Source organism: Ostrinia furnacalis, unplaced genomic scaffold, assembly GCF_004193835.3.
Source record: "Ostrinia furnacalis isolate ACB-3 unplaced genomic scaffold, ASM419383v2 OfSCF1098, whole genome shotgun sequence".
NCBI classification, from domain to species: Eukaryota; Metazoa; Arthropoda; class Insecta; order Lepidoptera; family Crambidae; genus Ostrinia; species Ostrinia furnacalis.
The window spans coordinates 1-140,762 of record NW_021131337.1 but is presented as its reverse complement, the minus strand read 5'-3'; the positions used below and the strand labels follow the sequence as shown (position 1 = coordinate 140,762).

General features: G+C 37.9%; 15 protein-coding genes and 1 long non-coding RNA gene across 24 annotated transcripts in view; 9 read left to right on the top strand and 7 right to left on the bottom strand.

The window, feature by feature from the left end:
* LOC114351124 (uncharacterized) overlaps positions 1 to 12,137 on the bottom strand; it is a 21,340-nt gene extending 9,203 nt beyond the window's left edge. Inside the window, exons 1-2 of the long non-coding RNA XR_003655760.1 lie at positions 12,050 to 12,137; positions 1,004 to 1,104 (exon numbers count right to left, since the gene is read on the bottom strand). This is a non-coding gene — a long non-coding RNA (uncharacterized LOC114351124). The remainder of the gene's footprint in view (positions 1 to 1,003; positions 1,105 to 12,049) is intronic.
* Positions 12,138 to 25,819: 13,682 nt separating this feature from the next.
* Positions 25,820 to 27,306, bottom strand: RpL31 (ribosomal protein L31). The gene is made up of 3 exons (XM_028302208.1): positions 27,196 to 27,306; positions 26,826 to 27,055; positions 25,820 to 25,988 (listed from the first exon to the last, which is right to left on the bottom strand). The coding sequence occupies exons 2-3, from the start codon at positions 27,047 to 27,049 to the stop codon at positions 25,838 to 25,840; spliced, it is 375 nt and encodes a 124-aa protein (XP_028158009.1). The 5' UTR covers positions 27,050 to 27,055; positions 27,196 to 27,306; the 3' UTR covers positions 25,820 to 25,837.
* A 1,923-nt stretch (positions 27,307 to 29,229) lies between these two features.
* LOC114351136 (exosome complex component RRP43) lies at positions 29,230 to 30,646 on the top strand. The gene is made up of 5 exons (XM_028302207.1): positions 29,230 to 29,372; positions 29,442 to 29,616; positions 29,688 to 29,982; positions 30,072 to 30,201; positions 30,390 to 30,646. The coding sequence occupies exons 1-5, from the start codon at positions 29,356 to 29,358 to the stop codon at positions 30,625 to 30,627; spliced, it is 855 nt and encodes a 284-aa protein (XP_028158008.1). The 5' UTR covers positions 29,230 to 29,355; the 3' UTR covers positions 30,628 to 30,646.
* Positions 30,647 to 31,046: 400 nt separating this feature from the next.
* Ufsp2 (UFM1 specific peptidase 2) lies at positions 31,047 to 32,516 on the top strand. Its single transcript, XM_028302245.1, has 5 exons — positions 31,047 to 31,108; positions 31,333 to 31,554; positions 31,653 to 31,880; positions 32,123 to 32,296; positions 32,427 to 32,516. The coding sequence occupies exons 1-5, from the start codon at positions 31,070 to 31,072 to the stop codon at positions 32,514 to 32,516; spliced, it is 753 nt and encodes a 250-aa protein (XP_028158046.1). The 5' UTR covers positions 31,047 to 31,069.
* Positions 32,517 to 33,375: 859 nt separating this feature from the next.
* LOC114351135 (uncharacterized) lies at positions 33,376 to 36,666 on the bottom strand. 2 transcript variants are annotated; one of them, XM_028302204.1, is made up of 4 exons: positions 36,610 to 36,666; positions 35,907 to 36,159; positions 35,601 to 35,708; positions 33,376 to 34,220 (listed from the first exon to the last, which is right to left on the bottom strand). In XM_028302204.1, the coding sequence occupies exons 1-4, from the start codon at positions 36,612 to 36,614 to the stop codon at positions 33,690 to 33,692; spliced, it is 897 nt and encodes a 298-aa protein (XP_028158005.1). In that variant the 5' UTR covers positions 36,615 to 36,666; the 3' UTR covers positions 33,376 to 33,689. The 2 variants fall into 2 exon arrangements, with proteins under 2 accessions (XP_028158005.1, XP_028158007.1); XM_028302206.1 differs by having other exon boundaries at positions 33,800 to 34,053.
* Positions 36,667 to 46,988: 10,322 nt separating this feature from the next.
* Positions 46,989 to 56,498, bottom strand: Art7 (arginine methyltransferase 7). Of its 2 annotated transcripts, XM_028302199.1 has the most exons (9): positions 56,340 to 56,498; positions 56,025 to 56,272; positions 55,673 to 55,918; positions 55,228 to 55,406; positions 54,618 to 54,843; positions 48,985 to 49,760; positions 48,117 to 48,265; positions 47,475 to 47,631; positions 46,989 to 47,148 (listed from the first exon to the last, which is right to left on the bottom strand). In XM_028302199.1, exons 1-9 carry the CDS (start codon positions 56,390 to 56,392, stop codon positions 47,041 to 47,043), a joined length of 2,142 nt encoding a protein of 713 aa, XP_028158000.1. In that variant the 5' UTR covers positions 56,393 to 56,498; the 3' UTR covers positions 46,989 to 47,040. The 2 variants fall into 2 exon arrangements, with proteins under 2 accessions (XP_028158000.1, XP_028158001.1); XM_028302200.1 differs by having other exon boundaries at positions 56,025 to 56,497.
* A 358-nt stretch (positions 56,499 to 56,856) lies between these two features.
* Cyt-c1 (Cytochrome c1) lies at positions 56,857 to 63,659 on the top strand. 2 transcript variants are annotated; one of them, XM_028302201.1, is made up of 8 exons: positions 56,857 to 57,019; positions 57,329 to 57,379; positions 58,115 to 58,263; positions 59,364 to 59,490; positions 60,221 to 60,338; positions 62,060 to 62,175; positions 62,319 to 62,384; positions 63,089 to 63,659. In XM_028302201.1, exons 1-8 carry the CDS (start codon positions 56,951 to 56,953, stop codon positions 63,317 to 63,319), a joined length of 927 nt encoding a protein of 308 aa, XP_028158002.1. In that variant the 5' UTR covers positions 56,857 to 56,950; the 3' UTR covers positions 63,320 to 63,659. The 2 variants fall into 2 exon arrangements, with proteins under 2 accessions (XP_028158002.1, XP_028158003.1); XM_028302202.1 differs by lacking the exon at positions 62,319 to 62,384 and having other exon boundaries at positions 56,862 to 57,019; positions 62,060 to 62,241; positions 63,089 to 63,656.
* A 792-nt stretch (positions 63,660 to 64,451) lies between these two features.
* On the top strand, positions 64,452 to 66,381 carry BHD (folliculin). The gene is made up of 6 exons (XM_028302222.1): positions 64,452 to 64,814; positions 64,940 to 65,125; positions 65,215 to 65,350; positions 65,428 to 65,690; positions 65,763 to 66,067; positions 66,142 to 66,381. The coding sequence occupies exons 1-6, from the start codon at positions 64,548 to 64,550 to the stop codon at positions 66,275 to 66,277; spliced, it is 1,293 nt and encodes a 430-aa protein (XP_028158023.1). The 5' UTR covers positions 64,452 to 64,547; the 3' UTR covers positions 66,278 to 66,381.
* Positions 66,382 to 66,581: 200 nt separating this feature from the next.
* LOC114351160 (ribosomal protein L18) lies at positions 66,582 to 92,271 on the bottom strand. Its single transcript, XM_028302244.1, has 16 exons — positions 91,998 to 92,271; positions 91,026 to 91,442; positions 90,085 to 90,191; positions 89,027 to 89,270; positions 88,645 to 88,830; positions 87,607 to 87,806; positions 86,878 to 87,017; positions 84,587 to 84,787; positions 80,651 to 80,762; positions 77,048 to 77,189; positions 69,067 to 69,141; positions 68,871 to 68,980; positions 67,981 to 68,007; positions 67,765 to 67,851; positions 67,392 to 67,653; positions 66,582 to 66,807 (listed from the first exon to the last, which is right to left on the bottom strand). Exons 1-16 carry the CDS (start codon positions 92,116 to 92,118, stop codon positions 66,608 to 66,610), a joined length of 2,631 nt encoding a protein of 876 aa, XP_028158045.1. The 5' UTR covers positions 92,119 to 92,271; the 3' UTR covers positions 66,582 to 66,607.
* Positions 68,340 to 72,075, top strand: LOC114351126 (kelch-like protein 10). Its single transcript, XM_028302193.1, has 7 exons — positions 68,340 to 69,284; positions 69,353 to 69,534; positions 69,710 to 69,921; positions 70,228 to 70,376; positions 70,596 to 70,782; positions 71,034 to 71,156; positions 71,316 to 72,075. Exons 1-7 carry the CDS (start codon positions 68,442 to 68,444, stop codon positions 71,504 to 71,506), a joined length of 1,887 nt encoding a protein of 628 aa, XP_028157994.1. The 5' UTR covers positions 68,340 to 68,441; the 3' UTR covers positions 71,507 to 72,075.
* Positions 72,528 to 79,454, top strand: LOC114351125 (15-hydroxyprostaglandin dehydrogenase [NAD(+)]). Its single transcript, XM_028302192.1, has 7 exons — positions 72,528 to 72,876; positions 73,536 to 73,659; positions 75,722 to 75,828; positions 76,414 to 76,587; positions 77,050 to 77,204; positions 78,075 to 78,577; positions 78,736 to 79,454. Exons 1-6 carry the CDS (start codon positions 72,784 to 72,786, stop codon positions 78,178 to 78,180), a joined length of 759 nt encoding a protein of 252 aa, XP_028157993.1. The 5' UTR covers positions 72,528 to 72,783; the 3' UTR covers positions 78,181 to 78,577; positions 78,736 to 79,454.
* Positions 92,272 to 96,260: 3,989 nt separating the features above from the next.
* Positions 96,261 to 105,424, top strand: barr (non-SMC condensin I complex subunit H). 2 transcript variants are annotated; one of them, XM_028302281.1, is made up of 12 exons: positions 96,261 to 96,550; positions 99,133 to 99,294; positions 99,609 to 99,809; positions 100,123 to 100,285; positions 100,497 to 100,605; positions 100,719 to 100,892; positions 101,031 to 101,152; positions 101,518 to 101,727; positions 102,669 to 102,906; positions 103,787 to 103,961; positions 104,615 to 104,725; positions 104,833 to 105,424. In XM_028302281.1, exons 1-12 carry the CDS (start codon positions 96,422 to 96,424, stop codon positions 105,133 to 105,135), a joined length of 2,097 nt encoding a protein of 698 aa, XP_028158082.1. In that variant the 5' UTR covers positions 96,261 to 96,421; the 3' UTR covers positions 105,136 to 105,424. The 2 variants fall into 2 exon arrangements, with proteins under 2 accessions (XP_028158082.1, XP_028158081.1); XM_028302280.1 differs by having other exon boundaries at positions 103,787 to 104,117.
* A 700-nt stretch (positions 105,425 to 106,124) lies between these two features.
* tud (tudor domain containing protein) lies at positions 106,125 to 125,413 on the bottom strand. Of its 5 annotated transcripts, XM_028302231.1 has the most exons (15): positions 123,317 to 125,413; positions 123,042 to 123,242; positions 120,789 to 120,970; positions 119,397 to 119,477; positions 118,214 to 118,366; positions 117,659 to 117,796; positions 116,978 to 117,118; positions 116,269 to 116,427; positions 115,470 to 115,637; positions 112,472 to 113,424; positions 112,248 to 112,396; positions 111,623 to 111,784; positions 110,720 to 110,886; positions 110,072 to 110,307; positions 106,125 to 109,715 (listed from the first exon to the last, which is right to left on the bottom strand). In XM_028302231.1, the coding sequence occupies exons 1-15, from the start codon at positions 125,219 to 125,221 to the stop codon at positions 106,666 to 106,668; spliced, it is 7,845 nt and encodes a 2,614-aa protein (XP_028158032.1). In that variant the 5' UTR covers positions 125,222 to 125,413; the 3' UTR covers positions 106,125 to 106,665. The 5 variants fall into 5 exon arrangements, with proteins under 5 accessions (XP_028158032.1, XP_028158033.1, XP_028158034.1 ...); XM_028302232.1 differs by lacking the exon at positions 115,470 to 115,637; XM_028302233.1 differs by lacking the exons at positions 115,470 to 115,637; positions 116,269 to 116,427 and having other exon boundaries at positions 123,317 to 125,412.
* Positions 125,414 to 125,871: 458 nt separating this feature from the next.
* Positions 125,872 to 126,885, top strand: JTBR (jumping translocation breakpoint protein JTBR). Its single transcript, XM_028302275.1, has 4 exons — positions 125,872 to 126,042; positions 126,119 to 126,273; positions 126,441 to 126,534; positions 126,670 to 126,885. The coding sequence occupies exons 1-4, from the start codon at positions 125,987 to 125,989 to the stop codon at positions 126,833 to 126,835; spliced, it is 471 nt and encodes a 156-aa protein (XP_028158076.1). The 5' UTR covers positions 125,872 to 125,986; the 3' UTR covers positions 126,836 to 126,885.
* A 19-nt stretch (positions 126,886 to 126,904) lies between these two features.
* Mt2 (tRNA (cytosine(38)-C(5))-methyltransferase) lies at positions 126,905 to 128,380 on the bottom strand. The gene is made up of 3 exons (XM_028302274.1): positions 128,183 to 128,380; positions 127,467 to 127,945; positions 126,905 to 127,388 (listed from the first exon to the last, which is right to left on the bottom strand). The coding sequence occupies exons 1-3, from the start codon at positions 128,241 to 128,243 to the stop codon at positions 126,930 to 126,932; spliced, it is 999 nt and encodes a 332-aa protein (XP_028158075.1). The 5' UTR covers positions 128,244 to 128,380; the 3' UTR covers positions 126,905 to 126,929.
* Positions 128,381 to 128,571: 191 nt separating this feature from the next.
* Positions 128,572 to 137,842, top strand: LOC114351171 (sphingosine kinase 2). Its single transcript, XM_028302261.1, has 2 exons — positions 128,572 to 129,463; positions 137,695 to 137,842. The coding sequence occupies exons 1-2, from the start codon at positions 128,589 to 128,591 to the stop codon at positions 137,825 to 137,827; spliced, it is 1,008 nt and encodes a 335-aa protein (XP_028158062.1). The 5' UTR covers positions 128,572 to 128,588; the 3' UTR covers positions 137,828 to 137,842.
* Positions 137,843 to 140,762: the final 2,920 nt, after the last annotated feature.

The window sequence follows — 140,762 nt, the reverse complement described above, 5'->3', positions numbered from 1 at the left end:
CTGGCCCGAGTAGTGAACAAGTGCGCGACCGCAGCGGCGCGTAGACAGTACGACATCGGAAGCGCTAACTAGGACAGTGCGTTCAGGGTTCGCGATTAGCGCTTTCGTCTGACGCTAGATTGGCAAACAATAATTTGGCAGTATTTTAATGATATCTCTTTTTTTTTTAAGAAACGTTAGTTCTTCATAAGCATCTCATATTATTTAAAAAAAAGTTAGTTTTCAGTTAAGATATTTTAAAATTAATTTGAAATCATTGTGATTATATAAATCCTTGTAAAAAAAGAATATGATAAAACTAAAAATAATTGTAAAGAACAAAAAATTATGATATTTTTTCTCGTATATATTTTTTTCAAATGTCATTATCTAGTATGAATTATTACTAGCTATTTGATCTATAACTCAATCTATATCATAAATTAATGACTGCAATTATTAATTTCATTGCACAAAAATACCTAGCGAAATGTTTGATAACGTTTAAACCATCACAGCCCTATCAAAACACGTTGGCTTCCAAGAAAAAACCACATCAACACTATAGTATCTGGCATGAGCACTAATTGACGCCGAAGTAAAAAGTAGTCGGCGCTAAAGTGGAGATTGATGAATGTGTATATGAAGAGGTAGAGACGGGTAAAAAGTCGCAGCCGCTAAAGCACACACGCGGGGGGTATTTAACGCGTTATCACCCATAACGAATGTGTGACCTGATTCCCCCGCGGAATACAAAAGGTTTAATGAAGTCATCACTCATGAAGATTAGCATTCGGAATGCTATGAAACCAAAGGCGATTGGCCAAATAATTCACATGGTTTAATCTTAAGTTGGAATCTGTATCATATATTTAGACACCCACTTTGTTAAGTACCCACGTATAATTTACTACATCACAAACATCAACTTCAATGCATGTTTTTACTGAAACATTGCAAACATACATACATGACATACATCGGAACCGATGATACGAATTTTAATAAAAATGGAAATACTTACTGCATGCTGATAAAGCTCCCGCCAAGTGCGAGTCGGATTCACGCTGCCAGTGATTCCGCACACTCATTTTCTCTGCTTGCAGTCATTCGTCCACTCTCCATCTGTAAGTAAATCGTTCGTTCGTTCGTTTCAGCCAAATGACGTCCACTGCTGGACAAAGGCCTCCTACAAGGTTTTCCACAATGCACGGTCCTGCGCTGCCCGCATCCAGGCTCTTCCCGCGACCTTTACCAGATCGTCGGTCCACCTAGTAGGAGGCCTGCCCACGCTACGTCTTCCAGCCCGTGGTCGCCACTCGAGAACTTTTCTGCCCCAACGGCCATCGTCTCTACGAGCTATGTGCCCCGCCCACTGCCACTTGGTTTTAGCAATTCTGCGAGCTATGTCGGTCACTTTGGTAAGTAAATAATGTCAATAAAATCTATAAAATCTTGTCTTCCCAAATTTTTATTCATAGGTTTCAATTTACAAACGAATTCCTTGTACGTGGCACAGATGGCTTTACATTTTAATTTAGAGGTTGGAATTTTCGAAAACGCATCAACCCATCGTGAAAAAAGTTCATAAATAGATCCAATGATCTTATATTGTTTTGAGTTATATACGGAACTCTAGAAAATAATCTTACTGAATATTCAGAACTAAAAACTTTGCATTCCATACGATATTATTTTATTTTCAAGCGAGCATCTCCTCCGCTAACCTCTAGAAATATTAAAGCTCACAAAATTCCAAGTGTACATTTTATTGAGTAGCTTTATAAATTTTTACGACGATTTTTATAGCGTTTCGCACAATGAAACATTGCCCTGGGAGCGCTGAGAACGCTGTAACAGGTTTATGTGCCTCCCATAGCTTGTTTGCTAAGTTCCACTTGTATTGATAAATGCAGCGGAGGAAGGCGCACTATGTCCTATGTCGCGCGTGCTCAAAGGGAACTAACTCTTAAAGGAAATAAGAGACAAAGAAAATCAACGTACAGCTGGAAATACGAAGCCTACATTTTTATATTGTTTTTCTTATACGTTTAGTGAATGAACAGGCACATTGTTGTACTGATGTATAAGTAAATCTTAATACACACCACCAAATTGCCTATACGCCGCGCACTTTCCTGACTTCGACCGAAACAAGCAAGCAACCTTGATTGCAACTTTAACCGCCTTGTAAATATTGGTTCAGCAATGAGGCATTTAATGGGTTTTTAATTTATTGGCGTTACCTAAATAAACTAAGTAAGTAGTTTTATTTTGAGTGTTACTAATTGCCCTGAAACGAATTTAAGTCAATAAATCGATTGACGGACGAGTGACCTACATATTAAAAACACATGTACGTAAAAAGGGTCACACCCTTGATCCCTTAGTGCGGATATTTAAAATAAGGTTGTCCAATAACGCAAAGAACGTTTTGCAGGTACTTACTAACGGTTTCTTTGGTGGCCAAAAGGTCGGAAGCCACGATTAGCCTGCGTTTGAAGTCTTTATAGCCAGTCATTTCCAGAGTAATGTGCCGCTTAAATTCAAATTTCAAAGAAGGGCCCCATCGAATGTCTTTGCCCTCTGTATTCCTTTTAAACACTGAAACCTTTCCAGTTGCCCGCTTTCGTAGAATTTTTATTGATGTTGAATTACTTATAATTAACTATTTTAGCTATTATTTCGCGGTACAAAAGGGTTTTTAAATAAGTTGGAGCTAAAGCTGCCTTAAGAAGCAAATACGATTTTTATTATTCGTAAAATAAAATAAAAAATATTTTTAAAAGGCGCTCTAGCACCGTTTTTAGCATAATTCGTACGTAGACCACGTACTTACACTACAAGAATACGATACGATGAACAGAGACACAAAACAATATTTTAGTTTATTCTTTTACATGAAAAATCCTCTCCGAACGAGGGTTTTAATTAACGTTAAAATAACGCATCAAATATTAGTGGAGCTTTTAGTTATAATTCATGGTTAATTTTATTCATAGAGGGGAAGGTCGTGTATGGATGAATTTTAATAGACGATGATGAGACGACGTCCGCGGCCGAATAATTACAGCGGTCATTCGAGCAAGGCTACAAACGCACACATTAGCATATCACTGAGTACGCCCCAACTTTACACATTTTCACTCTATGAACAGGCATTCTGATTTTCTAAACGCTTAGAATTAAATAGATTTCATTACAGGTTTTAATTAGTACAGTCAACAGCATAATCAGACTCTATATTTTTTTATTGATGTGCGGTCGCCTGTACATGCGCTGAATAAACTTGATCTGAATGTTTTTATACAATTTAATGCTTCTCTTTTGATAGAAAGACTATTTTTTGGAATAAAATGTAATGAATTCGCGGTCAGTCTGGTAAACGAGCTCTACAGATATATTCATTTGGCTTTATTCAGGCTCACAAAATATCGGATACGAGTCGATATCACAATTTCAATAATCACATACCGAACCGCACATCATTTCCAAATACTGTACCAATTTTGCAATAAATAATACCGTGAAAATTGACTACCGAACAGTGTTAAACTAATTATTTAGATAGAAATACTGCAGCAAAACATCACTATGTTCTGGGTATTAATTAGCTAATGATCGGCTTAAAATAGAGAATTATCTGTTTAATTAAATTTACGACCTCAAATTATGATTACGAGAATTTCATAACACAGTAGCAAAATTCTTACTATTGCTTTAAGTTTTATTTATAAACTTATGAGTAATTTGAAAAGATAACCGACAAAGGACGACTTAGGTATACTCAGAAGCAATTATAAAATAGTATCTTACACATATCTACTTGTAGAACCTACAACCTACAACACTATGACGTGTGAGCACTAAGCACTAAAGCTGAATTAAAGTACAACAAATTGAATAATTAAATAAACTGAATAACGTTTGAGCACCAAAATATCGTGTTGTACATAGCTTAAGATGGGCGAAAGACTTTCGAACACCAGCTGAATGGCGTTTACGTCAATTTATTGAACACTAATGAGCACGCGAAGTTATCTTTCAAACATACTAGGACAAAAGTAGTTGTTAAAAAGTATTTATAAAAGCATCTCAAATACGGTGTCTGGTATGTGCTCCAGTCATGTGATACGAGCATAATGCACGTCATATTTAACGATACCTATCACCCGATCGCGCACCTGGGTCACGCACGCCTTTCACAATATTTTAATATCCCGGTGACAGTGGCGCTGCCCAGCCCGCCCCGGTCTGTATTTGATATTTTTATAGCCTCTCCATTATTATCACGAGATATAACGGCTACATAGCTATGAATAGCACTTTATTTCACGGGGCAAAGTACCCAACCTTGAGCGTGTGAGTTTGTTATGTTCTCTACGAGAACAATAAATGGGAATAAATTGGTAACATTAGGAATGACGAACTTTTCCACCACAAAACAGCTAACGCCTATTGTTTCAGAATTGGGCGTAGCCAGCACAATAGTACGCCAGCCGTTAGCAAAATACTGGAGTACTAAAACATAATGAGAATGATGTAAGAAACCCAACGGAAAATTACGTGAACTATGAAATTATTCATACTGGAAAGGTTTAATTGCTACGTTCATGTTTGTAGCACAAAATAAGTCAAAAGATATTAGTAACTAAGTTGGTAACTAAGTAAAAACATCGTTTCAGTACAATGATGTTCGACCTACTTGCCACCGTAGATACTACTTAAATATAAACTCTATAAGCAGTGGCGTAGCTTGGGGGGGGCAGGGGGGGCCATGGCCCCGGGCGGCATATGAAAGGGGGCGGCGGATAAGAAAAAAAACATTGCATGAACAAGAAAAAAAAGGTCGACTATGTCTACGTTGAGACTAACAAATCTAGCTATACTGGCAATTGAAAATGAGATACAATTTGATATCGACGATTGTGTAAAAGATTTTGCTCTGAAAAAAGCACGAAGAGTACATTTTTAATCTATTTTTTAAAGTAATAGTAACAAAAATATTTAAGGAGCTTGCTTACCTACCCCTCTTAAACTTGCGCCACAGATAATCTTTCGTGATTTCTCTTGTTAAAAACCGAAATAAAAAAATTGTTTGTAAATAGTTAAAGCCATATCTAAGCTACTTTTAAAACCGTGTATTTATTATATTCTGCAAGTTCGAAATTCAAAATTAGCTAAAATGGTAACTTTTAGCAGTAAATAAATCTGTAACTTGCTGCAAATATCTAATGAATTCAAACAAATTATTAAAAAAAATAGCTTCGATACATTATTATACATTTTTCAAACCACTTTTTTAATTTCGGTCTTTAACAAAAGTAATCAAGAAAAAATATGGTGGCGCTGGTTAGCTAGGGTACAACCCTTAATAATATTAAGCACATATTATGTTATTCCTTCTAAGTTCAATGAGCAATATACAGTGTGAGTCACGTTAAAGTATACATATGAAAATAGATGAAACTAGACCTATTTTTATCGACAACAAAGAGGTCAAAATTTTTTTTGAGATTTTTTTTTAANGTCCATGGTTAGCCTATTAATTTAACACAGGTACGACTGTACTCAGTGTTGCACTATCAAATGCGATTGACGCGCCTCTATGCCAGGGTTTTTATGTTCCTGGTCAGGCTATAATACTTGTTATTATTGTTTATTGTTATACACCTAAAGTCCGATTTTTAATTCGACGGAATTCTGACAGTTGTCATTTTTTGACAATTCAGATGTAATAAGCCTTTTTTGCTTTGAATTATTAATAAATAATATGAAATGAAATTTCATCAAGTACAACTTACAAGAATGAACTATTGTTTGTTTTGTGAATTCAATGTACACTAATTATTATGTACATTTTAGAGATTATATAGAAAAAAACGTGTTATTAACACAGTAAAACAACACATTATCATAAACGAAAATATGTATTGATCATCAATCATCATTATCGTTATCATAATCAACTTGGATTATAAAATTGGCATCTTGTTAAATTGGTTATTTTATGAAGCTAAGATTTTATTAACAAAAGAATTTTCATAAAAAAGGTTTGTAACCCATGGATTATTGGCCAGGGAGTCCAGTAATAGAAAAATAATTTCCCATTATTTTTTGTAACTTCAAAAATATGATAATAAAAATTCAAACAACCATTTTGGAATGATCAGTACATTTTTAAGCCTTAGTTTTTCAAGTGAAACCTTAAATTCAAGAAAGGATTATTTTTTAATTTGTGAAAATGCTCTCCATTCATAATGGGAATGTTTCAATGTTGACAACACTTCTGAAATGTCAAAATTCCGTCGAATTAAAAATCAGAGTATAGTGTTACATAATAAAGCTGAGCTATTTAAGAAAATCAAACTTCCTGTGGGTTTCAAGCAATTGCTTCTCTTTAATGTATTTTCCTTCTGAAGCAGTGCGCGGTAGTTTATTTTGACTTTCAACAAATAAGGTGAATAGTGTACCTGAAGTCCATTCAATATAATATTTAATCTTTAAAATATTTATAATTAAAATAAAGGGCGGCGGATTTCCGGACGGCCCCGGGCGGCGAAAAGCCACGCTACGCCACTGTCTATAAGTAATAAAACATAATGCTCTCACAATTCCCGCTTCCTTCGCTTTTGTACTGCTAATTGTGCGTTTACAGCAGCGATTGCGACATTAAATACTAAACTATTGTGCAGTCGTATTGTTTCATATTCAAACCCGAGCCGCCACATCTAGGGGCGGCCATTACCGCTGGGAGTTATTAAAGTATGTGAAATTCTCATTTTCGTATGTGGCGTTAATTTCCAACATCAAACGAGCGCACAACTTACGTCATTTGCGAGCTAAACTTCCATGGCGCGAAAATTCCGCTAAAATATTTGTCACCACTCATCATGATTATAAATTCTGAACAGCATACACCCGATAACAGATTACATTGCTTTAATAAATCATGGACGTATCCATATCGAATTAATTGAGAAAATATATCGTTGTATCACGCGCGGCGATGGCGATGCTGCGCATAAAAATGGGGAACATCATTTTGTAAAGTGAAATATTATTTTATATTGCAACTAGCTTTCCGCCCGCGGCTTCGCCCGCGTGGATTTTTGTCTGTCACAGAAAAACTTTGTCGCGCGCGTCCCTGTTTCAAAAACCGGGATAAAAACTATCCTATGTTCTTTCCCGGGACTCAAACTATCTCTATGCCAAATTTCATCAAAATCGGTTGCGAGGTTTAAGCGGGAAAGCGTAACAGACAGACAGACAGACAGACAGACAGACAGACAGACAGACAGAGTTACTTTCGCATTTATAATATTAGTTGGGATTAAATATATTTTATATCGAAAATAACTGTGCCTGCAACTCTGTCCACATAAGAGTTGCTTTAGTTGAATGTCAGGTCTACAAAAACGTTCTTAAATAAGAAATCAGTAGTAGAATCTAGTTTCAAACAAATAAATGAGTAATGAAATAAAATGTACCTGCTCCAAATAAGTTGGGTAAGTAATTGTGTTATCACACTAACAAGATGAAATAATAATTCGCTTGGTACTAAGTTGTTTTCGAGTTCACGGATAAGATACAAGTCTATTTTAAGACTCTATCCAGTTGAGTCTACTTATCTACCTTAACACTACTTACTTTCTTTAATAAAAAATAAATTTTGTGCTACGTTTTTTCTGTATCTATTGTTAGTTAAGTTAATACACAGTTTAATTAGGATTGCGTAGCGAATCTATTATCTGAAACGATATGATACAAACATACATATATTATTAATAGTACCTACCATCTCTCTCTTAAATAAAACCGCCAGACAACCGCAGACCTGCGTCGGGATAATTACAATGTCATTGTGCTTGATTGATTTTAGGCCCTTTAATGTATTGGTTTTAGGGTTCCACCGCCAACGATTCCAAATAACCATCTAATTCTTGCGGTAATACGGCCTGATTGGGCTTTAAGCCTCGCATCTGAATTTTAACGAAGCTCAAACCGACGAACTTAAGAATACATTCCGAGTTTTGAGTGATTGAATTGAAATTATTTGGACAGAATTAAAGACTTTATTCTTTTCTTGAGTATTGTGAGCGTAACAAAAGTGAGCGTTAAATGTTACAAGATTTTTTAACATACCTAGTCATCAAAGACAAAATAACTTTGACTCCGAGCTGCATAAATTAAGGATATAAGAAAACTTCAAGAATATGAAATATTAAGTAAGTAAGTATACTTACCTACTGAAACAGATCAATCAATGATTGAGTCGATTTTTACCCGAGTGCGCAAGAAAAAGAGTTATTGTTTTTATCATACTACAAGTAAGTACCTATTACAATTTTTATTATTGGCGCGGAATCTTCCTTAGTGATTTTATTTCTGGATTTTGAGTATATTGCTAAAGTCTATTCGAGCAGAATCAAGGTCAAGGTCTCAGAATGAAATTTTGCTTTAAGTATAGACAAGAAGATAAGGTTTACCTACGTTAATTAAGTAGGTATACTTATTCCTAATTAATTTTAGAGATCGGTATAAGAACCTTCTGGTGTCCAATTAATGAACTAAAATATTTTGTTATTTGAACATAGTATAATAATAATTACATATTTTTAATATCTAATAATATAAGAAACACAATCCATGAACAAATTACAACATAAATTTAGGCATATTGTTTTCCCAGCCAGCAGCTACTTTATTAATCTGGTTATACAACCAAATCAATTCACCCGTTCCCACCGAACTAGGCCTATTAATTTCGGGATAAGCCACAATATAAGGGATACGTTGCCTAATGCCTAAATAATTATAGCCCTAAACACCTAACATTTCCTTTTAAATAATACATTATCGTGTTGACATTTTCCAAGCATACAGCTCGGTAACGTTGAAACGGTCCCAAGTTGTTAAGCCGAAAGGGTCCGTACATTATGATTGTTATAGGCAAAAGGGCCACTTTATTGTCTTAATGTTGTGCCTTTTACTTGATCATCGTTTAAGGCCCAATGTGTGGGTCTTCTGAGGATTTTGAGCCGCATTCCAGTTTAAACAATCGATTAGGCAATTTTTTTGTTGATACCTGTACAAAGGATACAGACACATTTTTACTAAACTGTGACAACAAACAACGTCTGTAAGTATAGCTATTCTTGACCTGGGTCATTCTTTTTAGATAGGGTCATTGGGCCATGTCAGATTATTTACCTAACCGTTTTACTAAACTCTTGATGTACCCTGTTTTAAGCTAGGTCGCTTAACCATTTAACTACTCACATAATAAGCGTGTCAAAAATAAAATTAGATCGATTCTCGCTCGAGTCTTCGCCTTGTACTGAAGGTAGTAACCCTGATATTAAAATTTATAAGCCGCCATAGATGTCTCAATCGGACCAACGGCCAACTGTTATTGAACTTTCCCTGAAAATCACGGAATCATAACGATAGGTAATGCCATTTGATTCCGATAAAACAAGAGGAACTAAAAACTTTCGGTGGACAAATAGCGGCTAATTGCTGGTTTTAAACACATTTGTTTCCTCCTTAATTGGCGTTATCATTGTTCAACACGGAACAAATTTGTACGAACAACACAGTACAATACAGAAAATATCACGCGCCCGTACAGAACGGTTTACTATTTCAGACATTTTGTTGTTGTTATCGATTATGTTCCAATCACTCAGCGCTGTCTATTGGCCAACAACAAATGTAACAACACACTAACAACATCAACTATATTACTGGGATGTGTGTACCGCGACCACACTCTCACCTCACGCCTGCTCCGCCTCGCCTTTGAACCTAAACAATTAAAGTAATCCGTTGTTTGTGCTGAAGCGGTTTTCTTTTTAACAACGTGTTTAAACAAGCAGCTTGGATCAGGATTTTAAGCTACAATTACTTATCGAGTAATCCACTTCATTTTCACAATGCACTACATCCACCTTTATCGGAAACTTTAATATCAGATCTTTTCTGCCAGCACGTGTATCGACTTAGTACCTACTCGTATTTTAATCTTCTTTTATATTTGGATTTTCCAAGTATACTTGAAAGATTATCAATATTTTGATATTATCCCTTCGATTTTAGTTGTTATAACCCGTAATATATTTTCCTGAAACAAAATAGGCGTTATTCTGAAGGATTAGGTAAGTACTACACAAACAAACGCGGCTTAATACGAATGGCCGACAACAAAACCAGTCAAAATTGTCCGACAATATACGCAACTCAGCAGCATTTCCCGAAGTCAATTGACACAGTGCTCGCATTATCTTAATTATCTGCACATTACACTTTTATCTCGTACATTAATCATTGGGCAATCGTTTTGAATGGTCGCATCAAAAGCAAATTACGATGTCCCAGCGTGCGGCTGGACGGAGCAGCGATTTTTCCAACATGAGCTGGACATGCAGGGATATTATCAGATGACACCACCCGGGGGACCGTAAATATTCGCACGGCGCGATTAGCCCGCGCCCGCGGCGCAGCGTATGCCACTTACAACATTGCTGTCGCCACACGTCTGGGTTTGGACGGGACAATTAGAACCAATAATAAAAGAAGATACAAACAATAGATTCAAGGCTCATATTGATCATTGAAATTCAAGCGATCAAAGTAATTAAAGTGAAAAATAAAGAAAAGTTTTGCTATCTGTTTCGTAATAAAGTTAAAGACCTTCTAACAAATACGTGACACTATTAATTTAAATAGAACCTTTATTGTATTTCAATCAACATTTGACACATATACAGAACGTTTTAAAATGAAAAAGGTAGATCCTGTAGGACTCTACTTTTAGTTTAGCACCTACCAACGCGGCAACGTTTAAGACAAATATTATTATGACATCCGTTGAGAAAAACTCAGTTAAATGAAATAGAAATAGAAATAGAAATAGAAATAGAAATAGAAATAGAAATAATTTATTTGCTTAAAAAGTGGTAACAAAGGATGAAAACATGAACAATATTATAATCGCACTTTTAGTCCTTTCAGACATGCAAATTTAAATACAATTCAGAAACAAATTTCATAGAATTGAGAGTGGAAACTACAAAGTTATTGAGTAAGATAAAATATATATAAAATCTGTTAAACTATCTTTAAAAATAAAAGTAGAAATGTATACTCTACCTAGAACCGAATAACGAAAGGCGTTTGAATAAAATATAATGAATGAACAAAATTAATTGACGGTCGTGCCTCGAGACAATTGATTCTATTTCGTCTGCACACCTACGCGAATTTATTCAATTAAGGTAGGTAGAACTTTGGAAGTGATCCTCAAAGTTAAAGAAACTTTGAATGTTAAGTGAGGTGAATGTGTTTAATAATATACTCGTTGAAGAGGCATGACTTGATCAGAAATAACTAGGTTTCCAGTTCGATTCATAATGATGTAATGTTGATCTAGTTGACTTCTCTCATGGACTAAGGATCTGAACTTGAGACACTGACTCGAGCAAAGAATGATACCTATTCAAATTCAAAAGCGGTCAAGTTCTATCCTATAAAATAGCGGTCAACGTCCTCTGAGCGGCTTGGCAACAACTAACAGTAATAGCGAGCTTTTTATACTAAATATTGAAACTTTACTGTGAAGGTAAATTATGTTCTTACATACAAATTACGGTACCTACAAGCATAGATGTACGTACATGTAAGTAGGTATATTGTAGTCTTTAAAAATACTTCCTCTCGTGTTGGCAGTTAATATCTGGCAACCCTGATACGAATACGTGCCACGTTATACAAATACAAGACAACACCCGCACTCGATCCAATAATACACTAATATCATCCGCAACTAGCAACGCGCAGCGGCAGCGTCTCCAATCCGAATCCAATTTCTGCCAGTCTTGCTCCTAAAGGACGTTATCGAGACTACAATGATTTTTATATGTTTTGTAAGGCAACAAGTTGATGAAATATTTGCTCAATCGCGTGTGTAACATAGTTTCATTTATTTCACTTCACCCGAGTCACTCGGCTGAAATAACGACAGCGCAACGGACATGAATCAGCGATAAATTACAATGGCAATACGTACACGCTTCATTGTTGTTGTAAAATCGATACAGATATTCCATCTTATTTAAGAACTTCAGCCGTGAAGTCGAGTCTCTAGGTAATTGGGCTTATTGGAGGATAAGAATTGTAGAATGGATTTTTACTATTTAAAAAATGTTACTCACTTTTAAAACAACTTTGTTAACATCAAAAATAGTCTAATAATCTAAATTGTAAGTTTCTACACGTCTATGATATAGGTAGAACAAACGTACTGCACGTAGGTACCAACACCTTATAAGTAGTTCAGAATATCAATTAGCAAGTAGGTACTAACTACTCAAGCTGGGTTGGCTGTGCAACAGTTATTTGACGCTACAACACTGAATCAGTTTCGATATGGGTTCCCCTGAAACTGACCGCAACAGAACCGAATACTAATGTCTTGGACATAGTTCTCCAAATTATCAATTATAAGTTCGACCGGTGCACACCGGTTGCTAATTACCCGATTGTCAAAATGGAACGGGAGATAGGAAACTAAGTGTCAGCCGCCAGCGCATCGCTGCCCGAAATTAGCATTGACGGAGTCTTCTCTATTCAACAACAGGATCGAATCATTAATCTTGGCCAGTGTGATTGCGGTCCAAATTCCTCGTCGTTATTCATTCATCCGACAGACGCCAGCTATTGGCACTTATCTTGTTTTATGCAAACGACATTTATTTCAGTTTGGGTTGCTGGTTTTTGTTTGAAATATTTTCCTAAATGCCCTGCCAGCTTTGCCCTTTGCATGTCTGAAAAATTCAACTCTACACAAAGTAGTGGGAATTGAAAATTAGGTGCACGAAAAGAATTTTTCAAGATTAAAAGTTGCAAGTTCCGTTTGCCAAGTAACTTTGCAACACTAAAACGTTTTACAAAGATTTTATGCAAAATTTAAACGGCGAGTATCAGCCTCCTGACGATACATAATTCATAAACATCTCACGCCAGCGCCACTGCGCAGCAGAAGGCTACGAGCGTCGAGGGCTCTTCATATCTTGAGCATCCTTCCACTAAGCTTGCTACATGCAGTCCGCTTGTTCACATACTAACCATCAGTTACCAACTTCAAGCACGTCATTGTTTAAACAACTTTCCATCGGTCGCTTCGTGCAGCGTCTTATGCCGTTACGTGCAACAACTCGATAAATACAAAATGCATTTTGGATTCCGGAGAGATTTAACAATAAATTCTTTCGGTTTTGAAAGTCATATAAAATGCAGCATCGATATTCAAATTGGAATGCGATGTCTGCGGTTAAATGTGAGTTTCTGAACCGAACTGGGGCATAAACAGTGCGTACTAGAAAAGTGCATGAGCGCGAAGCGACTGAAACGCGGAGAGCACTCGAGCGCTGTAGGGTCGTTAGAGGCCGCAGTGCGCTCGCCCTGCCTCCTGCCAGGATTATTTAGTTAAGCATCTTTTCACTAAATCTTAATGAAACTTCTTGCCGTGTCTCTGGACTTGGCAATTTTATCAGTTGTTCTCATATCTAATTTTTCATTTTTATTTACGAGCGGTTGAACGTCGCATCTGGAGCGATGTTTCCATTCGAGTGATTATGTAACAAAAGTGGCTACGTATTAACATGAGTTGGGCCTAAAAGCATCATTGTGTATGTAACGTTCGCTGATGAGCTTTGCCGAGTTTATGTGAAAACAAATTAAGTTAATAGCCGGAAGCGCCCTGAGCCGCGTCGTTGTTTTATTCATCTATTTATTTAGTGCCCTAATTGAAATTATACATTCAGGTTTCAGGTTAAAATTTTACATTGTTTAAAACCATTACAGGGAATTTTTGGAGGCACTGCTTGTACTTGTTAAAATTGTATTTAAAACTTCTATTTACTATTATTACGAGTATTTTTTTTTCAATTCTACTTTATTTAAAGTAAATATTATATATTTTTTTATTTCTCATATTCTAGTTAAATGTTTCAATGTTTTGTTAAATCTTCCCAATGTTTTCAGCAGGTGAAGCGCTTTATTTATTTGCAGCATGTCGTAACCGATGCACGCTGTTAGGGCTGGCACCTCTCAGGCGTGGGGTGGCGTTCCATCGTTCGTACACATCGAGAACAATATTCGGTCATGTATCGGCGGTAATTGGCTGGGAGTGGGCGGATCGATCGCTCGATGTGACACAAATACCTCGTTCCGCGACGCAATCACCCTCAGTAATCCACTATCGACCTAATTGTTTCTTCTAATGACGATTGTACGGTATCAATTATTACAATCCATTACTGTATACCGTTCATTTATTGTTCCGGGCGATTAAGTGAACTGTAACAGCGAAAGTCGTCGAGCAGCTCGTAGCCTCATACTTAATATTTTAACCCAGAATATTAATTAGAAAGTTTGCGAATCACGTACAACTCCTAGGAGTTATCCGGTACTTAACACTCGGGAAGGGGCAGGCGTTCATTAACAGATAGTATCTTAGCAGCTTTCTCTGGAGGGGACCCTGAAACTAAACGCATACCCAGAGTGTTGCAGACATGCTCTCCAAATGGCTTACTTTATTCCCGCGCATAGCCCGGGGCAATCTCCGAGGATTGCGCTTGACCTGCGATGCAAAACGCCCAACAAAAGCCAGCACAAGCGCAGCGTAGGCGGCACTCTCACAAAACAACACTGTGGAACCCTCTGATCTAAAGAAACCAGAAGTTTCGTACCCATGCACTGTATAAGTGAGATGAAATGTATACAGTTTCAAGGAAACGTCGGCTAAAAGTGTTACAAATATCTAGGCCATTGCACGTTCATTCCTCTTTTTAAGGTATTGTGTTGGATAGCAACGCAGATGTGAATACAATTCCTTTACATTCGAACGCTTACACAATGCGACTGGTTCAGTGGACAAAAATATTTTTAAGTCGCAGCCTGAATTTTTCCAAACGGTTGAATAAAAAAATTGTTGCATTTTTATTTTATTCGATATTGGATCTAAATGAATTTTTCCAAACGGTTGAATAAAAAAATTGTTGCATTTTTATTTTATTCGATATTGGATCTAAATGATTTTTAATGACGGCTGTTTACTTAACATCTCATTAAAATAGTAGCACATTGAAGCAAATTATCAAAATGTAACCCATACCATACGAGTATTAGGTAGGGCATTAGGTATTCGTGCCTTGAAATAACGCAATAGTAGGCTGATGTGTACACAACTTTTACGAGTATTGCCATACCGATGCAATCCAATCGGATTGCCAATCCAATGCCATTCGCCTACTTATGCCGATAAAATGTACGTAAATGCTGGTATCCGTACAATTTGATCAATACCTTCAGATTGGATTGTTCTGTAGTGTCGAGGAGCGAGCGCCGGCCGTAAACATCGCCTGCGCTCCATTGAAATGTTGTCTCTGAGGGCCATGTTTTATTGAAAAACTTTCGCGCAGCTCCGGCGCCTGCTCGCATGCCCCCGCGCGAACTATTGCCCTATCCTAAGTATCTATAATAACCAAGATTAAGGACGCTCTAATCGTCTCAAATATACTCAAATCTGTGCCGAACGGGAGACGAGAAATTAATTCCTCGTCGTTATCTACACAACTCAGCGTGTCACAGACGTGCTTCGCCGTAAACAGTGGAGTAGGCACAAGGTGGTCGGAGTAAATCGCTCCATTAGGCAGTTAAAAGCTCGTCGCTATCGTCGGGACATAACTCAGCCGCCCGTCTCCGCGCGGCCCTATAAATTACGCCTTTGTGCGAACGGGGCGTGCCCGCTTAAAATATGTACGACATTGTCTTCCAAGCGCACCTCCCCTTCTCATATCTTCCACTGAAATCCACTGAAGGTCACCGTACGGCAAATTGTCCATTTGTACGTTCGCCGACCGGCTGAATGCAATGTGATCCGAACTTTTATTTAGGTCGCACTCGCGTGCGGCTCACTACGGGATCTATCCACAGTACGGGCAAAAGATGGGATGGAGCTACGTGCTAGCCAACCGATCATTCACACTTGTGGACGGTTCATTTGGAACGTTTAGAAAAAGGTGAGCCGTAGGCCTCTCATATGCTCCCTTTCAACTTATGAAATATCCTTTTTGGTACACCTTTCCCGCTTACGTCAACAACTTTCGTGAACCACTTTGCCAATTTTTCCTGTAACTTTCATCTTGTTTTATATGTTTTTTGGCATGTACCAGCAAAGCCTTTCGTTCTTTATAACGAAGTCCACTATTTGCGAAGTAAAATTTTAATGTAGGAAACTACTTTCCTTTTTTTATGTGCATATTTAAAAATATATTAAAAGTAGCTTCCGCAAATCTAGGTACACGATTAGGGCTGGCAATACCGAGAATCTAGATTATGTCGTCCACATATTGAAAGCTAGCACGTTGCCGCGCCGCGGACCGAGGGGAGCTAACCTGTTTGCGAAACAAAGAATATGAAATAGTCCATATTTTAGGGGCAGCTACGCCTCCTCTCTCGCGCACCTGACACATTTATTACAACTATCGCGCAACAGCGATAATACCTGCATTTGATTGCCCAAAATGTATTTTTCAGGAATTTCCAAATCCCTCATGGCCTCGAACAAACCTCTAATATGTTCACTAAAGTTTTTATCCAAAAACAATCTGATCTATGATACAATCTATGGCCTTTTAAAATAACGATATTATTGATTACTAATAAAGTAAATGCGCCTAGACGACGTACGTAACCTTTTGGTCGTAAATCAATAAAAAGCAATATCACTGATGACTGTATAGAAAAGTATAACAATGAAATGAAACCGGACAAATATGAGTAACAGTATGTTACGATAGTAATTTAATGGATATTAACAAAGAGCTTTTCTGAACTTTTTTACTAGTTACTTTTAATAAGTTAATATGTTTGTAATATCTAAAAGCATCATGTATCCATTTATTCTTACGTTAGTCGGCATCACACAATGCATTTAATAAAATAAGTCAGTAATACATTAGTGATGTACAAGCTGCTACTTTTTTTAATGATGCAAGTCTACCACAGCAAAGAACAATGTACACGTTAGGTTAGACGATAAAGACTGAGAACTGCTTTATTTATAATTTGCATCTAATTAATGCCTTAATAATTAATTCCACGTTAACTAGCACTAATTAATTATTGTCATACAAACTGCATTTGAATAAAAAATATTGACTTTGGTTCTTTCATTCACGTGTTTAACTGAAAAAATAACTAACATAAACCGCTAACCGTTAACGAATTGTCGTCTGAAGAGCCACATATTATTATAGCTGAAAGGTATAAATAAGTGGAGATTTCGCTTGTTACCATGTCATTAGGCCTTAACAAGGCTTTGGAAGTCGTCGAGCCAGTGATCGAAGCTCGGTCAAGCGCGAGAGATAATGCCGGAGCCCGCAAGACACGGCGTACCATTTGTCCTCGCCGTGAACACATTGTTACTAGGTTGGTACGTTTTTAGACAGTGCGAGCGTAAGTTGATGTATTGATTGTGCTTTTGAAGGAGGATTGATCACTAAGGTGCTCTTGATTTAGGGTTCACGATTCACAGAAGAGTTTTAGTAGAGAAAACTACAGTTTTAGTAAGATTATATTAAGCGCTACTATGTAGATTGAGGAGAATCAGAGAAAGAAAAATAAGAGGTAGTTATGCATTTACGCTTTCACTAGACATCCTACTCGTATATGGCACAAGTAATAAACCCATTTTTATTTCTCCGAAGGACCTTTTATCACAACGCAATTCATGCTTCACAGCTAAAGCCAACTCGCACTAAACTACGTTCGAACGGGATAAATCTGGTGCGAAATTGGTGTGCTCCGAACACATATTATGTTAGGACCAAATAAATAGAGTTTAAGACTAGTTTATCACACGTTCTCTGCTGACTGAAATACAATTTGAAACAGTCAAAGTGCAAACCGTTGAAACGGTGGTCGGGTCGTGCCAAAGTCGACACTCGTAACTAACTCGCGCGCGTGGTCGGGGTCACTAATCGCGGATGCTTAATGCGGTGCCCGTATAAATCTGACCTGATTTCCTAATACACTTCGACAACATCTCAATTTTATTGGAGTCCAACTCTCGGCCCTAAAGACGGCCTCCGATAAAAGTGACGTTCCACAAAGATAAAAAGTTTTATGATTAATGGTGTTTTTAAGATTTCAGTCACTCAGCGAAATAAGAACAGAAATATAAAGGGCTAAATGAACAGTCGTTGACTAAAATACTATTTAAAAATATCGTGCGAACAAGTAAGGTAAATGTATTTCTAAACGTATTTCTGAAAATAAAAACGTTTTAAAGGCAAAACAAACCAAGAATTTGTGTGAGCGGCAAATAAATAATTCAAAAGTTGTTTCTTTTTCATCCTGTTGTGTGACGAAACGAATAACCTTGTCAGCATGCTACGAATAGCGTAGCAGTGTTAGATATGATTATGCGCAGAAAACGTAGACCTCGGTGTAGCACGGGAGTCGGGAACTAAACACTTCCGCGTAGCACAGCGCGTAGTCCTGCTACTGCTACGTCGTAGCACGGTAATACTCGTAGTCAATGTTTTGTAACAGAAGCTCACAAAATATGAATAAGAACACGGTGTGAAGCGAGAGGTAGCGCACTTTTGAGATGTAGTGTAAGATCGAATCGTTTTAAAGTAGGTACTGTGTGCTTCTTGTAAGGTAGTTAATGAGCTTTCACACCCCATATTTAATACGTAAGCTTAGATCTGATGTACCGACTGATTAAAATAATTATCATGTGACAACCATGTCAGACACAATTAACTGCCTAATATGAACCCCAAGTATTTAAAAGTTCCAAACTCAGCCATACTTCCTTTCACGTGTAAACGGTTCCCGCTCGTTTCGTTAGGCCGGGCGCAAATGAAACAATTTGATACTCGTACGCAATTAATACGAATTTGGGTTGTATTACGCAAGTTTTAGCCTCGGCGGCGTTATCTGACGCAATTATTATTGTTGCCGCCAGCCGGCGCAGTTTATCTGTCGTTCCCGCGCAGTACACACCGCCATCACACCTATAGCACAGTAGGAATTTATACAGTACACTTATTAAATATTATATCAGGGACCTTTTATTTAATGGAGTTTGTAACAATGGGGTAACAAAAACCTAGAGTCTCTAACTAAACTATTACCAGATTCTTTTAGGGACCTGTCTCCTCTCCGATTTTCATTTTTATCGCAAAATCGAGGTGTTATAGGTAAGTACGGCATATCGAATCGAATTTCATAATGAATTACAGTGAGTATATAAGGATCCTGCATAGGCCTAAATATTGTCATAGTACCTACGTTTGAAGAATGTATGTAGTTATTCTGAATTCTCTTCAACTGTGCCTACAGCAATTACAAGGCCTGCCTACTCTTGTTTCGTAAAACATTTTCTTCTAAACAGGCATCTACACGTGGAAAATATTTGATCAGGTGGTTACTCTTTTATGAAACTAAGCACTTTGTAAAATAAATCCCACCAAAAACATTCTGTAAAAAACTAGCCAAGTCTCGATGGAGCTGCTTGTTTATCTCTAAAAAGTAATGAAATCTAAACAAAGTCGTGCCAAGTCTATGGTTCCTTACTGCGATTTCTTTATTATTATAGTTAATGTTGTGTGACTTGGCCGTTGAAGGGTGACAAAACCAGGTGCTCCATGACACCATTGCACCAATCTGTCGCCAGAACCGCTACCCATTGACGATGGAAAATTGCCACTTGGAAAACTTTGATTCAACAATAACCAGTCAATTGTAGGTTCAGTAAAATTATCTTAATAAAGATTGTTCNAGCGAACCTTACAGTATAATAAACGAAATCAACGAAATGCAAATTACACAACATTCAACTTAATCGACGACTTTCTCTAGAAAGGAAAAAAATCTGGACACCGCTTGCTAGTGCTAGCGCCATCTAGCGGTGAGCGATACAGGCGAACACCACGGTGCCGGAGTAGTATTGATTATGAATGTGGTTACTCCAGATCTTCGATTTTCCTAGTTTTTATAGTTTTCCCTTTATGTGGCCATTAAACCCTAACTCTGTACCAAATTTCAGCCCTCTGAGTTAATGGGAAGTACTAGTTCTATTTTGATGATCATCAGTGAGTGAGTGAGTGAGTGAGTGTCGTAAATGCGAAACTTTGCTTTCGCTTAACTTCGGAACTAAATGACCTACAGACTTGAAATTTTGGATTTAAAGTATGTGATTATAGCTTACTAGATGACGAAAATTTCTGCGTTCTGGTCTTATCCAGAGGTTCTCAAATAGGGGCCTGAAAATGCGGCGAAATGGTTCCAGTAAAGGATGGTACGGCAGTGTTTGCTTCGCGCTCGACTTGGCGGGGGCACTGCCGTGCCCCCAGATATATTACGCTTAGGTACATTAACATCGCAATATAGGTACACGAATGTACGATCAATATTAAATGGGCAAAACTCCATCGAAAGTTCCAATTCAAACATTACGTAAACGAAATATTACTAGCTCTAGCTCTAACCCAAACTAGCACCTCAATTCGGATGTTTCCAAACGTCTCAACCGATCATTTCATTTCGTTTGATAACGATGAGCTGAACGTGAATTTCAATTTCCTTTCGAAAGTCATTTGACTAGTCTGAGAGCCCCTCAGAATCTGCTCGCTCAGCGTACCTAGGTTTGCACTTAGTGCCTGACAGCGCTCAGCTCCGATAATCGTTTTCTTATCGCCAAACTGTCTCTGCACCTGTTCCATCAAAAGTATCCATCATAAATTAATTTGAAAGTAAATCGAAAATTTTAACTTTGCCGTCCTTCAATGTTAACTTTGAAACTATAGACTTAGAAAGGTGTTTAAATGAATAATGTATTGTTTTGAAATAAAAATAGGCCTGTACATAATCATATTGTCATTAATTTCTTAGTAAATATTAACACACAGAGCATGATAAACAGAGCTATTATTATCGCAAACTTTCAAAAGTGAGTCTGGATTGATCAACTCATTTTTGAAAGCCACATCGCAATTAAAACAAACAAAAGACTACAAAACAGAATTGTGAAGCTAACCGCTATTATGTTAGTTAAAATGAATGTAAGTTAAACACAGCAACGTGAAGCACCAATAATAAAGCCAAGCACGTTGAAAATGAAATGTTAACATGCCCATTGTCCGCCCCATCCACACGACTGTTTAGCACGCTACATACCTTCACTATCTGCGATACACAAACTAGAATACCTAGGTGGACAACACTGTCTTTATATATTTGTTGATTCGAAATGTTTCCAGATATTCTTAAGTATACGTTTTTTTTTATAGTAGATTATAAAAATAATAATGCCACATTTACCTTTTGTATTTCTACCGTCTACCACTGCACCGACGACCTGGGGTGAGATGAGGGTTACAGGAGATTGGAGAAATTCTGGTACTTTGCCCAGCAGTGGACGTGTCATGGCTAAGATGAAGAAGAATAAAACATTTAAACTCTTATGTACGTACAGTGGTAGGTAGTTGGTACTCAAATTTAAATCTAAGTAGGTAAATTGTTGTTGTCAGCAGATTATGGCTAATCATAGTGCGAGTTCATGCAGAGATGCAGAGCTATTGGTAGTAAAATAGAAACCTGTCAGTAGGTACAGTTTACCTGTTCATGGACAAGCTGTTTTCACGGGAATCTATACGCTAGAGTTCAAACCCTCTGATTAATATCAACCAATGCTATTGAAATGAAAACCTAGGAAAAACACTTTTAAAATGTAACCTATTTTATTTCATAAACTATGCAAACTGAAATCTCACTCTGGTATAACGAAAACAAGTTGTAGATGAATGCAGTGAAAAGTGAATAGAGTGCGGAGCAGTGATCAGAGTTCACTGTTTAAGTTTTCAACATCTCTTACAAGGAATGTATGTGGAAATAGAGCTGCAGTAGTTCTGAGTGCACTCTAAGAACACAAAATTCAATTTAAAAAACAGCTTTTACTCTCACACTGTAGTAGTTAAGTATCGCAGCTCCGTGTGCATTATCCAATGAGAGCATCGACTTTTAATACACGCTACATTCAAGTCAAGACATTATAACACATAAGGTAACCCGAGTTCAGAGATACCGTAGTCAGTCGGGAACGCATTATAAACTTTTATTCAGTAAAAGGGCATTTACTTAGCGCGCGCGTGCAGAATGAAAGATGTAAAGCCTCAACACATAACTCAGTTGGCCGTCTTCGCTTCACCCCTATAAATTACGCCTTACATCGCACGCCAGCACCCATTCGCTAACCAACACAATCCTCTTATTTTTTACTCCGCCCGCACAAACGCCGCCCGAACTGGACTAAAAACTTTATTTACGAGTCAACCGGAGAAAACAACTGTCACAAATCCACATCGATTCACGTTAGTCTCGCGCTCGTTACTTATCCGTTTCAAAATACAATGTAATTCCTAGAACCTACCACACCTAACTACCAACCTACTTTTGGACGTAATAACTTATAGGTAGAGTTTCAGTTACCTGTTACCTACACTAGAAAGAAATCAATTTCAGAAACATGCCTAGGACAACACTCAAAAAAACTGAAACACGTAATTTAAACTCCTACATAAGTTACCTATTTAAGAAATACTACTTAGAAAAATCTTTTCTAAGTTCTAGTAACATGAGTAAACGTATGTGTTTTAGAAGCACGAAGGTAGCATGTCCTGTAATTACTTTATATGTAATTAAATTAACGCAAGTCTATCATTGAAGTATTACGGTATTAAGTACTTACCGCGAAACGCTAATGTAGTACCGACCGCAACTTGAGCAAATTCTAGGATTACGTGGTAATTAATCTGGACATTAACAACGAATGTGGTTTAGGAACTAATTCCATTAAGTGACCGTCTCAGGACATCGATTTGTCAGTGCCTTATACGAAGCCTCATTCAGTTCTTTTGCAAGGCGCCTGCAGCGTAAGAACATTAAGAGGCATTAGGTAACAAACTGACTTAGTCTACGCCCCTAAACATTTCACCAGATTTAGGGTGTGATAGGTAGGTATACCGATGTTGTCTACATTCATGGACTGGCCCATCTTCTTGACTGATTTAAACGATGTAAATCACCTCACCAATAGCTGTCAACTAAATGCTAGTTAGCCTTATAGCCTTACTAGCTGTGCCAGCGACTTCCCACGCGTGAAAATAGTTTGAATATTTTTTCCCGTTTTTTTTATTCCTGCTTCGCGCCTATTGGTCGCAGCGTGATGTTATAAGCCTAAAGCCTTTCTCGGTAAATGAGCTATCCAACAAAAATATTTTTCAAAAGCAACCAGTAGGTAGTTCCTGAGAAAAACAAACTCCAACTTTATAATTTCGTATAGAAGTATAGATAGATAAATATTATCCAATCCTCACGTCTCGTTATTTGTAGTCAAATAGCAAGTACACAGAGATGGCGGCACAAGATGTCTTCAGTAATGGGTTTAGCCGTGCTAATGGAACTGAACCGCAGGCTTAGCGTTGCGGCTGACGGGCGCACCTACACCTCTCTGCCACATCCTGCAACAGGGTGACATCCGTTAAGTTAGCGACGCGCTGCGAGACAGCCGTGTAAAGACTCAAATAGGTTTACACGGTGACATAATCTGCTATGTTATGTACTAAGACCACTATGCAATTAATACGAGTTAACATCTATCCGTTCATAACTATGCGCAATAATGTAATATAGGTAGGTAACTTATGAAAAGGTGTTTAATTCGTTTTCACAAATAACAAGGTAGAGTCAGTAGGCCAATGCTTCATATATACCTAGTACCTAAGTTGTTTTCTCTTTAGTATTCTTCACTATTTCGAATGTTTACTCATGTTTGTCCTACTTTGTCGCTTGATAGCCTGTAACTTTAGTTAGGCCATGCACGTTTAAATGGCATCATGGCCAACAATGGAAATATTAAATCTATGCCATAATGGTTGTAATTTTAATAAGCAAACATGCACGTTAGTTATAATAATTTGTCGACAAATTCACAACTGAAACGGTTGACACTTGACGGGCGTCGGCATAATGCGACGTCGCCTGCAGCCATTGTGGCTTCATACGCCTATGCTACCAGCCTATCGCCAAAATAGGACAAAATTATTTTTATCTAATATTTTTATTTCGAAACCAAACATTTACAATAACCAATCTATTGTGGCTGTAATCCTACTAATAATATAAATGCGAAAGTTTGTGTGGATGACTGGATGTTTGTTACTCTTTCACGCAAAAACTACAGAACGGATTTTGATGAAACTTTACAGTATTATTGTTTATAACCCAGAATAACATATAGGCTAAAATTTATGACGATCTGTGACAAACTAAACTTCACGCGGGTGAAGCCGCGGGCAAAAGCTAGTATCTACATACAGCGTAAGCAACCCTGTTATTTAATCGCTATAGTAGGTATTTCTTAGAACTACCAAATAGACAAGCTTTCATAAATAGTATGTAGGTGCGTGAGTACTTAAATTAAATTAGATAAAGAGGTGGGTCACTCGGCGTTTGATTGTATAGCAGTAGTAATGTACGCCAATAGTGGGTTATACGGGAGCTCATTTCCTCTACGAAGTAATGCCCGTCGTCTTCACGCTATCCTGACTTCATCAGATTGGAACTGCTGATTACTCAATCCCTTGGATTTAGATGAGCCACTTACTACACGTCCAGCCATATAAATGGGATACGGTTAGGACATTAGCTTTATCAACAGGGATACTGTGTCGGCACGAAACTCGTAGAAAAGATGTACCAAAATATCATCTAGGTAGATGAGCGTAATTACCTACTAAGTACCTATCAGATTACTTTTTTTCCGATATTACGTTTACTAGTTATTTATAAATTAGTGCTATTTCGAATAGGTACAAAATCGGCGCCAAATTATTTTTTCTGTTTAGCCCGAAAGTTAGCCGAGAATGCTTTAGTTTTACATAATGTACATACTAGACTAATATTATGATAAGGCATTAAAAGAATTAATAAAAAAATTGTTGATTGTGATCATAATATATTATTTACTTACGATTTTTTGGGTTCGATAACAAATTACAACGTCGTATAACGTATTTTTCTAACTTTATTAAAAACTAAATCTTTTTCTTTTATTAGTTTAAAAATGTCGGTCCGGTACGGTCGATTACTCCTTGGCGGCGGCAGTCAATATACAATTTAGACATAGGTAGCCATTAAAAAGAACAAGTACCTTACTTCAGACTGATCTAGTCTCAATGATGACCGGAAAAGTATACGGCTCTCCGCCCACCACTATGCACTAGCTACTTATCTCCCGGTTTTAAATTGGGCTGCCAAAAACTTACAAATGAAAGGACTTTAAAAAACCAACAAAAATGTAGAGCCTTGACTTGAGTCAGTTACATTTCATCCTAATTAGAAAATAATAGGTATCTGTACCCTGAGCACGAATAACTCTCGTAATCGTATTTTGTCCTTAGCAACTGTAACGAAAACTATATTTATTCGTGCTCCGGGTACAAGTGTTAAAAATAATAAGTAGGTAGGTACTTTAGGTATGGTAGTATGTAGATCTTTTTATATCCCTAGTCCATCACTGGATGTCTCTAAAAGTTGGGTTTGTATTGAAACCCTTTTACATTTATAAATTTAATTTAAAAGGCCAACATAGTTCTTTTGAGTTTTGTATAACTCATACTCGTGAATTCTACTAAGCAAGTCTACATAATTATCATACTCTGATTAAAATAAGAATTTATCAGTGGTAAATAAAAGTCAGAAATTATGCTAAACTTATTGTTTATTCTTGGCTAGCGTCAACATTCTCTGTCTGCAAACCCTTGATGGAGGCCACTGGGACGTACGTCACCAATGTGAACAGTTTGTGTGCTGAGTCTTCGTCATCATTGCGTCTGCGTGAAAGGCGGACTCTGACACGGAATGGGACGTTTCTGAAAAACAAATACAAAATATGCTTTAGCAAACACTCAAATGTACATTTGAAAGACACCACAGAACTAACGGGATATATTCTAAAATAATGCATGCATAATTAATAAACTACCAATACTACCTAGTCCTAACTATAGAAAAATTATTATGCATATAATATAGTATAAAAAAATTATTACAAGTATCACGAAAAAACGAAATAAACAAACCAAATAGTGAAACAAATGTTTTAAACAGACACTCATTATAGTTTTGACCTATTGGCATTTAGCATCAATCAATTGGAATTTTCCTACCATGATAATCAGAAAAGATGAATTTATAAATAAAAAGTTATTAGATGATAGAATCAGTAAAATATCATGGTTGAGAACTGACAGGAGTTACTAATATAGCAATTTAGTCAATCAAAATCATAGAAACTCAACTTCTATGACTTAAAAAGTTATTTACAATATTTTTACACAGTAACTGTAATACATACAATCATTTTGTATTCATACAGAGATTAGGCGATAAGCAACTAAAATGTCTTTGGAAAACTAGTTGGTAGAATAATAACAACTGACTAACCAAATATAAACAGTAATCAATATAACTCAATGCAGAGTATATTAATTATGAATATCCTTGCACTAGCTTTTAGAAATTACAAAACTTGAATGCCAGTTCAAAGTAGTTTCTTGGGACAGAGGTCTAGGCATTTTTAGAACAACAACATAACCTCAAAACACCAATGATATTTTAGGTTATTCAGTAACTGTTTCATTTGTTTGTCTAATAACAATAATGTAATTGATCTCAGACTTTTATAGTAAAACTTAATGAGCATTTACCTTACACCCTTGGACCAGAGGTACTTGTTTAGCCGAGTGTCTACTCGGACATCAGGGGTTCCCATTTGTTTTTCAGCGAACTTGCGGATCTCTTTAATTGCTCGTGGAGCGCGTTTCTTAAAACCAACTCCATGGAGCCTTTTATGAAGATTCACTGTGTATTCTCGCGTTACAACTTCGTTGATCGCGGATTTACCTTTCCTCTCTCCCTTCGGTTTAGCCATTGTGATCTGAAATTACCAGCGCGAGAGTTAAAATAAGCTAAGCTTCGGGTGTACTTGATAAATTCACATTTATATTTCAAATAAAATTCACAGTTATGTCGAATATTACACGGATTAATTCAGATATTTTCAGAAAAATAACACACCTTGGGTTTCGTCTACGAAAACCGACACAAAAAGAAATGTCAAATTCTTTACGTCACTGTCAGATGTCAGAATCGAGAAGCATTCATTCATAAAACTACATTCACATCTGTAGGGTGTGGAAAATTTCATATACGACCTCTTTCGTTCAATTTTTTTTGTAATACATTTTATTTAGAACAATGCAAGGACGACGTGAACGGAGACAAAACGTGCTTCTTCAACCATAGAATTTCTTTAAATACAGGGTGTTTGGCGCATCGTGTGCCAAAATGATTTGGCGGATAGAATGGGTCATTTCCTATATTTTCACCCCCCATAACACGTTCCATGTCAGGCGGCTACTTTTATATTAAGTTTTTTAGTAATTTCACCAAAATACCCAAATCGCATCATTTAATTTCGATTTAAAAAAAAACTACTAAGCGTAGCCTCAAAGTAAATATTTTGTTTTGACGTGCATTGATATAGGGTTGCATCAAATCTAAATTTACTGGCAAATATCATCTAGTTTTTTTTTAATTCAGCTTTGAACTTTTCCGAAAAGTTAAAAATGGACTGAACATTTAAGTTTACATGGCTATAAATTTTTTTTTAAAAGAGATAGCGATCTTCGGATTTTATCAAAACTTCTCTAGTCTATCCCCATTCAAACGGTATACTAATCTTGTTTAAATAATAACAACAACTTCACAAATTCCCTAAATTAGTGCATTGACTCTATTCGGACTGATTTGCGAAATTTGTGTTTATAGCCCCTTTTTGTGTGAATAACACGTTAAATACCTACAGGTAAAAATATTTATCTTATGCAATGTAAAAACTTTTTCCCTATCGTTTTTCAACGTGGATTTCTTGAAATTAAAGACGAAAATAATTATTTTGATCGTTTATTAATTATTACAAATTTTGTTCAAAATGTCCGCCTCGGCAACGTATACACTCACGACATCTTCGACTGTTGTCGTATGCAGCCTCATTTCTCTTTTTATTACTATAAAGGCGTTTTCTATTCGTTGTTGTAGTTCTTCTAATGTTTGAACTTCCGTTACGTACACCAGTTCATTACCTCGTCCCCAGACGTAAAAATCTAACGGAGTTAGGTCTGGGGAACGTGCAGGCCACTGTATAGGGCCAGTCTAAATTAGAAGAAGATGTCGTTACTTAGTGTATACGTTGCCGAGGCGGACATTTTGAACAAAATTTGTAATAATTAATAAACGATCAAAATAATTATTTTCGTCTTTAATTTCAAGAAATCTACATTGAAAAACGATAGAGAAAAGGTTTTTTACATTGCATAAGATAAATATTTTTTACCTGTAGGTATTTAACGTGTTATTCACACAAAAAGGGGCTATAAACACAAATTTCGCAAATCAGTCCGAATAGAGTCAATGCACTAATTTAGGGAATTTGTGAAGTTGTTGTTATTATTTAAACAAGATTAGTATACCGTTTGAATGGGGATAGACTAGAGAAGTTTTGATAAAATCCGAAGATCGCTATCTCTTTTAAAAAAAAAATTATAGCCATGTAAACTTAAATGTTCAGTCCATTTTTAACTTTTCGGAAAAGTTCAAAGCTGAATTTAAAAAAAACTAGATGATATTTGCCAGTAAATTTAGATTTGATGCAACCCTATATCAATGCACGTCAAAACAAAATATTTACTTTGAAGCTACGCGTAGTAGTCTTTTTTTAAATCGAAATTAAATGATGCGATTTGGGTATTTTGGTGAAATTACTAAAAAACTTAATATAAAAGTAGCCGCCTGACATGGAACGTGTTATGGGGGCTGAAAATATAGGAAATGACCCATTCTATCCGCCAAATCATTTTGGCACACGATGCGCCAAACACCCTGTATATTTACATGTCTTGTCTTCGCTCCGCTTAGCTTTCTTTAGTAGCACATTCAGTTTAGTAGCACATTCATTCAGAGAGCGCTTGCTTTATTATGGTGTTATATTATCTTTGGTTCATTAAAAAAAAAGTCAATGCAGCACGTAATGTCAATGTCAAAATCGTAAAAGTGAGGTTAGGTTTCTGTGTACAAAAACTCCAGTTTGTAACAAAAATTTAAATAAACAACAAATACTCGAATTTTACAGTTCAAATAAATGCTATTCTAATTGGTTATCAATTTCAGTTGATTATCATGGCTGAAATTTACAAGTAAGTCTTAAATCTTTATAGGTAATAGATAAATTGATTGTTGGTACTGATTCCTATTAATATTTGCAGATTAATACATCCGGTGAAGTATTTCACCGACTATATTTCAAGAGAAATTCGGCCAGATGGAAGAAAGTTTCATGAACAGCGAAACATCAAAGTAAACGTGAATTCTCTGAAATGTGCCGAAGCATCAGCAGTGGTTAAATGTGGGAACACGACTGTAGTGTGCGGTATTCAATTGGTATGTTTAAGTTAAAGTATTCGTAGTTATATACTTCTAAATAAATATTATAATATTATGCTTTATTTTAGGAACTGGCTGCACCAAAGGCAGAAGAGCCTGAATTAGGTTTCCTAGTAACAAATGTAGAGCTTCCACCGCTGTGCTCGTCTAAATACAGACCAGGCCCTCCTTCTGATCATGCACAGGTGCAAAGTTATATGCTCTCAGATATATTTGTCAATTCAAAATGTGTAGATTTAAAAGATTTATGTATTGTTCCTGATAAATTGGCCTGGGTAGTGTATTGTGATATAGTTTGCTTGGACAATGATGGAAGTTTAGTGGATACTTGCATTATAGCACTTATGGCCAGCTTAAGAACATGTAAGTACAATAATTTATTATTATAAATTTTTTGGAACATGTTACCTTTAGTTTTTCAAACTTTACTAAACCATTATTTTGAATTTCAGTAAGCTTACCAGCTGTCACTTACGATGCTGAGACAGAAGACATTAAAGTTGACTCAACTGTTAGAACACCACTTAAGGTTCACGGAATGCCTGTTGCCACAAGTTTTGCTGTTTACAAACTCCAAGAGAAGTATGAAGTACATCTTTATTAAAATAAATTAAACCATTTAAGCTTGGTATATTTGCCCTCTCAGTGTCACAAATTCTTTTGATTTGTGTCCATTATAGCAACATCCATTAATTTCTCTTTATTATTATGAGAGTATCTTCTAAAGTAAGAGAGGAGCTATAAAATCTAATTAAATATATTTTTTTCAGGAATATATTACTAACAGATCCCTCATCATATGAAGAAGAAATGTGTGGAGGAGCTGGTGCAAACTTGACTGTATGTGTGAATAAAGGGCTGTTATGTGGGAATCATACATTTGGTGGCAGTCACCTTTTAATGGAAAATCAGGAAGAAATATTAAAGATTGCTAAAGAAAAGGCTAATCTAGTAGAAAATGTTATAAATTCATGTATAAGCAATGAAGAAAGTCTGTCTAATAAATAAAGGAGAAACTACTTCAGTACACAGTGGTGTTTTTATTAGAACTTTTATCCCACTGTTAATCAGCTAAAATCTAAAATAATACCTACTCTCTGGAAAGACAACCAAGTGATTGAGCTTAACCAGCCTACCTGAGGCTCTTAAAAACATCGATTCATACAATACTACCCTAGTATACTAAGCGAACATAGTATTTGCAATTTGTTATGATTTTAATTACATTTTTTATAACTTTTATGAAAGTTTCACAAATCCTTAGGGCTTACTGCTTAACGATAGCGTCTCCACAAAAAAAATAGTTGAATAAAAAAAAACACTTGATCAAAGTAAAAAGTTGATAACTATTTTTTAGTCATAGTAACTAATGACCTAATTATTAAATATGGCAACTAAACAATTTATTTTAATCTGTGCTTAAATTTTATTATGGCAACACTCATATAAAATGTCACCACGTCTCAAAATATCGAGCTATGTTGTTGAGGTAAACTTTGTAATTTAAATACTCCTCTCTCCATTAAAATGTACAATTTTATTGAATTTCAACATACAATTTGCACTGAAGTTATTAAAAAGTCAACTTTCCATCTCCAAGTGTTAGAATGTCACTAACCTTAAATGTCATGTTTTGTGCTCTAAATTCACGTTTATTTTAGTAAAATCCTAGATTATTGTAATAATTTGTGGGCCTTCCCATCTCATTTTCAGAGGCTATCTAAGATTAACGCTGATGAAACCATAGGATGTCTCTACGGGCTTATGTACGATGGCACTTTACTCGTCGTAGGATTGAGCATAGAATCGTTTGAATCTGAGAAAAACACATACAATCAACTGTTACTGAACCTTCCAGCTGAGATAGAACTATGTGGTGTTATAAAATTTGGAGAACCCTTGACGATGGAGTCGAAATTAAGAGAAATCCTCCAGGTAAGTGAATGAGCTTTGAGTTTACAGTAAAAAAAGTCTCAACAACCAACTAAATTATTAAAAGAATCATATATTAACTGGATTGCGTTTGATTGCAGGATGTGGATATAACTGATAACCCATTGGTGATCATAATAAATGAGAAGAAAGAAATGAAAGCACACTTTTTGGTCCATGATAAGTTTGAGGAAACCAAATATGAAGTTCTGGAAGCCAGTGACTTGTGGAAGCAATTCCTTCATGTGCGCCTGAATACTATTCTGCCTCTGAGTTGTGAAGCAACTATAACAGGGGTGAAAAATATTCTGCAAAGTAAAAGGAAAAAGGTAAGCAAATGGTAACTAAAGTCTGGTAAAATGCTAAACTGTCAAAAGTATAATATAACAAGACTGGATTTACAAGTTGAGAAAGCATCCTAGTTAAAATCAATTTAACATAATGTGTTTTAAGCACTCCTTTTCTCTGGAGACAAATGGGACAAACCTAGCTTTTACCAGTTTTCGGTAATAACTGACATTCATCTTACGGTTCAGCACTGACCTAATTTTTTATTTGTAATATTTCTCAGATAGCATCAGGCCAAGTGTCATTCCATATTGATAGTACATCAGTTTATTTATTTGGAGAAGCTGCTGATGTTGGCTTGACTGGCACTAGTGTGGAAGCTACAATTGGTGAATTAGTTGATTCAATGAATCCTGAACAACCGTCTAAAAAGAAGAAACAACACTCTAATATTGTGGTAAGCAAATTACATAAACTTTCTTTTTAAATTATAAAGTTTTATTTATAACTGATATTATCAGGTCCAGGAGATTTTTTTTTCCATCTTTTTGGGTTAGAATTGCTNATAAACTGTCCGTTATGAACAGTTTTTTCAAAAAAAGAAATTCAAGGAAATGGACCTGGATCTCACCTTGTGGAAGATACACGAACGAAATAGACTATATAATGACAAATAAAAAAGATAGGATCAAGGATGTTACTGTAATAAATAACCTGAACTTCAATACAGACCATAGAATGGTTCGTGCAATATTGGAAGGAAACCCAGTAAAGAAAACAAGAAAAACCTATAGTAAGAGACCTGAATCATACATCACCAATAAAAATCTGGAAACCTTCACGATAAATTTCAAAAACGCACTGGAAAACGAGATGGATAAATCCAACAGTAAGAATATAGAAGAAATCTACAATAAATTCACAACTACCTTAAAAAACGAGATCGACAGAACCAAATCAATGCCAAAAGAAAAAAGGATATCTACACACACCCAAGATTTACTACAACAACGGAAAGAACTACTGAAGGATAAAAAATCTAATACAAAACAAATCACGGAAATAAGCAAGAAAATCAATGAAAATATAAAGAAGGATAACAAAGTAAGAAGAAACGATGTCATCAAATATCATATTGAAAAAACAGGAGGAATAAAGAAGGCTTATAAGAAGCTGTCAGACAAAACAGAATGGATGCCAAATCTAAAGAACAAACAGGGAATATGCACAGGGAACAGGAAGGCAATTCTCGACATTGCAACAGAGTTCTACAAAACACTTTACACAGGCATGGACGGCAACAACGAATACCAACCAAAAAACTTAAATTGTAACAACTTTAACGATGAATCGATACCACCTATCCTCTTATCAGAAACANTTTGAAAAAGTGAAAAATACGTGTAGAGTATTTTTTGATAAGTTAACTGACGGACTAATTAAAACTCTTGCTTTTTGACCCAGGCAACATCCCCATTTTATTCTTCAGTTAAAAGTTATCCGACGATTGAAAAATCAGCCGTAATTTAAAAATTATAATCTTGCACTCATCAATTAATTTATTAAAAAAAGATTCGGCGCTATTATATTAAGAATAAGTTTTACATAGTGATTTGATTGCTATTCGGTCTGGTGATATCAAAGATGTTAACGATTATAAAAGAATCCTGTATTCGAATTTGACGTTAGGTAGGTACCTACTCATTTAAATTTCCCTTGATTTGATGGATTCTCTAAAGGATTTTAATTAACAAATATTTTGTTCTATGGTAGAGTTAATTAAGTAGGTATTTACCTGATTCAAAGACAGATGATGACTTCGCAGACCGTATCATAATATTACTACTTGTTTAAAGTGATTTTGATATCAATAAGTAATCAAAAATTACATACCCAATTATTATTTTGTGGTGTTCTATGCACTCCGCCAGTTGAAGGCGCACTTCTTCATTTTCTTGTGCGTCAAATACTTCATAAGTGCACGTGTTATTTGTAATCAATGCATCTCCCCGTAAATTGAGAGTAATTTTATTCTTAGGTGACTGAAAATTCTCGAGATTGTGTCTCAGAATGTACACGTGCCCAATTATTTGAAATATCATCAAAAACAATAACAAATCAAACCCACAAAACAATGTTGAGCAGTTGTATGATAAGTAGATATTATAAACGGTAGTACTTGCAAAGTGGTCGAGCGGGTTGAATCCAGGAAAACTAAAATATACAGAATATTCCATGGAATAATTTTCAGTCTTTGATATCAAGGTATGTCTTATGTTGTTGTACGTTGGAGTGATATTGAAGAACAATATTGCTAAATACATTATTATTGTGCTAAACTTTGTGCAATAAGATGAGATCTTGTCAACAGTTTTGTTCACCTGGAAATAATTATTTAATTACAGTTCGTGCCCATCCTTCGTTCAAAATATAGTGGTTTTTCAGACTAACAAAGGTAGACTAGTGTGACTTGATTGTGTTGATGTGAATGACCCTAAATAAAATCTATTGAAAATGTAGAGATCTTCAATACATCTTCCAGACAATGTCAAGATGCCAAACATTGTGTTCTTGAAAATTGTTAATAAAATATTAAGTAATATTAGGTACTTAGGCCTGATTCGACCAAACTTTTATACGAGAATAACTCCTGGTATAACTGGCACATTGAGGCCCAGAACAGACGGTGAAACGCAACTGTAAAGAAACTGCAACTCCTAGTTACCTACTTTTGAGTTGCATCTAAGTTGAAAGTTTCAAACTGGTCGCGTCATGTGTGGTCTCTCATCGGACGCTATGGCAGAAACTTAGATGCAACTCAAAAGTAACTAGAAGTTGCAGTTTCGTTGCAGTTGCGTTGCACCGTCTGTTCTGGGCCTCAAGACTTTCAGTATGGGAAATATGTCAAAACTGAAGATTTATTCTGAGATTAAAATTTACTCTTATTTGTTCGTATCCACCCTTAGGCTGGGTTGCACCATCTTACTTTAACTTTGACAAACTTCAAAAATCTGTCAAATTCCATACAAAAAGCACCGGTTATTGTCATAGTTACCGTTAAAGATAGGTGGTGCCAACTGCCCTTAGTCTGACATACGGTGATCTCCATTTTAACAACTTGTAAAAAGGCAAAAAGGAGGTAAAGCTATGTTACTCGTATGTGGTCGTGTTTTTGGGGACGATTGTTGTTATAAATTAATAATGTTTGGGTCTTATTTTATTTTGTACTTGCATCGAATAAATACTTTTTCTTTTTTTCTTTCTTATGGTGCGGACGTGAGGCGAGGAAGGGGCCAAGTGCGTGTCGTGACACGCGCAGTATAGGGTTCCGTAGTTGTCCGTCGTTCAGAAGCAAGCAATTACCTTCATCTAAAGTCACTTTTATTATCACTTCTAAAGAATTTTTATGAGGTATGAAATTTTAAGGGGAGTGGGGGCACTCTACTCGAACAAAAATTGCCACTTTAAACATATTTTGCAAACGATGGGGTAGAAGATGAAAAAAAAAATCATCCCCACTTTAGGTGTGTAGGCTATAGTAAAAATTTTTTTCTATCACTTTGTCGGTTTGTGATTAATATAAATTACAGCTCTTTAGTGCCAATAGTTTCCAAGTTAAACTTCGGACGGACAGACAGACGGACATGACGAAACTATAAGGGTTCCTTGTCAGGACTACGGAACCCTAAAATGTACATAATGTTTCCTGATTTTTTTTATAATCATGAACATAACTACTTATGTATTCCACAAGGACTAACCTCTTCAAAATAGTCGCCTTTATAAGCGTGGTGCATCAAATGAAATTCCTGTATGAATTTACATAGCAATGAATTGTATGTCTGCAAGTTTGGTAGAATACTTCTAAGCTGAAATGAAAACAAACGTAAAAAAAGTTGTAAGTTCATCCTGAAATTATTTTGGAGCTTAAAGTCGATAAATATTAAGTCTTATTTTGTACAAAATGTAGCAAAATGGAGGGAAATCACTATCGATATATTTTTTTTATGCAGAACAAGGCAGATATTTGATCGTAATTTAAAAGTATTCGATTCAAATATACTTACAGCTGTAACCATTGCCAAAAACGTAGTTATAATCATATGTCCCATGTCGAGAAAACTCAACCGATGAAAATTATCAGTTATGTAATACAACCCCCCCATCACTATGATGGTGGTATGGAATGGTAAAGTTGCCCTATGGATTCGTATGGGCAAAGGCAAGTACCCTTCGAAGACATCAGATGGCCATGATCCTGATGGTCTCAAAAAAAATCTTATGGTTTTTATGTAGCCGAGTTGTAATGGCGATTCCTGTCTGTAAAAATTTATTCAGTAAACTTATGGGTCGTTTTTTAGATTATTACAAACAACTTAATTACATTATACTATGTAATGTGATAAGTAAAAATACACATTTTAAGTAAGCTCCTAACCGTCCACTTTTTTATTTTTAGGAGATATATTTGTCACCCTATTAAACTTGAGCTGTAGGTATCTATTAATAGGATTAGCAGGATTTATTGTGAGGAAACGTACAAACACAAGTATCTATACCTATGCAGGGGATGTAAATAATTTCATGATTTAATATTTCCTAGGCTGTGTACAAGTACATACTTAAGTAGGTACTATGTCAAGCCAAATAAGGTGTTTTATATCAGTAACTTAGGAAATACTTATGCATAGAACATGAAGAATCCGACAGAAAACTTGCAAAATCAGGTAAGGTTACAATTAGATTAAATTAAGGACTTCGATTACTCACTGCATTTTGTTTGATGAAATAATTAAATTTTTATTATACGACTGATGTGGTTATAGCTTTCCCTAGTAATGGACTGTTCCGCGAGTAAAATGTAGGTACCTACCTACTAATTGTTATAAATACATAATGTCTCTGATTGACCATTAAATATGCATGTTGAAGGACAACTGATGATAATAGCTTAGAATATTATAGAGAAGAACTTTCCAATAGAAATGCACGAGGATAAAAATATTCAATTAATTATTTGAATATTGAAAAGCTTGGAAATTAATTTCGTCTTTTAACCAGCAAAAATTATAAGCTAGGAGCCATCTTGATTGTATCGCCTTTCAAACTAAAAACCGCAGAAGATTTTCCATCTATCTCGTAAAGAAATAGACAAACTGCATCAAAATCAGACCATTCATTTAGGAGTCCCGATTGCTAACTGTAGCCTATGTGTCCTACGCTATCTAATCTACACTACATTATAGGCATATCTAATATCCAAATACGGAACCCTAAAAGCATTTATTAACGATTTTTTGGTAAAAAACGAATGTATTTGCTTTGCACACGTGAAAAAATACAGAAGGTTTACCTAATAAGCCAAGCAATGCTATTTACTATTTACTCATTTATTACAGTTAAAAATATTGTGACGTTTTGATAATTGTTATTTCTGCGTGTTTCTGCGAGTCATATCACGGAATATACATGGTGGTGATTCGGATAGCCCTAGTGATGCTTTGCTTGGGACACCCTGTATGTACACAGAGTAGCAACTTAGGTAAGGGTCATATTCATCTGTGGTAGTTGAAGGCTTTGTCCGGATTCCCATAGTTCTTCCCACCAAGGCGATGGGTATGCCAGATGTTATCCTTCTGATGAGGGGAGCCTCACATAACCTACCATGTCCATTGTCCCTGCAGGGTAGATGCAATTTAATGCATTTTTTCCCCGAAAAAAAAAGCGTCAGATAAATATCGGGAGACACATGTAGGGTAGTTGGGCAGTGTCCTTTGACCTCGTTTGGTGTTCTGTATTAATATAAATCAAGGTATGGTATAATTTGCTTAAAAATAATACAAAAACAAACTGTTTGTAAACTTTGGTCCAGCATCCTTTGGGATGCTCTAAAAATACTTAAGGTTCAATTTTTAACCTTATAATAATGAGCTTTCAATTTTTATCCAAACGCGTACCTAACTTTTTATTAATAAGGGCGAATAGGTATATTTTTGCTTTCTTATACTAGTTGTATTAAGCCGCCTACGCAACAAGCGATGTGATACTTATTTAATACAAATCACTCTAGTTAGTATCTATCAATTATCGTATTAAAGCTTTTATTTAAATTACTTGGTATTGCGAGGTAAATAGTTTTCCATTAGGTAAAATAGCGTTGAAAGAGTCTTCAATGTTGGCCCACTACTGGACTAGAAAAAAACTACTTTTTTTATCTGGATTAAGAGCAGTTGTTGCTGGTTCTATTCCACATTCCAAATACACCCACTGAAAGTTGGTATACAGGGTGTCCTAAAATGGGTCAATCAAACTGATAGGGGAGGTAGCTCTACTAATGTACTATCCCTAAAAATATGAAAAAAAAAATAAAGCGCATAGAGACACAATTTTTTTTTTAAAAGTGAAAATAATAAATCAGCTTTGCATAAGTATCTGGCTATAATTGCTGCGTTTGGAGTTTATTTGTACTTTTTTCTTACTTGTACATGATTGCTTCGTTTATCTGTAAACAAACTTTTAAAAATAATAATATTAATTGTACATGATCGCTTCATTTATCTGTAAGCAAACTTTTGAAAATAATGACTAGATTTCGAGTTCGAGTTCGAGAGCACATTATTTAAAAAAAAATCCGAACTTAATTATTTTTTTCATATTTTTTAGGGGTAGTACGTTAGTAGAGCTACCTCCCCTATCAGTTTGATTCACCCATTCTGGGACACCCTGTATAAGTGTCAAACGGAAACTGTTGTGATTGCCCAATCTCGGAGTCCTATTTTGTGCTCGGAGGCTGAGCCTCACTTGCTATGCAATGATGCACTCGAAGGCTCCAAAAGTAACAACAGTATTAATAAGCAAACCTTCCTAACTTCATTTTCTCATCCCTAAGATCCAAATGGTCATTCGTAAAAGTCGATTATTACGGGTTACCTTTAACCCGGGACTGACAGAGTCGGGACGAAACAATCCAACACTCTATCCAGAGCTACTTCTATTGCAGTTTTTATAAGGTTTGTTATTATTGTAGTAGTATGACGAATGTGAAAGACCTACATTGAATAAGTAAGGTAAGTGCCCCCTACTTCGGTATATTAAGGCTCTTACGAATTTAACATTTTATTTAAAAATAACCAAGCATGATATCAGTATGAAAGCTTTTGATACGACATCGTATCAAAAGACATGTCGAAGATACGACAATGACTCATAATAAAAAGTAAATAATTAATTAACTATCCTCTTATCGGAAACANTTACATAAACTTTCTTTTTAAATTATAAAGTTTTATTTATAACTGATATTATCAGGTCCAGGAGATTTTTTTTTCCATCTTTTTGGGTTAGAATTGCTGAAAAAGCAATTCTAACCCAAAAAGATGGAAAATCTCCTGGACCTGATAATATCACAAACGAGATTCTGAAAGCTACTATCACCGAAACAGCTCCAGTCCTGACAAAGTTATTTAATGAAATAATAGTTAGCGAGACCATACCTACAAACTGGACAAAGTCAACGATTATACTTCTATATAAAAAAGGGAATAGGGGGGATGTAGGGAATTACAGACCCATAAGCTTAATGTCCAATATATACAAAGTCTTCTCAAAAATAATATTAGCCAGAATATCGAACACTCTTGATGAAAACCAACCTAAAGAGCAGGCAGGATTCCGAAGAGATTTCTCAACAGTAGATCACATACATGTAGTAAAACAAGTCTTACAGAAACTTCAAGAATATAATAAATCATACTATATCGGATTCATTGACTACAGCAAGGCATTCGATTCTATAGAACACAAAGCAATATGGTCAGCACTGGAGACACAAGGTGTTCACAAAAAATACATAAAATTAATACAAGAAGTATACTCAAAAAGTACAGCAGAAATACAGCTCGAAAACACTGGACCAGAGTTCCCTATAACTCGAGGTGTCAGACAAGGAGATCCGATCTCGCCTAAACTCTTTTCTGCTGTACTTGAAATGATCATCAGAGAACTTGACTGGGAGAAAAGCGGAATTAACATAAACGGAGAATTACTATCACACCTACGTTTCGCAGACGATATTGTGGTGTTCTCAGATTGCCCACAACAATTGGAAAAGATGCTACAAGAATTATGTGATGTAAGTGCCAAAGTGGGTCTTCTTATGAACACCTCAAAGACAAGAGTGATGACTAACTCAACTAAAGTGAAAATACACGTAAACAAAGTAGAAATTGAGTATGAAGATGAATACATCTATTTGGGACATCTAATTTCCAACAAAGAATGCATGGGCAAAGAAATAGATAGACGAATAACAAACACATGGAAGAGATACTGGTCACTAGCAGAGGTAATGAAAAACGGGAACCTAAAGATGTTCCACAAAAGGAAAATATTTGATGCCTGTATACTACCCTGCCTCACATATGCTTGCCAAACCTGGTCACTAACTAAGCAACAACTTAAAAAGTTAAAAGTATGCCAAAATAGTATGGAGAGAAGTGTATTGGGAGTGAAACTTAAACACAAGATAAACCTAAACACAATAAAATCAAAAACCAAATTCAGAAGTGTTGTTGCAACAATTAGAAAGTTGAAATGGAAGTGGACGGGACACCTAATGAGGGAAAAGAAAGAGAAATGGACAAGAGCCGTAACGGAATGGTATCCCCGTGAAGGAAAAAGAAGCAGAGGCAGACAAGCGAAAAGATGGGAGGACGATATCCGCGAATTAGCAGGGCCATTATGGCCACAAATGGCTAGAAACAGAGAAGCATGGAGATCATTGGAGGAGGCCTATGTCCAAGGACAAACTGGAGATGAGTGCAACTAGATTGTAAAATGAAATGTTAATGTTGTAAAAATACTTTGTAATCTAGTAATAAAGGCTTATATTATATTATTATTATTATTATTATCGAAACATTGCATGAAAGGGAGAATTTCACAACTTCGTTTATACTAGGTAGGTATACTTAATCAATATTAAAGCCTCTTTACACTCACTATAAGGAAGCTCGTCAAATTATCTACATTGTTTAATGTTAATTCAAAATACGTTACATGAAAGCTCTCATTGAAAATTACCATAGGTACAATAAAAACATACGGGTCGAATTGAGAACCTCCTCCTTTTTTTGAAGTCGGTTGATAAAGACTGACAGTCTGACACTGTCCATGACACTTTCATATTTAAAAACATGCTGTATCCCTTCGGAATAAGGTCTAGGTAGCTGCCTAATATGTGATGTGTTATTGGTTCATGGTACAACTAACCTTTGTGATACAGCCGCGGGCGAGCTAACCTTATCGTATCTTTAAGATTATAAATTGAATATCTAGCCAACAGCCCGCGGTGGTGTTTAGTAATGCCATGGTAACATCACTACATTATATTATACTAAATATCATGTTATGATGTGGCAGCGTGATGGAAAACATGTATAATGGCCACACTTTATGGTCCCTAATGTTACGTATGCGTTCTAATTTACATTTAGTGGCGAATAACAAAATATCAATTTGATCGGAATATTGGATAAGGTGACAGCTCTTGTAATATATAATACTTACATAGTAAATGTAGCTGTAAAACATTAATAAATAATGTTATAGTAAAGCCTTATAATCATTTATAGTATGTCACTATTATAACTAAAATAACCCTAGTTTAATTTGATGCAGGAAAAGAAGTAGGCTTGCCTACTTGGAAACGCGTAGATATTTTATTTATTTAATCTTCTTTTATTTACCTACCTACCTATATGTACACTTTTATGTTCACTTATTTATTGAATCTGAAGCTCTATGACTAAAATATTAAATAAAATATATTTCGATAAAGAACTTATGTTCCTAAATTGTAATCTCGGATAATGCCACACCATGGGCACCACCTCTATACGAGCGATGTGATTGAATCTGCCGCTCACGTGTTCAACTGTTTAGAAACTAAAACAAGATTCGAACGAAACAAAAGGTCAATCAATTCAAGTAATAGCGGTATTTAAGCGATAATGTGCCGATAAAATCAATGGTTTTACAACGACACTAACGTAGAGCGACGTGACACGCTTGACATTATTTTGATAGAGCCTCAAGCGTCGTCTTTTGTCTTTTGATGGCTTAAGATGTGCAAATAACAATATCCCAAAGATTTAAGTACGTAATTATACAGATAAGTTTGCATTATCTCTACGTTAGTAACTTTATGTGCGGCGTTAACTAAAATTATTGCTTGTGTGGAGAAACTTCTTGCGGTGTAGTAGGACTTCGTATGTTTGGCAATATTCTTCAGATTCAAAATTCTTTCGGTGCACCTCTTTAAAACTTTAAGCAAGTTTTCAATTCAATTCAAAATTGCAAATCTTTTAAGGTTCTAGTTTTTCAATATATTTAATAGCTACATGCCGCTCCCACAAAAAGTTTGAAGAGCGTAACACCACAATAAAATGCGGGGCTCGTCCAGTTAAATGGTGGGCTTTAATGGAAGGCCATCACATTTGAAGCAATTCCAATGCGCTGGCGCTGGTCATTACCGATATTAACTATTAGCTGGGTTTTATCGCGACAAATAGCATTTTCGATTGCGCTTCGTCCGTTTCAACCAAAAGACGGCCGCTGCTGGACAAAGGCCTCTCTAAATAATTTCCATAACGACTGGTCCTGAATCCTGTGCTACTCGCATCCAGATGCTTTCCGCGGCCTTCACCAGATCGTCATTCCACCAATTGGAAGGTCTGCCTCTTCTAGTCCATGGTCGCTAGTCGACACTCGGGAACTTTTATGCATCAACAGCCTACGAGCTATGTGCGCCCCACTGCCACGTGAATTTGCAAGCAGTTCTGCAAGCTATGTCGGTTACTTTGGTTCAAACACTCATTTCCGATTCGATTGCGTTTAGGTTGGGTATGGGCAGCGCGTCAGGGGGCGCAGTGTAGCCGCGGCCGCGCATCGGCATTCCGTCGACTCCCGCGTCGCCTGCATTATTCACCACGCCGGCGCTGTCGCATTATACGTACGATCCTTAACGCCTTCCACGGCCGCATTAGGAATACCGGAAAAACTAACAATGTCGTACCTATTACATGACAAATTGCAACATTAACGGGAGTCAGCTGAATAAGGCGTATGCACCTCATAATTATGGAAACGTTCGCTCGCGGAAAGCAGCTTTTTGCGTTAGGAAGTGCGCCAAAGTTGCGCTATGGCATAACGTCTTGCAGTGCTCTTGCGCATGCCATTCGCTGAGTTATAGCCCGGGAGCCACGACATTGCGCCCGCCGCTAATGCCTCCCCGTACCATCAATAAACTGCATTTCAACAAGTTCTACATAAGCAATAATGATTACTCAGCTTAATTCCGCTGCGAGAAAAAGTTGCTTATTTATGACATTTGTATCCTTCGGCTGTCTGTTATTAATAACATTGGCGGTTGAATTTATTATTCAGCAGCAATCTACAAGTCTCATACATAGTTGTGTTTTGCAATTACAGTTGAATGCATTGCTCGTAATAACCGAGTAGGTAACTGTATTAAATGTCATTCCAGCTGCTTTGCATAACGCTTATGTTGTTAGGTAAATACAAAAAGATCAATTTATTACCGTCAACATCAATGTTATTTAAACTGTGTTATTGATTCACTTCTGTCGGTCATTAAAGCCCTTTGCCTGATAATGTTCATGAATAGATAATACCGCAATATGAAAACGTAAAATACATCAACGCAAACCATTTTGCAATTCTAAATCGTGTACGAAATCTTTTCATATAAATTCTTATATGAAAACGGAACGGAATTTTGCTGTAAAATTTTAAGCATGAATATGCTTAAAATTTTACAGCAAAATAGGGACCAGTGTACGGCACCTAAGTGCAAACTTGCACAGTTAAACTGGCCGGAACCAAGATAGATATTCCAGCAGAAGGGAATGTAATCGGCTCCCGATCTACACCGCTTGAATAGATGAATACGGCCTCGCATTACCGTGCAAAAACATGACTTTATCTCAAAGTCGCCTACCCATGGGAGTCTAGTCTACCATCAGACTAACAATGCCCCTAATAGACCATTACATGGGGATTTATGTCACGCTGGCCCAGGATTGAGGTGCACCCAGCCCATTTCCATATACGAGCAACACATCAGTATACATGTCTCCAAAACAGGCTAATAGTCGTAGATGTAGAGAAATAACTACAAAAATAACTAAGGGGACGAGTCGGCGTTTGAATCAAAGGATTTAATGAGTAATTGAGCAGAACATCATTTTATTTCATGCTGGCTTCACTGTACAAGAAAACTAAACGCGGAAGGAGAGATTAAGCACCGCGATAACCGTTTGCTTTTATGTTCCAGAGATGTTCGCAGACGGTCTTGCGTTTGCAGATAGTTATTTTAAAGCCGATTAATTTCCAATTAAGCAATAAAAACATTTGAATAACGTTTCAAATTAAGTAACGCAAACATAGATTGTAAATACCTAAGTATTGTAACATCATAAAAATTAAAATTAAAAAATAAAATAAAATTATATTTTAAATTTTTTTGCAAACAAAGGTTGAGCACACAATATTGATTCATCGCTGTTCAGATGCCTCGTGACCTCATGATGAATTGATGAGGTAAACATAAACGACCCAAAGAAATTTTATTGCCTTAACCCCAGGTGTGTACAATAACACCAACCTCACGAAGTGACCTCCGACCCCTCACAATCGGTCACACCTCCGAACTATCAATCATAAACCTGATCTGGTACTTTAGATATCTATCGTAGATCAAGATAAGCGTCGATATTATCTAGCTGCTCGAATCGGTGTGCTGATTTTCTAATAAGACATAAATAATTAATTGGCCGTGTGAGCCGCGTAAGCTGGGTGGTAATGAGTGCTAAGGGGGTTGCCAGCTTTAAGATATTTTCTACCGAATACTTACCAATTTACAAAAAATATGGTATGGTTAAAGGCCATTCTATATTGAGTCTCCTATAATAATGTACATAAAATCATCGATTTAGAATGAAGAAAATTGCGCTATTTACATCGATCTAGGTATGTACGTTTCTGAAGGATGTAGGTAGAGACACGATTATAAAATTGAATCTAAATGTAAAGCAAAGAGCAATTTCATGTTGTTATGAGCTTTAACATTGGTGATCAGTTAAATGCATGCTAGGTACATGTCAATAGTATGCATAATTTAAATGTTGATCATTGTTACTTCGCGAACTTTTTTATCATACCTATCTACGAGTAGGATTCGGCTCAGATCTACTTATTGTGATGTACGATTGACTGACACAATGATTTTGGTTGATTCGTTTTGGATTTTAGGAATTGTCTCGTTGTTAGGTATAAGTTTGCTTACAAGAAGGCATCCCTGAGGTTGCGTGAAGTCAAGCAAAAACAGTCGCTGTACGACTGTGGAATTACAAAGGGGACATTAAGGTTTTTCGCTGCTGCGGTAGGTGACAGCGGGGCGTCGCACACAAAAGTTTTAAGTGCGAAATTCTATAGTGTAATTACTTACAATAAACCCGCATTGCTGCCATTAATATTTATAAACATACTGCAATGTTACGTGACATAGCGACAAGCTCTACAATCTCGAAGTACTGCGCAAACGTTCTAAACTATTTTGATGGCTACAGTATAATACTAGACTAGATAAGTAGACAGCAAATTACTTTTCGGGCGTTTATAAATTTTAAATTTTAAAACCCTCAAAGAAACAGCAACCAATCCTATTTAACACTCTATAAACTTTAAAATGCTGTAATAAATTCTGCATAGGAACTAACTTATTGAAACTTCGCTTCGTTACTTATTTACCTACAGCCTCGTCTAAATCATCGAGGCACTTATTGAAGGACAATTACAAATAGCACTATTAATGGTGAGGAAAGGAAAATAGAGTATCGTAAGGTGATAAATATTAATTTAATTGCCCACAAAGACTTCCTGAAACAGAAATCTCGGGGACTTTTGCAACGACCTGTACACTACATAAATAAAGCGGCCTTCCACGAAAACCCTTCGGAAGTCGAAATTTATGTCCGTGAGTGTGTGCGCAATTTATGTAACGTTTCACTCAAAAGCTGCGCGCGCGCTTCTGTTATCTGGTGATCTTTATCGAGTCAACGCCACTATGATTCATGTTTGATGCGGCTGCACATCGCGCGTTTGAGTGACAAGTCTGCCAGTGCCATCACATTTTTATTTTAGTAGCTTTTTTTGCCCGCGGCTTCACCCGCGTGAAATTTAGATTGGCACAGATCGTCATAAATTATAGCCCATGTGTGATTCTGGGTTATAAACAATAATACTGTAAAGTTTTGTCAAAATCCATTCAGTATTTTTTGCGTGAAAGAGTAACAAACATCCAGACATCCACACAAACTTTTGCATTTATAATAAGTATTAGTAGGACTAGGATGAGCGAGGTATGTTAGCTCACTGGAATCACACTACGGACGGACAGAGACTGCTTCTCCCAATGTTAAGCCAGAAGATTGTCAAGGGAAAATGATATTATAACTTGTACTTTATGTAGATTTTTATTGACAATATGGTCCCAATTCCCATATTAACAAGGTGGAAATATGGTCCCATTACGACTCGTTAAGTGTCGCAGTTGCCTACAAGGCAGAGGCACCATTGAATTACAAACACCGTAAGACTCATAAGCCAGATGTTTTTAGTTACTTTATTCAAATTGTTATTAAGCAGCTTCTGTTAAGTTGTACGTCCAATCTAGACGAGTTTGTGAACTGCCCGGAAAGAGGGCATTGTAGTTCTGTGTAATTTCATTTTGGAATCCTACATCGCAAATTATATCTTTGAAAATTCTCCTATGAAATCTCTCCTAGCAACAACTGCTGAGCCACGGCTTATTGCATCTGATCTATTGTTTTTTATTGATGTGGTGAAGGCACTACATGCATTTATTTTTATTTATATTCGGTAGCCTAGCTATCTATCTACCTAATGTATGGTATTTGTTTATTTTATGTTTATCACCACAAACTCCTTTCTCATGATGCAATGCAGAATATCAGTGTTCCAAAATAAATCATTTCATTTAGTCAACACTACACTACAAGGTCTTTCTTTATACGACAAAATGATTAAAACGATGACATTCAGATGTAATAAAGTTTTATTATAAATGCGTTTATATGTTATAAATAATTAGACTGATGATTATTCCTCAGGCACCAAGTCTAGGCTGACGTTGAACTGGCCTCTTTCCAGGTCGCACGCTACTTGATACGTCCATTTGTTGCTGCCACTCACCATTTGGGTTTTTTTCTGGAAAGAGACAATGGTTTTTTACCAGTCGGTACAACAATTAGAAATCTTTGCGTCAAAGCACCATTATGACTGCTATGGTTGTCAGTTCTTATTTCGCGAGGTACAAATCGGTGCAAAAGTGCAGTCAGGATATTAAGATTACATTTTATTCTTTATTTAAGAATATTACAAGCGGATAAGCTCCTTGATGTGACTCTAAGTCTATGAGAAATACCCTATAGGTTTTTAATCCAGCTAAGAATGTCCTTTTAGGCATAAGTTCACTTTCAGCTTTTGTTGCCCTGCTCCTTACACCCTGTATATTAATACCAAACAATACTTACCAGTATTTTGACAGCTTGTCTCGTGTGCGGATCCCACTGCACCCTCTCCCCAACCGTGGGCCACTCGAGAGGTCCAGCGCTGGTCTGCTTCCCGCCGATCTTCCAAACTGCCCATAAAGCAAACCCGTTCATAGGGCTAGCTTCTGTGTCAGTGTCACTGTATAAGTATAATTTTAAAATTTAGTTAGCGGACCAGTAGTGTCGATGTCAAATAGTAACCTTTTTCCAATTGTAACAAAAACTTGTTGCAATTCAATAATAAATAATATCAAAAAATATATTTTTTGCACAATAAAAAATACGAAACTTAATTAAAGGAAAATCTGCTTTGGTTTTCCGTCACAAATTGGACTGTTTACGCTAATTCCCTGACGTAGACTCTAATCATCAGATTCGAATTCGTACCTTGGTACTAATAGTAAGAACTAGACTCAAATTAGCGCAGTGTTACGGAAACAACTTACGAGCAGATTTTTTGACAAAAGTGAACCGAGCACGCAAGAGGATTTAATTAATGCTGCTTACAACGCCACTCTTGTAGCTGAATTTTGGGCTGACACTGTGTAGGTTTGTTGTCGACACGATAAGAAGAAGTGAACTTTATTACAAGAGGCTAAGGTTCTACATATAACATCTACTTACACCAAAGCATGCGTGTCATCTCCCGCATAAGTAGCCTTTAACTGGCTGAAGTCGATCTCCAAGAGCTTCCTTGGAACTCCTCGGCACTTGCAAGGGTACTCCCATAGCGGCTGGGCCTCTATTTCCGCGTCGCTGATGATGCGGGAACTCTGAAACACAATGGAATAATAAGTATTTGATACCACCAATACATTGATGTAAATCAAATCATTTATTTGTAAAACATAGGTAAATGTAGAATTCAGGTGGTACATAATAATGGGTAGAGCTCTATGTTTGGCCTATGAGTGGCATACAAATTATTAGTCCCATATAAAGATACAAACAAAAAATAATAGTTCTGTACTATCTGCGCTTTTCCTATAGATTTTGGAGGTACCGGACCGTGAGTTTAGGAGGCCCTGGGCTATTACTACTTGGGGGGCCACCTACTACTCTTTCGCACTATCGACAATTTTTGACTTTGACTTAGCTGGGGGCCCCTTCAATCCACGGGGCCCTGGGCTGAAGCCCAAAAAGCCATATGGTAGATCCGGCCCTGGATTTTGGACAAAAAATCTGATGATGTCACTATGTAGACAACTCAATCAACTATTTATCAATTTCAAAGCAAGTCAAAATTTTAATTCACTTTTTTATGGCAAGTATGAAACATTCTTTTTGAACATTTGTGCCTTGTAATCATTGGTTTATGCTGTGAAATATTGCCTATTGCAATAAGTAAACGACATCATGGCAATAATAACAAATATTAGATAGAAACGAAACGCACGCGTTAAAGACATTAAGGTAGCTAGATCGTTGTTTTAGAGGGAATTGAGAGCTAACTATATCGAGTAAAGCTATAAAAAAATTCTACCTCAATTACCTCAACAAGGCTGTCAAACACAGACATGTCGATCCCCTCACATTTTCCCAAGGGTATCCTTATTTTGTGCAGATCCTGGAACTCTACAGGCATAGCCCAAAACTCGCAGCCCTCGGGAATCAGGGACACGTTCTCCCTTAACTTATCTTTGAACTTGTACAGAATGTACGCCATTTTTAAATTCTCCCACGGCAGAATAGCGCTGCTAAAGTTGGGATCGCTGATCACATTTGTCACTTCTTTCAACACCTCATCATTCGGCTCAGGTATGATCTTGACATTCGTTAAGCTGTTCTCTTTGATATAATCCTCTAAGATGCCAATATGCATATTCGTGTTCTCGATAATATAGACAGTTTTAGCGCCCATACTAGCCGCGGCTAACCCCAAAACACTGCTGCCATTAAAGTCTAAAAACACGGCATCTCTCCCCATTTCTTCCCTAATTTGATTCAAGAACTTTTTACTTCGTTTGCCATCGTTCAAATATGACACGTGGGTTCTCGATAAGGCCATGTGAACTCCGCACTCACATACAGGCCTTTTGTAGTGACTGGGTTTTGTGTTTTGGTCTTCTAGATAGAACCATAGGGAGTATTCGTCTTGACAGGAGATGAGAGTGATTTCAGAGTTTTTGTTGAGTGTGATCTCTTGGGGAAGGTAGTATACGGCTTGCATCCAGTGGTCACGCCAAGGGATGGAGTCTTGCGGGCGCTCTGAAGACATGTCTGCGTCTGGGTGGGCCCACCAAGGAGCACAACTGAGGCCGATCTTACCTGGAAATGCATTGATAATTTTGTTTAATGAAACTGTATCACAATTCACAATCATAGTCATATTCACAATTCAAGTCATATTACACAAATTACTTCATTTTGAACTTTTGATAGTGACAAAAAATTACTACAGGTAATTTTTTTTTCAGGCCTAGAATGCGCGCCACGATAAACTTTTATCAAGGCATTTTATCGATTTTGCAAGATAGGGTCATATTATTTTATATCGCCAAAAATGTTCGATAAGAAGTTATCATGGCAAGGTTTTTACAAATCTACTAACAAAACAGCCATATGTACAGTAGGGTGTCCCGTCGTTGTATGGGAAAAAATTTTTTTTGAGCTACGGTTACGCAAGCGGTGTCAAAAGTTGCGTGATGACATATAGATTACGATAAGCATTAAATTTAATTAGATATCTGTCATCTTGAGGCCTCTACATGTCCTTGAAATTTTTTAAAATTGCTATTTTAGGGGTTCCTAACATAAACTATAAATAATACAAAAATAGCGTTTTTATGAAATTTAAGGGTACACAATGAGTCACAGCAAGGTTTAAAATAGTTTAAAAACCAATAAATCCATAAATACTTTAAAAACAGATTTGGCTTTTTGACCAGAATTAGGCATTTACGCGCGCGATTTTAATGTATTCCTAATTAATCCATGGGTCAGCCAAGATATCGATTTAATTTGAGAATACTCAATTCCCTTCTCACAGCAGGTTAATAATTTTACTACGCTATTATAAAACAATGATTGGCATCTCTAAATGGAAGCTAACAAAAATGGCAGTCAATTTTAGAAAATCAACCATAAGATGAAAACCATTTGTCCGATTTCATTACTTTTTTATTTAAATCAAAGCTCTACGTATGCGCTTGATATTTTGTAGTATAAATTGTATCGATAAAATCAACCTTTAGTTAATAATTAAAGGAAAATTGATTTTTTTTACATTGTTGTGATACTACTTTTTTAATCATTTTTTTACAAAATGTCTTGTACTCTACTAAAAGTTTTACACGAGCCAAAGAACTGTATTAAATTGCCTTTAATTTGATATATAACATGTATGCGTTTCATAACTAAAAATATTTTTTTACTTCCGTTGAAGTTCACCATTGATAAAAAACTGCGTACAGAACAAAAAATTCAGCTAGAAAGTTTATGTAACGTACATAAATGTTATTTATATTTAATAGTATGCTAAAACTATTTAACATGTCAATTAGTATTCTGTTTAAATATAATATTTTAAAGATTTTTGCCAAGGTAGTTTTTACCTGAAAAAAATCAAAAAGTATATTACTACCATATGTTTGCTAAATTTAACAAAAATTTATGCTAAAAGTATGTAATATTATAACAAAAAAGTGCGGTGCGATACCTTACAGCAATAAAACCTCAACAGAAATAGTACCAACAGCCTCGCCGAAGAAGTAGAAAATTTGAGAAAATAAAGTCAAAATATGAATTCTGCTAGTTCGAACCAAACCTATTCTTCAATAGAAACAGTCTGTCATTGCCTGCAAATCATATCTTAGGGTTCCACTGCCACTGTTATTACAAAATAAAATGAAATAATTGTAAAAAAAATATCTCACCTGAACGACTCTGTGTTACCTACTGTGGCTGCCCCTCTTCCTTGTATCCTCCTGCATGACTACGTTGCCTAGCCGTATGCCTGGTCTAAGGTTCGACGCCAAAAATCAACAACAACAAGTTCATATTAAAACGCTGAAGAGATTTTGTTTGTTTGTTTGAACGCGCTAATCTTAAGAATTACTAGTTTGATTGAAATCATTATTTTTGTGTTGAATAGCTCATACATTGAGGAAGGCTATAGGACATATACAATCACTCTACGACTAATAGAGGCGAAGCAGTAAAGAAAAATGTTGCAAGCACGGGAAATAGTATATAAACTATTTTCACTCGTACGAAGTTGATTTTGTGGCGTCGAACCTTGGACCAGGCATATGGCTAAGCAATGCAATCGTACAGGAGCGACATTAGGTAACACAGAGTCGTTCAGGAGAGTGCCAGGAAGAGGTGCAGCAACCGCAGTTAAAGAACGGCTGGGACGAAGAAGGATAAGCGAATCAAACTCGTGAGCCTTGTTAGGGTTACACTGGTTAAGGCGACCCTTTACAAGGCTTGGAAGCAGTGGGTAACAAGCCATTGGACGTGGAGAGGGTCATTAATTATACGTATATTTTCTACTTTGCCGAACTTTAGCGCGAGAACGGTTTTTTCAAAACATATGAATTTGGTCTTATTCAATGCAGGATTAAGTGCTCTTTAACCGTCATGAAGACCACTTTTCGATAGGGTAGGTCCTTTACGCGGTGTAACCGGAAAACCGAAAAAACGCCCCTTTCGGGGGCCCCCACCACTTAAGCACAACTCCGTCGAAGTCGAAAACTTAGGAGAGTTGGGCAACCAATGAAGCCATTAAAGCAAAAAAATCTTTTGTAGGAATTATTTCCGATTTAATCAATTTTTGTGTTTAATTCTACTGGCCTAAATAAGGTCAATTAACTATTATCTATCCCATATGATACAATTAAACCAAGATAAATAAAACAAATCGAATTAAAACCAAAATCACGCTGGTAGTACTTATGCTAATTTATCTTAAAATTGGTAATTTATGTGAACATCAAACTCGTGTCATATAAATTCTGGTGAACGAAACATAATTAGGTATACCGAATTTAGGTCATGAGAAACTTAAATAAATGCATTATTTGTTTCATAACTTACATTTAAATTATCATAAATAATAACCTTGATTCGGTAATGTCAAGAAATAGGGGACACCTGAAAAATAATATGTACGCTATTTCGTGAGTCAATTAATAGCAATTTTAAAGGAATTCTACGTTTTCATATAATTTTTTTCTAAGCCAAATCAATTGTCAAGGAACACATGAAACCACTATTACAAGTTTTATTCAAATGGACTTTCCTTCGCCATTACATATTTTCCTTCTAAGTTTGGTAAAAGTTTCCATTCTCGATGTTTTCCAAGGTTTCCCTTTCACGCGTTGTACTAACTTAAGGTGACAGATGAGGTTGAGTTTATTTATAACATCTTTCACCATCCCACTCGTACCTCGCATTTATTATTTGAGTGAGAAAATATTTCCAAATGTAAGTAATTAATATTTTATTTATCAATCCTATTTTCGCCTGATAAAAATGTGTAATCTGGAGATGATGTTCTAAGAAAAAGTTAGTAAGGTAGCAGGTAAAGCTAAAAATACGTTCATCAGTAGAAGATACTTATTTGCTGCTCTATTTTCGCTCAAATAGAGGAAAATTTCCATTTTGTGTGATGTTTTCGTCGGAATTAGGAAAATCTCTAAAATGGTGATTACTTACATTGTGAATTTGTTACAGAAGGATAGTACACCTTAGGCTACATTGTAGGTACTTAGTATCTAAATCTAATTTAACGTAAATGCGCCTATTACCGCCAGTTTAAGCTGACTTCGGATAAACGTTAGAAAATTAGATATAAGACGTGGTGATAGAAAAGACACTTTAATTTATTTATAACAATGATGAAGTAATCTTTGAATTCAAGTAGTAACAATGAGTATTCAATCACACAATAATTAATAAATAGCAATTTAATCTGAATAAGCAGTTGTTTCTATTACCGACCTATAGACGAGGTGTGTTTCTATTAACGTTTTTTCTGTTTCTATTACCGACCGCTAAGAATATTGCTCTTCAATTGGGTATATTCCAAGAGGCACGGGTTCGATTCCCGCTCATAGGCTCGGGAACCACTTGATTTTTTCAAGTTAAATTTGTTTTGCTTTTAGTTTTAGTTAAATTTGTTTTTTTTTTCAAGTTATTTTTTTTTATTGTTAAAAGAGAAAAGGCACGCTTCTCGAAAATAAATAAATAATCAAGCAGAAATAGTAGAATAATAAATTCCTCAATTATACTTGATTACGCGATACCAGGTCTTCTAGTGAGTAGTGGGGGTCATTATTTAAACTATGTATATTTGAGTTTTAAATAAAAAATAATTTGCATTTAATATTTTATTTTTAATTTGACTTTCGTTTTTGACTGATGTTTTTGATTTTAATTGTGTGTAATTGTGTATTTTAATTTAAACTATGGACAATTGGACAATGTCTATATAATTATTTTAATTTTTTTTTATTAATCCAAAAGATCTTAAAAAGTTACATAGTAGTTGTGATAACGCATGNTTATGCTAAAAGTATGTAATATTATAACAAAAAAGTGCGGTGCGATACCTTACAGCAATAAAACCTCAACAGAAATAGTACCAACAGCCTCGCCGAAGAAGTAGAAAATTTGAGAAAATAAAGTCAAAATATGAATTCTGCTAGTTCGAACCAAACCTATTCTTCAATAGAAACAGTCTGTCATTGCCTGCAAATCATATCTTAGGGTTCCACTGCCACTGTTATTACAAAATAAAATGAAATAATTGTAAAAAAAATATAACAGATGACAAACAGTGAAGGGCTGATTAAGTGATTTTTTTAGACATAAAAATGCCGGTAGAGCCCTTGAGACATTATTATATATTTTTTTAATTATTTTTACGGTAATCTACATCTTATGACGCAACTTTTGAGGGGTCTTGTGTAGCGAAAATATAAAAAAAGATATTTCGGGACACCCTAATGTACAGTCATATTCTCTCTAAGCAAGCTCTCTAAAATGTCTACTTTCAACTGCTACAAGCCTAATTCTAAATTGCCACATGGACATGGCATAAAGCCTAACTTTTGAATACCCAAAATTATGCAATTAATTTCAAATTAGCAAAAAATCATCTAAACAAATGTGCAAACTCACCCTCTGTATCCATATTGAGTTCCCACGACATGAACACCATCTGTGCCTTCCCGGTACTGGTAACAGTGAACTCCTGTTTGACCGTCCGCTTCATATCGATGGCAGTTCGGCCCGACCAGTCGTAGTAGAACACTGGGATTGGGTCGGATAGCTCCCGGAAGGCTGTGCGAGGTAATTGGGACAGCTGGATGTCGTGGACGGCGGCGGAGCCCGGGCAGTCCTTCATCTAAGGTAAAGTAGGTGTGCAATAGAAGGGCCATTTTGTGACCATGACAATGTACTATTTTTAAAGCCTTTCTCTTTTTCTACTTTTCTAATAATTTATGACTAATAGACATAACACTTATAACATTTTTTTTTTATTTACAGACAGAATAGGACACAAAAATATAAAAAAATAATAATAGATCTATTGCCTAAGGTGGGTATTCCCACTTAAAGATTATGAAGCATCATGCAAAAATGATCTTATAACTAAGGAACCTGTCAGCAAAGATTTCTTTAAAGCATTATAATAAGCATTGCCATAATAATTACTGAGATACAAAATAAGCTGTGTACTTTCTACAGCACACCAAAAATCAGTAGCTAAATCTGTTTATTGACATACTTTCTGTGGAGTCCTCAACACAATTTGCAGATCTTCATCGGCCAAATCGTTCAGTTTATTCCACTTCTGCATGGTCGGACACTCCACAACTTGTGCGTAAATAACCGCTGAGTCGGGCACCACGATACAGTCCTCTTCCAAGAGGAACTTATGTGCATGTGAAAATGTTGACAGTGCTCCTTTAAATTATAAGAAACAATAAAGTTATAGGCCATGAAGAATTAAAAACAATGAATATAATTAAATAAAAAACAATATTCAATGAAATTATCACTTCACGGGATTTATTGCAACAATATCTATTTTAACGGTAAATAAAATATTTACCCTCCCGACGTGTCGGCTCGGTTGCACGAGTCATGGTCGCGGGCAGAAGTGATAATTTTATAGTAAAAAAATGCAACATAATAGTTTAAAATATTAAATATTCAATGAAATCAAGTACCTTCTCCAATCAATTCAGTGTCAAAAACTTCAGTGACTAAAATATTAGCTTTCTCTTTCATGTCACCATTTTCACCGACCGTAATATCAGTGGATCGCTTCGGTATGACGGTTATTTTGTCTGCCACGCCATTACGAGCCAAGATCTTGAGGCAGCATTCTGCCATAGGCTCAAAGGCTTCGCATGCCACAATGGAGTCAGCGCCGCATTTTGCCGCCATTATGGATAAGAGGCCCGTTCCTGTACCTGGAATTCATAAAAAAGATCTTGTTAATTCATATTTAAATGTTCATTACATTGTTTTTATCTCTGGTACCAAATAAATGTTTTTTCTTTACAAATTTGTACATACCTATGTCCAGAACATTGGCCTTTTTCCCATCATTGTGCATTTTCTCTATAGCCAATTGCAATGCCCTATAATATTTTTTGTTTCTCTCTGTATCATGCAACATGTCAGCAAAAGCTGAACGTGCAATCTCCTGGTGATAGTCGTAGTCTTCATGCTGCACATCCCACTCAGTGCTGCCGGTAAGGGGATTCCTCTTCTGCGTAAACACTTGCATTTTGACCTGATGTCGGCTCAATGAACTTTTCAGTCTAGAAAAGATTTAACACTCAGCCGCCGGTCTCAATGTTTTAACATTGAATAGCGTTATGATACTACCTGATGAAAGTATTAACTACAAATCTACATCGATAATTTAATATAAAAGTCATTAATTAGGACATTATGTTTACTTCAGCAGCAATTTCATGAAAATTTTAATATTTTAAAAAATCCAGGACTTCAGAAACAAGAAGAAATAACCTCAAAGTTTTGACACTTTTGACATTTCTTGACACAAGAGATTTGACAGTGAGTCATACCGTTCAGAAATTAAAGTTAGATCACAAGTGATTGAAGTCCAAAGTAAAAACATACAATTTGGTCTAATAATCGAAACTAATCAATAAGCAGCTAATTAATTAATTCTCAATAGCAAAAATGAGTAGAAAAATATTAATTTTCTATTGAATATTTGACTTTTTTACCTGCCAGATATTTTCTTGATTGATTGAAGTATGACTTTTGATTTGAGTTTTACATGACAAGACGTTGCATTTATGTTGTCATTTTACCATCAAATAATATTTAACGAAAAGCGTAAATTGTATCGAAATTTCTTAATTTTACAAAGTGTTTTTTTAATGTGTAAATTCAGACATTAATTTTTTCAATGGCAGCTATTTCGTAGATGTCATTCGTTTCGTCTTTCATTACGACGTTTTACTATCATGGCGGCCGCCGTCGGTAGGATTTGTGGGGCACGTCTTTTGAAAAATTATGGGATAGTTGCTCCCCAGGTACTGAAAATGGTTTAACTCTACAATATGAATATGTACACTTGATAATAACAGTCACCAGTGTCGCCTGTAAGTTATCAGAGACCAAGTTGGGAGCCTTGCAAGTTTGACCAGATAGCGGGTGTATTTATCGCTTTTCATGCGTTTCTGGTAACTCGAGGCGAGGTTTGATGAGAAGTGATATAGTGCGGAACTAGTCATAACCAAATAATATGCAAGTGGTGTCAAAAAAAATTCATGGGCAAGTGATAACCTATTCTGCATTATGTAACAAGTACATTGGAAATTAACGAAGATCGTCCATTGCAGGTATGTCAGCTGTCCACCAGTGCTCAAGGATGGACTAGGAATAGAAAATTGGTAAGTCGATGTTGTTACTTACGTCACAAAGTGCATTTTCAGGACCTAGGAGTCATTGCCCCTAACACATTTTATTCCATACATTGAAATGATATCATCAGCATTGCAGTATAAAGTGCATACAAGTGCATTCAATAGTTTTATGTAAAATGTGCTCATCACATGTAATAACCATTATTAGAAAACAAGTTTTTTTAAATAAACCTGCATGCAGTGCATAATTTTCCTGTTGTGTAATGTTGCAATTTTTAAAGATCCTTTTGTTAATAAAATACTATATTCCTTCAACTTCTGTCAACCCAAATAGGTGCTAGTTTACTGTGTATGGAACTTACATAGTTTTACTGTAATTCTTAAATTACTATAAATCCAAATTAATTAATTAATAGTTAATTTCTTGGTCACACATAAATTACTATTAGCCAGAAAATGCTAGAGTTTTGAAATAAACACAATTTCTCATTTTTTCTATGAAAATCATGTTTTGATTGGGAGACACTGTCAGTAACATGCTCTTTAGCCTTGAATATTTCTTCACAGTACCTGTTTGTCTCAAAAGTGTAATAAAGTGTTCAACAATTAAATATGTAATTAGCATGATTGCACAATAATTTTCAACAATTTTTTAAATTGGAGTAACCCACTAGCTCGGATAGTAAGTGCAAACCAAAGCACTTCAACAAAAAAAAAACATTAATTTTTGAAATGTTATATTCTTTTGTTTTTTCCTTCTAGTTACTCTCCACCTTGGGTGTAGTGGGAGGAGGAGTGGGCGCTCTCCTGTTCGCCCTGGAACAGTCAGTGCAGGCTTCGGGCAACGAAGCTCACCCACCCCATCAGCCTTGGAGCCACGATGGCATATTCAAGTCTTTTGACCACGCCAGGTAAGATACAATTCCCTGAGCATTATTAACTGTAGTCGTATTCCTGATAAAACCCACAACTGTAGTGGTGCCGATAATTTTTATGTAAAGCAAAGTATTGTAATGAGAATCCATCTGTTTATTAATCGTACATTTATCAAAATAAAACAGATTTTTAGAACATTGAGTACTAAATAACAAACTTAACTAACATATAATGAGAAAGATGTTACACCGGCTGCTATACTACTTTTGCTAAAGATGATAATAATATAAAAAACTAGGTGACCCGGCGAACTTTGTTCCGCCTTAATGGCAATAAATAAGCAGACTAATTTTTAAATTTCGAACGGGATAAAAAGTATCCTATGTCCTTCTCCTGGCTCTAAACTACCTCCCTGACAATTTTCAGCTAAATCGGTTCAGCAGTTCTTGAGTTATTAGTGAAGTAACTAACACGACTTTCTTTTATATATATAGATAAAGTAAAAAAAAATCTTTATTACCAAAAATTTTACAATATACAGCTTACTAGTAGTCCCCAAACTAGGTAATCCTTGGGGACTTGAGTTTGAGATTTGACTGATTTGTAATATTATGACAGGTAATGTTATAGTAAAGGTAAAAGAAAAAATATATAATAACAATAATGGCGCATAAGTGTGTAATATGTTATCATTGAGTCTACATTACACCCCCTGCTATCTTTCAAAAACTATTTTTCAGAAGGGGTGTGGCCTTTATATTCACTAGACAAAGAGAGCAGAGTAGTCCAATGCTTTCTCCTTTTGCTTATGGCCAGATCTGGTATATTTTGCAAAAGAGAAATGAAAACTCATTTATTTCTGCAGATAGGCTTTAAAAAAGCACTTTTACACGTCCCATTATTAACCCTACCACTGCTTCAGGACAATAAATGGGCCAATACAATAGTGACTGAGTTTCTTACACTGCTTCTTCTCAGCACCTATTGTCAGCCTCTTTTTCAAAGGTTTATGGAATTAATCATAGCAGTTGTTTTTTAATGTTTTTGTGGGAAATGAAAATTCGCAACTAATCACTATATTCATCTATGGGTGACATTAAGACCTCTACTACAAAAAGCAAATTTGTTCCGCCAGCATACGCCGGGGGTATGAAGTGTACAAACAGGTGTGCAAGGCGTGTCACTCGCTGCAGTATATTGCCTTCCGAAACCTGGTCAACGTCAGCCACACTGAGGAAGAGGCCAAAGCGGAGGCGGCAGAGGTACATTTATTATTTATTGTATTTGTTTGTTAGATATTCGACAATTAGTCTGAAAACAAACCTGAAAATAAGAAAAAGAAAGGCCTGTCTCCGCTGGGTGCAGTGCTCTAAACGTCGAACAGAATCCACCTCATCTGCTTATAGTTTTTAATGACTGATCGCATGATACAACCACAAAAAAAAGAAAATTTTAAAATTAATACTTCAGAGAAGTAGTTGAAGAAAACAATTAGGCTGAGATGCACCATCATACTAACCATAACTATAAGAATAACCGGTGGTTTTTGTATGGACTTTGACAGATTTTAGACTTTTGTTAAAGTAAGATGGACCCAGTCTTTACTTCTGTTCCTGACGCCTACTGTGATAAAGACATTGAAATTATAATGTTGTAACGAATTTTATGCCCAAACAACTGCAAACTGTACACAGAAAAAGCAATAAATAAATTCTATTCTATTCTAACCATTAGTCTGTAATTCAATAATCGGTAAATTGCAACTGAATGTGAAAGTTTAAAATCGTAGATGAGTAAAATTTTGTTGTATTATTTGGCAGCAGTAAAACTTTTATACTTTCTTTTCACTGCATGTCTGCATCCTACAATGATTGTGAGTTAATTCTGTTACTTATGGCTGCCGCGACACAAGCACAGCTTAGTGCAGCAGCCGCTAGAAAAACTGACTGTAATCCCTTTGTTGGCAAATAAATACTTTTTTTATTCGTACAGGTTATGATCAAAGACGGACCTGATGAGGAAGGCAACTACTTCGAGAGGCCCGGCAAGCTGTCGGACTACTTCCCGTCGCCTTACCCCAACGAAAACGCTGCCAGAGCAGCTAACAATGGTATGTAAACATTTTAATACAAATAGTATAGGTAAAGATTAAATATTGTGAAATATAAACTATGTAATTGATTAGCTACGCTGGTCTAATTAGTTATGTTAATAAGTGTCATTAGGTGATAGAAAACTTTTTTTAATGATTAATAAGGAAATATGTACCATCCTAGACTGTATCTCACTTATCACATATCACAACACGATTGCGGTCAAATACCTGCCTTGTTATGCGTAAAAAAAATAGGATTATTTATTTATCATTGTGTATAAATTCTCAAAATAAGCTCGTACGTATTGGCTCTGTGCACGATTACAGCGCCAACTAGCGTCCACAACTTTGTGGGCTCTGTCACATTGACATTTAGGTCGTCTATTTGTGAAAAAATATCGAAATGAAAAAATAACAAATATTTTCGACTAATAAATTGTTGTGATACCACGATTTGGGTGGAAAAAAGGTTTTGAAATCATTTTGGTCATTCAAATCAAATGAGGTAAGTCCAAAAAGTGTGTTTAATTTTGATTGTGTCAGGGTTTGTTTACTTCAGTTATAGTTGTAGTTTTACAGTAAAACGAAAAGAAAAAGCTACTTTAACGGTTTCATTATATAACAGTAAATATATTTAAATGTTCCTGTATCGCTAGTAATAAATTAAATATCGTTTTCAGATCGAAATGAGTATTGTTTTGAAGACCGGGTTTGTGAGTGTTACAATATCAAATTCCAACCACAAACCGTATTTAAAGGAAAGTTGTTGGTATTGGCTGGACAAGTCCGAGATGTAGAAGAATTAAGAACAAAACAAGGGCAGAGTTCAATAATTCACGCTCTCATCATAAGACAAACATCTGTGCACAACAACTACTGTGACTCATTTTTGTACTACCACGTTGTATAGTCTAGTTATTTCCAAATTGTAAACGGCTATTAAACCAGCCCTATCGAAATACAGTCCACTCTTTCATTTAAGTTCCCAGTAGGACCCTTTTCATGCGATTAATGAACGATATTAAAATGTATTAAGTAGAATCGCTTTGCCATTGACAGATACATCTGATGACAGAGCTTACATTATTTCTACTTTTGACCACCATGAGCGCTGCGATAGATTATGTTACCCCCACCTAGTACTTCGCACCCAGCGAATACGCTTGTTTGATATAATAAAGATAAAAACATAAGTATAGATTTTTTATCCTGATTTTTGAAAGGGTGACATGCGGTTTTATGTCTTTTTGTACAGAATACAGTACATAAAAAAACTACACGGAAACGAGAACTAAACAAATCTTGGAAATCATCATGGGATGCCTATGATCTTATTGCTGAAATTATGAAGATGAAACAGATCTTATGAAGTTTACTTTTATTTTATTTTATCTGCAATTAACTTTATCATCTGATTTTTTTTATTTTATTTTAATTACACAGGTTTTATACCATAGTACGTAATTAAATAGTTAAGTAACAATAAACATAATAACAACATATTAAAGACTAAAGAGAACACTGCTCACAAAAGGATTGACAAGTTGACAATATTTTGTGCCAAGGGTCCGAAAATATGTCACTTTGAGTGTAGTCATCCAGGAGTGCATTCGGCAGAGTGGGGACTCGGCGTGCGCTACCGTGCGGCTTGGCGGCCGGGCGTTGATGATGTTTTGTTTCTGTACAATATTGTCACACATGTTCTGTAAATAAAAACATGTTTATCTTAATTCCAGGTGCCTACCCGCCGGACCTGTCGCTGATCTGCTCGGGCCGCAAGGGCGGCGAGGACTACATCTTCGCGCTGCTGACGGGCTACATGGAGGCGCCTGCCGGCATCGCGCTGCGCGAGGGACAGAACTACAACCCCTACTTCCCCGGGGGAGCCATCTCGATGGCGCAAGTGTTGTTCGACGAGGTGAGTGCAGACTAGACGCTCGCCTGCCCGCCGCCTGTCGCTGGTCTGCTCGGGACTACATCTTCGCGCTGCGCGAGGGACAGAACTACAACCCCTACTTCCCCGGGGGAGCCATCTCGATGGCGCAAGTGTTGTTCGACGAGGTGAGTGCAGACTAGACGCTCGCCTGCCCGCCGCCTGTCGCTGGTCTGCTCGGGACTACATCTTCGCGCTGCGCGAGGGACAGAACAAAAGTCCGGTCGCCGAGCCGATAGAATTTCGTCCAATAACCCCAAGCTACCCATCCTTATCGCTCGCGCGAATTATATTCAGTGAGTGTGTGAGCGCGACAGCAATAGAAAACTGTGAGCTGAGATTGATAAAATAATGCAAAGGCAAGGCAAATACACTCATGAGAAAAATATCAAAACCATTCTCTTTTACTGTATAGAGTAGACTAATATTGTGTAATCTTGTACATACATACATTGTTTGCTATGAATAATTGATGTTAAAGTTGTTTCAACCAGAAGTCAATTTAATGTATTGACCTACAGACTACAGAGCTGTCTCTGCAACTTACTGTTATTTTATTTTCTACATAAACTTCAACATAAATGAATGCTTTGTACATACCTATTCCACTGTAAGACCGCAGCTGAATTTTGCGCCCCCTGCCGCATACCAAACGTTAAAATGGCTGACGGGGTTTTTGTATTATTGGGTTGTATTCGCCATTCTGGTCCCCAAAAGTAACAGTCTCTAAAGGTACTTGCTGTGAAAACAAGTCGCCTGGCTGACGAAATTCTTTTCTTAAGACAAAATTATTACCGATTTTGAAATGAATTGAATATTATGTTGTCCTCAGGCGGCGGAATACACCGACGGCACGACGCCGACGGCCTCCCAGCTCGCCAAAGACGTAGCCACGTTCCTGCGGTGGTGCTCGGAGCCCGAGCTGGACGACCGGCGGCTCATGACCATCAAGGCCATCGGCATGTTCTCCATGCTCGCCGCCGTCGTCTACTACTTCAAACGGCACAAGTGGTCCTCCATCAAGTCCAGAAAACTAGCCTACAAACCCGTCTCTAAGAAATAAAACGCCGCAGAAATATGTAGTATAAAACAAACGTTTTAGACACTTTTTTTTTCGATAGGCACAGTAATATGTTATTTGTTTATAATTAAATTAATTTATTTTATACACCACGCGTTTATTTCTGACCTCCGGTCGCTGAACGATGTTATCATGTGGTCTGCGTTGTGTCTTTTGATGCAACTAACTTAATGTAATGGTAATAGAGCAATTACGTCGCGTATTTGATTAGCACAGTCAAATTATAAACTAGGTGAACTTATCTGTGCTTGTGATGTTCCATGGAAGTTATTAACTGTGAATCAGTGTACAGTTGAATAAATGAGTTAATAAAATCGACTTTGATTCGTCTTTTAATGTTTCTCCTCTAAAGAATTTCCTCCTTTATCCTGGTTACTTTAATCCTAATTTTCCAAAATAATTACAAATACTAGCGACCCGTCCTGACTTCGTACGGGTAGATATATGTATTATTTAAAAAAAAATACGAAACCTAAATAAACAAACATGAAAATCGATCCAGCCGTTCTCGGCTTTTAATAAGTGTTCGAACGAACCCGACTTCTGTCTTGTATTGCTAACGAATGAAAAGAGGTCCTAGGTTAGACATGGTTCCACCGCTGATTAAGTGGACCTAAACCAAATTTATGCGAATGTGTAACAGCAGAAACTACTTTTATCGCTAGATATTTGCTTTAAATCAATACATTCTTCGTCTGTAGCCTATGGAGGAATACCAACCACAGATGAGAGAGTACCTACCAACTTTGATAAATACTAGAAGAGACCAACATCTGTCATCTCAAAAATAGTCCAAGCTGGGGATAATATCAACCGTTTAAGGGTCGTCTTAAGACTACTCTTCTTTTTGCAGTCGGATAAAATCAGAGTAGGAACCGGAACCGGATATCAACTAGGAACTAGGTACTTAATGCGATTGGTGCACACAAAATTGAGTGATGAGCTGTAAAACGCATTTTAATTAAGTTTTTTGTACGGTTAAATTTGATTATGTATTTCTATAAAACAATAAAATTTTATTGCAATAAATAAATTTAATGGGATGCGTTTTGTTGAACTGAAAAATGTTTGACAGTTCAATCAACAACAAGTCCCAGCTGACTTTGACATTTTTGTTTGTCATTTTACTCTTGTCTGTCAGTATTTATTTCGCAAAACTAACAAAAATAAAGTGAATAAACGTGATATTTCGTGATATATCTTCCTCAAAATGAACGCTATTATTGGCCTGTGTCATTTCTGTGAAGCACATGGTCCCAGGCCATTGTTTTGTACGTTTACAACTGACGACGAAAATCATACGAAGGAATCTTCAAAATCTACTGTAGAATGCACGGGATGTTCTTCTCTCGGTTCGGAGACCATACTCGTGTCACGAGACGACGACGGCACGATATTCTGCAGTAGAGAATCTGTAGTAAATGCGGACGTAACTACCTTTCTACGACAGGCAGCTATCAGAAGTATCACCTGTGAAGTAAGTCGTATTAGCTACGCTTTAATTTGTGGGATCATGCGCACCTACATAACTTATTCTTTGTACCAAACGCTCTCCTAGTTGATACGAGCGTTAGTCTAATCTTCACTTGAAACTGCTTGCAGGTGAGTTGGAGCAAAGAAGGTGGAGTGGTATACTTCAGTGACACACAGGGACATGTCCTAAGCCTGACATTCCAGCTGAAAGATACTCGCGCTCGCGGTCTGAAGCGCTGGTTCTCAATAGTCGTGCTCATGAAGGACAAGATGCTGCTACTAAATCTCATGCCAGTTCTGTCTGAACACATGCAGGTTAAAATCCAACCCTTCACCACTCTTTCTTCATTCATAACCTCTGTCTTCCTGAAACATTTTGGAATTAAGCTGTTGTTTGTTTCTAGAAAATATCAAAAGAGCTACAAGATTCAGCTGAAACTGTATACAACAATGAACAAAAGATATGCTCCCAGAGGGCTTTGAGGTTGAAAACTGGAAGGAATGATTTTGGCCAGTCTAGGTCACTGAAACAACTAACAGGTAAAAATATACTTAAATTAAAATGAAGCATTGTGATTGTGTGAGCTGGAATTATTCTAAAATTTACTATTTTTCAGGTGATGAAGAAGTATTCAAGAGACTTCACTCACACTTCACATGGATGCTAAAGGCTGGGGCTCTGACATACTCAGAGACTTTGTACACAAGCCATGACCTACTTAATAAACTCAACCCTCAAATGGTCAAGAACTCAATATTTGATGCACAAGTCTGTGAAATCCCAAGCGAAGAAAACTGTATTGATTTGAGAGCATTAGAAAATATGCTATCTAAATCTGTATTCAGAATACTACTGTACTGTACATTGATGGGAATCAATGTAAGTGTTAATTTCTTATCTTTATTTACTAAATCCTTGAAAAATCCTGAAGTACCTTCATATTTGTTTCAGATTGAAATAAAACCTAACATTGAAGAAGCCAGTGTTATCACTAATGGATTGAAAAGATGTGTACCTATAGATGTTGAAAACCCTAATGTAAGAAATGTGAACCAAAAAATACCTGCAAAGGATAAAAGCAGTGTCTGTATTTTAGAAAAAACTGATAATAGTAACTATTGCTGTAATTGGTCTGGAAGTTTACCTAGTAAATGTCCTAAAATAATGATAAGAATAGAAAATGCAATGGATAATTCAAGCTTCAATGATGCAGTGCTCCATCAACATATAAAATCCTTATTATTAGAATGGCTTGGGTAAGTTTAGTGGCAAATGCAATGTTTTACATGTACCTGCATATAATATTCATTTACTTTTCTGATGTTTTCAGAACAGCAAAAGCAGTCAAGTCTGCAATAGAATCATCAGGGCCAAAATCAGAAGCAGTTGCCAACCTGAAAAAGGTGTTTGGTCTATCACCTCAAGATGACTTATTGATAAGCTATTGGATCAGTGCTTATTGCTGATGAATCTCAAAACTTACAAGTGCTGTCTAAAAGCCTATTTGCAGAAAATAAAGTTGTGTAGTTTAGCCATGTAAGAATAAATCTGTGATATTACAAGTGTTAACTTCTTGTATTACTTGCCTAGCACACTCACTATTTTATTTTAGTAAGCAAAATGTTAAAATATCATTAGTATGACAGTGACAATCTTGGACAAATTAATTTCCTAATGTATCAGATTAGACGAGGAATGCTACTATTCTGACTCATATTAGTTTACCTAACAGTACTCTTCCGCTCATTTCGTCAAAAATAAAACCAAAAGTAATTTTGTAGTCCTTATATTAAAGATTACACGTTGGAGCGGCGGCTGGGTCTTGCGCGCTCGTGTCCCTTGGAGCGCACGTAGGGCTTCGTGTGAGAACGCGGCGCCCCAGGCGCGGGCCCGAAGTGGCGCACGGCCTCGCGAGCGTTGCGTTGACCCTGCACTAGGACTGTCTTGCGGCCGGTGGGGGCACGGAGAGCCAGCTGGTCGAAGGTTAAGATTTCTCCTGCAAAGACGAGTCAAAGTTAAAACTATGAGGTCCACCAATTTGACATTTTGGAGAAATAAAAAGCTTCTAGTGTACTTTTCAGTTTCTTTGATTGATGAATTCAGTATTGCTGAGGGAAATTGATGTAGTTTTCATAAAAATAGGAAAAATTTTGCACTGCAGTGTGCCGCTACCTAATAATATTCCTACAACCCTGGACTAATATTAATAATGTTTAGGATGGAACTTTTAGATAGGTAGCATTACTAAAATGATTAACAAATGAACTGTCTCAGATAGTCTAAAATTAGGACTGACTTGTACCATAGGAACTTGTTATAAACATACATACATAATGATATGCATATAAAATACCTAGAATCTTAAGAGATACAAACAAACATGTTCATGTAATATGTAGGGATCAAACTAGCACATCTTTTTTAACAGTTTGGTAAATAAACCAAGTCTCAACCAATCAATCATGAGATTGTTCAACAAGAACTTCTACATGAATACTGTTATTCCAGAACTCATAGCACTAGGATTTTGTAGTTTGATAACTATCAAAAAAGTAAACAACAATTGTTATTGTTACTAACCTCCAGCAGCCAAGATACGGGCGCGCGCCTTCTCTGTGACATGGAGGGCGGCCACGGTCATCTTGGGAACGGTGTATAACCTCACATCATTGGTCACTGTGCCGACGACGACGGCGATCAGACCCTCGCGCGTTGGCTTCTTCATGTGACGGGCCAGGCGCGACAGCGAGATCGGTGGCCGGTTGATGCGGCTCATAAACAGACGGCGCAGGACGATCTGGTTGAACTTAGAGTTCGTACGCCTGGCCAAGTATCTGTACAACTATCAACAACAAATTCGAGGTTAGAATGCTTGACACACATGACAAATACATCACAAAAACACGTAACTATGAACATTAGTATGTTTTATATGACGTGCAGGGCTACTTACTTTTACGAGCAACCTCAGGTACACATCCTGAGATTTTACTTCGGTGCGCCGAACTTTCCTGTCGTGTTTATGGTTGATGTCGATACCCTGAAATCAACAAAGCAACACATTCTGAATCCACCATTCTCACTGCAAAACACTTTGGACTTTCACAACACATCATTTTCACTCAGATTTTCGTGGATTTTTTCCAATTTTTGGATTTACGAAACTCACCATCTTGACAACCGGATGAAAAAGAGACTATAGACAATAACAATATTTGACAGCTGAACGAAATGTTGCTAGTTCATAAATGACCATAAACAAAATGAACTAGCTCGTACGAAAAAATTATGAATCGATTTAAGAATCGATTACATACTATTTCGAATGTTATTTATAAACCAATCCATGAATTTCAAAAATGAATATTGAATATTTACCATATTGAATGAGCAACTTTTTTTATCGTGAAATATTTTTAATTGGCATTTGATAGGTAAACTAAGGGATTATTTATTAGAGAATAAATTTTATAATATTACATTTGATTGAATGTTACCGGCAACTTATATTCCAAAAGTTGATGACTTTTGAATAGTTTACTTCAAAATATCAAAACAAATGAAACCGTCTGTCGTAAAATCTGTCATCGCGACAGATAACAAGTTTCGACCGCCGTTTTTTCGAAAGGCATGGAATTTAATACGAAACATCGAAAATTAACCAAAACTAAAAATTCTGTTCGTACTCCTTCAACCGCGAAACCACGTTTAACCAAAAAGAAGACTGTAACTCGTAAAAGAAAATGCGTGTGTCTCCCTGAAAATTACTCGGTAGTAGAGTTCCCAGCTATTTGGAATGAGCTGCGACAAAACGGCCAACTGTGCGATGGAACGATTGTTTGTAGGGACATGAAAACTATACGCGTACACCGGGCGATACTATCTGCCGTAAGTCCGTATTTCAAAGCGATATTTATAAATTCTTTAAAAAAAGGAGAGAAAGAGGAAACTGAGATATTCGTTGATGTCCCTAGTTATTACATGAGTCTTATCCTTGATTATGCATATACGGGCACGTGTATCGTAACCGCAGAGAATGTAGAATATCTTTTGCCTTACGCGGATCAATTTGATGTTGTCGGAGTCATACAGCTGTGTTGCCAATTTCTGCTGCAAGAGCTGAGACCGCATAACTGTCTTGGAATATTTAAATTTGCAAGGTATTACTTCTGCGGGGAATTAGAAAAGAAAGGTAAATTATATATAAGACAGAATTTTAGCAGAATACTTAAGGAATGTAATGAGTTTAAATCACTTGCGTACGATGAGCTCGAAGACATCCTGAGGGATGACGAACTCAATGTTCGGAACGAGGAAATAGTATTCCAAGCTGTTAAAACGTGGGTAGAATATGATATAGAAAACAGAAGAAAATATATTCCATCGCTATTGTGCTGCGTGCGGTTCGGTCACATTAGTTATAAATATTTCAAATCAAAAATACTCCAGTGGCAGCCAGTCGTTGATGATGCAGTAAGTAACGGTTCCATTTTAAAAACATTTCAAAATGACGTCATTCTAGAATGCAAATCATTTTACAGAAGAATCAAGAGGCGTTGTATCCAGCTGTGGTATTTCATACGCTGTTAGATTCTCGCCCCGGTACGGAAGCTGACCTAAACGACCCTCTGGCGAGACCACGAATACCCTACGAGATACTTTTTGCTGTTGGAGGATGGAGTGCAGGAAGCCCCACGAGTTTTGTTGAAACATACGATACGAGGTAATGTAGTTCTAAGAAAGTTAAACATCGAGTAGGGCCTTAAGGATCCGTAACTTTCGCTTTATCACCTTAAAGAAGACCAAGAAATGCTCCCATAGTTTTTAGTCTATTTAAGTAGCTACTTACCTACTTTTGCTACGTAACTTAAATACTTATATTTGGCATACAACTTTAGGGCCGACCGTTGGTTCCTCTCCATCCACATGGACCTGACGCCTCGGGCGTACCACGGGCTGTGTACCCTCAACAACCTGATCTACATGATCGGAGGCTTCGACGGCAGCGACCACTTCAACACCGTCCGATGCTATGACCCGGTGGCCAACACATGGCACGAGAGGGCTTGTATGTACCAGGCGAGGTGTTACGTCAGCGTGGTCGTTCATGGTGAGAATTTAAGAAATACTCTCCTCGTAAATGAAGCACAAACTTCCAGTGAAATATGTACGTTGTTTAACTATCTTAGGAATTTTTAGGAACTCTTTCTACGTTCTTCTGATTAATTTCGTTGCCGACCCAATGACTTAGCTTTCCCCCGGGACTTGACCTTCACTGGTTTGGTTTTTATTCGTGATCAAGCTGTAGATCCTGGCTACACAGGAGTTGCAGCGGTGGGAACAAGAGGTGGGGTTTGTCCCGTATCTTAGGAATTTCGGTAGGTAATGAAAACTTGGGTTTTTATTCAAATACCAGATGGTCTGATTTACGCACTGGGCGGCTACAACGGACGCACTCGCATGTCCTCCGTGGAACGCTACTACCCCGACAAGAACCAATGGGAGATGACCACGCCGATGAACAAGCAACGGTCGGACGCTAGCGCTGCTTCCTTGAGTGGCAAGGTATGGCTAATGGACTGAACCATATCATCTGATGAAGCGATCATCACTGCCCATTAATTATTAGCAAGAGATGCCGATGCGTCTTCTATTATTTCAAGAATATCATTACGTTTTTGCTTAGTATAGTCTCCAGACGGGTCATTTCTCAAACGAATTACTTACTTATACGAGGTAGAAAGGATCGTTGTTTTTAGTAATTTGACTTTATACTACCTTCAGATTTACATAGTGGGTGGTTTCAACGGCCAAGAGGTTCTAAGCTCGGCTGAAGTGTTCGACGCAGACACGAAGCAGTGGAGCTTTATCAGGTCCATGCTGAGTCCTCGCTCTGGAGTCAGCCTCATCGCCTACAGAGACTGCCTGTACGCCCTCGGAGGATTTAATGGATACAGTCGCCTGAATACTGGTAGGTGTAGATATCCTTATTCCTTACTACCAACTGTAGTTAGGTTAGACTTCAGGAGTTGCAGTGGTGGTAACGAGAGATGGCAATAGTCCCGTACTGTAGTTATTTCATAGATATCAGATTACAATGCTTATGGATGATGGTCTGGCACGAATTTTAAAAGTACCACTTGTAGCTTACTACTATAGCTTTGGCCATGTTTATTTGGCTTAGCTCTCTGACGTCAAGTGAATTTGCTTGCTTTCGCACAGGAGAAAGATTCAATCCTCACCGTGGTGGCGACTGGCAAGAGGTGACGGAAATGTTCAGCGCCCGAAGTAACTTCGCTACTGTTCTGCTGGACGACATGATCTTCGTTATCGGGGGCTTTAATGGTAAATTGAACTTTGCTACAACCTTATTTGTAAGCATTGACTCGTTCAAAAACTGTCATTTATACCTATTCCGGAAATTATTACCTTTCCGATGTTATGCGTCTCCTACTTTAGGATAGTTACTTCGATAGTAATATTATGGCCTTAATATTCTTACAGGGTCGACCACAATACCTCACGTTGAGTGCTACGACGGAGACACCCTGGAATGGTATGACGCTGCTCCAATGAACCTGAATCGGTCTGCCCTAAGCGCCTGCGTTCTTTCGGGACTTCCCAACGCGCGCTCTTTCTCCTACCTCGCCAAAGCTGTTCCTGCCGCTGGAGCAGACCAAGCTCACCATTCATAATCCAAAACATTCTAAACTTAACCACACCACCCCTTTCCTTCGCTGTTATTAAACATCTTTGTTTTAACCGTACGTCTCTGAAGAAATTTTAGATACAGTTGATCGTGAGTACGCTGGCCATTTTGTCGCGGACGTTTTGTTCGAATTCTCGACTGTGATATAATAATCAATTAATGTACATAGCGTTTGTGTATTCTATTTTTTAATATCTATCATAAAATCATGGTAATTTAATTGTATAGATCAATGCCAATAAACTTTGTACTTTATTTTTATATTAAACAATGCGTTGTAAAGGGCGAAGCTCTATTCTGGATTATTTTAGATAAACTTTTAAAGCGAGGGGTTTATAAATTCTCAAGTTTTTTTTATGTATAGTGTAGTTTGTGATAAATTTATTTTGGTACTTTTGTGTATAGTTCGCGTCCGGCAAATCAGGATGGTCGCGTTTTGGATGTGTGTACGATGCGCGGGCGCGTGCGGCCGCGGCGTTGTTGTATCTGTGATATTTTCAAGGATAAAATTGCAAAAAAATGTAAAATTGATTTTTATGAAGAAAAATTTACTGTACCCGATTGAAAGATTGATAAATTTACAAATAAAGAAAAACATTACATGAATTTGATTTTTTATTTCTTAATTCCGCTTTCCCCAATAAACAAATGTGGGTAGGACATGGACCAAATAAGCTATTAGGCGGTCTTATCGCTTTAATGCGCTCTCTTTCAGGTGAACCTACCCAGATGAAATAAGTAAGTAGGTATTTACCTAAAAGGGAATTTAAGGCGGTGAAAGTTTCCCCAAAATCACAAAAATGATAAATCAGCCTTTTAAAAAATTGTTTCATCAAAATCTGTTATGCATTAATTTGTTTAAATTATTCACTACCGAGTAAATAAACATAAGAGGAATTTAAAATCCAAGTTACGGGCCTTATTGATAAAGGATCGTGCATTCCTTTAGCGTCAAGTTATTTTAATAACTTGTGTGCTATTCGTCCAAGCTTGTGTGACTCATTAGGAAACGATATGCAACGAAAGATACGTGCGCGTAGTGGCCGGTTATTTATACTCGTAGGACAAAGCCGAAACTACCACCGAATACTCTGAAATTCTGAATCAGCGTACTAGCGAGAGTGGATGTCGTGCGATCGTGCGTACACTAGGGGGAGAAAATAGGGAGGCGGGCGCGCCCCACCCCGGTATTCCCGGCGCGATCGAACCGCAGCGTAGTGGACTTACAGACGCATTCGGGCGAGGTGTTCCGTGAAAAAAGTGATGGAGTTAAAAGGAAAGGTTGCCTTGATCACCGGCGCTGCCGCCGGCATTGGCCTCGCGTACACAGAAGAACTCCTCAAACAAGGAGCCAAGGTAAGTAAATAAAAACACTTTTCCTCCGCGCATGGCCAGGAAATTCGTAAGTTCAAGGCGAAATTGCCGATGAATGAAGTGGCTGGAAGTAAGCCAAGCCTCCAGGATGAAAATCCGCGAAGACAGGTTCATTATCCGCTAATAACCATTCGTTATTGATTTTTGCCGGCGCCCGTCCTGCGTGATTGTTTTCGGTATAACTTTCCTTGTTGTATTATGTCCAGTTGTAGGTAGGTAATATACCTATCCCGAGGGGGTTGCTGCTATTGCTTATACGCAATAGTGATAAATTCAGTTATCGATAGGATTTAATTATTTCAGTTAATATTAAAAACAACATAGGAGTACAGTTTGGGGAAGGATGGAGGATTTTTTAAATCAAAGAACAACAGGACAAATTTTTCTTCACCCTTCCTTCTGATAAGCCACATGGTGTGAATGAAGATTTACATGTAGGATGTGATGTGATGATTTATTGCACAAAAAACTATCGTTCTCCAAATCCCGACAGGTGCAAATTAGTGTGAGCTCTTATGTTTGGTCATAATCCTATAATTTCACTGTAACTATTTCTATGATTTTCGAGATATTTATTTACGTGATTTAGGAAGTTAGCATGACTCAAGTTCTAACAAGGCACTCACCCCACCACTTGTCAGGTTTCAGTATGCGACATCGATTCGGAGATCGGGGAACAGGTGGCCGACGAGTTGGGAGCCAAGTATGGCCGGAAGAACGTGCTGTTCTGCCAGTGTGACGTCACCGACTACCCACAGTACGAAGGTACGAAGCGTCAACCAAAATCCAAATGCTTATCTTCACCCCACCCATCCGACTTACATTGCAGGCTTTGTGTCGAAAAATAACAGAACGATTTTTACAGCCTTTTTTTTTGGTCCAACATAAACAAAATACTAGTCTTGCTAGTATTGCTTACATAGGCCGATTCTTATACAAAATAGATATCCCAACTAATATTATAAATGAGTATTTCTCAAAAAAAATGTACGTAACGAAACGGTAGTAACGAAATAGTAAGGCCATAAGGCTTGTTATACATTGGCGAAATATTGTGAATGCTCTAAATTTATTCAATTCGAAATATTTGTAAGTATGCACCCAAATACGGGGTAATATTAAGGGGTTAGAAATAAAATAAGGGAGTAATCATTCATACTATTTTAATAAAATTATTTTTGTTCCATCATGTTTATTCATTTTGAGTCGTTCTCTGTAAGCTTTTTGCCTTTCGGCATTGGTTTTTGGCGGCATTCCTAAAAAAACAAAAGAAGTAATCACATAAAAACGTAATCTAAATGATTTGATAATTTTTTGCTGGTGGCACTTCTGTAAAGCAGATAGTATCCAATCCTTTTGTTATTAACGCTCTATATTTTTTGAAATAAATTAAGTAGTGAATATTACTATGCTTAGTCAGGTAATAACAGTATACACTCAGCATTATGTTGTACTTTTTCGTAACGTAACGAAATTCGTAAAAAACGTAACGAAATATTAGACAAAATGAGATCAGAAACAAGTATTTTTTTGATAAAATTTGTTACAGCAAATATAAAAGCTTACTAAATGTTCGTACCACACGTATTACAAAAAATGGTTAAATGAAGACTTACCGTTCTATATAAAATCGCTGATTTTACTGCCTGTTACGAAAAAGTAATCCCACAAAACACACACGTTTTCACTAATTTTCGCGATAGATGTAATGGCGGAGACGTCAGGCCAACAGCCATTCAGAGTGCAGCTATTGTTGTCCGTGTAAAATAAATACGGAATTGTTCAGAAACCATGGTAAAGTAGAAATAAATCGTAACTAAAGAGTAAATAACGAAATAGTAAATGAGAGCGACTCATTTTGTTTTTTTGCTTTAAATTGCCAATTCATTATGACACCCCATAGAAAATCAATTTGATACAGAAACTGCGATTACTGTAGAACGATAATACAAAGAAATTTACAATAATTTAGTTACGTATCGCATTTTATGAAACAAAAACACATGAAAAATCTAGGGTGGCAAACAGGTTTTTGTATGAGAGGTAAAAAAGGACTATTTTTAAAATATCTAAATATTTGGTAATAAGTAGGATTATAGCTATAATTCTTCGTTATCTTAAAGATTAATATTCATCCTTCAAAATTGTGTATGTGTTTTTTTTGTGTGATGATTTATAAATATAAAACTTTTGAACTGTTTCAAAGCACACTTTTTTTTTTCAAAATGTACATTTTTTTTGAGAAATACTCAAATGCGAAAGTAACTCTGTCTGTCTGTCTGTCTGTTACGCTTTCCCGCTTAAACCTCGCAACCGATTTTGATGAAATTTGGCATAGAGATAGTTTGAGTCCCGGGAAAGAACATAGGATAGTTTTTATCCCGGTTTTTGAAACAGGGACGCGCGCGATAAAGTTTTTCTGTGACAGACAAAATTCCACGCGGGCGAAGCCGCGGGCGGAAAGCTAGTAAAATAATAAATTGGAGAAATCACGCAACTTTTCTAACAATTAAAATGAGAAAATGTAACTTACACCGTTTTGTTGATTACAACAACATGAGCAATTAATTTAAATAACAATAATCAAGACAATTAGTAAGATTTTACATTAATGATTTACAACAACAATTAATCAAACATTTTACGTAATGAAAAAAATATTTTATCGATGTTCACTGTCCTGGAAGGCTATACTGACAACGCCTAACTGGTGGCGGAGTTTTTTTGGGTAGGTTTATTGTTGACACGACAAGAAGAAGACTGTCCCGGCTTAATCTAACTAAGCAAAGGGGTAGGTATAAGTGAATAATCTTTGGAATGATTTCAGAGGCTTTCGAGATGACGATGAAGGTGTTCAACCGACTGGACATCGTGATCAACAACGCCGGCGTCATGAACGACAGGTTCTGGGAGCTGGAGGTGGACGTCAATCTAGTAAGTTACCACTTATCACCACGTACCACTTTGGCACGTAAAAAAGAATTTGAAGGGTGCCAAACCATAATACCGCGCCGTTATAATTAAGTGCCAGAAAATGAAATTTCCAGGTGACACGAAAAATGTGCCTCCTAATTTTCTGGATCATAAAACGTTATGTTATGATCCCTCATTTATGTGATCATTTCAGCCATTTCTACTGTGGATTTCCTATAAAGACCGGTCCTGCGCTGCTCGCAGAATTTACTCATTTACCTACTAATAAAGTTCCGCCATCTAATTGATAGTTCCAGTTAAAACTTAGCAGTCGCTTAACTTAGCGCCACTAACAAAGCTCTTTCTCTCATTATACTTGACTTACTTACCCGTAACAAAAAAGTTGATTCGTTTCATCTTTTTACGTCAAAGAAAGGAATCAAAGGAAGTTGACGGACGAAGACGGACGGGACATACTTAGAAAAGCACTTTACGGTTCGGTGGGAACCGTAAAGTGCTTTTCTAAGGATGTCCCGTCCGCAAATAGGCAGAATAATGAATGACAACTAAAAATAGGCGTCACTAAAAATATCCATTGATCGACAGAACGGGGTGATACGCGGGACTCTGCTGGCCTACCGATTCATGGGCAAGGACCGCGGGGGACAGGGCGGCACTATCGTGAACACTGCGTCCACAGCCTTTGCGAGACCTCAAGTGTCCACCCCCATCTACACTGCTACCAACTACGCTGTGGTGGGGCTGACCAGGTCTTACGGGGTAAGTCTTAAACTTAGTAGTTCTAGATTAATATACGAATGGGGAATGGGGAGACAGAGAAATATGCGGAAGAACCGCTGAGGATACGGTGTTTGCGAGGGTTCCAGCTAAGTCAGTTACTATGTCCTTGAGGATGCAAAATTATGGTCACCCATATCTGTGGTCACCCCCATCTACATTATTATGCTGGCGCTTGTTCCCAACCAGTCACACTGAAACGTGTAACACGTTACTTGTTGGTAAAAAAATCCCATCAAATCACAACACCGTTATTCGTTAGGACATTGTTTACCTATCTTCCCTACCAGTCACACTGTAACCTATATTTTCTGTCCGTCTAATTTAAGTCGTGAGATAAAAAGTACCTAATTCAATTTAGAATTAAGAATTATCGATGTCAACATTGACTGTTAATTTGTATGGGATTATGGAAGAAATTAAAAACTGTTCCGTATCTCACAGGACCAGTACCACGTGAACTTGACAGGCGTGAGAAGTATGGTGCTGTGCCCGGGGCTCACCGACACGGGCCTGGTCAAGGAGATCCGCAAGCAGCTCATGTCTTCCGAGTACGAGGCCGCCTGGCAGAGGGACAACGCTAACTGCAAGACGCAGAGGTAGTTTAACTTTAACTGTTAAAATGTTTTTGCAGGGCTATAGGGTATCCCATAATTAACTTAAAAAAAAAAAACCGACTTCAAATGCGTGAACACAAAAAAAAACTAAAAATTGAAAATATTGCGTATAAAATAGTTCATCCCCAATTTTCCACCCTTGGGGGTGAAATATTTTCTTCAAATTCGCATGAAACCACCCTTTTGATAATACCTATTCAACAAAAAAATAATCGTTCAAATTGATTTATAATCGGCGGAGATATTGCGTATAAAAAAGTTCATCCCAAATTTTCCACCCTTGGGGGTTGTTTTTTCTATTATTAAATTTAAATGGGACCACCCTTGAGGTATTACCTATACGCAGAATAAAGATTTGTTCAAATCGGTTCATAATTGGCGGAGTTATCGCGTAACAAACATAGAAAAAAAACATACGGGTCGAATTGAGAACCTCCTCCTTTTTTTGAAGTCGGTTGAAAATTAGCACGTAACACCGATACTATACTAGTAAAGGTTGATGGGTCCAAGACACATCGAATAAGCCTAAATAAATACCGTATATGTATAGTCTATAGAAGTTTCATAAGTTTTGTAGCTACATTTGAGACACCGTTAGGTTATACAGGGTGTCACTTATGCCGCCAGATTGCTTTAAGGGGGAATGGTTTAAATTATTCGAAACTTTGTATACCGTTATGATCAATTCGTCAAGATGAAATGGCCAACCTTGCACTTACCAGGTAGCTGGTCAACTCAAGAACGCTTCTTTTCCATTTGCACGCTATAAGGTGTACCTACTGACTGTGGAAGAAAAAATCATTTCAATTACTTGCATACTATCAAATCACTGAAAATTTCTATCTTTTTCAGCGCGGAACACGTTGGCAGGTCGCTAATCGAGATACTCACCAAAGGACAGAGTGGCTCAGTCTGGGTTGTCGAGAACGGCCTGCCAGCCCGGGAGTGGCGTGGCTAAGCAGTTTACCAGCGACAAACTGATACAAAAAACTTACGGGCAAACGAAACGTTTGTGAAACTCCCGTGCCGTTAGAGAATGGGGCTTAGGACGCTCGTCCTTGCATAGAATGGTACGTAATACTAGATTCAATCTCTTAGATATTTACAGTCATAGAATTTGAACAATACGCGTAGGTAGACAATTTTCAATAAACGTCTCTAAATCTTTCGAGCTCTATTAAAGTTCGTTAATGATAAATATTAAATTACCATTCATTTGCCTAATTCCCATTTTCTAACAGCACGCTATTTTAACAGGATGGTTCAAAAGTGAATTTTTCTATGAAAATATTTTCTTGCTGTACTTTTGGACCAACCTGTATTTTAAATGACAATTTTATCAAAAGCTCAACTGAAATGGGGCNCTGCAATGTTTTAATTTTGTTAAATTGGTAATGACGTCAATTTTGGGAGAAGGGGGGGGGGGGGTCCATTAAGAAATGACGATAGGATGATTGTAGGGGGGGGGGTCTAAAATCTGAAAAAATCGATGACGTAATTTATGGACGGCCCCAATACAAATTCGTGCCAACTAGGGCCCAACCACTTTCCTCAGTACAACAACTTCAGCTATCTTTTTATCAACGTTTCAAAATTAACATTAATTTTTCAAGGCGAGGAAAGGGCACAGAAAAAAGCAATATTTTTAACAGCACTTTTTTAAACTTATGAACTCTTTCAAGCTGACTTCAAATTATGAAGTGGTTGTGTAAATATTCTGTTTCAGTAGGAATAGTCGTCTCGTGTAAGAAGCAGCATTTATATTTTTTAAAGAATGTTTTATAAAATATGTAACAACATTAATGTATAATTATACGCGGTAATATTTAGATGTAAGTCCTTGTATTGTGTACCTTCCTACTTATTGTAATAAAATCGTATACAGACAAGTATGTATTTTAAGCACATACTTGTATTTTAAATGCTTTTGAATTATTAGTTACGGATGTCAAACATTTTGTTTAAGATTGTAGTACTAAGTGTGCAATGTATAAATATCGAGGGCGCAAGTTAGTACACTTTGCTTATGGGGGTGAATAATTAATAACAGCAACAAGTATGGAAAATTCGATGTGTGTCCGATTGCGCCTAAATTGTTTTATTTTAATGTTTTGTATGTATTATGTATACATTTTTTATGAAGTTTGTTGACTATTTACCGACATTACGAAGCTTATTTATTGCCAAGTACGTTGTGTACAAGCTTAAAATTTATTTGCAATAAAAACAATACACAAAATAGGAATTTCATTCTAAAAGAAACCACCATTTGGAAGATTTGTAGTAAATGTATATTTCCATATTAATACAATCACCAGGTACAGTTTTTGAGTTACAGATTTACAAATATATTGTATTTTGTCAAAAGTTAATTTCAATTTTCACACGAAAAGGACTTTTGCCAAACAATCTATTTTAATAGTAGAATATATTTTACGACAAATGATTCCAATTTATAGAACGAATTAAACTAAGTCCCCTTCAGAACAATTCGAACGCATACTAAAATTTGTGTGATAAAACAGTGGATCACTTTCTTAGTTGAATAACCCTGGCGGCGCCGGAGCCGCTCGGACGCGGGCCCGGCGCCCCTCAGTCGCACGCAGTCCTACTATCACATTTTATTTTCTAAACTAACAATAAAACGACAGTCAATAAAAACAAAGTCATCCACATTTTATTAAACACAGGGCCGATTGCAGCATAATATTCGATTTCAAAGTCCCCCGGCCAATCGTTTGGCCTTAAATTTACTCTGACCCAGCAGATTACTGAAATTACTGCACATACCCTCACATAACTATACAAGTGTGTTGTTACAACACATCAGTAGGACTGCTGAGAAACACCCGGCCATTGCTAATTAAAAAATGGAAGCGCAATGGCCCTAAGAAATAATAAAACATGTACATTTATCTATCTCTCGTTACAACTTTAAATAGGCACGACCGCGCATAATACGTGAGAAGCTTTAGGAAAATATAATCCATTGGGCATGACATAAATAAACGTTTAAATAAACTATGCAGGAATCCACTTCTACATAGCCTCGGGAAAATTTACACGTGAGGCGTCGGCAATCGCCTCTTGACACATTGACATCTCATAATACATAATTTAGCCTAATATCGCTGTTTCCGGTCGACTTGTGACATAATACAAGTTAATTTAGTTCATGCCAATGTACAGTACAACTTGCCCAAACATTACCGTTGCTCACTGCTCTCCTATAATTATTTTACACTATCCGTGAGCGCTTTACCACGAAGACGTTTTGTTCTTTCGCTTCTTACGGGAATTTCCATCTTACTCCTTCCATTTATTGGATACAACACTATCACACCAAAACATTGTCCGTCTGCTTATATCCACACCACTTTGTAAGTTCCCGCAAGGACAAAATTACCTTTAACTGATTAACATTATAAACAATCAATCACCAAGTTACACTTTTCCGTTACGTTTGCTCTCCTGATTAGTCCTCGCGATAATAAATTAAGATTCATTGTATACTCGGCGTCGCATTTCTCTTTTACTTTGCTGTGGACAAATGAAAAAAATACTGTTAATATTTTTAAAGAAATTTTGTAAAATACCTAAGTAATTTTGAGAAAGAAATCATCATCATCATCAACAGCCCTTTACAGTCCACTGCTGGACTATGAGCCTCCTCCACTATAGTGGAGGGTTTTGCCATAATCTCCACGCTAGGCAGGCGGGTTGGAGATTGCAGTTTAAAAGATTGATGTTTTTCAGAGAGCGCTGCTGCCCATTCTCTGTTTAATGTGTAGTCCCTAAGTCGCCTCTTACGACACCCGCGGGAAGAGTAGGGGTTGGTGACAAATGTATTCTGCTCTGCCGTCACCACACGGCTTAAGGAAGAAATAAATCTCCAATTTTCTCACAGTGGGACAAAATATAGGTTTACTTTACAATGGAAGAATCTTCCTGGTACAGCAGTAGTAATCAACAAAATAACATCTCGCAAGCTGCTTTCGGCTTTTTGATTAAATGTAGCAGCTTAATTTTTTTTTAATTATCAATACAAATTATTTTAAAACATTTTGCGAAATTTTACTATCTAAAGATTGCCAAAATACGCCGACTACGTTACGTCGGGAAATGCTTTGGCCGATGGAGACGGCCAGAGGGTTGTGGGAATCACCCGCAGACGAGCGGAGCCTGTGCACTAAACCCTGACGGTGTCCTCCGCAGTCAATAAAACGGAGCCGCGAGTTGTCTTAAAATTGGACATTCGTTCGCAACTCGACCCACCCTTTTTTTTTTCGAACAAAAAATGCATGAATTTGCATACCTCCCCTGCGGGGACAAGGTAGGTTAAATGGCTCATCAGAAGAATGAGGCATACCCCACTAAAATAACCAGGTTCGACCCACCTTTTTTTTGTCAAGAAAATACATTAATTTGTATACCCGCCAGCCGCGGGGGCAGTTAGTGGATTATGTGGGGTTCTCCCTGGCCAGGGCAGGGCCTACCCACTAAAAACCTGACGTTGCCCTCGGTAGCCATATGAGTCGGAAACGCGGGACATCACTATTGGCGTTTTGCCTCAAGCATTCCCATGTCCTAACATGATCCGTCATAGTGTAGACATAAAATATAACAGAAGGTAAACTCATGTATGTACCTCGCTTTGCATACCTCGCCCGCTCGCACGCTCGGCCGTCCCGCTAGGGTTGTCTTGTCATGTGTTGCGTTTATTTCGTTATGATAGAAAAACGTTACTCTTAATACTATAGAAGAAAGACAATAACAGATATCCACGTATACTTATGTAGTTATGTTTAGTACGATATTATAGTAATAGTTTGCAAACAAATACACGAGAAGGAAGTAGTATGTAGTTGAGTGGTTGACACTATTATCCAATAATTCCTAAAACTGTTCTAAAACAATTCGATATTCCTAAGAATTGAGTTGGCTTTCAATTGGCAACTTTAAACGAAGTATTGAATTACAAATACCTACCTTACCTCCCGGATTCAACTGTTAGTTTCAAAAACGAAAATGTAGTTTTTAATGTTCAGTGTAAGCAACCGTCTACTTAACAAATGTTATAATACCCCTTTTTTGTTGTTCACTAATTTTGGCACAAACAAAATAATTTTACGAACGCGTGAGTAGCGTCACTCAAGCGAACGCAGTCGCGCCTCGCATTCGTCCAAGACAGTCTTGAAAACGGGTACGTGAGCGGTGTTTATGTGTGCGTGGCTCGAGCGCGCTTAGTATGGATTTTTTTTCTTTTTTCAGACAAATGACGTCCACTGCTGGACAAAGGCCTCCCCCAAGGTTTTCCACAATGAACGGTCCTGCGCTGCCCGCATCCAGGCTCTTCCCGCGACCTTTACCAGATCGTCGGTCCACCTAGTAGGAGACCTGCCCACGCTACGTCTTCCAGCCCGTGGTCGCCACTCGAGAACTTTCCTGCCATAACGGCCATCGTCTCTACGAACTATGTGCCCCGCCAACTGCCACTTGATTTTAGCAATTCTGCGAGCTATGTCGGTTACTTTGGTTCTCCTGCGGATCTCCTCATTTCTGTTTCGATCACGCAGGGAAACTCCGAGCATAGCCCCGCTCCATCGCCCTTTGGGTGACCTTGAGCCTTCTTATGAGGCCCATAGTAAGCGACCACGTCTCAGATCCGTATACCATCACTGGCAACACACATTAGTCAAATACTTTCGACTTGAGACACTGCGGTATTTCAGACGTGAGTATATGGCAAAGCTATGAAAGTATATGAAAAGCAAACGAACGCTGCCCATCCGAGTTGGATTCGACGATTGACCTCTTTCTCGAAGTATGGAGTTTACCTTCTGTTATATTTTGTGGTGTAGAGGTGTCTCACCTGTGGCTGTGGCCGGCATAGGCGCCGGCAGCGCGGGCGGCGGCGCGCTGGAGGTCGGCGCGGGCGCGTTGGGTGCGCGCGCGCCGCGGTTCGCGCCGCCGCCCCGCCCGCGCCCGCCGCGCATCACCCGCCATCTGAGCGACAACGATGTTTATTTAGCATGTTACATAAATTCTTTATGGATTAGCAAGGTGGTAATGGCACTATGGTAGGGTACATAGTACCACAGAATAATAATAAGTACTACGTACAGAAGTTTTACTTCGCGAAGGTATTTAAAAAAATGTATGCTCAATGTCATTAACAATATGGTGTAATTTAGCCTGTCTCAAGAGTCAAGCACCATTTTGTTGACAAACGTCGGTGATCGGCACTGCGCCGAAGCTATAGGGCTGACTTCGGTAAAATGATGTGACGTTAGGTGCCAAACTGCGGAAAATGGCGGAGGAAATACATGATTTAGCATGAATTATCATGAATAATATTAACTACTTCTTTACCTCTCAGTGTCTTGAGGCAACTTAAAAAAGTACATTCTGTGTTTTTATTATTATTTAGGCAGTTAAATACTGCACAGTATTTAGTACACCATTTTCTTTATTTTCTACCATCATACACAAGAATACGCGTGCGTGAGTCAATGTTCGCTCGTATTGAGGCCTTGTCGAATAGTATCCTGTAGGTGGGCCATCGTGCGTGTTTTGTTTTCGATGTAAACTCGCGGAGATGAACAGGCCTGATAGTACGCAGAACTGACGGCCTATGGGGCAGCAAGGTTCTGGAGAGGAGGCCACGTACTGGAAAACGCAGCGTAGGACGACCCCCACAAGGTGGACCTCATAAAGGTACCAGGAAGGCGCTGGATGCAGGCTGCCACCAACCGACCATTATGGAAATTGGAGGAGACCTATGTTCTACTATCGATGATATAAGTTTTTATTTAGGCATAGATATGAGAATAACATAGGTTTGGGAAGAAAGAAAGGGAGAACGCTTTCACGGAAGTCCATGGATACGCTTTTTTCAGACGCCGTCCACATTCCACACGTCGTGTTTTACTTGAGTAGCTTGCGCTAATGTCTGATTACGTAAATTAAGTTTTACAAGCTTTAAGCCCCACCCATTGCCAAAATTTGGCAATTCTGAGCTATGTCGATCACTTTGTTTCTCATAAATGGAGAAACTCCGTGCATAGGTTGCTCCTTCACCTTTTGGATAACCTTGTGCCTTCTTATCGATAGTAATGGAGCACATCTCAGTCTACTACCGCTATAGTATCGCAAATAATAAAAGGACAGATTTTATTACTAAAAGACGGAACGCATTTGAGTACCGCGGCGTGGTACTGCACTACACGTCACTTACTACGCAGCGATACCGCCCTAATCCTCAAATTGATCTGTGTTGCACAGACCAGGCAATTTGAGGCTTTGTGGCGCGTCGCAGAGCCAATCAATTGTGACCCAAACTTAAGGTTTAAAATGCTACTCACGGCTGATGCTGGTTGTAGTGCTGATTGTGCATATTGTGCATGCTATGCATATTGTGCATGTTATGCGGGTTGTGCGGGTTGTGGTGCCGCCATCCGGCGCGGCCGCGCCAGGCGCCGCGGCGGGCGCTTGCCACGCCGAACGTTTCCGAGTTGAGCTTGCGCTCCGTTCGCCAGTCCGTCCGCTGGCTGCGGCCCTTTGATCTGCGGACAAGTTGAGTAGCTTTTAGCGAGAATATTGCTTGGGAATTTTGAACGCTGTAATGGAAAATACTATAATATAAAACGATTTATTATTAAATTACCTAGTAACCTATCTTGACAGAAAAACTTAATACTTGAATCCTACTATCCTACTAATATTATAAATGCGAAAGTTTGTGTGGATGTCTGGATGTTTGTTACTCTTCACGCAAAAACTACTGAACAGATTTTGTTGAAACTTTACAGTATTATTGTTTATAACCCAGATTAACATATAGGCTATAATTTATGACGATATGTGACAAATAAATTTCAATAAATAAATAAGATGTGTCTAAAAAGCGCCATCTATAGTCATTGGTTAAAATCTACAGCGCTGGGCAAACTACATGTTTTTGACATTCGTAAATACATATTCATGCGGGGAAAGTCGTGAAACGCCATCTATCAACATGATAATATTATCTAACAACAGATTTTACGAACTAAGGGGGTAAAACGAGTCCCACGCGTACGACAGGCGGCCGCTAGTATTCAATAAGTTACGGAGGGGTTCACAGATCCACTATAGCAGGGATGGCGAACCAATGGCACGCGTGCCAATGATGGCACTCGCCACAAAATTTAGGGTACGCCACCAATCACAAAGTTTACTATAAAATAAAATAGTAAATAATGTGTTTACATTAAGGGCTATCGTATTTGCCCTCATCAATTAGTGCCACTATAGAGTAAGGTCCTGTCACTAAACTTGTACGATACTACACCTCATTGATAGCATTAGGTGTAATTTTGATGGCACGTCCACGACTACATTCAAAAAATATTTAGAAAGGTGGCACGTTGATACATAAAGGTTCACTATCCCTGCACTATAGGTTCAACAAACTCAGCGCAACGTGAATATAATTTAAGTGTTACAGCAGTTTATGCAACTTCTCGCGGGATCGAGTCATAAATAATGGATTTTAAATAACTTTACATAACGCGGCGAGGACACCAACTTCAGTAGATCACAAATCAAATCAAATCAAATCAAATATATTTATTTTGCGAACATGAACACAAATTCGTACCCTGAATGTTATTGACCTCATAAATATAAATAAGATAAAAACTTGAGATACCGTTTTATTACGTCTGTTTATATTATCTGAATCAAAACAAAACGCCATATTTATAGATTGGGTATAAATAAAAAATTCCAATACAGTTGAATAAGTTATTCTTCGTGGACTATCTCGCTAAAGCGCGTAGAGCGTCACGCAGTGATTGGCAGAAGCCAATGTTGAGTAGATAAAGAAATACGTGCATTTCTCTATATTATGAAATGGTACGAGTAACAAGTAGACACATTAAAAAAAATAACTTATTATAGCCTGACCAGGAACATAAAAACCCTGGCATAGAGGCGCCTCAATTGCATTTGATAGTGCAACACTGAGTACAGTCGTACCTGTGTTAAATTATTAGGCTAACTTTATGTATCAGGATTCAGGATTACGGGCTAATTTGATATTTTCATAAATTAACGAAAAAATATTATTATAGGTAACCAGATTTAAATAAATTAAATGAAACCATCAATCGAGCTAGTAGATTTATTTTATTATTGATCAATAATCAAATTCAGAACTTGAATATTCAACTGCAATGTCTGCTCATGAACGCATCAAACTCGGTACTTCTTTCCCAATCCCATAAAATTCAACACTTAGAAAGTGTCAAAATTTTTAAAATAGGTAGTTGATACAAACCACAGCTAATTTTCATAGTGGACTGTACTATACGATAAACATGTCAGTCAATTTGACAACCTTCTACACGTATTTTTCACTTTTTCAAACTAATGAAAATTTAAAGAGATAAAGCGCCCCAAAGTTCATAAGAAGAGGCCCGTGACGTCAACGCTTGCTTAAAAATGCCGCACGTTGTGACGTCGTGCGCAACTTCAACGCACCATAACTATGTAATTATTTGTTAGATTGACAAATAAAAATATACGTGTCCAATATTTTTTGATATTAAACATTACGGACTAAAAAAATTTTTTTAGGCAACTAGCCTATTGTTAATGCTATGTTACTGACCTCTCAACAGCTTCGCAAGAGATGTTGTCGAAGAAGCTCTTGTTCTTATCATAGCCCATGAAGCCGCTATCATTCTCGTCTACCTCCGCTTCACCCGCGCCCGTCTCGTTGCCGGAATCGTCCTTTTTGTCCACCTCTCCCTGTAGAAACAAGATAAATGCATCAGTAACTTGTGCTATCGCAGTAAATGATAAACGGAACATTTAAGTAACAGACATTGTTTGCGTTTATCGTTTCTGCCACCGAAAGACTAGACTGAAGACACTAGACACAGTAGCCGCCTGGCGTCCAACGTGTTAAAATGTTATTGCTTGATGAAGGACTACATTAGAGTAAAGACGCGCGTATTATGACATATTATGTAGACATCGTAACGTAACGCGAATGTATCGTGTGGCTGGTCAATAATAACAAGTAAATTGTGTCTGCTCTTGCGTTTACAATGCGAGCATTTGAACACAAACTAAAGAATAATAATAATTTTGAGTTGACGTGTTTCACTTGCATTTAAAGCATAAGAGAGCCACCAGGCAGCCCTAGTAATTAATTCGGAAATCACTACGCTCAATATTTTAATTATTTTTCTCTGAAGCTATTGCGATATCAGCTGCCTGTCAAAATTAGAAAGTTCACATATTAGGCCTAACTGAGACCATCAGCTGTACCTGTCAAAATAGCAGGTATTTCACATGTTAGAGGACTAGTCTAAAACGCATAAGCTGTACTTACAACAGGCGTAACCTCAGGCTTGACCTCCGCATCGCTGATCTTGGTCTTGGCGAGCTGATTGCGCAGCTCCTGGAACTCAGTATTGGCCTGCTCGAAGTCGTAGTCGTTGTCGAACTTGAGCGTATTCTTGTTGCGGGGAACGAAGCCGCGACCGCGCCCGCGCGGCCTGCCTCGCCAGCCGCCGCGGTTGTAGCCTTGCCCTGGGAAAATGGACGCTGTGATTATGGGAAATAAGAGCTGGAATTGATTGGGGAATTATTACTATGCTGTATAACAAATTAAGAAGAAGTGAAGTCAATATCATTTGAGAAGGACCCTGCCACTGATAGAGGAGACGTGAAATGAATGTATTTTGAGTATTTGGCATAGTACTGCTAAGGACCATCTCACTAGAAGAAGAGAAGCTTGAGCAATAGACATCTTCCCTAAAAGACCTATCACTTAATAGGAGAAGTTTGGGAAATGAATATTATCTGTCACAAGTTTCGGGAAATAAGTCATTTGAGAAATAAGCAACTATATCTTTAAACAAATAGGACATCTGAGGCTGCTGCTGGTGCTGCGGCTGGAATAGCGCGTGCGGTGGGGTTCACGCGTACGAAGTTGCTTGCGGTCGCTAATATTATGCTAAGACTCACCACCCTGATGATGATAGTTCGACGTCTCGACCTGGTGATGGTGATGATGCTGCGAGCTCTGCGGCTGCTGCTGCTGCTAGTGCTGCGGCTGCTGATGCTGCTGCTGCTGGTGCTGCTGCTACTGCCGCTGGAGTAGCGCTTGCGGTTGTTCACGCGTACAAAGTCGCGGGCGGCCGCTAGTACCATGCTAAAGGACTCACCACCCTGATGATGATAGTTCGACGTCTCGCCCTGATGCTGCTGATGGTGGTGGTGCTGCTGCGAGCTCTGCGGCTGCTGATGCTGCTGCTGCTGGTGCTGCTGATGCTGCTGCTGCTGCTGGTGCTGCTGATGCTGCTGCTGCTGCTGGGATAGCGCGTGCGAAGTCGCGGGCGGTCGCTAGTATTATACTAAGACTCACCACCCTGATGGTGATAATTCGACGTCTCGCCCTGATGCTGCTGGTGGTGGTGGTGCTGCTGCGAGCTTTGAGGCTGCTGATGCTGCTGCTGCTGGTGCTGCTGATGCTGCTGCTGTTGCTGCGGTTGCTGCTGCGCGCCGCCGCTGGGATAGCGCGTGGGGTGGTTCACGCGAACGAAGTCGAAGTATTATGCTAAGACTCACCACCCTGATGATGATAATTCGACGTCTCGCCCTGATGCTGCTAGTGGTGGTGATGCTGCTGCGAGCTCTGCGGCTGCTGATGCTGCTGCTGCTGGTGCTGCGTCTGATGCTGCTGCGGCTGGGATAGCGCGTGCTGTGGGGTTCACGCGTACGAAGTCGAAGTATTATGCTAGACTCACCACCCTGATGGTGATAATTCGACGTCTCGCCCTGATGCTGCTGGTGGTGGTGGTGCTGCTGCGAGCTCTGCTGCTGCTGATGCTGCTGCTGCTGCTGCGGCTGCTGCTGCGCGCCGCCGCTGGGATAACGCGTGCGGTTCCGCGAGTTGGTCCGATTGCGGCTCTGCTGCGGCTTCTGGCCAGAGTTGCTGCCGCGTCGGCTGTCGCGCTGCTGCCCGGAGCCACTGGCGACGGAGCCCACCTGCTGGGACAGAATGAAATTTTAACCTTACGATAGTGGTTTTCACAATGCTTCTGATATTTATTGAGTAAGTGTATAAAGCCTGGTCCGTGAGCACGTATAATCCCGTCCAATGACCCCAAGCTACCCATCCCTATCGCTCGCGCGTAATTATATTGCTGTCGCGACTGTGTGTGTGTGCGAGCGCGACAGCAACATAATTACGCGCGAGCGATAGGGATGAGTAGCTTGGGGTCATTGGACGGGATTCTACGTGCTCACGGACCAGGCTTTAGATGCGTTGCCGCGTTGTAGGCTTAAGCTTCAACCACACCAACGCGTGCAGATCGCCATCGCCGACGCGATCATGCGGTCGCGCGACCTGTGACAGTCCGTGCGACCTGTCATTATCCTATGATCGCGCCAGCGATGGCGATCTGCACGCGTTGGTGTGGTTGAAGCATTAGTTACGTGCACGAATAAATGGCGCTCGGAAAATTATTCTCTCCTAGCCCTGAAGTGAATAGCTCTATGATAAAATAAAACATAATTAAATATTTGTAGCCACATAAATGCAGGTTAATTTATCTTCCTTTTCAATAATTGTAGATATTAATTTAAATTATTTAGCTTTCCTGTAATTTTAATAATTTGTAAATGATTCAGCAGCAAAATAATGTTTTTGTTAGCATCACATTTGACACCTAATCAATAATAAGTAATTTTATTATTATAATATGAATAAAATTAATAAATTAAAACCTAAAATGGAATAAAAGATGAGTAGAACAAAAACGAATTTACGAAATTGGCTATTATAATCTCAATTAGAACTTACCTGAGTGCCTTGATCAGCCGTAGGGCTCTTCCTGTGTCCAACAGCAGGAGTACCAGACCTCGATGCACTCTGTTGAGAGCCTCCTCCAATAAGATCCAGCATTGAGCCTAAAACACAATTATACTTTAGTTCACATGAATAATTTAAATAAATGCCATAATTTTGCAAGCATAATTGGTGAATGACAATGCAAAATTAAAGCTGGGAGAAGTGAAATGCTAGTGTGCATAATGAGAAAAAATATCTAATAAAAATTCGGTACTTTGTGTACGACAATTTAGATTTGTGCATAAGAATACAGTGTTTTTCAGTTTCTCGTGAAATAAGCAACAGACCAAGGAATGCTTATGCAATTTGCGATTTTCAACTTTATATTGTTAGTTTTATTAGTACAGGTGGGTATATTAAACTTGTTGTTAATACTGCACTATTGGAAATTAAACTTGTTGTTAATACTGCACTATTGGAATTCATTTGATTGGAAAAATTGTTGTGTAACATTATTACAGGTTAGAAAGGAAATGTATTACCCTCAAATAATAATACATAATACTTTTATATGATGTTATAAATACTACAATACAGAAAAATAAATGGTGGGTAAAAAGTTAAACACTACTAAAGCATACACATAGGATGGATGGAGGTAAATGAAGAAAGCACACTTAAAACCTTCTAGAACTTACTGCATAATTTCTTCAACACAGACACTGTAGCAATAGATTTAATGGGACTACCCTCATCAAAATACTACAGTAAACATTATAAATGTTCACTATATTCTAGACCAAAATTGCAAAATCAATTCACAAAACAATTATAAAAGGTAACTTGTTTGACAAATATATTGATAAGTTCTAGAAAATCTAAGTAACTGCAATTAAAAATCGCAAGGCGGCATTTATGAAAGCATTGAAGCGAGTATAACCAATGAGGGAAACCTTGGTCTTTCACTTGGTTTAAGTGGTGTACCACTCCAGATCCGATCGGAGCGGTCGTGGGTTGAGGCTGTATCGCCAGCTCCACTGAGGTTTGCGGAGACAACTCACTGGTCTTGTTGAGTTGGGCATGCACACTTCCGGGGAAACCAGCCATTGGGTGGTACTGCGGGTATTGTGTCTGTCCAACAACCGGATGGTTGAACTGTCCAGCGTACTGCCCCGGGGGAGGTGCGCCTCCACCGAGCGATGGGGGCACTGACATCTGCATAATGGCAGGATCGTTGGGCAGAGAGGGGACATTGTTGAGCACCCGGATGTCTTTGATGTCAGAGCCACGGAACAAGATGTAATCGTACACTTGGCTTTGAGGTGCTACCGGGTACTGTGTCTCGCGGTCCTCAGTACCGAATGATCGCACTGTGAAAGAAATAAAAAAGCATTAACATATTTTCATACTATTGAAGCATACCTTCTAAGAAATTAATGAGTAAATTAAAAGTTAAAGTGTCAGGTAGGCATTGCAAGTGTAAACTATGATAATTTAGTCATGAAATAATGAATTTCTGCAGACAACTGTTGCATTGCCATTCTGAAATAGGAGCGTAGCAATTGTTTACAGGAATGTAGCAGATATCAACGTCATCAATGTGAAACTCCGGTCACTTTCTTAAGCTTAACAATTTATTGAGGGTAGAATGCAAACAACGTGCCACGTACGAAAAAACGAACGTAGAAGTTTCGAGAACGGCAAATGTAAAACAATTAGACTAAATAATCCTACAAACAATAAACAAAGATTAGATTTGTATTCTAGGAGGGAAGACTTACCTGTCAAAGTGGCGGTCAAATACAATGGAAAAGATATGTTTCTTTACAGACGCAAGAAATACAGGTATTGAACGTAAATTAAGTACCAGTAAAGGTGCTATGGGCATGTAAATTACTGCTATAAGAATCCATTTGTCAACTTACCGCTAGCCAAAGCGATGGTACATTCCTGAGGATCAACGGTAAAAAGTCTCCCTTCGTACCGAATATCTGCTTTCGATATTAGGCTTATCTTGGAGCCTAATTCAGGCATTCCAGAACTCATAGTGTCACTTTAAAAATAATCCACCGATGACAAAGATTTCTCCCGATATCGTCGACCGTGAAATATCAGCCACCGAACAAAATGACTGACGGGAAGTTGGCAACAAGCGCGGCGTTTACAAACAGCTGGCCAAAATGAGATGGCAGCAGCGGAAGCCTATACAAAGTGGCGACATCTATGATTTTTAACATAGTTTATCTGTGAAATAAAATAAATATCTTCAATTATTTACAATTACAATGATTTTTTGATTAGTTTTACCATAATTAAATATGATAAATAAAAATAAATGTAAAAACAAACAAAACATGACGCGATATAAAGCATAGAGAAAAGTGATATAAAGCGATATTGGATAACCAGAGACAATATTTTGTACTTACGTTTATATTCCTTTGCTTACCTTTCAGCAAAGATTTAAAAAAATGTTTTTGTTTATGATGAATGTCAAATTTGATTTTTGGCGCGAAAGTACTTTACTAATCCCCATACTTTGAAATCTCTAGTTAAATTTATTAACATTAACAAAATTAATTTGTAACAAGCAAGAGCTAGCAGAAAACTAAACCTCCACATTTGTGTTTATTTTTATGTGTTATGTTTATGTATACGGGCCTGCAAGTGAGAAATTGGTTACCGAAGACTGTAAGAGGGTGGGTACCCAGGCCCCCTTACCAGTAAATGCTACTGGTCTAAAAGAAAGCCACAAGGAGCTAGTACAGCAAGTCTTCCACCCTGGCCTATTCCTGGCCAGACCCAGAAGTGTATCCCTGAGCTCCATAGCAGATACTCAAAGCCAGATTACCATCTCCAACAATGAGGATACCGAATCCGAAAACTCGAATCCCCCCAAGTGGCAGAGAGTTCCAGTGCTACACAATGCCAAAAAAAGAAAAGCGGTTTCTTCACCATCGCCAGAAAGAATTATAGTCACAAATCAATTCAGCTCGCTTCCTGTAGACCCAGAGGAAAATAACGAAAGTGAAAACCCTCCCAAGATCTCGAAACCACCTCCTATAATCCTTTATGGAATTGAAGATCTCTCTAAGCTCACTGAGCTACTAGAAAATGTTGCCAGTAAAACCGACTTTATATACAAAATAATTAACAAAAACCAACTTCGCTTGAATTGTGCTGATGTAGAAGTATATAAATCCATATTAAATGTTATCCGAGAGAAAGGACTCATTGGACACACATTCAACAGAAAAGACACCAGACCTTTTAGAGTTGTTATTAAGAATCTTCATCACTCAACGCCTATTAGCAGTATAATAGAAGCTCTTGAAGAAACAGGGAACACAGTTATTGGAGAGATAATAAATGCAAAATATGGACCTGAAAAGAAACCCACCTCCACATTTTTTGCTACCCTGCAACAAAACCCCAACAATGAAGCCGTTAGGAGCATCAAATACATTAATCATCAATCAGTTGTCATAGAACAACCACGAAAACGAAACACAATTATTCAGTGCCAAAAATGCCAGCAATATGGACACTCCAAAAACTATTGTATGCGACCATACCGCTGCGTAAAATGTGCCCAAGGACATAGAACAGCAGACTGTCCTAAAACCGATCGGAATACTCCTGCAAAATGCGCCCTATGCTTTGGTGCACATCCAGCCAACTTCAAGGGTTGCGAGGTATACAAGGAAATACTATCCAGGAAGTCAAACAAACAGGCACACATAAAGGCTAGAGGAAGAATAATACAATCGGAAAACACAGATAACCAGCAAGTGTTAGTAAATCGGACACTTGGTGCTAAAACCGACAGAAAGCAAAAAACACAACCTCAAGAAATAACAGACAGCAACAAAAATGAGAGAGTAAGTTACGCAGATGCATTGAGAAGGAATAAGAACGAAGAAACAACAACATCAAATAAAATCGAAGAAATGCTCCTCAAACAAGCAGAAAAGTTTGACATCATATTACAACAAATGAGCACGTTAATTAACCTCATAACAACCTTGGTAGCTAAAATTTCACAATGACTTCGTTAAAGATGGCTGCGTGGAACCTAGACGGGCTATCTCCAAACTTAGCTGAGGTAGAGGTTCTTTTACATTCACACAACATAGACATCTTACTGGTGTCTGAATCCCACTTAACTGATAAAAGTAGTATCCGTATACAGAATTATAACATTTACACTACAAACCATCCAGACGGTACAGCACATGCAGGTGCTGCCCTAATTATAAAGTCAAATATTAAACATTATGAATTGCCACAATTTAAAAAACCACATATACAAGCAGCATCGGTTGCAGTAGATGACCAGGATGGAACATTTAATGTGGCAGCCATATACTGCCCCCCCAAACACACTATAAAGGAAGAGCTTTATAATGAACTGTTCAACACACTTGGAAAGCGCTTTATAGCTGGTGGTGACTGGAATGCAAAACATGTACACTGGGCCTCTAGACTCACCAGCACGAGAGGAAGAGAGCTCAAGAAATCTATAGACAAGAACAACTTGACTGTAATCTCGCCCACTGAACCGACCAATTGGCCGACTGACCCTAATCGCCTTCCTGACGTCATAGACTTCTTCATCGTCAAAGGGCTATCAAGATTCTCTCATGACATACAAACTTGTTTGGACTCTAACACTAATCACGTTCCGGTAATCCTGACTATCGGCAATACAGTTCTAAACATAGAACATAAAGCAAAACTCTACAACAAGCGTACCGACTGGAACTCTTATCGGGAATTGGTTCACGAAAAACTGGATATGAAAATAGATCTGAAAACCAAATCAGATGTTGATAATGCTGTTCGTAAAATAACATCAGTCATTCAGGAATGTTGTTGGTTATCCACGCCTGAAGATTCAAACAGACATCCACAGAGTAAAACGTACTCTGATTTGATAAGGCAGAAGANCGTAAAGGAGACTGTCCTGCAGTTACCCTAAACGGCGTCCAATTACCACACCAAGAAACTGTAAGATACCTGGGCATGTACTTGGACCGTAGACTTAATCAACCGTAGATTAAATCTACCTTAACAAACCCGAATTGCATTTATATCTAGAGTAAAAATAAATAATTTGTATGATTTCTGCAACATTGACTGTGACCCAGTATATTATTTTTGTTTACGCAGACACTGTATGTTGGATGTTTTTAATAAATTATGTAGAACAAGCAATATTATGTAGCACATTGTATTGATTTTAAATCTTAAATGTAACTTGTGTAGATTTTAATTTTTAATTTAAATATTATTATGTATACATATTAGATTATATATTTTGCTGGAAATAGTTCTATTAATAAAGTAATGTAAGCCTCTTTTTTGCCTGAGATACAGGAATTATAATTCTTAGTTCAGGCACGTATGTACTTTTACCTATTATATAGTTTAATATTAGCCTATTGTTAAAAACTGTCAATAAGTTATTCAATAAAGAATTATTTATTTTATTTATTTTATTTACTTACGTGGAGTAAACATGTACAAACCAAACGAGACGAAATTAATCTAAAATACAAGGGTCTCTATTGGCTGCTGGGCNCTTTGACAGGTGACAATTAAACCATAGACAATTGCCATATGAAAAACACACTTTTCCAATATTTTTGTTTGCCATGAGATTCTGGTAGACCTATAACATATTAAGTGTATGCAAATGAAATAAAATAGTGCAACATCAGTATCAAATTCTATCAAGAAGTCCTATGAAGTAAAAACTACTGTGGCTAGACAAGTGAAATTTTTTTGGACGAATCGAAAATCGAATCCGTTCACGGTTCACGGAGCGATGTATCTCCATACAAATAATAACCCTGAAAACAGCCTATCATCATTATCATCTATCATCCTTCATTATATCAAGTGATATCATATAATTAACCCAAGTTCCATCCCATCCCACTTGGTCCCATTTTGTAACTCGTCATGAACTCGTCTCACTCACAAACTCACGAAATGGCACAAATCAAGTCGGCCTCGACGTGTATTGTCAACATAAAAAAAGAAGATCTCTATTCCTTCGCACCTGTTAAGTGTGCATAGTCCTTTATTAAAATAAAACCGAAGAGTTGGCTGTATATCATAAAGCCCTTGCATTTTCCTACAAAAGGAAAGAAAAAAAAAACAAATTTGATTTTTGACTTGACACATGAAGCTGTCAAAAAAAAAGCCAACGGTCGTTTGAATTTCAATTTCATCGAAAATATTATTTTTCATTTCGTATTATCTACAAACAATAGTGAATTAACTAATTCATTTAAAAGTGCAAGTGTTAATACACTGTACAGTTTTGTATATCAATGTTACAATGGTGTTGGAGACTCCAATAAGTTCGCGAGCTGGATTCCCAAGACTCAGCAGCAGTGGCGGGAGCGCCAACAGTTCCATCCGACGACGGAGTCTCATACCGCAGAGCCGTGTAGCAGCAAGAGTTGAGGTAAATAAGAAGCTTTCATATTCCTTGCTTTATTAATCTAAGATTCCTTGCAAGTTTGTTAATTAAATCACCAAAACTGTTTATTGTTGACTGTGTACATCTAAACTAGGGTTTCTGCTCGAGCTTTCTCGAACTCGAGAAAACTCGAGAAATTTGGCTTCATTCGAGACGAGAAAAAAATTACCGGAGCTCGAGAATTCTCGAGTTTCGATTTTGAAGCTTTAATATTCTTAAAAGCCTATTTTCTTAGACAAAAGTAAGTTTTTAATTATTTAATAGTCAACGTTGCTTTTAGACTGGCCTAGACTTTCCTTTTTTAACTGATTTGATTTGCAAAAGTAATGATCTCAATCGAAACTAAGTAATAATGTTCACCAACAAGTATGATATATTTATTATGTAGGTATGTTTAATCTGACTGATTTAAAGACTGAAAAATTTGTTAACTAGACAGTCACCTTACCTAACAGACGTTAGGTTAGGTACTCGTGCCTCCTCGTAATGTTTATTCAAGTCGTTATCTGTAAGAAATTTAAAAATTTATTAAAAAGTTTTTTTTTGTTCATAAAAAAAACTATTTATCGTAATTTTGCTATTTGAACTTGTGTTCTTTAGAAAACAAGTGATTCAATTGTAGCTCCAGATTTTTATTGTTATTTATCCTTAAAGTACATGCGACTTTATGACTTTTGTTATTAATCAGTAGGTAAATATTAATTATGAAAGATTTTATTTTTTGTTTATTTCCTTACCAAAATAAGTGTTACTAAATTCTAATATTGATTGTTGTGCATAAAAGTAGGTATAATAGATTAAAAAAACCTGTGTTTTTATTAAATTTCAACCGATTTCAGCAGTTTTCATTAAAAGACTCGAGACCCGAGAAAACTCGAGACTATGGCCTCGAGAATTCTCGAAACTCGAGAAAAAAAATAGGTCGAGAAATCAGAAACCCTAATCTAAACCAGCGTTGCCAGTTTTTTTTTTCACCAAGTCGGGACTTTGGTACTTTTTAAGTGAAAATAGCGGGATTCTTCCGTCAGAAGCGGGACATAGTAAAAAAACGTATAATAATCAAAGGTTTTCAAATATTTATCTTTTTATTTGACTTAAAATTACGTTTACGTGACAATAGAAAGCAAAAGTAGCTATAGAAAATGTATTTTAACCCTCCGTGTATGAGGTGACTAAAAGTTACGTCCCGTACCAGGTGGGGTATGACACACCCCAATATACAAAGTGATAGTTTTCATTCAACATTTTTTTAGATGGAATTTAATATTTAATATTGATTATTTACGTGTGCTAATTACGTTTAAGAAATGCTCTGAGCTGAAAATATGTATTATAACATTTTTATCATAAAAAAACAAAAAGACACAATTTCCGTTGTTCTTGTAATTTAGGAATCAGTTTCCTATGTATAATTTTTAATTAGTGCCTTTAATTATGACAACCGTTTTTATTTCACAAAGTACAAGTAATTTACTTATAATTTTAAAGTAAATTAAAAACTGGAAGGGTATAAATTTGTTTTGATCATCGGTTTTCAATTTACCACAATTCTGATGAAAGAAAATGAGTATGCTCAATGCATAAAATGGGAGCGTAACAATTTTATTTATTTATAAAATATGTTATTCCATTTCAGGAGCCCATAAATTGTATCACCAAGTATAAATTGTAGCCCATAAGTGTATGTTCACATACATCTTCGGGTCTCAGTACTAAATTTCCAGATTCGCACTAAAAGTCATCTCATTTGACTAAAAGTGCTTGAAAATTTCAGACACCGTAAAAATCACGAAAAAGAATATTTGTATTGAATTTTATTCAATTGACAAAGCTAAAAATATAAAAATTACACCAAAACTGTTAGATTTTTTTTAAAACTTTTTAACAACGTCCCGTACCAGGTGGGGTGTGTGACACCCACACGCACTTTAAAGGCATGTAACTCAGTTGGTAGTTATCGCTGGACTGATTTTGCAACGCTGATCGAAGCAGCAGTGTCATAATTCCAGCTACTGAGAATTTCAAATTCAGCACTTGCAAATTTTTAAAATTGTGGCTATTTTTAAAGGACTGGGGTGTGTCACACCCCACCTCGTACAGCGAGGGTTAACAATAAAAATAATATTTTAAATCAGATTTAGTACGTACGCCACGTACGGTCGAGTTCTCTCCGAAAAGCGGGACCGAGCCTGTCCCGCGCGGGACATTTAAATTTGATTTAAAAATCGGGACGTCCCGCCAAAATCGGGACGTCTGGCAACGCTGATCTAAACCTAGGCTTTAGTAACCAAGTACATAAATATCATAATGTTAATGAAATCTGAATACATCTCCATTGTAAGCAAAGGGTTCTGGATGTGATGTTTGTTAGATATAACTAGTGTTAATTCTAGAAAGAAATTAAACTTATCTATGCTGCCAAATAATTTTGTAATTTGAATTTAAATGAGTACTTACTACAATTAGGATCTGCTTAACTTCACTTACTTAGTTACTGGTTAGTTATGCTGGTTTAAAAGTCAATAAAATTGATGTCCACAGTTTTCTTATTGTTATGATTCCCCCAGGATCAAAATGATGATGATGCTGAGCGTTCATCCCTGGTGGCATCGGAGCGGGCGGTGGCGACGTCCACACCGCAGGCATCTCCCCGGCGTGGACGGGACACCATGTCCTCGTCCCCACAGAAGGAACACTTCCAGGGATGCCTCAAGCTGTATGCGGAGAATGTACGTCTAAGGTCTTAATTACAAAAGATGCTCTAAACTTGATTCAAACTCAAGCACATCATCTGTTTGATCTAAAATTTATTACTATTGAAAAGTTACTTATTATTCATAACAAAAAACTATCGAAACTTTGTCTACATTTTGATTACTAAGAAGAATTAATTTCTTTTCCATGAATCTGTTTTTCTTTCAATAATTAGTTTTGGAAATTTTCCAATATTAAATTATTTAAAAAAAGAGTTGGATAATTTTTAATTATTTGTTGCATTACATACATATTGCACCACAATAATGAATTACCTTTTCTTTTCTAGAAAATAAACAAAGACAATGCATGGAATCTACAACTGATAGACTTTATGACTTCGATGTTACGACGGCATGACTCCCGCATGGAAAACCTTCAGACAGCATCCACGGTAGTGGACGCTTCGGCGAGGATATACTCTTTTAGGGTAGACGCTGTGCACTATGACGTGCTGAAAATGGCTGGTGGATTAAGCAAAGCTGCTCAGGTAAGATAATGTCAAGTTAATTTTAGTCCGACTATACTTATATTTTTTATTACATAGTAACTAACACACACAGGCCATGAGGCCACTGAGATACGAGCATATGCTTGGTGCAGAGATGGGTAGTCTAAAATTGTACATTTGACATCATATAGAAGTAAACCTCACTTTTATTTACTGTTACATATTCACTTTAGATGTAGTCTAAAAGTACGATGGACTGAAAAGATTGCTCATTTATCAATCGCTTCATGTTGTACACCGATGTTAAACATTAACTTAGATCAAAATTTAACCTCATTTAAACAATTTTTAGACAAAAAGAGGTAAAAAAGACGACGACGGACTCACGCAAGACGAAGGGGCGGTGGATGGCGACTCCGCTCCCGCCAAGAAGCAGAAGAAAAAGAGATCTAAAGGCGCCATCGCTGCCAACCCTGAGGTGTTCAATGGAGATTTTGATTCTAACGATTGTATAGGTAAGGCTAACACTAATCTAAGAATTTGTCTAAGGTTGAATAGAAAAAAGATTCTACCCTTATGGTAGAAAAAGAAGTAAACGTAATATTTTCTCATAATTCTTGTGAAAAGAAGACAGTGTTTTCACTTTCTTGTATGTAGTATTTTTTTTATTTAAAACATTATCTAAAAAGTTTCTATTATTCTCATTTAAAACTTTTTCATTTACAGATCCATTTTTCGAGAGGCTTGCTGCAACAACGGGCGATGTGACGTCATCGAATCGAGCATTCAATGCTTCTTTGCCTATTCATGACAAAACATTAGCTTTAATTTTGAGGTGATTATTTAGTAAAACTGCCTTAAAACTAAGTCAAATAAAAAAAATAATTTACAAGTAGGCTTATAAAAAACTCTTTTACACAGTTTTTATCAAATTAATCCTTTTTCCAGAACTGACCTAAATTTCCTGGAGCCTATCAAAGAGAATGTCCCAGAAGAAATGGAACTGACAGAGCGAATATCTCTAGCTATGAAGCTGCTGCCAGCATTTACTGAGAATGATCAGATATGCGAGCCTTTTACTGGCTTCTCAATAAGCAACTGGGACCCTGATAGTGAAGATGTGTAAGTTGATTATAAATTTTTTGTTTTAATCTTCTTGACTTTTTAAGTTACCTTTAGACTGCCAGTGTTCATACCTATTTTTAAAATCCCATATTTTTAAAAATAAGTTTTTGTGTATCTTTTCTTATTTGTATGCAGTGACCGTGTAACCAACTGGGTGGAGGAGAACCGATTGAATTTGTCGCAACAAGCGCTCGCGTTTGACGTGAATGCCGAGGTGGAGCCTATACCACAGGATGAAGCTCACAATGACTTGTATGGTGAGTTTATCAACCTGTATACTGTAGTCAAGTAAAGTCGGAAGTTGAAAAATAAAGAATTGAGTTTGGGAATAAAAATTTATTATTGCCCAACTAAACTTATTTTTAGATAAAAAGTAAAATGCTATTTTTGTAGCCTCATTCTGTGTTTTTTTTTAGCTATATTAATTAAGGCTCTGTTAGTCAGCATAGGCGTTCGACAGTTTATAGTAATGCAGGTGTAGTGTACTCATGTGCCTCAAAAAAAAAAGAGACTCCGCGACAATATGACGTGTGACGACGTTGTCATGACGTCTGCACTGCGCATACGTTCACAGAACGCGTACCCTGAAGCGTTTATCAATATAAACTTTGCCATTTCACAGATGACGAGCCCCTCGGCGGCATCGACAGCGAAGAGGAAGCCGAGGCAGCGTTAGCCGCGTGCGCGCCGCGAGTGGCCGCCTGCCCGCCGGCGCGGCTCACCGACATGCGGCCCGGCGCACCGCACGACTCGCGGCTCGAGTATTCCTACTGTGGCTCCATCGTGGCCGCCTGGGCCGGGCCGGCGCACTGGCGCCTGCGCAACAACAGAGGTCAGTGACCCGCGCACCACCGACATGCGGCCCGTACTGCGGCTCCATCGTGGCCGCCTGGGCCGGGCCCAAGCACTGGCGGCTGCGCAACAACAGAGGTCAGTGACCCGCGCACCACCGACATGCGGCCCGTACTGCGGCTCCATCGTGGCCGCCTGGGCCGGGCCCAAGCACTGGCGCCTGCGCAACAACAGAGGTCAGTGACCCGCGCACCACCGACATGCGGCCCGGCTAGGGTTGCCAGGTCCAAAAACACAAAATCCGGACTCTGTGCTTCATTTGGCCGGACATTTTACTCTAAAAGCAATTAGTGTCATAGCTCACGAGTGAGTACTATCATCATCGGTTGCCCAACGTCCTGATGCGTGCGCTTCATATCTGTGGTTCGACTTTTGCCTGGCGCGGCAGCAAAATAAAAAGCCGGACAGGCCGGACAAGACCGTAAAAAGCCGGACACCTGGCAACCCTAGGCCCGGCGCGCCGCACGACTGTACTCCTAGTTTATCGATAAGAAAAACATCGAACTATGTACATCATGCATTGAGGACAATAAATATAACATAATGGCGCTGTGGCAGGGCCGTCTTTAACCTACTAGGGGTTCTGGGCACTCAAAGGGGGCCTTTGTCATCTGGAAAAAGGACTTTTTAACAGATGGGGGCCCGCCTGCAACCCCCTGGGCTGGTGCCCAAAGTGCCTAGTGGAAAAGAGGGGCCTGCTAAGGCCTTGGTTTCCACCAAGGTAGCGCGTTTCATTTTCCAATAATGAATGAAATCTAATTGGCCAAATTTCTGCGCTTCGCTCCGCCTTGGTGAAAACCGGGCCTAAAATATCTTGATTAACTACGTGGAATAAAAAAAACTCTTGCTAGTTTAAAATACCGAATGTTACAGTGAAATATATATTCATAATTATTAAAGTAACAATATTATTATTTTCAGCATCAAAGCAATCCGAGCGGACCCAATCCACCGGCGGCCGACTAACAGTAGAAGGCAAGAAGCCTCCGCGGACGAAACGTCAACTAGACTTCCAGAACGCCGGCCTAGCGTTCGACTGCCGAGGGACTCCCGTAGGCGAGTACGAGCCCGCTCAGCCGGCCAAGATCATGATCAGCAGGAAGACGCTGGCCACGGGGCACACGTGGAACGAGACCAACTTCAAGACGCCTATTGACAGGTAGGTGTATAAAATAGTAGTCTAAAGTCCGGTCGCCGAGCTCGTAGAATTTCGTCCAATGACCCATCCTTATCGCTCACGCGTAATTATATTGCTGTCGTGACAGCGACGGGCGGCCGCAGTGAGTGTGCGAGCCTGACTTTAGAATAAATGAGAATTATCGTTTTTATACGCAACAGTTCGCACCACTGGCGATTGACATGACCATATTCTACATAAATGGCACCATCCTTGGCACCACTGTCCCTAGGACGTGAGTGCAAATGCGACAGTCCTCCTATCGCTTCAGCGCTCACCACTTGGCGCCATTAGCAAGTGACAGTAACCTTACTCTACAGTGGCGCCAACTGGTCAGCGCTGTAACGATAGCCCTCATTGAAACGACTGCTTAGACGCTAGCTCCCGTGAGACAATACGAACCCGCTTGCATAGTTTTGATCCGTAAACACTGGTTTCTTGAAAATTTAAAATATTTATTTGCAGAATGTGGTACATTAGATGTTACATTATAACACTACTTGAAACAATTTTGAATGAGATTTGTGTCATAGAATACTAAAAATCTTCGTATTTATTAGCGTATTAAAACGGCCCTCCTCTAAGCTAAAGACGCAGGTTCACACAAATGTTATCTCAGTGTAGAAGAAGGTTTTTATGCTTTAGGAACTATAATTATTTTCAATGACATCATCATCATCAACAGCCCTTTACAGTCCACTGTTGGACTAAGAGCCTCCTCCATTATAGTGGAGGGTTTTGCCATAATCCCCATGCTTGGCAGGCGGGTTGGATTTTTTATGTATTTCTTTTTAATAAATAGTATTTTTTCCACTGTTTTTCATTGTTCCTGTTTTACAAACTCAATATCTTCCATTTCCAGAGGCCTAGACGAATCCCACTTCCGCAAGCTATTCCTGCGCCGCAACGTGATGCTTCTACGCAAGCGGGACCTGGAGCGGAGCAAGCAGCCGGAGCCCGAGCCCTGTGTGGAGGAGGCGCGCGACTACGACTACGACAACGAGAACGACGCCTCGTACTGCCCCAACAACGTGCCTGTGAGTAGTGCGGCCCTCCGCCGTGACGTCACGCTTCTCCGCAAGCGGGACCTGGAGCGGAGCAAGCAGCCGGAGCCCGAGCCCTGTGTGGAGGAGGCGCGCGACTACGACTACGACAACGAGAACGACGCCTCGTACTGCCCCAACAACGTGCCTGTGAGTATATCATCATCATCATTTAGGTTCCACTGCAGGAGGACAACCAGTGGCGTAACTATTGGGTGGCAGAGCTGTCAAAATGCCACGGGACCCACCTCCGACCTGTGGGGCCTCGATGATATAACTAAAATAGAAAGACACGGGTCTTAGCTAAATGAGTTAACATTATGTCGATTCAACGATCCTTGATATTGCCCTAATATAACAACTTCCCTTCCCTGTAAGTAAATATCATCATCAGGTTATTTAGGCTCCACACTGAAGGAGAACAAGGAGTCTTAAGCTTCGCGTTTGCTCTCGCTCCAATTCTTACCGATTTTCTTCGCTACAGTGCGTCGCCAAGTTTGCTTGACGCGATCACATTTGTCTTTTCCTTAGGGGTTTCAATCCTGCTTGGGGATGTGATCGGGGTCCCTTCGGAGAGTGGCTGATCCAATTTTAATGTTAAAATGTGAACTAACATTTCAAACATAATTATATGGTGTTTATTTCAGGATGGTGATGACTGGGGCAACGAAGACGCGACAGCTGCGGGCGATTTACACGAGCAAGTAAAGGCGGCCGAGCCCGAAGAACTTGGTGACATGCTGGAACCACCGACTAAGGTAACTACCATAAACTAAATGTAATAGAAACCACATAAGTACAACTATAGAGGAAAAAATATTAGTGACTTGGCAACGAGAACTAAGCATATTTGTATAATTTACAGGTGGCGAAAATCTTCATACCATACGCGATGCGAGCGAAAAAAGTTGACATGAAACAACTAAAGCAATGCACGTGGAAAATGCTGACAGAGAAGACTCCAGAAGGCGATATAGAAGATGTTTCTCCATCTACATTCTTCTCCATATACACGCGGCTACCTAACAAACTGTCCAGTCATATGAGAGAGTCGCTCAGTGTGCCGCTAGCCTTACTGTCAGTGCTGCATTTAGCAAATGAGAAGGGACTCATCTTGGAGAAGAAAGACGACTTGAAAGATATTGGGATTGTCGGACTTATAAAATAAATAATCAAGTATACATTCAATGTGAACATTGCCGGTTTGTGGTTAAGTTCAATATCACACAGACGCCATTTTATTCATTTACGAATGACAATTTGGTGTTGTAGAATGTAGTAGGAAAATATATTTGTCACAACTAAAGAATTTACTAGTGCCTAATGCTGAGCATTAAATTGTACATAATAATTAATGAACTGAGACTTTTCCAATGATATTTTGTGTGCCAGTTGTAAACTATAAGTTTCATGATTGTACAGATCTTTTTGTAATAGATTTTAATTTTGTACTTTATTTTTCTGATTAATTGTTAAGAAACAAAACTTTAACTAATAAAGTATGTAATGTATTTTTATTTACTTGTTTGCTTTCAAACCCATTCATTACCAGTCCAAATGAAGTTGAATTTGATTAAAAAAAACCCACCGCAAAAAGAAAAAGTTAAGGAACGAAGAGCTGCTGATGACATTGACAACGGCTGAACCGATTTTGATGAAACATGTCTATGAAGCACGTGCCTCGTAGGTTACTCATGATATGAATCGCCCATGAATCCTAAGGGACCACGTTCTTAAAGCTTGTGATCCCGTACTTAGCTTTTACGCACGTTATTGTGTTGTTTCGTCTTGGAAAAAGCAGGTTTCTTAAAATGTTAAGTTTCCTTTTTTAAATAATAAATGAAACCACATCATAATCGGTCCATTCGTTTAGGAGCCCGTTTGCGTAAAGCACCATTAAGCCCACCAAAATGTTGAGAGGCTTGTGATCCGAGTATAACATTAGCTCTTTTTTTTAAGTTGGGATTTAAAAATTTAAGGATCTTTACTTTTAACGTGAGAGAGATGGTTTAATAAAACAAGTGATACTTTATACAGAACTTTAATGTTTTCTAAACAAACAATTCGCAAACATAACTATCTGTGATTATAGAAAATCAACTCCATCTGTATTACAAAACAATCATGTAGTTACACTGGTATATATTTTTATTATACATAAGAGGGATGAATCACTTACTTTTAACTGGTTGAAGGTGTTTTAATAAAAGCATTAAGGTAACCTATTTTCGTGTATAGTTTTGCATTAAACTCCACCAAAGGAATGTACGTACAGGGGATACATAACATACATTTTAAACTTATAAAATAAAGAAAATCTGCGTAAACAACGCAAATCAATATTTCAACAGAACTTAACATAAAAACAATTATAAAACGTAAAAATGAGTATTAACGACAATAATTATAATTATCACGTTTAAACGTCGAAAGGATTAGAAATTATATCATCACACTGCCAACCATACTCATTCATATAATCGTAACTCACTGGTTAACGTCTAGGACGGGATGAAAACAATGGCTTAGAATTTCAAGTAGTTTTAACACAATTAGTCACAAACCATATAAAAAATAGTGTCGATCACACAGTAGACACTCATTCGTAATCTTAAGTTAATGTGTCATAGACTCACAAAAATAAAATATATAAAAAAGAAATACTAGTTAAACGCAATGAAAAAATATACTTATTTATTCACTGAGACGTCACCTCCGCTTTATTTACATCATCTTTTTTGACATCCTCTTTAGTCTGGTCCACAGCCTTAACTTCAGCAGTCGATTCTGCTTTCTTTCCCGTAGGACTTTCCTTCACAGGCGATCCCTTCGAGGGTGATTTGTCTTGATCACCGCTCGTGTAGCCAGTATCGGTATTTATAGAATCCTTGGACTCCTCTCTTTCGGGGGTTTTGATAGTGTCATTAGAATTTTCCAAAGTTTCGCTAGAAGTATTTTTTTCTGGACTAGCGGTTATGTCATTGCTGCTTTCCTCTGAGGCGAGGGCGATATCGTCACTCAAATTGTCGGCTTTTGCGTCAAAGGACTTATTTTCTATGACAGTGTGGTTGCTATCTAAGCTTTCATCGAGGTCTGGCTGTGACGTATTTAAATCAGTCTCGGCATCAGCAAATTCGTCATCAGCTTCTTTAGCGTCTCCGCCGCCCTCCTCTATTTTACTGATTTCAACATTGTCAGTATCTTTAACTTCTTTATCAGATACTTTTTCACTACTGTCACTAGCATCAGTATTTTGTTTCGATACAACAGTACTTGTTTCTTGTATAACTTCTTTAGCTGCCGGTTCTACTGTTGATGTAGCTTCAACCTTAGGTTCTGTATTCTCTGTTGAGGTAACGGCTACCTCATTTTGTGGCTCTTTTGTTTCTACTTGAGTATCGGCTGTTGATTCTACTTTTTCACATTGTTTAACTTGAGCCTCGGCTTTCGTTTCAACTACTTGAGCGTCTGTTTTCGTCCCAACTTCTTGGGCCACTTCCGTATCAGTTACTTGGGCCACTTCCGTATCCGTCACTTTGACCACGTCCGTATCCGTTAATTGGGCCACTTCAGTTTTTGCTACTTGGGCCACTTCGGTATTCGCTACTTGGGCCACATTTTCGGTATCTTCTACTTGAGCAACGGCTTCCGTTTTCGCTACTTCCGTTTCTGAAGAAATTAGAGAAGCCACATCTTTGCCATCTAGGAACACCTTTACAAGTATCGGTTCCTTCGTGCTATCTAAAAATTCTATCCGGAATGTGTGCGTTTCATCGGATGCCAATTCATCCAGCTTAGCTTTCGCAGATTCACTCGTGGAACTATCTACAGTGATTCCAGCCAATCGACAGCATTTAGCCAATGGTTCGATCTGAGATAAGTCTTCTGGCAGTTGCCGGAATTGCTCACACTTAGCTTTGTTACCGTAATCGATAAATTGAACGTGGTATGCACTATCGCAGAATTCCAGGATTTTCGCTCGGTACCACTGCTCGTCATCATCCCAGAAAGCTGCGCATAGCGCTCCAACTTTCAATTCGGGAGCGGCCTCAAACTCGGCCGCACCGTCCAAACTGTCGGTCACCTTGTCAAGATCAGCTGACGTGTCATTGAGTTGAACGTAGAATTCATCCACTGAGTTCACGTGGCATATGATGCCGTCACTATGCAGATCTTGACCGACGGGTGTCGGTCGCTCGCTCACCGGCTGTTCCGTTTGCTCCTCGCAGAGCCCGACTAGTTCCTCGGTGACCGACTTGCCTTCCAAGTATAACTCAACGATAGATATATCCCCGGACGCTATGAACTGTACGTTAAAAATAGTAGCACCCTCAGCTGCCAATTCGTTAAATTTAATCTCCGATTTACGCGACCACGTTTTGATGTCTCGCGGTTTTTGAAGGGCACACTTTCTGGATAGCGCCGGTTTGACTTTAAGTTCGTCGGGCAGACTGCGCAGCTCATTAGCGATAGACGCGTTGCCGTAGTCCATGAACAGGACCTCGGTGCCCTCCGATCCGTCGACGATGACTTGGGCTCGGTACCACTCCCCGTCTTCGGGGTATTTAGCTGCGCAAATGACACCTTCCTCCTTGTCCTTGAGCTCCGGGAAATTTTCGGCGTCTACCATGGCAGACTCCATCGCTTGCAACTCGGGAGCGGCAGTTTCCAGCTGAATCCAGAATTCGGAGGGCGAGTTGACGTGACTGGCGAAACACGACGGCAGGTCGCCTCCGCATTCCGTCTCCTCGGATCGCGCCGCGTAGCCCTCCGACACCAGTTTATCTGTTAGGTTCTGGCCGTTGATGAATATGTCCACGTATGTGGTGACGTCTTTGAGCACTATTAGAGCGTCGACGGCCGTGGAGAAATCTCCCACGAGTTGGGTGAAGAAGTCCGAGGCCGGTTCGGACCACTGGCCGGTGCCAGTCGGGACCGCGTTCACGCTCGACTTGATCGCGTATCGCTCGATTTCCTTGAACTGATCGGGCATCGTTTTTATCAGACCGGGCTGGTTGTCCAATACGTCCGTGTTGCCGTAGTCGATAAAGCGGACCGTGGTTATATCCGAATCCGAGTCCAGAATTTCAGCGCGGTACCACTGATCGTCGGCGAGATATTTGGCCACACAGAGCGTGCCCATCTCGCGGTTTTCAACGTCAGGGTAGCTTTCGGCGTTGGCCTGCAACTCCGCTTGGATCTCCTCGATTTTGTCGACCTTATCGGCCATTTGCAGCCAGAAGTGCCCGGGCGTGTCGACGTGGCTGATGTAGACGCGCGTGCAGCCTTCGGGCGAGGCGGCGGGCTCGTCGGCCGGCGCCTCCGCCTTGGGCTCCTCACTGGAAGCGATCTGCGGCGTGGCCAGTTTCTCGTTGACGAGCTTCATGGCCAAATCCACGCCGTCGAGGTGTAAGCTGGCCAGCCAGCCGTCGTTTCCGAACGCTAGCGTCACCTGAACTTCCTTTTCCGTTGTCCATTCGGTAAGTTTCGCAAGAGCATCGTCCTGTAAAGCGACTAAGCCTAAACTAGCCACGAGGGCGAGTGAGCAAGGTTCGTAAAACTTGAGATCCAGAACCTTGAGGTTTTCTTTGGGGATAACCTCAGTGTTTCCGTAGTCGGAGAACTGCACCTTGATCTGGTCGTCGTCGTTGCTGATGACGGTGGCGCGGTACCAGTTGCCGTCGGTGGACTTCGCTGCGCATATCGTGTCCACGTCGAAAGTGGCCAGCGGTTCGGCTTGACCTTCACCTAGGAAGACAAAGGAAAATAGAAGTTTAGCCAAGTGAGATTTTAAAGATGTTTCAATCCGATATGTAATGTAATCAAGTCCGATAAAATTATTACAGCTGTTTGCAGATTTTGCAGCTTAAAATTTAACCAGTATAATAACTGTCAGGACAAAAGGACTAGTACATGGGGAAATACAGTGTTTGGACATATCAAAAGCAGATACACAATGAAATCTAAGGCTGAGTGGCACCTCCTAACTTTGACTGTAACTTTAACGATAACCGTTGCTTTTTGTATGGAGTTTGACAGATTTTTGACGTTTGTTAAAGTTAAAGTAAGATGGTGCAACCCAGCATTAAATTTATTAAACTTACCCTCTTCATAAAACTTGTACAAATCATCCAGCAGTTGCGCGATCTTGTCAGAATCCGCCGACTTGTGCAAGTATATCTCGTTGAGATTCTCTGAGTGGACCACATACGCGAGTCCGAAGTTGTAGTTGAATACTGTGCGCATGCAGAACGGAATCACTTCGTCGTAGGCGCCTTCGTCTGGGTTGATTATGGCGATCTTCTTGCCAGTCTGGCAGTCGTATAGTGTTGACACGAGGCTGGAAATAAAGATTTTGGGTTAATGAGACATTATCAATTCCTACAATTTTACATGATGTGCAGTAATGTTTTAAATTTTTTAAATTGCATAGTAAGATAATTAAGGAGGATAGTTGCCATTATTGCTATGACTGTCTAGACTAGAAATGGTGTTAGACGAGTTATATTTACGTCGTGTATAGCGACCTAAAAAGGGTTTATATGAAAATTCAAATTAAGCCACTGTGCGTGAGTTTCTGTGAAAAATAGTTTCAAACTAGTGGCGGAGTCTAAACCCTCTAGCGATGCTAATGTGTAGTGGACTCTCTTCTAACTAGCAACCCTTGGGCTATTGACGCCTCAAGAGACAGTTATTGTCAGGTCACAACACCCTAAAGGATTTGTTTATATTACAACATAAACAATATTTACCTGATCCCCTCAACATTGTTGATGTAAATAATGAACTTGTTGTTGGTGAGCTTCTGCTTCATCTCGTCCAGGGAGAGAAGCACCTCCGACTGCTCCGTGTAATTGTTGAGGCAGCATTCCAGCGACTGGTAGTAGTACACGCTTAGCTCCGTCGGCAGGATCATTAGCTGGAAGAAATGGTAAGCTAGTTTTAACTTGTATTTTTGTGGACTCTGAAAAAGACGTCCAATGTATCAGGGACGTATCTATAGATCGTTTCATCCACGAAGACGCGCCCCATCATTCTTCCGCTAATGTTTGAGTGTTATCGGTACACGCTAAATTATCTATGAGTGCACACGCACACTACAATAATGACGCTCGGATTGCTCGGATCAAACTCCCCGCACCCGCGCTCCCCTCGACCAAAAATTGGGCGCGTCTTTGTGGATGAAACGATCTATATTAACAGCTTCAGTAAGGTCTTGCTCAGATACAGCGAAAACCGCGCAGTTTTTGGGTGGTTCTTATTGACGAGGAACTGAGGCGGTAACCAAGCGGTTACGGTTTGATGCAAAAGTACGAGAACTGCCCAGAAACCGCGCTATTATAGCTGTGTCTTAATAAAGTCTAAACCTTTTTGTCAACCCGCTGACAAGTTACATCGTCGGTCGTGAGGTTAAACCAACTAGTGCTCAGAACGCTTCATGGCTTTTCTTCATTGCCACAAGGAGTCGTGTGCGTTTACCTGTTCCCGGAGAAACTTGAATGACCGTGATATAAAAAATAATTTTACAATTCTTTAATTACCTATGTAGTTTAACGTCAATATACAAAAATAATAAATCATGAATATCACCAGGCCAGGTTCAAAGCTAGACGATGGCACATCAAGGTTAATACTGTGTCATAAAGGTCACTCACCTTGTCCAAAGATGTGGTGATGATATTCCCATAGTCTGGCAACACCGCGGAGATTTTGCTGGAGTCGGAGACATCGTTCAGTATGGCGCGGTAGATCTTGTCGTCGTGCTTGACGGTGCAGTGGATGCCTTCAGCTAGGCTCTCGGCTGTTAGTGGGGTGAGCTGAAGGAAGTTATGATTAGCAATGAAAAATACTAAGTTTCAAAGACATTAACTCAATAAACAGCTTTTTTTGTCGAATTGAAACCTCATAAAGGTAGCAGAAATGCGCTGGATGCAGGCCGCTACTAACCGAAGTGGAAACCATTGGAGGAGGTCTTTGTTCAGCAGTGAACGTCCTGTGACTGAAATGATGATGATGAAACAAAAAAAATACGTATGAACTTGTTGGAGCTGATATTTTTCTGTTGGCCACGTTTTTGCCATTGGATCATTACGTAGGCAAAGAGAAACTAACTTCGAGGTTATTAAAGGTTTTTTGCTATCTTCGGAAGAATAGTGAAAGGTGAATCATTATTCTGTCTGTTGAAAGTTTATTGGACGTCTATTTGTGACTTTGATTGATTGCGTTGAAATGTTAAAAATAGATTATTTTCTTCAATAATATCAATGATATTTTACTAACTTTTGATGTATCAAAACTGGCGATGGCGTTCTCGACTAGCGCTGCCTTATCAAGGTCCAGTTGAACGTAGAATTTGTTGATTGACTCCACATACGTCACTCGGCACAGAATTTGCTGGCCTACGATGATTGTCAGGTCGATTGCTTCGTCTGGAAGAATAACAAAACATTATAACACAAAAAACAAACGACCACAGACAAGTGCAAAATTGAATTACTACCAACCTTTCAAAGTGACAGACGACTGGTGCTCCGACATAATAGCCAACTCTTTCTCAACCAGCATATCAGCCACGCTGACGCCATTGTTCCAAAGCGACACCTTGTACTGGTCTTCCACACACTCCTGGAAAACGCACTGGTATCGAGGAGCGTTGAAACACAGATCTATGCCCGGGTCCGCTTTCCATTCGCCGTCTTTCGGCGCAACGCCCACTAACGAGCAATGCACTGCCATCTTCGGCAGATCCATTAGCTGGCTGTCTAATTGCCAGATATCTTTCGCGTCAACTAGCTGCTTGTTTCCGAAGTCCACGTATCGGACTATGTATTTTGAAAACGGCTGTACGGATACTACGGTAGCTCTGTACAATACCCCATCAGCAGGGTACCGGGCCAGCACCGAGGAGCCTACACCGATGACTCCAGAGTAAGACTTCACACCCTTATACAGTTCAGGAATCATGTGCATCATTTCCAGGAATTTCGGTTGCAGTGACATGATCTGAGTATAGAAACTCTCCGGGGATATAATCCACGTGACCGACACCTCGTGTTGCGCGCCAATTTCGACGGTCGGGTCTGAGAATGCGGTGGTGTGATCCACTGGGTTAGGCAAGTCCTTGTATTGCACTTGCGGTGCGAATTTGCGCGGCGGTCGTTCTCTACCGCTGTCTTGGGACCGGAAACTTCTCTCGGACCGCTTGTCGCTATCAGACGCGTACTTTTCTGTTCTTTCGGCGCGGTCTCTGGGGGAGAAGTTGCTTCGAGGCGGTCTTTCCCGTCTCTCTCGGTTGTTGAAGTCCCGCTTCCCGTCCCGGTTCCAGTTTTCCTTCTTGTCGCCCCAGTTGTCCCGTTTCTCGCCGCGGTTGTCGCGTCGGTCGGGCCTGCCCTCGCGGCTTTTGTTGCCCCAGTCATCGTTCGAGTTATCCCCTTGGTCTTGGTTGAAGTTGTTAGCGCTGTAAAGATAGGTAAATATGTTTAGTGGCTTGGGACTGTTTAGGTTACAACCCGTATTCACAATATTTTATAGTAACCGTTAAATTAATTTATTAGCATGGATGATTAGACAAAGGTTTCTATGTTGATTATAGATGTTAAATGATTAGAAAAATGCAAGAGATTGATATGGAGTCTTGTGTGAATCTCAGGTCTGTCATATTAATTCCAAAGGCTATTTTGATGAGCTGCAATTGGAAACAATCTGCTGCAAATATTCACATATTTATGCATGAATTGTATTTTTTCTCCAATTAAGACAGACTTCGACTAATAGAAGAGCTGTATTCATTATCATAACTTCGTTGTGAATACGGGTGTATTGCTGTTTTAGTTGATAAAAAATGAGTTTCGAAATTTTCCGCTACTTCGATTCGATAAACCGCTTATTATGCCGTTTATCGAAGGAAGTCGTTTCCTGTGGTCTACTCCGCACGATATATTTGGATTATTTCTTTATACTCATGACGAAATAAAACCAATATGTATTTTGTAATGTAAATCCTCGTGCCGAGTAGACCTTCCAATTAGTAACAGCAGCATTATTTTTCGCAAAGATTTTGCTGCCAGCTATAATGTAAATGCATGAAGGAAGAAAAATAAACAAAAGACACACACCAAGAACGTAATTTATTAGGCAAATTAGGGCAGTATGTACAAGCGACGAAACGCAAAAGAAAAAAAGGCGTGTCCCAAAACACAGGAGTGAACAAAATACGTGCTGAAAATGAAAATGCGAACTCGATCAACACACGGTGCAATAGATGGAATGTACTTAACAAAAACGAAAGCTGAATTCGTATCGAGAGCTGCGTGAGTGAGCGCCCGAGCGTGGCCAAGCAAATAGGGCGAGAAAACGAGCACACGCCGATCCAAACATTAATGCCTCATTTAGCTGATTTCTTCATCACAACGTAACGTTTAGTTTTATGATAAACGTAATAACTGTTATTACAATGACGATAAATATGTCTCTGACAGTGTACAGAATCGTAGTCGTGATTCGTATATGAAGGCTATTTTTTGTTGCTCCGATTGATAATTTATTTCCACAATACTTATTAAAATTTCTTAGCATTTAGAGTTGCTACTCAAAGTAAATCAAGAATTTATTTTTATTATGCATTGTTTTAAAAAGTTTGAAGTTTGACGACTTGCAAAGGCATAGCGCACCGCAACAAACGCAGATTTCTTTTCACGAAATTAGTAGGTATTTAGTTTGTAAATGAACATGAATATTCAGTCGCACCGAATAGCGTTGTACTGAAGCGTGAAATAATCAGCGCTATTATAAAGCACTTTTCACATTTACCGTTCAATTATTGTTACTCAAGTTAGTAATAAAAAGTGGATGCTGTCAGTCGGAGCGGTCTTCCGGTGGGGTGGTAGTTTAAAGTGTTACGATTGTTCGTTATGCAATGCAGTTTAACGAATTTAGCCGATTACGATAACTGAACGCAAAACCTTACAAAACAATATCAGGATGTTCGCAAAAAAAATATACTCGTGCAAAAATAATCATGTTATAACAACTCAAATGAAAAATCAAACAAGAACGCTGCATACAGCACAAATAAAACCAGGTGAAGCCTTTTTACAAATGCATGCAGTTATGAACGTAGATTCATATTCACACTCATTACATGCTATTTTTTTTATAGATTTGTAAGACTTTAATAATCAATCTAGATTAATGAAAATTCAATGAGATATGGTAACAGAAACTCATTAATTATTACATTTATCAAATAAAGATAATACTACAAATGAGAGGCGAGATTTTTCGAATACCCAACAGATGCAGTTCGTAATTTTCTTTTTTCTTTATTAGGGAAAACCCACAGCTGTATGTTCATATGAAAAGAATCGTATTTTTTTAGCTTACAACTGATGTAATAAAACGTCTATAACAAACTAAGTTTTACAGGTCTTGCGTTCACACAGCTAAGCGAAGCATTAACATTGAATCAGGAAGCGGACGAAACTTTTCTTGTTACGGGTGTACCGTTTGAGCCTGTCTTGGACGGAGGATCGGGCGTTTTGGGCGTCAGCTGAGGCGGCTTCCGCGGCCTGACGTAGTCGCTTGCCCACGCCGGCAGCGTCCTTGCCTTTCCACCCGGGCCGCGGCCCAGGCTTATCATGCTCCGCTCTAGGTTTCCGACGCTCGAATTTGCTGTTTGTAGAATAACCATGCGTGAACATCGCCTGTCTGATTCTTTTAAAGAGATTCCCAAATAAGTGCGCGCGCGCAACAATTAAACTGTCGTAAAAAGGGCAGTTGACATTGACACCAAAAGTCAATTGACATACTTTTTGTAAGCTGTCAAAACCATAATTATCCTGACTGTCCCATGATTTTATACATTATGGCAACAGGAACTTAGGACGTCACTGATTTGCAAACTCAATTGACTATTTATCAATTTGAAAGCTACCAAAACTGAAAACGGTTTCTAGAGATTTGTGTTTTTAAAGGAGGTGCGCGACTTGTAATTATTTGCGAATGGAGTCTCATCCTGACTTTCTCTTATTTGAAACTTTGGGAATCCCTTTTTGTGACAATTACCAGTAGACAGGCGATTTTCAATATCAATACATAAATAGTAAATAAAATCCCTAAAAATATCAGAAACATAAATAAATTACATAATATTGTAAAAACCGCAGATTTCATTAATTAGTAGTAAGCATAAATAATAAAAAACAAAATAAATAGTTACGTAGATAGTCCATGCAATGGCTGCGTGCCCCGATTCTCCTGGTTTGCATCCAATCATTCCGTAGTCCTATAATATTTTACGTACCTGTTGTCCCATTCTCTGTTGTCTCTTCTATTGTCCCGATCTCTGGTGTCCCTGTTGTTGTATTGCCTGTGAGGCTGCGATTGGTTGGCGGGGGTCTCGTCCCAATCGTCGTCGGCGGCGCTAAAAGCCACGTTGTTCTCCCAAGGCTTCTGGCCGCGTCTAACCATCAATACATATTGACATCATGACGGATGAACGATGATGAAGGTAACTTGACAGCCAATAAGTGAAACATTTGAGAGCGATGTCGCAAAATGCCTAAAAATAGCCAAAAGGAATAGCCGATCGGTTTGTAATATGATGTAGCCCAACTAAAGGCCAGCTTTGGGGCAGGCAAAGACTTGATTGGACATCACACAGTTTTGACAAGTGAAACAAAAGATGATCGCCTATGATGAACGTTGATGAAGGTAATTTTATAGCCAATTGGAAACAATAAGTGATTTGTTGAGAGTGATGTCGCACTAATGGCCGAATGGAACGACCATTTATAATAGGATGGAATATGTAGCCCAACTAAACGTTTTGGGCACGCAAAGACTTCAGTGAATATCACGCAATTTTGACAAATGAAACAAAAGATGATCGCATAAGAACAGAACCTGGTATGAAGGAAGAATCTTGGGTACAAACCGGTATTGCCGAATAACACAAATTAAGCAGTGGATATCTACAGGCCGACATGTCGCGAAGGTGTTACGTTACTCACCTGTGTGTGTCCCGATCTCGGTTGTCCCTGTTGAATTGCCTAGGCGGTTGGAAGGCGGGCTTCGCAGGCGTTTCTTCCCAGTCTTCGTCGGCCGCGGGAGCGTGCGAGGCAGTGTTGTTCTCCCAAGGCTTGTGGCCGCGCCTAACCATCAATCAATATGATTTGGTCACGATGAACGCGAGAGGAATGGGTATAATGATGAATGATGCTTTTTTCAGCCAAATGGGATTCAATTTGTTCCATAACTAATATGGATAGTTAATTAATGAAAGGTTGCGTTCATTGACGCACTTTACATTCAAGATATCTTTTCAATAGCCCCCTTAAGATTATAACCATTTTTTTAGTTAGCAACATGACAAATATACGAAGAAGCAAAAAACGAAAAACAGCGAGGTATGGAGAAGGTTATTTTCAGCGACACCAACTCAAAATTAGGAAAACCATAAAAAGGGAGATGTAGCGCAACAAAAACTTTTTTCAGCAGAATAATAAAATTCTCAAATCATCATGCACTGCACAGCATCCAGCGTAAGAAGACTGTCCGAAGAACAACGATTTATATGGAAAGAGCCTCCGAAGGCTGATCTGATATTACTAACGCTGGAGTTGACACACCAATGTTAAGCGGAGGATTGGTACATGCTACAACGATGAAACAAATCTGCACACATCACTCACCTATTGTCCCGGTCTCTGTTATCCCGGTTGTTGAATTGCCTGGGCGGTCCGGCGGGTTTCGCGGGCGTTTCTTCCCAGTCATCGTTAGCAGGCGCGGGCGCATTGGATGATTTGTTCTCCCAAGGCTTCTGGCCGCGTCTAATCAATACATTTGACGTGGATCACAATGAACGCGATATAACTGGATGATGATGAATGATGATTAACTACTTTAGCTAAATGAAATCGGTAATAATCTCGCTTTGGGCAGCAATGTCACGTTCATTGGGAACCATGTCGTATTGTACAAAGGAGTTACCTATAATACACGTGTAGGTACTTGAGATCGAAAGTAAAATTACATTACCAGGGTATCACAAATACGGTAATTTACATGTGGACTTACTTAACAGGCTCCAAAAGCCTGTATTCCGTGTAATATGTTACTCAGAATCGAATAAAGGGCGGCATTTTGTTGTAGAACACAACATTTTGGTAACAGGATGGTTGCTGGGGATGAACCTAAATCAAGCGGATATTTACAGGCATGTATTGTCCCATCAAGTGCCCACTAACCTGTCCCTATTGTCCCGGTCTCTGTTGTCCCTATTGTCCCTGTTGAACTGCCTCTGAGGCGGCTGGAAGGACTGCGCAGGCGTTTCTTCCCACTCATCGTTGGCGGGCGCGGCGCTCGACGCGGCGTTGTTCTCCCAAGGCTTAGAGCCGCGTCTAACCAATAATTATAGACCATTATGTACGATGTACGAGGTAGATGATATGGAATTCGGTCGATGAACTGGTAATGGACGTTTTTGTTTTGGTATGGTCTGTTTTGAGATGCTTTTAGAGTAGAATGGTGAAGCGATTGCGGGTGTATGCTTACCACACAGACCACACTCCATTGAAAAAGATTTAAATCTCAAATTATTGTCTGTGATTTGGTGTTGTTCAGTAAAAAATAAAGTTTGGCTCAAAATAAATATTAAACATTAAAAATAATAAAACAAGTCTTTCGATTGATAAATGCTTGCAAGTGCATCAAGTTAGGAACACTGAAACTAACGCGTTTGACCAAAGCGATAAACAACAAATCTTATTAGACCGTATTCCGAAGAAAGGAAAAAAAACTTTCAGAACAAACGGCTTAAAAGTAAAATGTGTTCATTGCTAAAATGTAAGATTTCTACAATTAAATATTGGAGTGGTAGCGACAACGTTACAAAAACTTTGCGATATTGCGTGCACAGAGTAATTTATTTACTATGTATAATATGTATGTATTTAAAAAAAAAGTATATAAGTAGTATATCCGTTAAGCTAGCACCCATAACACAAGCATATTAATTGCTTACTTTGGGGCTAGATGGCGCTGTGTGAGATTGTCCAAAGATATTTATTTATTTATTTATTATTTATTTATTTATTGGAAGATTTACAGCTTCTATCGCATCTCAGCTCCGCGCATAATAATGCACCAACACTATTCCACGAAGCGGACAATAAACAGTTAGACGCGTGCGCATAAGTAATACTTGGCTGAGTATGCTGTACGCAACGATAAATATTGTTTCCATACAGCAGAAATAAGAATATGGTCAATGGAGATGGTGTGAAGTGGTCACACATTTGATGTTTCTTAAATAATTCAACTTGAACTAATCCTCATTATATGAATTATGTCTTACGTGTTAAAAGTGTGTTTCTGTACTTAAAGTGACATGCAATAAAATAATTTGAATTTAAAGTTTTTCAAACTCACCTATCGCCTCTGTCTGGCCTTCCGCCAAACTTTTCACTGTGACGGCCCGGACCGGACCGATCGAACGCTTCCTTATTGTCCCTGCCCAAACAAAACACATCATGGTGTTACCAACACTTCAGCTACACTCACAAAAACACACACGAACCTTTCCAAGTACCATTATCTCACTGATACGTTATTAAATGATATTAATGATGGATTACCTATACATTTTATGTGTAAGCACTGAAATCGCACCTCGACTAAATCCCGACAATGGGTTCAAAGAACCGAGACCAAGGCCAGAGCGTGAGTCAGGGCACAATTACCATTTTTTGTGTGAAAGCAAAAACTCCCGAAATATTCAAAGCCATAGCTATACATGGGAATAATGGTTCTAAAAGTATATTCTCTATCAGTTATCGTTAAAGGATGAATTTTATCAACCAGATATGCAGTTTATCTGTTTTCTAAGCGTAAGATACGACCGTTAGATAGACTGAGACCATTTCTAAATTTCCTCATGCATCAAAAAGAACCGCTAATTTGCTTACTTCGCATCGCAAACTCGCATCATAGTTTCTATTTACAACCGAAATAGTTATAACGTCAAATTGTATGTTTAGTGCAGTTAGTTGAGGTTATTGTTTTTGTATCCAATTTGTCGGTAGTATATTGTTTTACGCTAAATGAGTAAGTAAGTATGCAGATTGTCTAATATTAATCAACAGTTGTTATTAGCGTGATCTCAGTTTGTAGGGTCAGGGTTTGCGTAAACAAAGACTTCAAAGTTCCAAGGTCCAACATTATCTGCAGTTTAATTGCAACAAATATTTAATTATTTTGCACTGACCAGTATTTGATAAATCTGTTAATCCCACATACTCACGTAACTATATTAGGAAAGTGAATGACGCATACAGGTATCTTGCAATATTTGATATCAGATTATTCAACCAACATCTAATTTTGGAATACAATGAGTACTTAGTACCTATTTTGATTGAGAATGACGTGTCCCGTTCACGTCACTTTTATTACTTCCCCAATGTTTTAATAATGCTTGATACCCAAAACTTAAAGGCGTTTACTACTTTTACCTGTAATGATAATGTATTTTGATTGCCGTTTGGTGTAGTGGTTCAGAACGGACTACTATGCCGAGAGGTCCCGGGTTCGATTCCCGGCCGGGCAGAAATTGAAATGATGAATTTTAATTTCTGTGACGGGTCTGGGTGTGACTATGTATAATATTTATGTATTTAAAAAAAAGTATATAAGTAGTATATCCGTTAAGCTAGCACCCATAACACAAGCATTAAGTTGCTTATTTTGGGGCTAGCTGGCGCTGTGTGAAATTGTCCAAAGATTTATTTATTATTTATTTATTTATATTTATTTGATACTTACCGTCCTCGGAAGCTGCCTCCCCTATGACCGAAGTCTTCATTGCCTTCCCTCGGCGGTCTACGATCATCCTTAAAGCTTTTCTCCCTTCTGAAACTCTTCTTGCGACTGTCATCAGGTACGCTGCCTTCGGGCGAGCTGAAATTCTCCGGTGCGTCCTTTCGGATAGGCGTCGTGGCTTTAGGCTGGCAAAAATACCAATAATATGAGTCACACGTGAAATATGCAATTGGTAGAATACCTGACAGGTTTTTCGCATTAGTTACCAATGAATTACTTACAAATTGGCCTGCTCTTGTTGGATGCGTATTGCCAATTATTTTCCTTCGACGGCAGACGTTAATTTAACCACATACGGTCTGATTTATAGATGAGGCAGCTGAGACAAGAATATTTTCTAAAGCCTATCTATTTGTGTGTAAGTAAATATTTTACAATTCTCTAAGCATGGGCATAAGGCCTACTACATTTTAAAGGTGTATGTCTCAGACAGTAAATTTAAAAAAAGCTGTGCAAACACGAAATATCTGACAATCGGCGGTGATAGACAATACCATTATTAGGGCGGAATCTATACTTATAATAAATCTGAAACAAAAACTACTCGACGGATTTTAACGAAACTTGGTACAATTATTCTTCATACTCCTGGGCAGGTTATAGTATACTTAGGAGCAGAGTAGTGAAGGGAAATTTTGGGAAAACGGGAGAAGTTACTCCATTTTTTAAGCTTCCGTCGCGCCGTGCAGCCTTAATGGTTAAATTTGGAAGGGACGTAGCTTAGGTACCGTAGAGGTGCACTAAGAAAGGAATTCCCGAAATTCCCACGGGAACGAGAATTAGCGGGAAAATCCTTTTGTATGAAAAATCTAAACGGCGTAAGATAGATGAAGGGGGTAAAACGGGATCCACACGTACGAAGTCGCGGGCGGCCGCTAGTTCAAAATAAAACGTCACAAAACGTGAATGTGGTATATTAGCTACAAACGATGGCTCAGCTACATCTTACGCAGTTGTACTAAGTTCTATTTCATGCAATAAAAATGTGGTCTGTTGTGATATCGACTGTAAATTTAGCTTGCTGTCATACATCGTGTGCATTATCACTGCCTTGCCAAACTACTTGTTACGTTAACGGTACATGTGTTTCACACTTTATTGAATTACCTACTATAATGAAGTAAAATTGCTATAAATTCCGACCAAATGACGTCCAGTACTTGCGTTTCTTGAATATTTTATGATGTTCAGCCATATTGACTATTAAACTGGGCTAAATAATAGATATGACGTGTCGTTCAATTTTGTCCACGCAAGCAAGATGGGGACATTTAGGCTTTATTAATTTAACGTGTTATGACTAAAAATTCCCAGAACATAGAGTGCCATATTTTATTAGACACACATTTTTAACTTTAGTACATATATTTTTTTAAAATCATGTTTAGTATTCATTCAACAGACTGCTGAGCTGGAATATTGATTCAAAAATAAACTTCAGATACAGACTCGGTCAATTTTATGAACATGAAATCGGATACTGATTTGTCTTTCTGTTCATAATAATAGACAAAAACATATTTTTGTGGTATACAAATAATTCATAAAAATACCACTTACATTCCTGAGTTCTTATTAGTGAGGTGAAAGTGTTGATTGTTAGTGACATCATTAGCCGTTGCACAATGGATGCCTTACTGGCTGGCATGTAATCTGCCGTAAATATTAATTAAGCTAGGCAGTTTTTCACCAAATTGTTTCACACCAGTTACGAGTTTGATATGGAAAATGGTCAATTATTTAGTCTATGAAAAGGATTTCTTAAAAGTATTTTCAAGGCAAAGAAATATTTTTTACCAAGTTATTTTTATATCAAAAAGTTTTTTAACTTGGCTGTAAATTGATAAAAGTAGTTTTCTAGTTTTTCTTTTTTTATAATAATTTATAACAATTAACTTTTGTGTAGTCAGTTTATGAAGAGAAATACTAAAATTGAGATTTAATTTGAAATCTATACTAATCAATATAAATGCGAAAGTAACTCTGTCTGTCTGTCTCTCTTTCACGCCTAAACCATTGAACCGATTTTGATGAAATTTGGCATAGAGATAGTTTGAGTCCCGGGAAAGGACATAGGATAGTTTTTATCCCGGTTTTTGAAACAGGGACGCGCGCGGTAAAGTTTTTCTGTGACAGACAAAATTCCACGCGGGTGAAGCCGCGGGCGAAAAGCTAGTATAAAATAAATTGAGTTACCTCATGGTTGCTCCTAGGCTGTGACAACTGGTTCATCTTCCTGGCAATGTCCAGCGGTGGGCTGACGGTGTCGTCTACCAGGCTGACCAGCATAGTGTCGTTGGACAGGACGCCCACGATCTGCGCCATCAAAGTCTTCTCCAGAGCCAGCATCTCCAGCTGGTTGGACGTCTTGGTCTCAACCGGTTTGTTTTCAAAGCCCTAGTAAAAAAATATAAATAAAACTTACTTTCCAATAACAAAAAAATAGCATATTTCTTCAGAGAGATGCTTACTTTTAATGCACACTTCAGGGCTTGAGCGGGAAGCTTTATTAGATCCGGAGTGATTGTTCTCAGATCAGAAATCTCGATCTCCTGCTCATTTCCATAGTCCACATAAACTACAATCACTTTTCTTCCCTTGGTGTCTCTTATCCTTGCTCTGTACCAGTTGTCATCGTCAGGGAATCGGGCACAGCATGCTGCACCCACTGGCAGCTCTCCCGGAAACGAGGTGCTCTCACAATGAACCTTGACGGCATCCATAACTGCATTCAGCTCATCAATCTTGTCTGATAGTTGAACGTAAAACTTGATACAGCTGTCCACATAAGACACTAGCACCGACTGCCTCGTTCCCAAAGGAAGCATTCCCATCCATTTAAATTGCAGCTTATCTTTCATGTTCGCCATCAGCAAATCCAAAACATTCTTGTTGTCTAAATACAATTCTCCATACTGAATCAAAGGTGGGCCCTCTGGTGCCACCACCCTCAAGGTCAGGACCTTTCCATTCACAAGCTGCTTAAATGTCTCATTCAAATGGGGACCTTTTTCCAATTTCTTGACCCCAGATAAGCAGAATCTCATGGCAAAGACATTGGGTTTCACAAACTCCTCTGGGATATCAAATATGTCATAGTAAGACACCATCTCTGTGTCCCCAAAGTCAACAAAGAAGAGTTTACACTGAGAACCAGACAAATTCATGACGATTGCCCTGCAAATAATTCTGTCTCCTGACATACGGCCCAAGCAAACCGTGCCAATCATAGGGGGCTCAGCGAGACTGCTGTGTGGTCTCTTGTTGATGTCATCCATCATATTCTGTAGCCTTTGAGCATCGGTTGCAAGCTGCACTGCAAATAGCTCAGGGCCTTCTTCAGCAAATGAAACAAAAACTTTATGCTGAGAATTAGCTTCTAGCAGCCTGCTCTTGTAGGTTGCGGACTTTTTAGGGGAAGCCGGTTTCGCTGTGGCCAATGCTACAGGGGGAGGCGGTGTTAAAGGCTCCGCAGCGGCAGCAGTACTTGCATGTTGTGGCTGGCGGCTTGGAGGTCGAAGGTTCACTGGGTTTCTTGTGGCCTTATTTGTCACCAACAATCTCTGACTAATCAGTGATGGCGGAGGTATCGATCCATTGAATGGCAAAGAAACATTCTGTTGTAAGCGCATTGCTGATGCTGGATTTGAAGGAAAATTCTGATTAATCAAAAATGGTACATGTTCCATATACAAAGGTGATTCAGACGGATAAGTCGGCTGCCAGTTGGGTATTTGTTGGTTTTCACTTGTCATCTGCGATAGCAGCACTTCTTGCTTGACTATTGGCAATGCCACTCCGAGCCTGTTGGACACAAGGTGCGTCGACAAATCATTCCCCTTGAACTGTATCGAGATTAGAGGCAGCGATCTAGTTTGCGCGTCCACCGTGGCAGGGTACTCGTTGTAACACAGAAGACTTTGTAATTTTAGCAACAGTGGCTCCTCCCATCGACCGGACGGGTGCATGAGCCTAGACAAGTAGTAATCTGTGGCTTGGCCACGCAATTGCAAAAACATTGGGTCATAGCTGTCTAGAAATCTGATAGTACTCAAGGATATAATATCTTTGTTACCGTAATCAATGAAATATACTCCGACTAATCCGGTGGCAATATTAGTAGTGCTTACTATTTTCGCCCGATAGTACGCACCGTCTTTGTATTTCGCGGCGCAAATGACGCCCTCGTGAATGGCCGCTGGAGAAACTGTACCTACACCCTTCTCCAAATTTTCGCGAGCAGTTTTGAACAGGCTTTCTACCATTAACGAAGATGGTTGGTCAAGCTGCCCGCTGACCCTCAGGAAGTGGCCATCTCCATCCACATGGGTCACGTAAAGTCGAAAGGATCTCGGAATTTCAGTAGGCACAGCCATGATTCTAAATAATAAAAGTGGCACAATAATGAAGAAAAAAGAAGTCTTATAATTCACATCACTTGTTTAGAAACGAACGTTGAACGTCGTACCAACTTTTAATCACACTCAGTCAGACTTACAAAAAAAATACCGCTTTCTTTTGTTTTCAATAAACATGGCGCCTGAAAACCGCTTTTTCGTCAAAATTACACTTCCTATTCAAAAAAAGTTCAGCAATTGGTCAAATCTATTGTCAATCAATCTTTTTTTTAAATGTGACCAATCAGAACGCGCGATATTGAAATATCGTGTTTATGATTTGTCAAAGGTGCTTGTCAGTGTAAACCACAGACTATAGATGACCCACGCTGAACTGTCCCACGAAACTCAATGACAGGGGGGCGCTACCATCGTTCAACTATATGGTTTCCAACATGGCAAAAATCGGAACCAGCGATCCGGTATTGACGGTGGCGCCCCGCTGTCAATGTCATGCATAGGACAGTTCAGTATTTTGGAACTATATTTATTATTTTAGGTCGTGTACTCACTATAATACTAATCGATTAAATAAACCGCACTTTTTCTAAGACTTTCTTTAAAGGGTCACCTCTATTCGGAAACGGAAATGAGCTAGCAAAAGCAATTTTTGACACTTGACAAGAAAAAAAATGTTGACTAACAGCTGTCAAAATAATAGCAAAGCGAAAATGCGGAATATTTTTCTTTGAAAATTGACAATGTAAATGATTGTATTGATTACAGCTAAGAAACACAACAAAAATGATCGAAGCGTGTTCAAAACGATGCATGTTATTTGGGACAGTGTGCATGGGAGTGTAAGTTTTTTATAAAACTACTGTAACTTTTCATACATTTAGCAATAAATGTGTAATAATTTTGTTTCCTTTCCAGCTTAACCATTGTAGTCCTCATATTAGAATCACAGTTAGCTGATACATTTTCTGGCAGCCAGCGAATGAAAAACAAAACCTTTCCAACTGAAAATAATTCAACATGTTGGGTGCACCAGCCATTTAAAATAATTAGTGAATGTCACCCTTGCTCAGGTAAACAACTATTTTTTTTTATTTTTTTTGTTTGGATCTTGTACCAAATAAATTATTTACTAACATATCAATAATATATCAGATGTGTACTTAGGAATAACAAAACATACAAAAGTAGGTATGCTGTAACAAATTTTCTAAGGTAACTTTATTCTGTTTAATTACAGATTTCGAAATAAGAAGTAAGAGCATAGGAGTATGTATTCATACAAGTTTCAAGGAGATATTGAAATGTGAAAATGGTGAAACAGTTACTAGAAGGTAAATTTTACATCATGTTTTCTTAAATGACATCTTTTCAGTTACCAAATTTATGATCAATGTAATGTCGAAATCAAAGAGGTAATTTCTTAATATGATCAAATTGATAAATTTTTGTTTTTATTTCATTTTCAGTTGTGACAGAGTGGCCTATTTAGAAGAGAGAGCATATTGGAAGTTCACAATCTGGTCTTTTATCATAGGCGCAATATCTTCTATAGCAGTTATGTTAAGAATGAGGGTCCTAAACTACCGAGCCAAAAGAAGAGCTCGACAAATTCTAAGCAATGGATCTATTTAAAGTAAAATGGTTATTATAAGCATAAATTATTATTCTATTGTAAATTGTAATGCAATAAATAGTGTATCATAGATATAAAAGTATAATTTCATAATCAATCAAACAATATTTTTAATAATTCACTAATCACTTTAACATTAACACTATTGCCTAATAACCTGTAGCATTGTTTTATGGTTACTGTTTGTGGGAAACTATAGTCCTTTGGGAACGCCATTAGGGCTGATATCTCTTTTGGAGTGAAAAACCTTAATTTAAGTTCTCTCATAGTTTGTATGAATTCAGGACTACTGACTTCTGATGCATTGGCCTTTTTAAAGCACTCTTTGACAGTTTCTCTGCTTGCCTCTGTAAACACAGAACCCGTTCCTTCCATGTAATGTGAGTAAGCTTTTGTGAAACAACATGATCTTCTCGAATCCCTATGACATATGTCCAGAACGTTAGCCCTTCGTAATTGTTGATCATTTAATAAGAATTTTTCGGAAACTTCATCCTCCACAATGCTTTCTAAACAATATGGGTCACTGAATGGTCCTGGAAGGTTCTCCACCTAAAATTATTGTATAAATTAGTATGATTTATTAAAACAACTAGGTATGATAATTCAAGCAACTTTTTGATAACTTACTATTTCTGATTGTGGTTCAAATTTCCAAGGGTCTTTACTTCGTCTTGCTATGCAGTAGTAACGAAGCCTAGAATTAGGCATTCCAACAGAAATAGGATTGAGTAGAAACTCTTGCAATTTGAAATTGCACTCTTGTAGTTTGTTAATAAAAATATTTCTCACTATAGAACATTCAAAACCTTTCACGTTTTCCATTAAAATGTATTCAACTGTTTCAAGTTGGTCTAGAATATTTATAAGATAAAGGAAGGAGTCTGCTCTAGTGTCGTTGTCGTCTAGGTATTTACCGTTCCTTGTAAATGGTTGACATGGGGGAGACATGAGAATAACGTTCACATTATAATGGGCAATCTCTGTTACTGACATAGACTGAATGCTTCTGGTGATCTGATTTGTGCTGGGAAAGTTATGCCTGTACACCTCATTGGCAACTGTATTTATGTCTACTGCAGTTACTATTTCACCATTGAGACCGGATTCTGAAAATATGTATTGATGTAATCTGTGATATTGGAGCTTAAAAAAGTGTATGTGATCAATGATAATATATATTCTTTAATATCATTGATGGTAGTAGTATGGATTTCAAAACTTCAGGAAAAAGTTTATATCTGAAAGTTATATCAATACAGTAATTTATTTCGGGCACATTAAGAATCTGATAGTTTTCTATTTTCAAGATTGGATTAAAACTCATTCAAAACATGCTTGCTTACCATTCCAAGCACAATGCATGCCCCCAATTCCACTGTAAAGTTCTAAAATTCTGTGATGCATTTTCGGTTGGGTATAAAATAATAAAAAGGTCAATTTAATTAGGATTCAGGGATTTTTTGAATTGGATAACCTACAAAATACTTTGTTTATTAATTAATTCATTCATCGGGTCGAGGAGTACTATACGTCAGCAGCAGCAAGCATATGACATTGACAGATGATCAGAGACAAAGACAGATTTTTTTAAAGAAAAAAATGTTTGTCATATCTGTGAACGACTAATCGATAACTCAATTGAATCATATGAGATATGGATTAAACATTCAATTGTATGAGATTACCATCCAACTGCAAAGTAATTCATGAAAAAAAAATTTACTATCATTTATTAAAAAAAAATTAGTCATGGCTGATTCACAGATGGGTAAGGACGTGTCAATCGTATTGGAAGACGGTTATTCCGATTCGAAAGAACATGTTTATCTCGAAGAAACATTTTATATTCTATCTAAAAAGAATTCTGTGTTCCGTGTTAGGCTTACATCCAAAGGATTGTCCTTAACAAAGGAGTCTGAAGGTTGTAAAAAAGAACAAACGATACTGTTGCGCGATATCATAGGCAGCAAATGCATGAGAAGCAAACGTCGCCGCCCCGGAGCCAGTTCCTGTGTGTGCAGCTCATTAGTTGGCTCCCAACAGCTGAAAGTGGTCGATGAAAACAGCGGGGACTTGGACGAGAACGATATCAGCGCTTATCTCTACATTTATGCTTACATCCTGAAACAGAGTCGTCGTACGTTGAAAAGGGAGAGGACGACCATAACACTGCGGTTCAGGTCTTTCGATAAGTATGAAGACAATAATAGAGAGGCTCAAAAATGGAGAACGACTTTGAAGTGTTTGATAGCGGGTTTGTCGATCACGAGCGTGCCGCCGCCGAACGATAAGAAGTTGTTGATACTGTTGAACCCTAAATCGGGGTCTGGGAAAGCTCGGGAGTTGTTCCAGACGAAGGTGGCTCCGTTGCTGCAGGAGGCCGAAGTGCCTTACGACTTGCACGTGACGAAGTATGCCCAGTACGCGCGGGAGTTTGTGCGTACGAGGAATGTGTACTCCTGGCGCGGTGTGGTAGCGGTAGGAGGCGACGGCGTCCTGTTTGAAGTTCTCAATGGCATGTTCGAGCGGCTGGACTGGCAGCAGGCGCTGGCTGAGGTGCCCCTGGCCATCCTGCCTTGTGGGTCAGGGAACGGACTCTCAAGATCAATCTGCCATTTGTACAAGTAAGTAAACACTCACCTACATCTAAACATTAACATTAATATACTTACTTTAAACTTATTATTTATATGTACACAAATATTCAAACTAGAATCTCTTAATCCATCTTAAATGATTCTAATTAGATAAAAAAACGATTTCAATAATTTATTTTCAAAAGGAAAATTACTACTAGGATCCTGTTATCTGTTAAAAACCTCAAATGGTTTTGAAATCATGCATCAAGGCTAGAAATTATAATTGAGATATTATCAATCAATTACCTACTAATCCTTTGATTAATCATTATTATTCATATCACTTATGTTCAGTTCACTTTAAAACTATGGTTTGTTTTGCTTAGCTTTTATATTTATTCATATGTACGCTTTGCTGTTTTTAAGTTTACCTGAGTATAATTTATTACTTCCCTACCTATAGTTATATTTACTTAGTAAAATGCCTTGTAAACTTGAAAATAATAAAATAAAATTCAACTGTAAAATGCTGGAAATACATTAAGTTGGACTACATTAAAACAATAACTACATAATTATTATGTAGACAGGTAATTTATTAAAAATATTTTATTATTATTGTAGACAAACTTGTTTTGTATCATATCAATATAATAATGATATCTCATTTCTATTATCTTGATTGGTAAGTCCTTCGTACATTCTCAAAACAAAAAATAAATTAAAAGCAGGTCAATTAAATTAAATTATTGAGCAGTAATTTGGTACAAACATTTACTATACAACTGCCTATGGTCCCCTTGGCATTTACTTCTATTTTATTTTATTTTCCTTTTACAAGATTGCAACAGTGAGTCATAAAATAGGCAGTGTTGCAGTTGCAACTTGCAGTCATTGTTAAGACAAAGGCATTGAAGATTAAATGAATGCATTCAGACAGATGATTATCCTCTTAAGAGGTACAAAGGACATTATTAGGTTGGTATTTAATTTCACTGCAGTCTTCTATGCCCAACTTGCGTCACTCTCTTGCTTTTTAGGGTACATTAACAATGACGCGTTTGACATTAACTAAAATGCTGAGAACTTGGTTAAAATAGCTTAATGTCCAACGTCATTAACTATCCTAATTAACCGCAATTTGCCACAAAAACAATTCTACGTCTCGGCGCGAGCTTGGCCGTAGGAGTTGCGGCATTTCCGTATTTTCGTCTTATAATCGTTCATAGTGAGAGTAGTAGGTATGGGCAAAAGCGTCAGATACGCTCGGGAGTAAGCCTACTGATTTGCTAAAACGTTATGCAATGCTGTCTCCCTTACTTGGAAACGTTTTTCGTCTTTTTTTACGTATGCATCTAATGCACACGCTAGTTTTCAGGGTCATACCTACTCTAAATTCGTCCGGTGCCGCCGATTGGCGCCAAAATCCTTGATCGTAATAGTTAACTTTCATACGTTTATTAAAAGCAATAAGAGTAGCTATAGTTTAGCGGTTGGGCCTAAATTCACCTTGTGTAACTTCAGTTAAAAACATGCTTGTGATGCTGGTGTATTAATCAACGACATGCTTTTAAAAAACGCGTAAAGCTTTAACAAATGTAAAAACTCAATCAATAAATAACATATTTGCGCCCATTGTGGTACGTCGTACCTACGTCATTAAAGACAAACAACATGATCATACTGCAATATTTTTGACAATTTTTACAATACAAAACAATGTGTCCTCTTTAATATTCGTTCAGCCTCAAAATTATTACATTTGTGGTTCTATTGTTATGGTTTTACCTTGAGAGTGGAACTAAAATGATTACAATATGTATTATTTATTTCTAGTAAATTTTTACCAGTTGTTTCATGCGAAAATTCAATTCCAAAATTTATTTATATTACCTATCTAAGTCAGGTATAATATTAAATTCGAACTCCTCCTCTGTTCTTCGAACTCCTCCTATGTTCTTCTGATTAATTTCGTTGCGTCGTTTTGTCAGTCCAATGACATTTTAACTTTCCCCCGAGACAAACTTGACCTTCACTGGTTGGGTTTTTATTGGCGGTCAAGCTGTAGATCCTGGCTACACAGGAGTTGCAGCGGTGGGAATGAGAGGTGGGAATAGTCCCAAGGGAATATTGTCATTTGTCTGTAAAAATAAATAGATAGTTTGGACTGTTTAGCAGTGTCGTATAGTTTACGAATCATCGTCATTAATTCATTATAGATTACTTAATGTGCTTAGATTAATGTGCTATTAAATTCGAAATCGTAATAAAAAGGCCATAATTAAAGTTTGTCCTTATCTATTCTATCCTAATCGTGATTAGTGAGGGTCGTAATTAGATAAAGCGCAATGGAATGATTGTTTGTGTTACAATACAAATTGACACTAAGATTATTACAGTTATGAGTTTGTTTACGAGTTCTTACCTATTTTCACCTGGGTAAACTTCCATTCCAGTCAATAGACACTATGTTACTGAGATATTGGACAGATCTTTATTGAATTAAAAATAGCATTTCTATTACAACAACTACGAGATTGCGACTGATGGAGATAAAAAGGTGATAAGTTGCAATTTGCATTTGAAGTAATATTCATTATGGACGTTCAAGGGGTGTTTTGTCCAATGACTGGAAGTTTACCTATTATTATTCTAACATTCACCTGATGGGATTTTATTAAATATTGGTATTTTTTAAAAAGATCAAGCTGTCTTATTTATCCTCCAATAATCACGCGAGTTAATGTCTCCCCGATTATGTGCTATCAATATGTTTTGGTAATTTGTTTATCGTGTCGTCTACTAAATTATTTGAGTGTTTTAATACAGACTAAGTTTGAAATAATTCGCTGTGGTCATGAGCGTCCTCAGAACTCCAGATTCTTTATTTTTATCGGTAGTGTGAGGCAAATGCGATTGGATACGCGTTTTCAGTTCCACCACTTTGTGCGTCAATTTCTTGTGATATATGAATGGTTAGGAGTATTGTTTTCACAATAGATTTTTAAGAAATAACATAATGTAACCAAAGAACCTCAAGTAGGTACAGACGACAGCCACGACTGACGACGCACAAGTTTCATGTCCTTGTATTTTATCCAGAAATGTAGGTACAGGGTGGCCCAGAAAGAAATTCACTTTTGAAAATTCAACGAAAAAAATTCTGTGTAACTAATTTTGTAGAACTTTATTCATTACAATTCAAAGAAAATGAAATGAAAATTAATAAATTTACCTTCATTAAATTACATCGTCCAGGAGATTTCCTTGACGCTTTCAACATTCGATCAACATACATCAAAATCTTGAAATGCGTTCGTCAGAATTACCTCGAAACCATTATTTTTTCCAATTATTTTCCATTTTTTGCCGAATGCTCAGCTTCAGTTGCTGCATGGTTGTTGGATTATAAAAGTATACTCTATTCCTAAGGTAACACCACAAAAAGGAGTTTTCTGGAGTGAGATCAGGGCTTCCTGGTGGCCAGGAGATGTCACCCCTGCCTAAATTATTTTTTTTGTGGGAACATGTCTCTTACAATCTAAATGCTCTCATTTTGAAGTGTGACACGTAGCCCCATCTTGATGAAACCAAGTGCTCCTGTCATAGCCTTGCGAATCTTGCCACTTTGAAATCAAAAAGCTTTTCAGCATGCCAGTATAGCGCACCCAAAAATTAGTCATCCTTCCGATGCAACAAACCAATTAAGCAGGGGTGAAATCTCATTGCCACCAAGAAGCCCTAATCTTATTCCAGCAGACTTCTTTTTGTGGGGTTACGTTATGAGCAGAGTATACTCTAATTATGCAAAAACTCTGACGCATTCATCCATCCTGAATCCATTTCGAGGTAACTCTACCGAAAGTTTTCCAAAATTTTTATGTATGTTGATCGAATGTTGTAAACGTCAAGGGAATCACATGTACGATCAAATTATTAAAATAAAGTAATTTTAAAAATAAATTGCACGAAATTTCCTTTAAATTGCAATAGTTGAAATTCTACAAAAAATGTAGGTACAGTTTTCGTTTCCTTAAATTTTCAAAAGTGAATTTTCTTCTGGGCCACCCTGTATATGTATTTAGGATGTGCAGTAAACTGTACGAGTTAGTGATAATTTTTAATTCGGAACATGCATAAGAAAAAAGTTGTATTTTATGCATTAATCTTTATTTGACACAAAAAACATAAAAATAGGAATTGAAAACGAGAAAGTCAATTAAATATCAAAAACATACTAAAGTACTGCAGTAACTCAATGTTTTTTGTTTGCCAAAACTTTTTGTGATATAGGTAATCTTTATTTATGAAGATAATGTGGTATCAGTCGAAAACGTGTGCGTAATTATTTATCTGCGAGTTGATTTTTTTCACTGCCTTCACAAATTGTCGTCGTGATTATTTTGCTTCTTATGTTAGGTACCTACCTACCTTGCAGAGTTTACAGTCGTCTGTTGTTTTTCGAGCGACGTGGCAAGATGGCGACGTCTGGCAATTTAGTTATTATTTTAACAGCGGCAGATCATTGATGTCATTTGTTTGTCTTTGGTTTGACCCCCAATAGGTTATTTCTTTACAAGCATTTATTCAGAATTACGTAGATATTCTGTACTGTATGATTATGTTATTCGGAATACACGGATGACTGAAAAACCTTTGGATCTTCGTATATTTGAATTAACTATAATACATTCAATGCAGGCACATAATTATGATGCCCTTTCATTTGATAGGTAGGTACCCCTCTCGGGTACATTTATAGACATTTGGTTTTCCATCCCCACTTTATTACACCCCCCATAACTTTTAAACGATTTTCATCAAATATAGCTAAGAAGAACCACGAAGAACACTCGCGCTTATCGTCACCATAAACACAGACAAAAGTCATGATGCCACAGATAGATTATGCAAACAGACACGTCAAACTCTAAAGTTAAAACTTTAGTGCGTGCAATTTAACATAATCCAAGTTGTAAGGTAAACCGGCGACAGTAAAATGACTATGTCAAACTGTTTACTATGCTTGTTTCAGATTAATGATCCTAATTATCTCAGTATAATTCCGTTAACAATGCAACACAACTGGTACAAATATTTGAATAGTGTCAATTAAAGGGTCCAAGTGCAAATAAACACAACAATTAACCAAATCTAGGGCAGCCATGCGAAGTTGATTCGTCACTCGTCAATACACAAAGCAATTTAGGTTTAATTAGTCATATACAGTCAATTTTATTGCGAGGTAGGCAGTAGGACTTACAAAATGCGAACCATTGATTTCATCATTCGTCGTTTGCCACTTTTTACCTGTAGGCTAGGCACTGCCTAATTGTCTAAATACTTAGGTACATCCTAACTGCACTTCCTGATGTTTTGTCACGGACTGCAACGCCAGCCAGGAGATGTGGATATAAATGTTTAGGCACGGAATCATTATGCCCGTTTTCATTATCAATCCCTAATATTTAAGTGACCCCCATGAAAATAAAATTTCTGTTATGTGTTACCATAGGGGTCTCTTAAAAATTAGGGATTTATTTATTTATTTATTTAATGGTAAAAACGGGCAATAATCAATTTATATTCGCAAATTCAAATTCTATAAGTCTTTAGGTCCTTTTCAGTGCACTTAGCACGTCCCAAATATAGTTTCCCCTATTATTACGCTGCATGGCCGATATTTTGATAAAACCGGACCCTTGTATTTTTACAGTTCATCACACAGATAAGGAGGATTATCTGTCAATAATATATTCTTTGAAACCAGAGGAATTTTTTAATGAAGCTAAAATAAAAACTGTAACCTGCGCGGCCAATGTCGTGACTCGTGTCGTGTGTCGAGTTAGTTATGAATAAAAACATAAAATAATTTATTGTTTTAAATAAATACCATTTACTTTTTTGTTAATGAGTTTTCGATATTTACTTAGCTACAGTTGCACCATAATCACGGATATAATTTAAAAACATAATTAAATAAATTTTGAGCTCTATGCCAAGTCTTGTAACATAGGTACGTCTCGAAATCTGCGACATTTTTTTTGTCTTTTTGTTAACACTTCAAAAGACAGCAATCCTTCAAATTAACCACGTTCATTATTACTTGTACCACAGAACAGAATAATAACTAAAACTTTGTACAGTGAAACACCTGTTATTGTTGCTCTGCCAAGGTCGAGTTGAGTAATTTTTTTGCAAATTGTGTTGTTCTGTCTTAATTTTGCTTAAATACATCGTGCTTAAACTAAGTTATTTGAAATAATAATTTAGTGAAGAACATTTAATTTAGCAACGACTTCTGCTAAATTATTACTTTATGATGTACAAACGGCGTTGATCTCAATGTATACCAAGTACATACCTAAATCCATAAACTACTTTACTTGGGCTGATGTTTTAATCGTCAGATATCTTTTAACTGAAAATAACCTTGTCTAAAAATATTTTTTCAAAGGGCTGTAAGCTTGTACAAAAACAAAAGAAATGTTTATTGTTTTTAAAAGAAGCAACCAAACTTAAATTCTATGTGTAATTGAAGATTTAAAAACAATTTATTTGTAATAGTAGACTAGACATCCTTAACACCAATGGACACATTGATAACACTGCACAACAGCATTTCTGATGATTGGGTTATGTTACATGATTGTAGTCTAATTTTTAATGACGATTTCAAATCTGTGATTTAAATGTCTGTACCAGCTCTGGTTAAAAAAATATGACACTTGGGTCTTTTTGTAATAAAACACTATTTTTTTAGAGATGATCCTATTTTATGAAGTTGTTAAGTTGAAAAAACTTTCTTTTATTTGACTTTCTTGCTGAAGCTGAAGGCAGAGAGCTCTTCTGAATGCTTCAACAGCAGTCAGCTATCATGTGTGCATTCCAGTGGCCCTGATAGCGTCCCTCTTTCGTACGAAGGCCCTGGTGGATTTGCTCGCCATGTTCATCACTTAGATCCTTAAGAGTTGTGAGAAAATTGTTCAGTGGATTGAGAAGAGAGTGTAATTTGATGATTTTATTACATTCAACCAAAAAAACATGTTGTAAGTGACTCATACGTTGTTCGATGTGTACGAATAGTAAGATTTTTTCAGATTTTCCAAAAAAAAAAAATTGATATGCCAAAATAACTCATTCCATGTCTTTTCTGAAGACTTGAAGATCCTAGATCTCTGAAACGGTCGTTTAAACCATATTGGCTACATGGTTTTGAAATTTTCGGGTTACATTCAAAGTCTCTGCCACACTGCCAGTTTTCGCCTCATAATCCTCCTGTGAAGTATCAGCATGAGGTTCAGGTGACTTCTTAGGGTTGAAAAGACGTCTACATGCCAAACGTATTCAAGGAATTACTATTTAGTTCATTTTTTTTTGGTTAATACCATTTCTGTTCAAAAATAAAAATAACAGTCGTCGCTATGGTTCAAGGGTTCCTTTCAGATCATAGCGGTTTCGTACCTAAATCTACACATATTCTTATTTGTTGACAAACTTAAAAACTCAACGCATCTTTTCCACGCCTTTTGCGGAATTCAATGTTTATCTTTCATTTCCACTGGGTCCCCAAACTAATTTTTGTAAGCCAATTTTACGAACTTTGTCACATTTAAACGGATTATTTAAACATATCCTCTCCGAAAATGAAACAAAATTGATTTAGATCATCTACACCAACAATTCTTAATGCTACCATATAAAATTATACAAAGAAACCATAGTATTTTTTTAACTGTCGGCGAATTAAGATTGAAATTTAGCAATTTTTGAGGTGAAAGCTATAACACGTAAACAAGAGCTGCTACGAAAAAATGGACGGCAGATTCATAATCAGCGACGTCAAAATAGTAAACATCATGTAATGAAAGTCAATCATCAGCCAAAAGTTGCAATTTTGTTGTGCAGTGTAATTTATTCCAAATGATACCTAGTCCCAGTTCAAATGTTTGAACTGGAATAACCTGAACTCGTAATGGATATTAAATTATTATCTGCAATTATTGCAGAAACACCGGTTCTCAAGAACCACGACCACGTCCCTATGAATATCGTATTTGATAATGAGATACACTACCTACTTCTACCAATAACATTTTTAATTAACAAATCAAATACATAGCATGCGCTAGATCAACTCAAAATGACTTGTAATTTTGTTTTTCAGTTGTTTTCAAAGTATTTTGCAATAACAAAATATGAAACATGTGTTTATTTTCATTTGTTTTTTTTTCAAGTTTTTATTGTTATTCATTAGTCTACTTCGATTGTTTCAGTGAACCATACATTCCACAAAACCTGACGGGGCAGGCGATGGCGTTGGCGCGAGGCAAAGTGGCGCCAATGGACGTCGTCAGAATCGAAACCAAAACAAAAGTGAGTATTGATTTGAGAAAGTATTGGACATAAACAGTTGACTGCCGTTTTACGCATCGTGCGTTTCCGTAGCTGGCAGAAAAAAACATTATCTTTTGGTTGACTTTTTATTTTTTTACGTAATATCTATCTAAGTATGGCGGACGGCATTTCAAACTTTGGCATCTTTGAAGACGTTTCCATATAAAAGAAGAAAGAAGTTAAAATTTTAATGATCTAAATAAAAACCAACGACACGATGGCATACGTGGGCTTAAAAACTTATGGTAGAATAAAGTTTGTACAAACTTTTACATCTTAAATTCTTAATAGATAGGTAGTAGTTTTAAAATATTTTCCTTATGGGTAATTACCAATTTTTTGTGCATGGCTAGTTTATGTAAGCTACGGGTATGTACTCGTTCATAGGATTCCATGTTTTTGTAGTCAATATAGGCAAAAAATATATTATGGCTATTATCTACATACAAACGGATTTAGTATTATTTGATATGTAAACACCAAAGTAGTTTCTAGATTATTATTTTATTATCTCTTATCGCAATGCTGTGTAGATTTAAAGATTCGTTAATTGAGTTAGACTACTTATAATTTTTCTTTTAAATAAGTACCTAATACATATTTAATTACGACTTTTATTGGTCCAAAATAAACAGATTTTTTTTTAAACCTGCATTTCCTTTTTAATTACTAGTAGCTGATTGATAACTCAGGATTTTATCGCAAATACTCGTATTTGCCACAATATGAAGGTATTATTAGCAATCAAGCCATACACACAGGCATAGTGTGTAATCAATGGATTTAGAGATTAAATGATAAGAGCTACCTATCATTGAATGACGGCGCGTGTGTGGGTAACTTTACGATATTCGACTGGTCAGATTACACGCGAGCAGACACAACAAAAGGAAATTGTTTCAGAAAGCCAATCGGTAGTACGCTATCAGAGCCGTGTTTAACGTACTAGGGGCCCGAGGAACATAGGATCAAGGCCCGTTTCGTCTAAAAAATAGTCTTTACACTAGAATTTTTCAGAGACCACGTACAACTAGTGTTGTTAGTGTTGTATTTATATGTTACTGTTTAGCGTTCAGAGCAGACGAGGGACTTTTCGATCACGGGGCACAAGCCCAGAATTCCCGGTATAATGAATAAATAAATAGACAATTATAACTCAAAGTAAAAGTCAGTAAATTCAGAGTTTAGGTTTAGTTTAGTGTTATCCACTGCTAAATAGGCCTCCCCCAATGCTTTCCATGTTGCCCGGTTGGTAGCGTCCTGCGTCCAGCTACCTATATGTCGTCGGTCCACCTTGTCGGTGGTGGACGCGGACGTCCTATGGCTGAGATAATTATGATGATGATAATGATGATAGACCTCTTGAGATAGTAAACCACGCGTCTTGGTCCCATCTAGCATTAGACCATTCTGGGGAGGGCACGGGTCACCCGCCTCCCCCTTATATGTAGTTACGCGCACGCAGTTGACTGTATCTGGGTTTTTTTATTATTATAAAAAATGTGTAGGCAGTAAATAAAATACTTACGAAACGCCATATTATCGTCATAATCTTGTACGATTAGTCACCTCACCATTTAACTTTTATTTACATTTTGAACTTTGCTCAGTGACGTGGAGTTTTTTAAACTTCGGTCATGAACTCATGATGCGAATTATCTTATTTATGTTTTGGATCTATGTATTTATTAAAATTTGCATTATTTTTATTATCATAAAACTATAAATATAAATAATGACTTCAAATTAAAAATATAAGAAGAAACTTAAAACGTGTTTCTTAAAATTTGACATTCCAGCATGAAACTTTAACACCTGTTTAAACACACTTGGTGTACAAATTTTAATAAGATCGACATCATCTACATTATGAAATTGTGGGAACCGATTGGATGATAGTTTGTTTGTCAGCAAAAGGGTCACATTGAAGTTAGGGCTTGCGTGGGTCGACGCCAAATGTAGGTGTTATCTGTAATGTTAGTAATTCTCCGAACATGGTATAGGTACTATACTAAATAAACAGGGCATGCAAGCAATACATAATAAAGAAACCGTTAGTCTACCTTTTTTGAAAATAGCAACATATTACCAAAGTTAAGTTAATACACATGCTGACATTTACTTAGGAATTGTGAATATCCCGGAAACTTAGTTTGTCAGTGCAGCTAAGAAGCTGTTTACGTAATCGCAATAATATTATCTCGACACTTTCTCTTTATTTCTGAACTCTGTGGCTTTGTTGGATAACAGAAAACAAACTGCACAGTGCAGAACAGATGCTGCAAAAACATAATATGGCAACAGTGCCACCTGCGTAAATAACGATATTTTATGTAGGATCAAGAAGGTTTTTTATCTGAAATAACTCAAGACTCTTCGATTCAAATTCAAACACCCAATCATCAAACCTGGGATTGGTTATATTTTAGAAGTTGAAGTATTGTCCAGTATAGATTTATTTTTGAACAGAATACGGGTCTAATGCTTGAGTGTCCTCCACTAAAGACTCATTGACTTCTACCACTTAAATTACATAGGTATTTAACATTTTATTAACAATGGGTTGCTTACGACAAATTCCAAGATATTCAAGTATTGTTTGTTAAAATATAAAACGTAACAGCAGCATTTCCACGTCAGTTATTGCCTTAAAGGTAGGCTATTATAACTGTATTTTGTTTGTTATAACACAGAATACATAATAGAGTAGGTATTTTCCGGTTATCGCGTCAATGACCAGCGCAAGATTATATTATCCTTATTGAGGTTAATCTACAGTCATTATTGTCCTTGTTTGACAACTTGAACCGGACTTAGGTGTAGTATTACCATACTATCCGGTTTTTTTCGGACTTTGTGTCCAAATGTGCACTGTTCATGGGTCAGGATTAGGAATTAACTGTTCCATCTGCCAGCCATGGGGTAGTCCAATAATTTATTCTATCCT

Excerpts from the sequence above, each read along its gene's own strand:
- Art7 (XM_028302199.1), bottom strand. The coding sequence starts at position 56,392 with ATGACTTTTATATTAAATTATCGATGTAGATTTGTAGTTAATACTTTC. Across the intron at positions 56,273-56,339 it reads GTAGTTAATACTTTCATCAG|ACTGAAAAGTTCATTGAGCC; the intron begins GTAGTATCATAA and ends AATCTTTTCTAG. Across the intron at positions 49,761-54,617 it reads ACTCAATATGGATACAGAGG|GTAAGATCGGCCTCAGTTGT; the intron begins GTGAGTTTGCAC and ends ATGCATTTCCAG.
- barr (XM_028302280.1), top strand. The coding sequence starts at position 96,422 with ATGGTGTTGGAGACTCCAATAAGTTCGCGAGCTGGATTCCCAAGACTC. Across the intron at positions 100,606-100,718 it reads ACATTAGCTTTAATTTTGAG|AACTGACCTAAATTTCCTGG; the intron begins GTGATTATTTAG and ends TCCTTTTTCCAG. Across the intron at positions 104,118-104,614 it reads ACTGCCCCAACAACGTGCCT|GATGGTGATGACTGGGGCAA; the intron begins GTGAGTATATCA and ends TGTTTATTTCAG.
- Cyt-c1 (XM_028302201.1), top strand. The coding sequence starts at position 56,951 with ATGGCGGCCGCCGTCGGTAGGATTTGTGGGGCACGTCTTTTGAAAAAT. Across the intron at positions 59,491-60,220 it reads CCAAAGCGGAGGCGGCAGAG|GTTATGATCAAAGACGGACC; the intron begins GTACATTTATTA and ends TTATTCGTACAG. Across the intron at positions 60,339-62,059 it reads TGCCAGAGCAGCTAACAATG|GTGCCTACCCGCCGGACCTG; the intron begins GTATGTAAACAT and ends TCTTAATTCCAG.
- JTBR (XM_028302275.1), top strand. The coding sequence starts at position 125,987 with ATGATCGAAGCGTGTTCAAAACGATGCATGTTATTTGGGACAGTGTGC. Across the intron at positions 126,043-126,118 it reads GGGACAGTGTGCATGGGAGT|CTTAACCATTGTAGTCCTCA; the intron begins GTAAGTTTTTTA and ends TTTCCTTTCCAG. Across the intron at positions 126,535-126,669 it reads GGTGAAACAGTTACTAGAAG|TTGTGACAGAGTGGCCTATT; the intron begins GTAAATTTTACA and ends TTTCATTTTCAG.
- RpL31 (XM_028302208.1), bottom strand. The coding sequence starts at position 27,049 with ATGGCTAAACCGAAGGGAGAGAGGAAAGGTAAATCCGCGATCAACGAA. Across the intron at positions 25,989-26,825 it reads CTCTGGTCCAAGGGTGTAAG|AAACGTCCCATTCCGTGTCA; the intron begins GTAAATGCTCAT and ends TTTGTTTTTCAG.
- Mt2 (XM_028302274.1), bottom strand. The coding sequence starts at position 128,243 with ATGCATCACAGAATTTTAGAACTTTACAGTGGAATTGGGGGCATGCAT. Across the intron at positions 127,946-128,182 it reads CATGCATTGTGCTTGGAATG|AATCCGGTCTCAATGGTGAA; the intron begins GTAAGCAAGCAT and ends ACATATTTTCAG. Across the intron at positions 127,389-127,466 it reads TTGAACCACAATCAGAAATA|GTGGAGAACCTTCCAGGACC; the intron begins GTAAGTTATCAA and ends CAATAATTTTAG.
- LOC114351136 (XM_028302207.1), top strand. Across the intron at positions 29,617-29,687 it reads TAGTGTGCGGTATTCAATTG|GAACTGGCTGCACCAAAGGC; the intron begins GTATGTTTAAGT and ends GCTTTATTTTAG. Across the intron at positions 29,983-30,071 it reads TATGGCCAGCTTAAGAACAT|TAAGCTTACCAGCTGTCACT; the intron begins GTAAGTACAATA and ends TTTGAATTTCAG.
- LOC114351160 (XM_028302244.1), bottom strand. The coding sequence starts at position 92,118 with ATGAGTTCTGGAATGCCTGAATTAGGCTCCAAGATAAGCCTAATATCG. Across the intron at positions 87,018-87,606 it reads AGCCTGAGGTTACGCCTGTT|GGAGAGGTGGACAAAAAGGA; the intron begins GTAAGTACAGCT and ends TTGTTTCTACAG. Across the intron at positions 68,008-68,870 it reads ACAACATCAAATTGATCCGC|TCTCTTTTTCATCCGGTTGT; the intron begins GTAAGGCAAAAG and ends TATTGTCTATAG.
- LOC114351171 (XM_028302261.1), top strand. The coding sequence starts at position 128,589 with ATGGCTGATTCACAGATGGGTAAGGACGTGTCAATCGTATTGGAAGAC. Across the intron at positions 129,464-137,694 it reads TCAATCTGCCATTTGTACAA|TGAACCATACATTCCACAAA; the intron begins GTAAGTAAACAC and ends CGATTGTTTCAG.
- tud (XM_028302231.1), bottom strand. The coding sequence starts at position 125,221 with ATGGCTGTGCCTACTGAAATTCCGAGATCCTTTCGACTTTACGTGACC. Across the intron at positions 119,478-120,788 it reads GGAGGCAGCTTCCGAGGACG|GGACAATAAGGAAGCGTTCG; the intron begins GTAAGTATCAAA and ends TTGTTTGGGCAG. Across the intron at positions 111,785-112,247 it reads CCAGTTTTGATACATCAAAA|CTCACCCCACTAACAGCCGA; the intron begins GTTAGTAAAATA and ends AACTTCCTTCAG.
- LOC114351135 (XM_028302204.1), bottom strand. Across the intron at positions 35,709-35,906 it reads TTTTGGCAATGGTTACAGCT|CTTAGAAGTATTCTACCAAA; the intron begins GTAAGTATATTT and ends TTTTCATTTCAG. Across the intron at positions 34,221-35,600 it reads AAGGCGACTATTTTGAAGAG|GTGAACAAAACTGTTGACAA; the intron begins GTTAGTCCTTGT and ends AATTATTTCCAG.
- Ufsp2 (XM_028302245.1), top strand. The coding sequence starts at position 31,070 with ATGTCACCACGTCTCAAAATATCGAGCTATGTTGTTGAG. Across the intron at positions 31,109-31,332 it reads TATCGAGCTATGTTGTTGAG|AGGCTATCTAAGATTAACGC; the intron begins GTAAACTTTGTA and ends TCTCATTTTCAG. Across the intron at positions 31,881-32,122 it reads TGCAAAGTAAAAGGAAAAAG|ATAGCATCAGGCCAAGTGTC; the intron begins GTAAGCAAATGG and ends AATATTTCTCAG.
- LOC114351126 (XM_028302193.1), top strand. The coding sequence starts at position 68,442 with ATGGAATTTAATACGAAACATCGAAAATTAACCAAAACTAAAAATTCT. Across the intron at positions 69,535-69,709 it reads GTTGAAACATACGATACGAG|GGCCGACCGTTGGTTCCTCT; the intron begins GTAATGTAGTTC and ends ATACAACTTTAG. Across the intron at positions 71,157-71,315 it reads CGTTATCGGGGGCTTTAATG|GGTCGACCACAATACCTCAC; the intron begins GTAAATTGAACT and ends ATATTCTTACAG.
- LOC114351125 (XM_028302192.1), top strand. The coding sequence starts at position 72,784 with ATGGAGTTAAAAGGAAAGGTTGCCTTGATCACCGGCGCTGCCGCCGGC. Across the intron at positions 72,877-73,535 it reads TCCTCAAACAAGGAGCCAAG|GTTTCAGTATGCGACATCGA; the intron begins GTAAGTAAATAA and ends ACCACTTGTCAG. Across the intron at positions 73,660-75,721 it reads CGACTACCCACAGTACGAAG|AGGCTTTCGAGATGACGATG; the intron begins GTACGAAGCGTC and ends GAATGATTTCAG.
- BHD (XM_028302222.1), top strand. The coding sequence starts at position 64,548 with ATGAACGCTATTATTGGCCTGTGTCATTTCTGTGAAGCACATGGTCCC. Across the intron at positions 65,126-65,214 it reads TTCTGTCTGAACACATGCAG|AAAATATCAAAAGAGCTACA; the intron begins GTTAAAATCCAA and ends GTTTGTTTCTAG. Across the intron at positions 65,691-65,762 it reads GTACATTGATGGGAATCAAT|ATTGAAATAAAACCTAACAT; the intron begins GTAAGTGTTAAT and ends TATTTGTTTCAG.